The sequence below is a fragment of the Semicossyphus pulcher genome, unplaced genomic scaffold (genome assembly GCF_022749685.1).
Source record: "Semicossyphus pulcher isolate SPU_LCO1_2020_fin unplaced genomic scaffold, fSemPul1.0.p SCAF_19, whole genome shotgun sequence".
NCBI classification, from domain to species: Eukaryota; Metazoa; Chordata; class Actinopteri; order Labriformes; family Labridae; genus Semicossyphus; species Semicossyphus pulcher.
In genome coordinates this window covers 22,498,510-22,618,796 of record NW_027211692.1, presented here as the reverse complement: position 1 = coordinate 22,618,796, position 120,287 = coordinate 22,498,510, and the positions used below count along the sequence as shown (strand labels likewise).

General features: G+C 40.6%; 3 protein-coding genes across 3 annotated transcripts; 2 read left to right on the top strand and 1 right to left on the bottom strand.

The window, feature by feature from the left end:
• The first annotated feature begins 11,826 nt into the window (after positions 1–11,826).
• On the top strand, positions 11,827–25,548 carry slc6a4a (solute carrier family 6 member 4a). Its single transcript, XM_069668289.1, has 14 exons — positions 11,827–11,958; positions 13,773–14,635; positions 15,770–15,904; positions 16,453–16,675; positions 18,628–18,766; positions 19,150–19,284; positions 19,410–19,513; positions 19,642–19,769; positions 20,010–20,122; positions 20,894–21,025; positions 21,436–21,535; positions 21,769–21,869; positions 22,070–22,237; positions 23,713–25,548. Exons 2-14 carry the CDS (start codon positions 14,164–14,166, stop codon positions 23,785–23,787), a joined length of 2,025 nt encoding a protein of 674 aa, XP_069524390.1. The 5' UTR covers positions 11,827–11,958; positions 13,773–14,163; the 3' UTR covers positions 23,788–25,548.
• Positions 25,549–36,642: 11,094 nt separating this feature from the next.
• Positions 36,643–62,574, top strand: ssh2a (slingshot protein phosphatase 2a). The gene is made up of 15 exons (XM_069668107.1): positions 36,643–36,705; positions 38,303–38,346; positions 51,255–51,367; positions 51,964–52,028; positions 52,981–53,102; positions 53,508–53,573; positions 53,684–53,749; positions 54,313–54,507; positions 56,898–56,991; positions 57,277–57,405; positions 57,617–57,663; positions 58,136–58,282; positions 58,393–58,593; positions 58,688–59,630; positions 60,051–62,574. Exons 1-15 carry the CDS (start codon positions 36,643–36,645, stop codon positions 61,701–61,703), a joined length of 3,948 nt encoding a protein of 1,315 aa, XP_069524208.1. The 3' UTR covers positions 61,704–62,574.
• Positions 62,575–64,486: 1,912 nt separating this feature from the next.
• Positions 64,487–119,833, bottom strand: ankrd13b (ankyrin repeat domain 13B). Its single transcript, XM_069668106.1, has 15 exons — positions 119,358–119,833; positions 89,727–89,862; positions 88,803–88,927; positions 88,027–88,072; positions 87,486–87,629; positions 86,927–87,167; positions 80,700–80,766; positions 78,351–78,432; positions 77,732–77,796; positions 75,504–75,640; positions 74,220–74,377; positions 73,781–73,969; positions 71,809–71,972; positions 68,318–68,394; positions 64,487–65,366 (listed from the first exon to the last, which is right to left on the bottom strand). Exons 1-15 carry the CDS (start codon positions 119,463–119,465, stop codon positions 65,165–65,167), a joined length of 1,941 nt encoding a protein of 646 aa, XP_069524207.1. The 5' UTR covers positions 119,466–119,833; the 3' UTR covers positions 64,487–65,164.
• Positions 119,834–120,287: the final 454 nt, after the last annotated feature.

The following is a 120,287-nucleotide window of genomic DNA, read 5'->3' as shown; positions in this document are numbered from 1 at the left end:
TCCTGTTTTAAAACACTCCTGTCAAGGTGAGGACAGCCTCTGACCTCACAGCATTCAAATCTGACAGCTTAGCTACTTCTGCTCAGCTTTTTCAGCGTGGTTGTCAGAACAAGAAAGGGCCATTGGGGCGGCTGTGGCTCAGTGGTAGATTCGGTCGTCCTTCAATTGAAAGGTCCGAGGTTCGATCCCCAGCTCCCTCAGCCTACATGTCAAAGTGTCCTTGGGCAAGAGACTGAACCCCAAATTGCTATGAATGTGATAACTGATTGACAGTTGGACACTTTAGGTAGCAGCCTCTGCCTTCAGTGTATGAATGTGAATAGTGAATAGTGAATAGTATAGTATGAATAGTGTAAAAGCAGCTTTGAGTGGTCGCAAAGACTAGTACAGTCCATTTACCATTCAGCATCTCTGTCTGAGGGCAGATGGGAGACATTGCATATTAATGGTAAAATTCTTACAGGAATGTGATCTGATGATTTTAAATTTGGGAAAAGAAGAGGCCTTGTTTCGATTGAATTTCAATAAACCAGTTATTTTGATAATCTTTCCTCACATTGCACTGACAAATTAATAGTAGCACAGTCCCATGAACATTAAAACAAAAATGTTAAGCAAACTGAACCTAGATAAATGCCGTTGAGAGATTAATTATTGACTGTTGGAGAGGTGATTGATAATGTGCCCCAAAATATATTTATTTAAGTCTTCCCTCTGAGGAATGGTATTTTTATTTATCTGGATAGGATTTAGAGAGTGTACTGTGACCTTAGCTGGCAGGTGACACAGTTTCATGTTCACAACAAAATGGGAGGGGGCATCAGATTTTAGTTTTGTTACCTTGTTTGCAGGTTTACACCGATCAGTCATAACATTATGACCACTGCCTAATATTGTGTAGGTCCCCCTTTTGCCACCAAAACAGCCCTGACCCATCTAGGCATGGACTCAACTAGAGGTCTGAAGGTGTGCAGTGGTGTCTGGCACTAAGACGAGACGTTAGCAGCAGATCCTTGAAGTCCTGTAAGTTGAAAGGTTTGGCCTCCATGGATCAGACTTGTTTATCCAGCACATCCTACAGATGCTCTATTGGATTCAAATCTGGGGAATTTGGAGGCCAAGTCAAGATCATGAACACGATGTGTTTCTCAATCCATTCCTGAAGGATATGTGCCTTGAGTGTCCTGGCACGTTATCCTTCTCTGATCGGACCACACGGGCCAGCCTTTGCTCCCCATGCACATCAGTGAGCCTTGGTTCACTGGTTTTCCTACCTAAGACCACTTTTCACTACACCCCAATAGAGCTGCAGTTTTGGAGAGGCTCTGACCCAGTTGTCTAGCCATCACAATTTGGCCCATGTCAAAGTCGATTACATCCACAACACTTGCCCATTTTTCCTTCTTCCAACACATCATCTTCAAGGACAAAATGTTCACTTGCATAATGATAAATATCACCAACTGACAAGTGATAATCATTGTGTTTCACTTTACTTGTGAAGTGGTCATAATGTTATGGCTGATCGCTGATTAAACAGTAATAATTGTCAAAAAAGAGCAAATCTCTATACACAGTTGTACTAAATAATCTGAGAAAATATAAAGCTCTGGTTGCAATCTGTTATAATCAGTTGACTGTGTTATGCAGTACTGTATGGAGATTAATTTAGATCTTAATCATGCATTCAGATTGATTGTGTAAGCAGAAGGGCATGTCAAACCTTGTGGATGAGTAATGTTTTATTTATGATTTTTACTGTTTTAAGGCGAGTTATATTGTTTGTATATTTTTGTATTATCAGTTCTGTCTCGTATGGTTTAATCGATCAGAGGTGACCAGTGAAAAATTCAGCACCCAGTACCCGAGTATTTAGTTGTACATTTTACTTCACTACAATTATCTGTGATAATATATCTGTAATTAAATAGTTGCAATAAATGGATACATTTACTGATATTACATTTTGCAAAAATACAAAAACAAAACAAAAATTTTATATTTTCTTTTAAAGTTGGCAGTAGTTTTTGCACTTCACTAAGTAAGTTTTATCCCCTGATGTATCCCAGGAAATATATGAAATATGAAAAGACAAAAAAAGTAACAGGTTGGTGTTGTTGCCTGCTAAGCATTTCTGCTTGATGCACCTCTGCCAGGGTCTGGATAGCAGCTGCAGGGTCTTCAGCTGGAAACCATCCTTCACTGATGTTTCGACCATTAATCCCAGAACAAATCAGGTTGGTGGGGCAGCAGTCAGGCACACCTCCCTGCTGCTCCCTGCAGCTGGATTTAGATGGTCTGGTTTTTGCTAAGTGTTTTCTCGTTTCCCCAGTTTGTATCTCTTCTACGAAGCCAGAGCCAAGACTTCCCTTTTCTGCTTCTTCAGAGAGATCTGGTATGAGTCTTTTGACCTTTGAGTATGTGAAGTCAGTGTCTCCCAGGAAGCGCTTGGTTGAGAGGGTCACAAAGCCTTGGCAGCCAACTTCTAATGGGTAGGTTGTTGCTCTCCAGCCTCTCTATTGGTATTCTGCCACTCGGTCAGTGTGCCACAGGTTTTTCTCCTTTTATAATCTTCTTGGGTGCCCTCCTCCCATGGAACTGTCAGCTCGGCTATCACAACACGTGTCTCGGTTGCCATCCACAAGACGATGTCAGGTCTCAGTGTGGCGGTGGTGACGTCAGTAGGGAACCTCTGCTCTCATTGACCATTTTCTGGGGCCAGGACCGCTGTTTTGTTCTGTGTGGGGAACTTTTGCCCCTCTTGTCCTGCTGGTAAAAACTGGACACGCTGCTTCTGGGGACATTGGGGCTTTCTGTTTGCCAATATGTTCTCTGTGTGCTTAGCCAACTTCCTCAGCACCTGGTCATGCCGCCACCTGTAGCGGCCCTGGGGATAAGGTGGAGATTTACTTGGGCCCTTTCACACAGGTCACAGTTCTCCTTTCAGCCAAACCATCAAGCCAGATTGGCTTGGCTGGGGAGAGTGTCACATGTGGCTCTGATTAGAAAGCTTAGTCTTGCTTGTGTGGACCAAAACTTTTGTGGCTTCCCCAGCCCAGACCACTTCTTCCTTGTTTAGTTATTCCTTTGAGTCTTTGGTGCTTTAGCCTAGAGATGGTGTTGTCGACACAGTCTTCTGCCTTTCATGCTGCCCCTTTCCGGATCTTGGCACCAGTGTTCCTGACCAGTTGGTCAGTCGACTTTCTAAGTTCTAGTACCAGCCTGGTCTTCTCCAAACTGTACCAAAGTGAGATGTTTTTCAGTAGTAGCTTTAGCGAATTTCTTCTAAACAGAGAAGTATTGAAGTGGCATCTCTGAAGTTATCTCTGTTGGCCTTTGCAGCATCCAGCTTTGCGGCTGCTGTTGCTTCTATCTCACACATCCTTAGTGGCCACATAACACATTGGTAAAGTGGGAACTGGTAGAACCAGACTCATTTGACAGGAAGGTAGCTTTGGTCCATCCTCTTTAGTCCCTCCTTCAGTTGATCTGCAACTGCGAAGTGAGTTCAGCTGTGTATTCTCTGCCCAGGTTTCTGACTGGGTGTTCTGCGAGCACCGGGATTCTTCCTCCAGTCACTTGGAAAGAGACTGAGTCAACTTGGCTACCTTTGTGGATTGAAAAGCTGCCGGATTTGGCAGGCTTTATCTCCATCGTGGCCCATGAGAGCAGTTCTTCAAGTCTCTTGAGGAGCCGAGCTGTGCATGCAGCTGTCTGCAGAATGCTTGTTATGTCATCCATGAAATAATGCAGAGGAGGCAACCGTGGTCCTGCACTATGTTGCACTTTTCTGGCCGTTGTCTTTGTGCAAATCAAGATGATCTCAAAAGTAGCTGTGAAAGGGATGGGTAAGATGAAACATCCCATTCCTATTCCCCTGCAAAGTTACTGCCAGTCAGTAGTGTAGCCCTGCAGGAAGTAAAAAATGGAAATAGTCCAGGGCAAACTTATTGCTGATGTGGACAAAACCATAGATCTGATCCCAGATGAGTGTTGCATGATCTGTACAACCTGTTAAACCTGGGACTCCAGCTTTCCTTTGGCAGCTTGTGTCAATGTAGTTGATTTTTGGAGAAACTTGGTCATCCTCTTGACAATCACATCACTATATTCAGCACTACGATGCTTCGGAATTGGCTAATGGAAGACAATTCTTGTTCTTTTGGAATTAGAATGGCCACAACTATATGTCACTCTGTGGGAACACTGTTGTTTCCAGATCACTCTCATCATTTTCCAAAGTTCTCTCAGGGCATCTTTTGTAGAGCTTTTATGGAATACTGCAAGGCTGCTCTTCTTACCATGTCATTAATTTCGCTCAGCTTTGGTGGTACCAACTCAAACTCTGTGGATGGAGCAGTTGGATGGGGGACATAACCAGGGGACCCAAGAGGGAGGTGCTTTTCGGGATCTGAAATCTGCCTACTTACGTGGTCCTCAAGTTTTTCCTTCTCTATCACCAAAGTGCCGCTCTTAGCTTGATTCCGTAAGGCTTTCAGACCTTCTCTGTCATATTCTTCTGCCTTTTTCTATGCATCCTCCCATTCAACTCTTGGCTTTGGGCTTGTATTCCTCTTTTCCAGTTTGACCAAACCTACTAAGGCATTTGTCGTAGATGAAATGCCTGAAGATGACTTTGTTTTCCACTCTGCCTTTGAGAGAGTTCTTCAGAATGAGTGCCAAGTCACTATCCAACTTTCTCCAAATCTCTGCTGTTTGGAAGTTCACCAGGGAGTTGGTGTCAGGGGGTTCTGGTTGAGTTTGACCATCTGCAACAGTGGGCTTGATAGCGCTGTGGTGCTCAACCTGGCTCTGTGCCCTTGATGGCTCACCTGCCTGGGCAGCGCAAGGTTGCCTTTGGTCATCCCATGGACACTTTTTCTTCCCTTGGTTTACTCTCAAACCTCTGAGAGTTGTTAACTTTGTGCAACTAAGTGCAAGACTTGAAAAGAGTGATTTGTTATTTTTCTTCCAATCAGAATATTCTACTCATGCAAAATTGAGACTGCTACATAAAAGGTGCCTTATATTTCAAAGGAGTATGTCCCACTGCTCCTGTTTCACAGTAAAAACCATAAATTCTGTTTAGCAATATTGAAAATGTGTTTTATTTGGCACTGTAATCTTAGGGCGGGCACATCGCCATGTTCGCTCAAACTTGTTCTCCATCTGACTTTGGAATGTCGCTATTCTATTAACTGTTTTCATATGTTTGACTCTTTGGGATATGCTTTATATCTGAGCCAGAAATCTTTGTGTATATGATTGCGAGGAGTAGCTTTTTGTTGGTGACCAAGTAACCACTGGTCTAAATATTGAGTCAGATTCATTTAACTCCTCATATTTATAAACTGTACATTGTGTGTTTAAACAGTACAGGATTCAAGTTTCAAAAGCCATCATAGCAGCCTCTTGTATGCATCTTACTTGAAAGCATCCCATGAAGGCTTAAAGTAGATATTTAAAGTTATTGGATGCAGAATAAAGCAGTATTATAAATTAATGAAACCATTCACCCTGGCTTACATGTATTGCAGTCTATTTATAAGTCTTATGATTGTTTCCATGTCCATCTGTTTATGTTTGACTGGAGTAATTAGCCCAAATCAAACCATAAGGAGTGTTCATCACAGAGTTTGACTCATTCCCTTTCCATTTTTTTCCTCTCTTCTCCCCGTTTCTGTAGTGTGTGTGTGAGTGTTTGTGTGTTCATGCTTGTGTGTGGGGATTTGTGTGTTTTGCAATAAGGATTAACCTAGTACTTCAGCTGATACTGATTGGAATGACGCTCAACATACACACAGGCTGGCTTTTAACAAGAAAGAGGGACTGGACACTGTGTGTGTGTTTAGGAGAGACAGAAAGAAAGAGGACACAGTGATCATAATTTAATATCAACATGACAGTGTTGTCTACCTCGACTCCTTACACAGGCTGCCCTCTTTTCTGTCTCTTACATGTCTGTCCTCAAACACGCACGCGCACACACACACACACACACACACACACACACACACAGTGAAGGCTTAGTAGACTGACTGAACTACTGTACCTGGCACTGTGCCTTTCAGCCCAGTAGGTTACAGGTGGCTGTAAATGGGTTAGTAAGACCAGAACAGACAGACTGATACTCAGATAATCTCTCCCTCATGCTTGCACACACACTTTATAATGCATACATTTCACTATGCTTGTTTTCTACATTCAATGACTTGATCTATGTATCTGAGTTGCTCTCTTATTCCTCTCTTGCCCTTATAAATATGCATCAAGGAGTCCTGGATTAGGGGCAAGGATCCTTTGCTAAAGCTCAGAATGTGTGTGTGTGTGTGTGTTTGGGTGAGTGCATGTGTGTGATTGGGTGCCTGCATGCTTGAGTATGTGTGTTTGTGTCTTAAGCCAGGCAAAGCAAGAATACGGCCTGCTGTAAGCCCAGGCATGTGTGATTTGTGTGATTGGGTTTAGACTGTGTTGACAGGCAACATTTTGGACACTAGATGACAAGACGATCCATGGACAATGCAACGTCGCACTATAAATATCAAGGTAAGACTGCACTGCCTCTCTTTTAATCCCATAATTTTATTCTTAGCAATTTCACCTTTTACAATCACAGTTTACTCTAATAAGACCCAGCTATTCATGTATAGCTGTATAGCCATGTCTATAAGATATAAGTACGTTGTGCATGTATGAGTCCAGTGACACAAGGCGTTATTTACTAGGTAGGAGGTGTATTTATTTGTGTAACCTTAGTTTCTTTTTAATTTGTGGCTTTTCATGTAAACAGATTTCATCAGTTGTATTATTTCCATAACCTCCTTGCTAGTTAGAGTAGTTATAATGCATGAATTTTAGGAAACAGTAAATATTTCCAGATTTGGTGATTAGTAATTTCATTAGGGATATTTGACGTTATCATGAATAATTTAGAACGTGTGATATACTAATATATAAGCCCAATCCAAATTCTTTATTTTACACAACTGACTGAAATAAATTAAAAAATTAAAAAACAAAGATGGCACATGTTAAGCTTACTGATGTCTCTCTATTTGGGGGTTATATCTTTCAAACACTTTTTCATATTATATGGAACTGTTTAAAAGTTAAGCACTGTTCACTGTTCACTCAAGTGTTGTAAATGTGGGCAATAATCCATTCAGTATCAAGAAATCCCCAAATAATTAACACAGCAAAAGTCATAACCCTCAACCCAGCCATGGGTCATGCCTCTCCCACTTTCAAATGGAACCTTGGTAAAACCCTCAGAAAAAGGGATGAAAATGGGGAATACTTACAAAACATAGCCTGTGCCTTAATAATAACTTCTGAATCAATGAATGAGGTAGTAATGTTCACAGCTAAAGGTGGACTGGAAAATATCTTGCTATTATAACATCTCAGAGGTGGTAAGTACAATGATACTCACATCCAAGGGTCTGAATGATGTGATGTTTTCATTGTCATTTTCAGTTTAGCTGCCTCAAGCCATTTTGTGTCATATTGGCTGGCTTGCTTTTTAAGAATTGTTATTTCTTTTCTTAAAGGCATGCTTTCACATTTTCTCTAATCAAGTGTTGAATAGAGAAAAAATGTTCTCAAATGAACGCATTACATTTGTGTAAGTAGCTTGTGAATTTCACACTTTTGTTCAACTTCATGTTTTTAGTTTTCTGAACTGGCTGCCTGTGATTGTCCTGCTGACCCTGTTTTTGGTTGTCGTCACATACTCTCAGATCAGCAACTGTCTGTAATCTGTCCTTTAATCCTCTACTGGTTGTTCTTATTTTAAGTGGCTGCACGTCACTGAAGTTCGAAGATGCTGGTCCATCCAAGGCAGAGTTAATGTCACTAATTAAGGCATAAGTGAGACCTCAAGCCTTTAAGGTCTGCTGGTACTGTATACTGATAAACTGCAGTCTTTCAGCAGGGGATGGCAAAGAGTCCTGTGTCAAAAGTTTCCCATAAAACCTTTTTCCCTTTTGACAGGCTGTGTTATGTTGTGACCACAGTATGTTAAGCACCCTGCACTTTTTCACCAGACAGCCATTGACCATCAATTATTTTAATGAAAACTGACACATAAAGCAATCTGCTGCCATCAAAAGAGTAAATTACAACTTGCATGTCCCCTTTTAACTGTATAGTATATTTTTTATGCAATAAGAAACATCTTCCTTCCCTTCCTTGCATCAATATTAGTTTAAAGAATATAGTTCACTTTGTTTAGGTGAAATAATTTGTCAATCGAGTTTTATCTGAAACAAATTTTTGATTTGTCATTCTTCAAACCTCCATGATACATAAAGAAAACAAGTTCAGGTTGCCTTTAGCTTCCTGCTCTACATAGAATATTTATGTATAGAATATTTCGCATTTTATTATGGTCTGCAAATACAGAAATAAGAAGTTACAACACAACCCCAATAAATGTACTAAAATATTCACAATGAGGTCTCTAGGTCAAGGTTTAGAAATACAGCCATTTTTTGGATGCCCTTATCTCAAGTCTTCAAGGAGACATTAATACTGCATCCATTAAGGCACGAGTCAATGAAGTTGACTTCGTTATACAACAGTGAAACATTGAAGATGAATAAAGATATTTCTACTCTAAAGTTACATAACAGTCAGTAAAAACAGAATGAACAGAATGGAAAGCATCACCCATTGGAGTATAAATTCATCCAAGCCAGTAGTGAACCAGAACCGTCGAATAAAAAGGATGTACTCGTGAATGTACTCGTCATTAATCATGATCATTGCTGATATTACTGCTTGTAACTTTTTGATTATTTGGACTTTTGTACACAGGCTCAAACACAAAGAAGATAGGCTAGAAACCAGTATGATTGAGTAATGTTTTTCATCTAAATAATGACATGAGAGACATGAGAATCTGTCATATTATTAATCATGCAGCATCCAGAAGACAAGTAAAAACAAAACAAAAAATGATAAATTGTAGATTGTCCCTTTCTTGGAAGACCACACATTTCTGAGGTAAAGTTGACCACTGTCTGAAAGTGACTATTGTTTGTGCATTTCACAGTTGTCTGGGGTGCATGACCAGGCCAACAGGCATATTCTAGCAATAGTAGAGGCAAAAGTGCCATAATTCAATAATACTCACATTAAAATTTTCCACATTTCCAAATGTCTTGTGCAACCGCTGCACAGCAAAAGGAAGTAAATCTCTCCTCCAGGACAGGTTACTATGCATGTCTTGACAATTTGCCACATAAAATGTGTTTTTCTACATATCAGGCTGCCCCTCAATCTAAGACATGTAACAGCCAAAAGAGTTTTCTCCTGTGAGTAGTTTCCTGTTAAATTATAAGTTCCATGGACTACTTTACTATTGTTTGTGCAGGTGCAGCAGCAGGGCAGAGGATTTCAGTCTACAAAGTAATGCTTTACCAAGTTTTCCGCCTCAAATGTATATCTGCACTATCTATGTTTTATTTGCCAGGGCCCAACTTGGCATGATGTAAGGTTGGCATTAAAACACTATAGCCCACATTGTGGAACATGGCAGATAACAAGGAAGCAAACAGTTGTATATGTATGTGATTAGTTAAGAGGATCTTTTTTTAAACAATGATTTAAATATACTGTAAATATGTTTGGACAAAAAAATTTTTTTACACTAAATATAAAATAAATTGTGTTGTTTAAGGTTAGATCCACATCTACAATGTAATTAAAAACATAACTAAAGGATTAATCCTTAGACAAATAGGTCACACAGTTTGATCAGTATCAGCACCTGTTTTTATTAACTAGATGCTTATTGCTTTTTTAAAGCAGATTGAAATGAGATTAGTATGTATTAAGCTGCTATAGCAAAGAAAAGAAAAGCATGCCTTATGATTTGGCCAGGGAAAATATGTGTATTTTATTCCTTGTTTTTGTTTTTCCAGTCAATTTAAGCAGTTAGTACATTTTGCCATTGTTTATCAAATTTAATTATTTATCTGTTCAAATTATTTTTATAGATACACTGTCCAGACATATACATAAGATAGACAAACAGATGCAGAGACTGTGGAGCTAGAATTAGAATCAGAAAAAGGGTTTATTGCCAATTAGGTTTACGCATACAATGAATTTTGTGTTTTGGTGCAAAGGAATGAACACAGAAGTAGAATAAGAATGAGTAAAAATCTATTGAACAGTACTCCTACTGTCATGGAATTTAACTAGAATAAGATTTTAAAAAATAGGCATTAAGAATAAAAATATTTTTTTTATAAACAATACACATAGTACAAAATAACCAATAAATGTTCTTATATTAGCTGATCGATATCAGCGTTAATTTTGGCCATTACTATTAGATAGATACACACTATCAGGAGTTTCACAAAAGGAATAAAATTGGCCACAAAAAGGAATGTTGGAAAGACCTGGGACAAAAAGTCTGAAACTATTCCGGAAATCCCCTGAGACTTGCCAAAGCAGATCCTGATAAGAATATTATTTTTCCTGTACCATCTTGGCCAACACTATAGGGTGTCGGCCTTAGTTTCAAAACAGCAATGTTGCAAAGCTGGCATTTAGCCCAAGGCTTTTAAAAGTTGTTTTGGAGTAAAAAGGACACTGAGCAGGCACCCTTTTGGATCTCTTGCGGAATTCAGAAAGTTTAGTATACAGTGACTTTTAAATCCATGCATGAAATATGGTTTAGTTATTCATTCACCATGTCATCAATTCAGCACTAAGAGTTTTCGACTGTTTTTTTTTCAACAAACTTTTTCCAAAGAATTGTCACAAATAGTAGCAATTTGAACTTAATCAAGCAAAATGCCGAAATACAAAGACAACTGGGGGAGTACTGCTAACCGTGCAATTGCTAACATGCAGTTTAACCGGGGAGGTGCCCAGCACTACCAGCCTTGCACTGATTTGGTTTCTGAAGAAGCATCTAGAGTATGTTAAGTGGAAATAAGTAGCATTTATTACTCCCACACTGCAATGCATTTTAACATGTAATAAGACACAATAGTAAGCTTGTAAATTGTTCAAATATAGTATTGACAAGAAAGTCAATAAAGTGTTTCCCTTTTAAACACCATTTGACCAAATAACTTTTACTTGAACATCTGAATTGATGGCATGTACATGTGGTGTAGGACAGGACACAAAAATGATGGGCAACATGGGCAAAAGCAGCAAAGCGTAATCTCTCCATAGCAGATAAGCATGATGACATGTTGAAAAGGTAAAAGAGAAACTGGGACAAATAATTAATTATAAGCATTATACCTTTTGAAGAAAAAGGTACGAATAGTGAGTGAGAACTCATAAGCAGCACTTTGCCAGGAAATGTTTCAATGTATATTTGTGAGTGTGTGTATGTGCATACAAGACAGACGGTAGTGAGTAGCACCCTGACATAGAGCCCCAGAGCTGCTCAACTTTCCCTGTCTGCAGTGTGTGTGTGTGTGTGTCTGTGTCTGTGTCTGTGTGTGTCTGTGTGTGCGTGCGCTTTGATGAGAGTTCTTCCATGACCATTCTGTGTCACGGGTGTACAACAGTTCATCATTGCTGTTTCTGCTCTTATTGTAAACCAAGCTTAAGTGTACTTGTTTGTGCTTGCATACTGTTTCTGCATTATTTTCTGTCTGAGTGCATGCATCCATGCGCCCACCTCTGCATATGCCTGCATGGCTGTGCGTCTCCTAACACGGCATGTGTGTAAGTGTGTGTGGTAGCAAGTCAGCGAGAGAGGGACAACAAGGGAGGGAAAGAGAGTGAGGGAGAGAGAAATGAGAGGTTTCAGAGCTCAATGGGCAAACAGTGTCCTGATGTGCTAGTGCAAGCTGTTTCTCTGTCAAGTTTTTGCAACACCACAGGATTCTTTAAGTTTTACGGTAGATGTTGATGTTGCTACTTTTTCTGTATCTTTTATCCACCACAGGTCCTACTTGTCCTCTATGACCATCTCCTCAGGTAATGTATGATACATTAGTTTGGTAATACTATTGGTGTCTTCATTTTGCAGTTATTTTTTATGTATTCCACTTGAAAGTGGCAACAAATTATTTGTCTAAAGTTTAATCAGAAGTCACTCAGATTAGAGATAGCAAAAAAGAGAGTCTACCTTTTTGATTATTATCATTCATTTTTCTTGCATGTCCACTTTCAGTCTATCTTTGCCTAAATCTTAATGTTCTCATCTTATTCCTGTTCCTTAATTAAACTTGTCAGTGGAATGTTTTAAAAAAGTAATTTTTAATATCCATCTGTAGTGTAGATTTTTGGATAACGGAAAATGTAAAGTTTTTAAACTTTATTTGAATTATGTATGTTGCTGATTAAGAATGTGTGCACATGCAGACTATATTTAGTTTTTCATCAAGTCGGGGGTTGTGTTCCTTGACCTTCTATTGTTCAACAGTTTTTTTTATGGATAATAGTTAAGTGTAAATCTGTTAAAGTAAATGATCATTGAACTGTTTTACTAGCTACCTTTGAATTAATAATGGTCAGATTCCCATCAAGTTTAAGTTTCTAAAGTGTCTTAAATAGTTCTTCTGTGATCAGAAGGAACATATTGTACTTTTGCCAGACTTAGGATTCAGATTAAATTAAGTCATTGGAGTCATTAAGAACTTGATTATTTTTATGATTAAGTGTGATTTTTTTTTTAATGAAAAAAACAATTGTGCTGAAAGAAAGGTTAGGCAGTGTCACATTTCCTTGGTTGCGTAAATTTCAGATGTTATTGTTGAGTGATTGTTCTGCGGTGTAAAACTGCAGGACAATTGTTTTTAATTAGGATGGTATTTTGTGTACACTTAATCTTCCACCATTGTGGCATTAATTGCTTCTTCAGCTCACACTATAATCAATCTAATTCACCTTTATATCACTCTCAGTTTGACTCATTTCATGTGATTGCATTTGGATTGAAGGATAAGTATTTTTTAAAGTGTCTGTAGTGAATTGAATGGCAGTAATATCAACGTGAACCTTTTCTTTTTACATAGTATTTTAATCAATCACAGTCAATAAATAGTAGCCTTTCAATTTAAAAAGAATAAGTGTTTATATATTGTAGTTGACAATATACGTATGTAGTGTCGACAAAATGTGTGCAAATGTAAAATGGGGGGGCAAAAGCTACATATTTATAGCTCTTTACATAGAATGCATCATATGATGCACTTATCTAAACATGTATATAGATTTACGTTTAAATGTTAGCAATTATCTATTATCATTCAAAGACTTTTGAATTAATCTAAAATTAGTTATTTAAAATTGGTTTATTTCAACACTTGCTTGTACAGACATACAAGCAAGTGTTGAAATAACCAATTGAATATAGTCAAACATGCATTTTTGGTGTGCTGTGTTTTTTGGAATGTTTTGACTTAACATGTCCAATTTTGGTCTTCTGTCTTTTGAGTTGTTTTGTGTTTACTGCCTTCTAAAATGGTTCTAGTACCTGTATACATCCTCAAAAATCTCCCGTGTATACGGCTTTGAACAGATAAGCAAAACAGGTTACACAACTGAGAGATAGTGTGAAATGAGAAACACAAGGATAAGCTAAGTAAATCAGCATGTCCCACCAGCATTCTCTCAATTTGTGCTTTTCACACTGAAGTTCATAATTCTATTTCTTAGTCATAGTAAAGGCTCATATAGCATGTAGAAAGAGAGAAAGTACTATTGTATATATTATACCGTATATCACGTGTTATTAATTAAAAAATAATAATATAGAACTAATAACTGTTTCCTTCTGTGTGTTGCAGTTTGCGCCATATCTGTGTTTGAGAGGACAAGCAGGTTGTGGAGAAGATCCAACATTCTTGTAACTTTTCTGCTGGCCACATCCTGTTCAAACACATCTCTCTTCTCACATAACCTCCTCAGTCTGTCCTTGCTGCCTGCTCCTATTCCTTCTTGCTCAGTAGACTGTTTCACATTTTAGTCCTTTAATACATACACACACTTGTCTAAGTTACCTGTCCAAGAAGGGCAATCCCATTTAGCCAAATTTGTCTTACATAAACACCACGCCATTTCTTTGCTGTTCCACTAATGGGCACCATATCAGACAGCAGTGCCAAATTCCCTTCATTGTCACTGAGAACCTCTCTCTATCCTTAACTGCCTTGCCAACACCAATATCAACAGGAGCCAATGGAGACAAAAGATATAATGATGTCAAGCATGTTGACAAAGGACAACGGGGAGAATGGGGGAGAGACGGACAAAGGGAGAGAGGAGGTCGAGGGAGAGGAGATGGGGACACAGCAGGAAAATGGTAAACTGATGCAGGCTGATGGTCTCGCAGATAGAGGACCCAAGGGCCTGACCTCCAGCCCTGGACAGCAGGTGTCCAATGGTTTCACCACATCCACCCCTCAAAGTCCTAGGGAGGGACCAGGGACTGCAGCCTGCTCTGGTGGCCCATCCTCTGGGCCTGGAGGAGCCACCGGGCCCTCTGTGCCACTGGGAGGCCTTAGGACTCTGGTGGTCCAACAAACCAGCTTGGAAAGGCCCAGAGAAACCTGGAGCAAGAAGATGGACTTCTTGCTCTCTGTGATCGGCTATGCTGTGGACTTGGGAAATGTCTGGCGCTTTCCGTACATCTGCTATCAAAATGGAGGAGGTGAGGAAGCAATAGATCTTTGAGAGTGGGAGATAAGGAATGGGGTGAGTTGGAGAGCATACTTGAGATCCCATGCTAGAGTGAACAAGATTTAAAGAGGTAGAAAGAAGAAAAAACTTTTTCTACGTATGAATTTTGCTGCAATGTGTACTTTAAATAAACATTATAATTCACATTACATTTACCACAAGTTTACAAGTTTTTCAAGTGAAGATGAATGTGGTTGGCAACAATATCTGGTACATCATTTATGCAAAACAAAGAGATAAATAAAAAAAGCATAGACCTGCAGTAAACATTCTTGTTTTTATTATATAATATGTTGCTGTTGCTGTTCTATCTTGCGCAATCGTAGGGTAGCTAATGTAAGCAAGCTTATGTTTTCACAAAGTCTGTGTGGCCTGCTCTCTGTGACTACAATATCCTCACCTAGCAGCAAACAGGGCCTCCCTTTCCACTTTTATTGGATTTGCAATAATAAAATCTTTGCAATTTCCTGTGTTCTGTGTGTGTCTCACGGAGCGAGGTAGAGATGGGGACTGGGAGACACTTGATAGAGGCAACAGTATTAATTGTGTTTTTTATGAGAACGTCTTTAGTCTCTTTCTCCTTGCTTAATAACCTGTCCCCCAGGCAGCTGCTCAATCAACCCTTATCTCTGCTTTCATGTCACAAAGACATAGGACACACACCTACTCAACCACATGCACAAATACACACATGCACATGAAATAAGTTGATTATCAGATAGAAAGAAAGAAACAGAGATATGTTATTGTACTCTGCATGTTGGGTTGTAGTGTCCAAAGATCTGGATGGCATCCTGCTGCTTCTCCGTGGCCCTGTGTTCTTCTAATTCTCCTTCCATTATTTTTATACTATCCTCTCTTAGTAAACCTGAAGCCATCATGGGTGTAATTGACTATTTACTGTTCCTCCATCATGCTTTCTTTCTTCCAATGATTCCCCTTTCACTTATCCCTTATCACTTATTCAATCCCCCAACACCAACTCAATCCATTCTTTTTTTATCCTTGTTATCCTCACTTGTTTCTAATCTCCATCACTGTTTCCAACCCTTTAACTTGCTCTCTTATCCCCAAATTTACTCTCCATTCTTGTGCTTCCACCCAGGTGCCTTTTTGCTGCCCTACATGTTGATGGCAGTGTTTGGAGGTGTCCCTCTCTTCTACATGGAGCTTGCGCTTGGCCAGTTCCACCGCAGTGGCTGCATCTCCATCTGGAAACACATCTGCCCCATCTTCAAAGGTAATAGAATGGGAAAAAACAACATATGGGGAAACAACTTTTAAGCAATAGCTTAGGATAAAAAATGTAAAAATAGAACATGAATGAACAGCACTTCCTAGGAAAAAAATGGCAGTAAGGGAACAAAAAGAAAAAGACAGACAGCGTCAAGCTGTCTTAGTCAAAGAGACAGCTCATTTGACCTCCTTGACCCCCTCAGTACAGTTCTCTTGAAGAGCATCCCTAGGTTCTTGTACATCTAGAGAGATGTACTGACTCTCTGTTATGGAAATTGTCACATTTCCATGCCAAATGCCAGATAACTAGAAGCATGATAGTATGTAAATTGTTGTTTCGAAATGTCACCCACTTACCAAATAGAAACTTGAATTGACTTGAAACACCACCAAAGATCTATGGAGGGATGACTGGTGTCGCGTACTACATACATTTTTTAAAAAGATACTTAAGCAAATGGAAAGTTTAGATTAAAGATAGTTAAAGCTTAAGTTTTTCTTAATGCTCTTACTTCGTCCCAACATTTTTTTTTTTTTTTTTCAATCATTTAGGTATCGGCTTTGCCATATGCATCATAGCCCTTTACGTAGCCTTCTACTACAACACCATCATGGCCTGGGCCTTGTACTATCTACTATCATCATTTCGTCCCACCCTGCCCTGGACCACTTGCACCAACAGCTGGAACACCGACAACTGTAACCGTTACATGTCCACCGACCACAATGTGTCCTGGTCCAACTCCTCCACCTCCCCTGCAGAGGAGTTCTATACGTAAGTGCATGTAGTTACGTGTAGAGAGAGCCAGACAGGAGGGAGACATGAAGTGAAGGAGGGAGGATGACTTCCAGGAAGCGATTACAGGGTTGGTTTTTGTGCTTTGGACCCCCGATAGGTTTACCACCACCTCGCTCCCCAAAATTAATTTGCACCACAGGTTCTGTAGCTTATATCAAAGTTCAATCAGACCGCACAAGTTGGCAAGAATGGAGAAGCTTTATTACATATACTTTGGCGTTGACTACATCTGTCAGATAGATTTATGTGCATAGAGCCCTATAAATAACAGCCTATCAAGAGCTCCTTCTTGCAAAGGGCCATGACACTAGTGACTGTTAGTTGGTCGGGGGGCAAAGCTGAGAAGCTGCGACTCCTATAATAGCAAGAGATAAAACAAGGGAAGGAGCTTTAAATGTTCTTTAGTTAAGATGAACTTATGAGCTACACTTACAAAGCTGTTTGAATGACATGTTAAATAAATGTAAATAGATGTTATGGTTACTTTTATAGAAAACCTGAAATGTGTAGGATATATCAGCATTAGTGTGCAGATAATCAGGCATCAGTTCAGTTCCTTGGCCTATGGTGTAAATTATATGGCATGGTATAAATTGACTTTGCAGTGAAATAGACATATCATGAAAGGAATTTTATTTTCGCTCCAGTTGACTATCGAAGAATTTGTGCCTGAATAGATTTTACAACAAATTAGATTACTCTCATGTCATTCTGTCTGAGCTTGCAAATATATCAGGAGGAGGAGGACAGATGTGAGAGATAAGGAGAGAGACAGACAGGGATGACGTTTTGTTTTTTTATTATTAGAAGATAAAATTATAGTAGAAAGGAGAATCAAATGTGTTTGATCCACATATAGTCCTAATTCAAATATGCGATTACACTCAAATAAATAATTTGTGACATTACATTTAAACTGAATATTTTAATTACTCGAAGTATCAACCAATGGTTGGCATACTTTATCTATAGTAATTTGCTCCATCACGCAACTCTTTCTTTGTGCAATGTAAAATAATGAACTGTTTCAGAATTGTATTTAATATTCTTGACTGCTCTAAGACTATGCAGTCCACTGTTTCAGTCTTATCAGTTTCCCACTATTCCATGTCTGCGTCTGTCCACTGAGAATATTCTCAGGTTTATCCCAAGTTGACTTTCCTAATACAGGTTTAAGAGAAACAAATTCCGCAACTCAGTCTGGCGCCAGAATTTCCTGTTTTCAACATAAATCACATCTCTGTTTTCTCATGCGAGCTCTGTGTGCTTAACCTGTGACCAGATGTTATCCTCAGTGTTCATTCTGGCCTCATTCTTTTTTTGCCCTGTAGTGCTTTTTTACTTGGCTTGTGTAAACTGTGGTTATTGACATAAATTTGCTATAAAGTCAGTCAAAGCCCTCTTGTATGTTTTTTTTCTAGTCTCTGTTCCCTTTTGATAGAATGCCATTACTGCTCATTTCATCTGCATGCATTATGTATGTATGTGAATTTGTCAGGGGAATAGGCTCTATCATTCTCATTCTCAATTGTTTGCATATTGAACAAAGACTTAAGACTCCATATTTGTGCCTTCTGTCCTAGTAATTTACTTTCTTGCTGCCTATATCAGATGTCTGAAATTCCATGCTTTTTTCTTTTTCATTTGCTTTCCAAATGTCCAAACATCCCCTCTATCCACCCTATCTTCTTTTCACATCCTATTTTCTTCCCATGCCTCTCTTTCCTCTTGACCTCCCTCCACTTCCTTCTCCTATTCCATTTGACTTTTCCTTCATTTCCACAACCCCCCCTGTCTCCTCTCCTCTTATGTCTACACCCTATATGCACTTCCCCCCCTTTTCCTGTGATTACTGTCTATTATTTGTCTCCCACTTCATCTTTAACAATCAATCCCAACATCCAACCTGCCTCGTATTTTCCCTCCAGTCGCCAGGTGTTGCAAGTCCATCGCTCCCCAGGTCTGCACCAGCTGGGCTCTGTCAGCTGGCAGCTGGCCCTGTGCCTGCTCTTCATCTTCACCATCGTCTACTTCAGCATCTGGAAAGGAGTCAAGACGTCTGGAAAGGTAACTGAGAGGGCGCCTCCATGGTTGATGGGGTAGTCAGTTAGAATAAACTGATGGATTAATTGTTTAAACCAGAAAGGCAGAAAGAGGATGAAAATGTTCTCCTCATTCATCATCATGGGTAGATAAGTTGGTTACAAAGGCCTAGCTTTAAAACAATTGTAGTTTAAATCTTAACAACTAAACCCTAGGTCAGGGACGCCTTTAGCTTTAGATGGTGGAAGTTAACAGAAAAATCCCCTAGTTGATAAAAAGTGATGCATGTGTTACCACTAATGTGAAAAAGTGAAAAATGACTGAATATCAGTTGCTTTGAATGATTACACACATAATATAAGAGTGAAAATCAACAGAAAAGCCGGCTGTCCCTTTTTCCTCATAAGGTTGTTTGGGTGACTGCTACCTTTCCCTACCTGGTCCTCCTGGTGCTGCTCATCCGTGGGGCAACTCTGCCAGGGGCTTGGAGGGGCGTCGTCTTTTATCTCAAACCTGATTGGGGGAAACTGCTTAGCACTACAGTAAGTCAGTTGATGCAATCTAGCAAGCCTTCTTAGGTCTCTCTGTTGAAATTCTTATGTTGTTATACTAACTTCTTGTCTTATCATACACCATCTCCCATCATTGACCTTTCACACTTTCGAAGGTGTGGATTGATGCAGCAGCTCAGATCTTCTTCTCACTGGGTCCAGGTTTTGGAGTGCTCCTCGCCTTTGCCAGCTACAACCCGTTTCACAACAACTGCTACAAGTAAGATTTTTTCTTAATCACACAAGTCTTAATACTTTGCATAGGCTATAACACTGACATTTGTTCGGGAAATTCTGCCTGACCCTGTCCTCTTACTGCCACCTACACCTCTGCTTTCTCCATCTCAGAGATGCTTTGGTCACCAGCTCTGTGAACTGTCTTACTAGCTTCCTGTCTGGCTTTGTCATTTTTACTGTGCTGGGCTACATGGCCGAGATGAGGCAGCAGGATGTGGATGCTGTTGCCAAGGATGCTGGTAAGGGAATATACCAACACAATTCCAGTGATATTATTCTTTACTTAGTCTCACATTGTTGGAAAAAATTAATCTTTGAATTACTCAGGATTTACATGAGACACACTTATACATCTTGTGAGCACAGAGAGTTCAAAAGTAGTTCTGTTCTTAAATTTTGATGTATTATGCAAAAATACATGCGCAATTATACATTCAATATCAACATCTCTTTATCCTGCCTCTCTTTTTTCTCTCTAGGTCCGAGTCTGCTGTTCATCATTTATGCAGAAGCCATATCAAATATGCCTGCTGCTACTTTCTTTTCTATCATCTTCTTCCTCATGATCATAATGTTGGGTCTGGATAGCACGGTTAGTTTGCTGATTACTCATTTCAGTGTAAAGATTAAGACACCCAAGTGCATGTTCTGTTGGATAAATGTTACGTATCCTCGCAGGTTCTTCTCTCCTTGTTGTTGCCCAGTGCCCAGCTCTTGTGTGCTCTCTCAGACCTAGAAACAGAGGTCTCATTTTTGCCTCGCTATTTAGACATTGTCACAATAAGGTGTCGGGTATTACTTTTCCTCGCTGTTTTATTTTGGATAACAGTGAATGAAAACCATATGAAAGGGCTTTAATATTACTGTTGTGTGGTGATCTTGTCTCTGTCAGCCTGTTTATCTGCTCTGAGGAAGCCAGCTGGAGAGACTCGAAAGGCTCTTATCAAGTACTGATAATCAGTGTAGAATCAGCACCAGGGCTGCTATCCCCCTCCATTTTAGAGCAGACAATATTACTGACACTGTGTCAGTGTGTTCTGATTCATGTTGAATCGGCTTAACATTTAGTCTCAGGCACAGGTTGGGACACTCACTGATCTTCACTTTTTATGAATCATTGTACTCTGATTGTAAAATGTCCTTCTACTGCTGGACCGATTAGATCAAACAGACCATTAGAAACATCATGATAACATTAAGATTCTATCCCCTGTGTTATAAAATGATTCCTAATAGGTGGCTATGGTTTTTACACAATCCTTTCTTTATCTTCTACCTCTTTTTTTTCCAAACTGCTCTCTCTGCAGAGTTCTTCTTTGCTTATGTATTTCTCAATGTCCCCTTGCTGTTGTCCTCTGTTCAGTTTGCAGGGTTGGAGGGGGTGATCACAGCTATGCTAGATGAGTTTCCTCATATCCTGGTTAAGAGACGAGAGTGGTTTGTCTTCGGCCTGGTGTGTGTCTGCTACCTTGGGGCTCTCTCCACACTCACATATGTAAGTTGGTAAATCAACTGCTACTAATAAGAAACATTAATTGTAGACATCCTTTTTGGTCCATAGTGTCTAGTGTTAGTCCAGAACCATTCAAATATATTATAAACTGACAAGCTCATATTGTTCAAAACTATCTAAAATGATAATACTGTATTTTAGACAATGTGATGGTGAGCGATTAACAATTATCTGAAATCAGATCAGAGCAGTCTCTGCGTAGTAATCTGTTTATCTCCAACCCACATTATAATTATGTAGTGACCAACATGCATCTATGCTCAATTACACATCCACAACAGATTGCCTGAATTATTGTCTTAGATTTTATTGATAAAACCGCATATAAGTAAATAGTATATAGTGTCACACAAATTTCTCTCCTATTTCCCCTGTCTCATCTCCTGTGTAAGGGAGGAGCATTTGTTGTAAAGCTGTTTGAGGAGTATGCTACAGGCCCTGCAGTCATCACTGTAGTCTTGCTAGAAGTCATCGCTGTCTCCTGGTTCTATGGTAAGTTTGAGAAATATTGACTGTGATTGATAATTTGCAACCATATTGTGAATGACAACAAGAGTTGTTTGAAAATTGTTACACAATACTGTGTTAACATTTGTTTCTGAGTTTCTAATCTGAACAGAGGTGATGACCTGTTAATAATAACACACAGGAGAGAAAATGAAATAAACGAACTCTTGATATTTGGAAATTTGTGGTGATTGTGATTTACTATGTGTGTGTTCCAGGTACCAACCGTTTCTGTAACGATGTCCAGGTCATGATTGGTTTCTCCCCGGGTTGTTTCTGGAGGATTTGCTGGGTAGCCATCTGCCCCTGCTTTCTCCTGGTGAGGCTTATGTACAGTATCATGCACACACTCTTAGAAGGGAGCTAACTTATATCAAATGCTGGAGGGGCAAATCAGGAAGCAAACACAAAGAAGATACAGTAGTAAGAGAAGCTGCTGAGAATTTTTTTTAAATTTCTCTTTACATTTGATCCTTGTTGTATCTAACATCAGCATTTGTTCCAAAATCCCATGTCCAGTTTATCATCATCAGTTTCCTGGCCTTCCCTCCAGAGGTCAGGTTGTTCCACTACCACTATCCACCATGGACCACTGTCCTAGGCTACTGCATCGGCGTTTCCTCATTCATCTGTGTGCCTGCTTATATGGTTTATCACTTGCTCAATGCCAAGGGCACATTCAAACAGGTACAGCATTTCCTTTCCTTTTCTCTTCTTCACATCCAAATGTATTTTCTACATGATATAACCCACATGTTCTTTTGCTCGGCCCCTCTCTCTTTTACCCATATCCTCACCTGTCCTTTTTCCTTTACTGACACCTCTCCAAGAACATGGGATGACCTCTTTTCCTTTCCTTTCCATGCGCATAGTGTCTATGCTCTCCAGGGAACCCATGACTGGAGAGCAGATCAGATCAAAGGAGCACGGAAATGGCCAGAGCCAGAGATTAGCAAGCCATGAAAACTTCCAGGCACCATAGATCTTACACACGTGCATACATGTTGGGCGTTACACACACTCAATATTCACTCACAAATATTTGATTAAGGCTTAACTAAAGGACACCAGGCTTTTGCCATGAGAAGTGCTTAAGCATCAGTTCACTCAGCATTACAAAAACAGTGTTGCCAAATCAGCATCATCACAAATACACTTCAAGAGACAGCTTTAAATGTCTCCGTAGAACATTTGGTGTTTTTTTAATTATGCATATTCATATCTTCCTCCTGCGGGGCCCTACCTCACTTATGAAGGTGTATTTGGAGCTCCTCTTAAATTACAGAATAATTACAAATCCGAATTGTCTTCATCATTATTATCATTATTAGCGTTGTGCCATACCCTTGTTAAAGTTGACTGTAGGTAAGAGGACATCAAAGAGGCCAGTAGTGTGATAGTGATAGATGATTGATAGTGTGGCCAGGGCACACAATGCCACTGACGTACAGTGTCAACACACAGGAGTTGGGTTTTTGTGTGCATTTGAGTGTGAGAGATGACCTGGGGACAGATGAGGCCAAGCAAGGTCAAAACATCTGAGTGTCTCTGTATACTAAGCACAGTGCTTTGTGTCATCTGTTACGTTGCTCTCCCGTAAACTTGCTGTAAGCGGTAGCTACAATTCTTGCTCTTGCAAAGTATTTGGCCAACAATGTTTTAATCAAGTCAGATATGTTTAGACCTAAAAGATAAGATCTAAAAGAAAATGTTGATGAACAGAAAGTTAACCAGCAACAATGTTTTGTAGTTTGTCTTTTTTAATGCAAAATTTCGACTGGCCTGAGCTCCTACAATGTTAATGTTTACAGGTATCCTTAGTTGTTTATGATTGCAAAGACAATATAACTGGGTTTAATCTGACAAAAAATTACATTTAAGAACAACTTGAACCTGTCAACTTAAATTCTGGAGATTTGTCAGTATTTCTGATATGTTTCACATATCTTCAAAAAGATTATGCCTGACAAAGACTTCCAAGACTTCTTGACAAAACCAATTCCTAGTGGAACATTCATGTATTCATGGCGCAAGAACATTTTGGCTTCGTGGTTTAATCCTTTTCAGTTCTTAGTTCAAGCGGTAGGATAATATCAGTTAGATTGACTCCCTTTCTTTTTCTGTCCCTAAAGTCCCTCTGTCTATTTTCTTGTGATTCACAGCGTCTGTTAAAGAGTATCACTCCAGAGCCCAGCACTGACCAACACAGAAACTTCATTGTCACCAATGCAGTCTGACCAGCCCTGACCCAAGAAGGTGCCATTCTGCCTACACAGAGCGCCCTCCTCTGGACATACTGCAAAACTACCTGACAAGGGGGCTACCTTTCACCGTCTTTGCCTCTTTTTAATACATCTCTACACTTGTTTTAGCTGTCTCACACCAAGATGTAGAAATAGTTGTGGATTCAGTTGGAGCCAGGCTGCAGTATTTTTGTTAAACTTAGTTTTGTTCCTTTGGCTTGTTCAGTTTTAAATGAGTTCTCTGAGTTTAGATGAATTTAGGTATCTTCAGCATCATCATTCTCTTTTTATTTTTTAAAAATTATCATCAATAATTATCAAGTGCTTCTAAGTCATAGTATAACCAGTATGTTGAGGTTTTACAGTTGTAATACATATTTTATACAGTTATATAAATGTAAGCTCATGTAGACAATAAACTGGAGATACTGCACGGTGAAATCAGTTGGAGAAGGCCATATGATTACACTCCAGTCCTCTCCACCATTTATGGCTGTATTTTCATATTATGCTGGTCAGTTATGCATTCTTATATGTAGCAAAATTCAGGTATCTTTTTACATCTATTACTAAAGCCAAATATATGATATCTGTTCTGTTCATATTTCTTAAGATGTTACAAAATTGCCATTGTTGTTAAGTTGTATTGACTGTCAGCCTGTCTTTTTTTGTTGGCATCGTGGACAAATGCTGGATTTGCAATGATTTCCCTACACTGTGAAGCATTGTCTGGTAGTGGCATGAATGTGTGTGCCTGTATGTGTGCGTGACAGAAAGACTGTTATAATGTCTAGTGGAAAAATCAGTCACAGACAGAATCAACCAAGTGTATTGTATATTCATTCTGTAACTGCAATATACAGTTAAGTGTATTTATTTTCAAATGTATCATTGCCCTACATGTCAGTTTGACAAACCGTTACATTATATTGTGTTAATGTTCCTTGATTAATTACACTGATATTCTGCAATCTGCTGTCATATGGCTTAACAGTCAGTAACAGAAACAAAGTATGGATCGGAGCTAAAAATATTATTAATGGCATTGTTTGAAAATCTGCATAACTGGTTACTTTCTACCAAAAAGTGGTGTGTTTGTGTGTGTGTGTGTGTGTGTGTGTGTGTGTGTGTGTGTGTGTGTGTGCGTGTGCGTGTGTGTGTGTGTGTGTGTGCGTGTGCGTGTGTGTGTGTGTGTGCGTGTGTGTGTGTGTGTGTGCGTGTGTGTGTGTGCGTGTGTGTGTGAAAACGTGACTGTGCGTGTGTTTGTAAGAATGTATGTATCTGTGTATTTGTAGGAGCAGGAGTTAAAAATGGCAAGTACTGTACATCTACATGTGTATTTACTAGTCTGGTATTGGTGTAATATATCCTGTGAATACCTGTCTACTCTCTCCATCAACGTGTGAATGTGTTTGCGTTAATTCTTGTGTGGGCTTGAGTGTGCACCTCGATAAGTGTGTTGGTGCATGCATGGATGGTTGTGCAAAAAAGGATTACAGGTGTCCAGCCCCTTTTATGTGTGCATGCTGTGGTGTGTGTATACTGTACCTCACGTGTGTGTATGTGATCTCCTGTTGTCTTGTTAACTGCCAAAATATCTAATGAAGGATGTAAACTCCCTCTTGCCTCTATCTCTTTCTCGTACCTCTCAGCTAATGTAAAATCTATGTACCTCTATATGAGACTGTATTGAGAAATACATCTGTATAGAATAAAGATATATACATTTATTGGAAATAACAGATAATAAAGATATATGGGGAAAAATCTATCATCTGTTAGTTGATTATTTTAGTTATTTTGTAAGTCAAGTTTTGTACACAAGAAGTTTTTATTTTTTATTTTATCACTTAAAAGGTCAACATACTCATCCAATCTTCTAACAACATAATGAACATAAAATATGCATAATAAAACTTAATATCCTCACTTCTGAGTATAAACATAACATCAGGAAATTTAGAGTTCTTTAAAGAGTTCCAGAGCTGTATCACTTTACATTCTAAGTTCTGAACCCTCTGAAGTCTTTCTTGCTTATTTTTTATTTAACTTTAAAAACTGGTTAAAATAAATAAATGCATTCAAAAAATCAAAGCAATTTGTGATTGTGTAAATTCTTAAACATTTACATTTTCAGTAATTTAGTGACAAGAACTGACCAATTCATAATACGTCAAAGATAAACTGAGGACTAAGTGTTTAGATATTTAGAAAACGTACAAACACATATACATGGCATATGCATTGATGCTGCAGTTACAGGGCACTCAAAGGATCTAAACACAAAAATAAATGCTCAATAATCTTAGGTAGATTATCAAAGGTAGAGTGGATTGTCCCTCACTTGGAAGATTGGAGGTCAACTTAAATTAAATTATTGAATTTATTAAGCTGCTATAGCAGAGAAAAGCATGTTCTATGATTTGGCCAGGCGAAAGATGTATCTTCCTTGTTTCGTTTTTTCCATTCATCAAGTTAAGCAGTTAGTAAAGTATACTGTATGTGTGAAAGCAATTAGATTAAATCCTGATAGCAGGTGGCACTTTATTTAGCAGCCTCTGCCATTAGTTATTTACATTTGCAACATGCCCACTTTTGAACTTCGACTCACTATAACTGCTTTCCCCCCAAAGACATCCATTTGCCAATACAAATACTTTTATTTCTGTGATTATTTCTTCCTCAATGTATCCCAATACATCAGAAAATACAGCTGAAAATATCATAAATAGTTGTTTAGGTAAATGATGAGGGAACTTACTTTTCCATATTTTCGATTTTGGTGAACTAATTCTGTAAATCTCTTGCTTTACACACCCTGCAAACAAAACAGAAACAAGCAGAATCTATTGATCCTCATTTACATGTACTGTAATGCAGGAACAGCTCTAGCCATTTTGGTGCCCGAGGCGAGATTAGGCTTGGTGTCCCCTCCCAAATATCAGTACTGGCCCATGACCATGGTAAAAAGTAACTAGCGTAACTCTTCCTGATAGCTTTATAGTTTCACATGACTCCATGGAAGGTGTTAAACATATCATGTCACAAAATTATACCTTCGTATGGTGTACAAGAAATCTATCTTTCGATAAACAACCTCTATTTTGATGCTGTTTTTACTTTCTCTGCACCTTAATTACATTAAAAGTATTGAAAATTTGAAATATAGCCTCCATCACAATCTTGTTTACTGCAGAATTGTTTGATCATATCTCCTCTCGTTCAGCTGTTATTTGGCAGTGGGCAGTGAGTGGTTGAGTGAGCATGAGGTAGAGAGCGGAGAAGAGGGAAAGGTTATCAGTAAAGTTCTCAATCCTGCTGTATGTTTACATTTAACCTTAAAATCGTGGCTGAAGACCCAAAACATTTGAGGCTCAAGCCAGATGCTCTCAGAACATGGCACCCTGGCACCCTATTGCCTATACGATATCTTGCTTTGATGCTCAAAGGGCTTTCCATAGAGCTCCCTATCTGTGTCACTGTGTCACTGTTTTGTGTTTGTAGTGGCTAACAACCTATTTCTAATAACTGCATAATACGCTGCTGACTCAGATTCGGTACACAACTCAAGGGAGACAGGACCACATCTGACATGAGATGCTACATCTGTGATAAACAAAGAAGAACAATGACATTTAATTAATTTATGAAAAAATATGTTATGTCTGAACTTGACTGATTTTAAAGTAGACTGGCACATCACTATGAAGAGAGTATCTTCCTGGTCAAAGGCTGCATGTGTTGAGCTGAACTTCGTTTACCACAGCTTAGCCCAACCTGCCAGAGGAATCATGTATTTCTGTCAATCTGACTATATCTGCATGTTTGTGTGTGTGTATAGGCTATATGTACATACTGTATGCACACAACACAACAGTTTGTTGTCACCACAGATTAATTCCACAAATTAAATCTGCAATCAGCAACTTCAGCTAAAAGTCTTATCAGGAGGACAAATATACACACACAGGCAGACACACACACTCACACACACACACACACACACACACACACGGTTCAAAATGAAACTCTTGATTTGCACATTATTGTGTGTGCATCCACACACACAATTGTGTGACAGGGGTGTCTCCTATATGTGTAAGCGTGTGTGCTTTGTTGTGGCAATTTCCTCTGAGCTCCCTTACCCTGACTGATGGACACATCCTTAGTTCTCTGGCTTGCCTTATCACGGCAGATCTATATTAAACAACGTAGCACAGCCAGTGTATTCTTCCACCTCTGGCACACCAGTCATCTCAGCATCTGCCCAGCTGCCTTCCAGCCAGCCAGCCAATGTCACTATCAGGTGTTTATCAAGACCCCCTGCTCATTTCATCTCAGTTTTTTTTTCCAGCTCTCGTATCGTCTTATTTTTTCTTTCATATATTAATTTTGGCAACCTGGGTGTTTGTGTGTTTATGTGTGTCTCTTTCTCAGAAGTGTCTATGGGTGCTGTATTTTTGAGAAATCCCTTTTGCACTGTGATCACTTTATTACTTCATTGCAGCAGCTCACTTTGACTTTCACTTCCCAAAACACCAGAGTTTGAAATATCTTTGAACTCTCTTTCTGTCTTTCTCCCATAGCTGTCTATTAAAATAATTTTTGAAAGGAATCCAGATGGTCTCTCCATTTTTTTGACAACAAATCCTGACATTTACCTCTTTAACTTGCTCTGTCTGTCCTCTCCGTCTCTCGTTTTTTTCCCCTCTCCCCAGCCTTTCTGCCGATCCCTTGATACTGCCACTGCCTCTGAAGAACAGGAAATGAAACTCTTTTTTTCCCATCCAATCTGTCGCTTCTGGCCGTTATCACAGAGAAACCTTGATTTCCAGCAGTGGCTGTCTCTCACTCCCCTTATGAACTCATTTTGCAAGAAGGGAGAATACATTCTTATCTCCGCAGAGGAGGCCCTTTTCTCTCTCTGACACACACTCTCTCTCTCTCTCTCTCTCTCTTTTCTCCATTGCTTGCTTCTTTGCCTTCTTTGCCTGCTTTCATATTTCATATAAATGTTGCCAGGATACACTGAGATATCCTTGATCTGTTGGATTTTCATTACAGGTGAGGAGGTGAGAAACATAAGTAGACAAAGAGAATGAAAGGATCATTAATAGGAACTCTAACATGCATTTACTCCATTACTCATATATCATTTTATGTGATGTCAAATAAACACCAGGTACATCTTGTCGGTTTGATTACCAGCTCCCTCAGTCTACATGTCGAAGTGTCCTCAAGACACTGAACCCCAAATTTCTCCCAAAAAGCATAGCCATTAGTGTCTGAATGTGTTAGATTTGTTCTTGATGGGCAAATTGTCCCTTTGCATAGCAGCCTCTGCCTTCAGTGAGTTAATTCCACACAGAGTCTAATTGATAAGAATTAATAGTAACAACTTTATTTATATAGCACATTTCAAAAGCAAGTTACAAAGTGCTTTATAATTAAAAACAATGCAAATAGTGAAAGCAAACAAACAAATAAATAAGATCCCAACAAAACATGGTAAAAAGGTCAAACAAAGCCACTAGTTAAGAGAAAGACGATAGCAGTGAGTATTAAGAAGAGATTTGAAAGAGGACACTGAGTTTGCCTGCCTGAGATCTTCAGGCAGGGAGTTCCACAGACGTGAGTATCGAACTGCAAAGGCTCGGTCACCTTTAGTGACCAGTCGAGATTTAGGAACCACTAATAGGGCCCTGCCAGAAGACCTCAGGCAGCGGTCAGGCTATTAGGGAGTTAGCAGCTCTATGATATAGCTGAAGCCCGGCAATTTAAGGCTTTAAAAACAAGCAATAAAATCTTAAAATCAATAATAAAACTCACAGCCGGAACTGGTGTAATATGGTCTCATGTTAAAAGCATGGCAGCAGAGTTTTGAATTAATTAGTAGTCTTTGGATTTTACGCTTGCTGATGCTAGAATAAAGTGCATTACAATAGTCGAGTCTGGTGGAAATAAATGCATGGATGACCTTTTCTAAGTCGGCAGAGGAAAAGAATGACTTATTGTCTCAGCTGAGCAAAGTAGTGACTTTGGTCACCTGGGTCTCATTAGATAGCTCTGAGTCAAAAGTTACCCCAAGGTTACAGGCCTCTTTGCACACATATTTTTGATGGGGCCAGAGGGGGTAATTATAATGACTTCAGATTTTAAGTCATTCAGCTTTTTTGGACATATTTTGAAATGTAACGCAAATTGTTACATTTTACAAACTTTTTTAGTCAAAAAAATAACCAACTCTGGTATGTTGCCATCACAATGAGAATCTTATTCACGAAAACAAGGCTACTAAATACATAATTTGCCAGCTAATCAATTAGCCTAGGGCATTGGCAGCATAATAATAATTAACAATTTTGCTTTTGTATTGCTCTTGTTTTACTCTCCAACCTCTATTCCAAATGTATCACCTTGGGCTTCAAAAAACCAACATAGCCATCTTATAATGCCAAACTTAAGGCTTCAAAACAGCAGTTCACAAACCAAAGGGAGTTGCTATGTGAGTTGTCTTATCCAGTCTATGGTCTGCATCAGATTCCCATATGCAACCACACATAATGTACCTATCACATGAGTCAAAAAAAAGATCTCTTCTCACCTGATGAAGACCATGGAGAGGATCATCCTGAACAATTCTCTTCACCTTGTATACATCGGACTTCAGTTACAACTCCGGGAGCTGTCACCTCCAGAAGTTATAAAGTTATATACAGCCATCGTTGGTTGTGTATCTGAGGGGAACGAACAGGAATACAGGGAGGTCATCACAGACTGTTGACTGGTGTGAGCTCAACCATCTCCAGTTCAACACTAGCAAGATGAAGGAGATGGTGATAGACTTCCACAGAAAGACAACCCAGACTGCACCGGTGAACATCAACATTGAGAGGGTGAAGACCTACAAATACCTGGGTGTTCACCTCAACAATAAACTGGACTAGACGCACAACACAGACATACTGTACAAGAATGGCCAAAGTCGTCTGCACCTGCTGAGGAGACTGAGGTCCTTTGGGGCGTGCAGGATTCTGTTACGGACATTTTACGACACTGTGGTGGTGTCTGCAGTCTTCTATTCAGTGGTCTGCTGGGAAGGAGGGAGCACAGAGAGGGACAGGAAGAGACTGAACCGACTGATCAGGAGGGCCGGTTCTGTCCTCTGGACTCCATAGAGGAGGTCGGTGAGAGGAGGATGTTGGCCAAGCTGACATCCATCATGGACAACATCATGCACCCCCTGCATGGGACTGTGGGGGCCTTAAGCAGCTCCTTCAGCAGCAGACTCAGCAGACTACTACACCCAACCTGCAAATAGGAGCACTACCGCAGGTCATTTATCCCATCTGCAGTCAGACTCTTTAACACACACACACACACACACACACGCACACATACACACACACACACACACACACACACACACACACACACACACACACATACACACATATATACAGTATATATTCATTTTAATTTTTATATTGTTATATTTGTTATTACTTATTTATTTTTTGTTGTGCTGTTACTATCATTACTATCACTATTATTGTTTGTATATACTATTTATTACTGTTTTCTGAGCTGTTGTAACAAGTTATTTTCCCCAATGGAGGATCAATAAAGATTGTCTTTATTATTTGATTATTTATTTTATTTGATTATTAGCTATAGTGTCAGTTCCTGTGTTGTTGTGCTGTTTAGCATGTTACCATCTCCAGACAAACAGAAAACTTTTTTCCCTATAGCAACCAAGTTGACACCAGTTAATCCCGGAGTAGAAGGCTAAGTCTAATTGTCCAAATAGTGTGAATGCATAGTCCATGTGCCCGGGGCTGCATCTTCTGGATCAAATGTTCGTATGTTGAGCGTGAATGCACTGTGCATGTACATATGTTTGTTTGTTGTTCTTCTTTTGTCCCAACGTCTAGGTCTACAATTATGCATGTTAACTGGAATAGTCTTTGGCCTCTGTTTGTTTCCTGCAAAATCTTTGTGCTAAATCTGTTTCTACATCTTTCTTGACTAAATTGCCGTCTGTGGCCAAAAGTAACTGATGTATTATTATTAGGCAGGTATCCATATTGGAAAAACAATAAAAGTCCTCAAAGTTCAAAAAATTTGACCAAGACCAGGGAGATGGTGAACGACATCAGGAGGATGGCTTCACCACCGCTGTGTATTCTAGGAGAGGATGTGACCATGGTGGAGGGGTACAAGTACCTGGGAGTCAACCTCGACAACAGACTGAATGAGCAGACTCTATTTCCTGGGGAAGCTGAGGTCCTTCAATGTGTACAGAAGGATGTTTGAGATCTTTTATCAGTCTGATGTGGCCAGTGCACTGTACTTTGCTGTGGTCTACTGGGGAAGCAGCATCGGAGCCAGAGATGTAAACAGACTCAACAAGCTGATTGAGAAGGCCGGCTCTGTCATCGGCTGCAAACTGGACTCATTTACTGAGGTGGCAGAGAGGAGGTCACTGAACAAACTGTTCATCTGACCATCATGGACAACCCTGACCGCCCTCTCTACCACCTGCTGGACAGACAGAGGAGCACCTTCTCCAACAGACTGGAGCAGCTTCGCTGTCACAAGGACAGATACAGAAAATTTTTCCTGCCCAAGGCAATAACTCTGTACAACAGCTGACCTCTGACGAACAGGAAACTCTCATCCTGATGTGCCTGTCTCATTCAAACTGCACTCTGTTACTAAGCATACTAAGAGTTCAAAAATGGTCAAAAAGATTTTGAGCTTGCAAAATAAAGTTCACAAATAATTTCACAGTCCGCAGTTGTATTTCACATTTTGTGAGCTTGTGACGAAATTTACATGCAAGTATCTAAGTTTGTGAATGCGTAAAATGACAAAGTTGTGCAAATGTGTAAAAAAGCTTTTGTAGCTGTAGAAATTGTTTGTGTATGTGTACTTAGAATTTGTGCCACAATATTTTCAACTTTCAGATTTCACAAAGTCTTAGTTACAGACACACAAATTTCCTATCTGAATGTGTGACCCTAAAGTTACAAGCAAGTTACAAGCACAAATTTTGACCGTTTCTTTAAGCCTCAGCTAACCAGCTAACCAGCCAATCAGCTTGCTGTGTCACGGCCAGTGAAGGCATGAAAAAACAGGATGGGCCTTGGATTTGTCATTACCCAGAGAGATAAAATTTCCAAAGGCTTGAGCCACAATACTGTTTCCACCGTGCACAGGATGTTTACTTCTGGAGTTTTGGTGCAAAATCTGGTTATGGAAGAATGTTAAATGGCTTTTTTTGTGAGGGCTCCCTACCTGATAATATATATCAGGTCCCTCGTGATTTCTGTGTGCACAGGGGGGCCCTGCAGTCTCATGCCCTTTCATGGGGATTGAAGGGGCAACATGTGGATAATCTCCTTTGCCATCATGCTGCTTTTTTTTTCTTACCGACAATGAAAGTAAGGTTGGTGAGTGGTGAAAGGGATCACACAGTTAATTTGAGGGCAATTAAAACAAAACAATAAATCAATTGGCAAGCCATATGCAACAATACATTTTCCATGTCATACAACTCGAAAATTCAACTAATTCGATACAAGATCCTTCACAGATTACACATCACCACTCACAAAATGCACCTTATGGGCCTCACAGATAGCAACACATGTACAATATGTCCCACTGCTTAGACAGCCCCTTCCATGCATTCTGGCTCTGCTCACCAGTTCACAGGTTTTGGTCGAAGGTCATGGGAGAGCTGTCCAAGATCCTCAGCCTCAGCATCCCCCTCTCCCCCTCAATTTCTCTCTAGGGTGATCTCTCCTCACTCACAATTTTAACATTTACAAACTTTCATCCTGATAGCATAAATGGTGGCTAAGAAAACTATTTTACTCAACTGGAAAACAGAACTAAAGTTTCAATAAACCACTGGCTGAATCTGTTAACAGACCACTGCAACCTAGAAAAGCTGACATGAACGTTGTCACATGTTGGTCAACAGATCAAATTACCCATTTTTACATATGAAAAAATTTAAATAATAATAATAAATATATTAAAAAATTAATTCATGAAATAATAATAATGCATAAATAGATAGATACAAAAAAGAAACAGACATAAATATAAAACAACACATATTCAATTTGTATTTCTACATTGAAATGCTCCATAATCTCAGGGGCTTATTCTTATATCTTCATTAAGAGCTTTCATATGCCATTTAAACAACAAAAAACAAAAATCAAGATCCCCGTCTCCATCTTCAGCTGATTTTTTATGGCGTGATATCCCCCCCTGTTGGAGTTAAGGCGTATCATGTCATTAGATCTGGAGTAGCTTGGTTTGGCACTGCCAGCCACTAGGGGGATCGGACTCATAAAAACAAGGATCAGGGTGGAGTCAGAAGAGATCTTTCACTAATTGGAAGATCTGCAGTATGATACCTGGCTCCTCCAGTGTGCATACTGAAATGTCCTTAAGATAGCCATCGATGTGAGAGTGCATAAGATAATGATGAGTCCTGCTTAGGAAAGTCATTTGTGTATAAATGTGTTTAAGAAAAAATTCTGACATGTAGTGTAAAGCTTGCTGAGTGGTCAGAATACTAGAAAGGCACTATATAAGTGCAGTCAATTTACCATTTACATCTGGTGCCTTTGACAAACCCAGACTATAATGGATGACACATTGATGAAATCGATGGATAAACTGTACATAAAGGGACGTTTTTAGTTGTACATTATTTAATAACTGCTCACATTAAACTGTCATTGCCATGTAGGAAATGATGAGCAGAATTTACAACATTTAACCAAACTATTTCACTTTCTGTCTCACTTGTTTGTGATATTATCTTTTATGGACAGCAGAGCATTAATTACATGTAGAATTGTCTTTATTGCCACTGTCTTTATCTTGACGCTAGAATCATCCTCTACTCTAATCCTAATCTTCTTTTCTCCAACACACTATCTCTCTCTCCGCCTGGTCTTGCAGAGGATCTATTTTTCTCCTTTTCTTTTTTGACCTCTCTATGAGTCTCCTCAGCTGCTCTTTTGTCATCCGCCTTTTTCTGATGAATGTGGTTTGAAAATGTGTTTTCAACCAAGAAGGTAGACACACCAACTCTAACTTCTGCCGGATTGTTATAGCCTATACACACATGCAGACATTTGTCTTCATTTTTGTAATGCAAAGATATTCTCTCACAGCTAATAAAACAATTATGTAGGTAGATTTATATGGACAGGTGCTCCCTCATACACATCAAATGTAAGTAAGGCCAAATTGACTACACCCAAACTGCAGGTATGGAAAGACGGTGTGAAAGTCATCCATCCTTCTGTTACTCTTTTATTTGCAGTCATTTCTATTAAGGTCTATCTCTATTTCCCTCTCTGCTTCCGCTGCCACACTCAATCTTCTTATATTTTTCTCTATCTTTCAAACTCTACAAGTGCAGCATTGCCTCTGCTTTTTCCCTGAACATTACCTAGGTACGCTTTAATCAATGCTGATTTTATTTTAATTTTCTCACTCTTACTCTCTGTTCCCCCTCTCTAGTTTTCAATGGCTATTGAATTATCAGTAAAAACACAATAGAGGGGGAGAAATAGGGGAAAGGAAGTAAAATGAAGGGGATGGGGAGAGGAGGAGGAGTCAATGACCCAGATTATGCAATGACAGGAATTAATATGACCCTCCCATCCTCCTAGACTAGACTCAGCTTAACATCCTTCTACACCTTCTGTCTCCAACACTGACAACGTAGGCTATTTTCTCTTTTCGTAATATGTATTGACCATTAAAAATGTAAAGGTATTTGCTGTTTTCCTGAAAACTACTTAGAGATTTTCAAGGCTCCTTGATATAAGGCTACGGATGCTATGTATGTCCTCTCATCTTTCACCGTCTTACCCCTCCAACAATCTCTTGTCTTCCAAACACACCTTCCCCTGCGTTCACACCCCCTCCCCTATATCTTATCTCCCCAGAAAGGGTAACTGATAACATGGAAACACAGATGTAAGATCAGGTCTAGCTGCCGATCCTGTATAGAAACAAAAGAGGAAGAGCAAAACAGGGACTATCACATCAAAAGTTTCTGTGTCACACACACACACACGCAATCACACACACACACACACACACACACACACACACACACGCACGCACGCACGCACGCGCACACACACACACACACACACACACACACATACACACACACACACACACACACACACACCAGACCTAAAGGTTGGTAGCATCACGTATGCCTTATTGTTGTGCATTATTGTTTAAAGACCGAAAGGTATAGTCACATTTGGATGTACGGGAGTGCAAGTATTCACCAGACTGCCAGCGCATCCGTCTGACAGCTGTGTGCTCTGACGCATGCGCCTGACACCGGCAAGACAGACTCCTATTACGCTGACCCTTAAACAAATATGGAAAGTTATAAGATTAACGTTTCACAATAAAATCGCTGAATTTTCCACTTAAAAAGTATAATGCGCGAATCATTGAATACAAAGTCATGAATGATAATAAAAACAAGCAAACCAGTTAATATAAGTAATATCAACACTAAATGCTTGGTTCTATTTTTCAATTCTCAAAAGGATTGTTTCGTAAGGTATTATTTAATAGCAAACTTTCTAGATACAACATTTATTTTGAAAGATAAGAACCGGATATGACTATTGAATTTGTTTAGCCTGACACCAGAAGGGCTCCTAAGCAACGACCAGAGAAATAACCTCGGGAAGTCGGCGTACTGTAGTTTCTGCTCCTAATAATGTCAGGTTTCCCGGTGCTTCAATCTCGGAGGTGATCGAAACCAGAGCACCAGCCGGGATGGCGCTGATCACCATCCAGCGGTCGCCGACACCTAGCACTACCTCCAGCCCCTGTGTGTCTGTAAGTGTCCGTGAAGTTGTATGGTATTTTGGCACCGTTTCGCTGGTCTGTCACAACGAGTATTACAGTTACCGTTAGCCTAGTTTTCATTGCTTGCTCTATGTTTCATTGGTGGCTAGCTGCTAGCCTCTTTTTGTAGTGTTAAAGTAACCTCTCACAGTAACAGTTTGTCTTGCAAGTTATTTTTATTTGTACAAAGTTATCTGTCTTAGTATCATAATTAAGATAATGTTAGCTGTTATAGCTGGTTTGCTAACTTACTTCCTCCCTGGAAACCCAAAGGAATTTCAGAAAAGCACCCAGTTCAACTACAACGTCTTTGATTGCAGCTGAATTAAATAGTAAATGTCATTCATGGTTTTTTTTACGCTATAATAACAAGCACGGGATATTCTGCTTAATCGTGTCCAAATGTCCAGTCATGTTAACACAACATCTTCAAATTGACTACAATTACCACTGGTAAGTGGAGCGAAAGTGAGGAGAGAGCAGCGTCGTGGAATGAAGGTTAGTGTGACAAGCCAGTCAGACCCTTTTTTTACGCAGTGGGACAGTCCTCTTACCCCCAATATCGCTCTGAGACTTCCCACGTCTGGCTTTAAGCTATTCACACAAACCCAGGCGGGGGGTGGTGTTATGGCCGCCATAGACCTATGCCTTCACCCAGTAATATAATGAATAAACACTGCACCATGTTGTGTTAACCATAATGTTTTGCAGTGACTGACTGTTTTCAAGGTGCCATGGCCAAATAATGTATAATGGATTTGGAAAAATCACTGAGGAAATGGTCAACAAATGTCAAAATCATGTAATGGCTGCAGGTGGTTTTAATTTATGATTTTGAGAGCCAGCAGTGAGGGTTTGTATCTTAAAGTCAGTGAAAGATTCTCAGGCTGAGGATACCAGCTGCTTGTCATGAGACCCATGCCTGATGGGATGCAGCCATGTGAGTGCTCTTGTGAGATATCTGGTGCTAAGAGGGGGGATAGGGGGAGCTTATCCCAGCTGTGATATCAATGGACCAATCAATTAATACAGCAAGCATTTTGCCTTTAGCACAGCAGGGAAGCCATCCCAGAATGGTGGTGTATAGTAATCTGCCTAGCAGCACACCAAATCCCCTTTTCTTATTGGCTATAAGACCACTCCCTACACATCCGTGTGGTGGCCTGGTAACCATGGTGATCAGCCTGTACATTGTATACTAGCCATTGCCATGCCTATATATCATTATTTTATGCTTTGAAATTGTGTAATGGTACACTGGTATCACATTTGCCTTTGAAATCTTGTTGCATTTTGGCAAAATAAAACACTGTTTGAGCCCTACCCTGGTCTCTGCACTAAGCCTCAGTTTAAATAGCAAGCTGGCCCTGCCTTGCCTAAAGTCACAGATGAAAAGTTTGATGTAGCCACGCCACCAGCCAGCCAATTTGGCACTCTTAAAATGCAAGGTTAATTGAGTCTGACTCAGCATCTCTTTGGTCAATGTGATATATACTGAGCTGCTGGTACAGGACAGATGTGAAGCGATATAGGTATTGAATAAATATCCCCTTTTCTTTAATGATGTTTTTTCTGTCCACCTATCCAGGAGTCAGGCAGTGGTGAGGATGACCATCGCTCCCAGCCCAGGAGGTGAGACCACCTCCTATCCTGTCTCCAGTATCTAGGAGTAACTACAGTATTTCTAACACTGTCAATCCATAGCATCATTTGAAACTGTAACATGAGATTCAGGCCACTAGGGGGAGGCATTACATTGGATTTACAGTGTTTCTTCTACTAGGTTGCTGAACCTTTATTAATGCAATGCAATTGTTGCATTGATTTATTGCAGTGTAGAAAAACACATTTTACCTACAAAAGGTCAACTTATGTGTCAACATAAAACCAGCGTATAGATGCCATCAAAATGAAAATACCCTTTAGTCTTGGTTAAATGAAGACTTTGGCCAGTAAAATAAAGTATTTCATTCTAAGTCTTCTGTTTTTTTCCCATTAGAAAAGTAAGATTCTTCTCCAGCTTAGAGTAGTACCCATTTACACTTCTGTCATACAAACACATTTGTCAGTAAAGTCTATATTCACCTCCTTAGAAAGTACTTAAATTCATCAAAGGACTGACAAAGCAAGTGAGAAATGGGGAAAAAAATTAATGGTTTCCTTAATAGGTTTTTATGCTGCTTCAAATGATGTTTTTTGTGAATACTTTTGTCAATTCCGGTCAGTGCACTGATGTTGGATAAGCTGGAGTTGATTTGATGATTCAAACTGGTGGTTGTGGGGGAGTAGATGCTTTGCTTTTGACATATGTACCTGTATCTTCATAACAGACAAGGACATCACCACTGTGAGATGACTCAGGTGGCTCTGTCATTGTGCTGTATCCTGGGTCACGGCACTCTTCCGAATTTGATTGATTTAATATAGCACAAGCTTAACGCACTGGCCTTATTTTCTGAATATTCTAATTTAACCAGCTTCTAATGGGCATGAACACTTTCAGTTCACTTTGCTAAGAAAGATTATCTTATCACTTTAAATATTAACGCTATGATACAGTCTATCAGCAGGGACATTAACATGCAATCATTAAACAGGGAGTGGAACAGCAAGCCTATACAATTAATATGGCAGGAATTGAGACACTGCATTAAGAATTAAATCATACAGTATATTCCTATAATGTTTAGTTGAGTCTGATTGGTAGCTGAACTTAACATGCAGATGTCTGTTTATAGAGATTAATAAGAAGCAAATGGGATCAAGGATGGCATTATGGTGGGTTACATTCCGCCTGCTTTTGCTCTCCTCACAGACTGTTTTTCTTGCATACGCAACAGCTTGCTGATATGTGATTGGTCAATATTACGGACTACAAGCTTAGTTCAAACGGAAACTAGAACACTTGTTGTACCGGAAATCCACGTCCCTGCCTACAGATTCTACAATGAAGATTATGCCGACTATGTAGAATCTGTAAATAGAGATTAGGAGGTGGTAGACATCAAAAATAGGTCCAACTTGAATTGGGCAAAATCTATAGGATGTTTGTCAAAAACCCTTATCAACAACAAGAGTCTGACTTTTAAAAGAGCTTTCTGACAGTTTGTTCTCGTGTTGTCTCAGGGCAGAATTCCACTTGGTCAGAAAGAGATTGATTTTTTTTTTCTTGGGCTTTGGCAGTTGCCCCAGGATCACTCTCAGATTTCATTCATGAATGTTTTTGACCCCTCTCCATACTACATGAGGTCCCAATGGTCTAGAATCGTTAGACAGGTCAGATGAGGTCCAGTCCTGAGCTCATTCACACAGCAGTATAATGTGCTCACTGTCAGGTAGAGGAAATTTAAATTCTGCATACATGCTCATTGGCTTACAAATATAATATTAGTTAGTTGATTTATAGCAGCACCTTGAACCAATTAAAGTTAAAAACATGTTTTAGTGTTCTTTGTAGTTATGTACGTAGCTAAAGTCAGCATTTCTGGACCTTCAAATGAAGCAGATGTATGTAGGGGTGGGTGGTAGCCGTGTGATTTTACTGAATCTAACATGTAAGAACACCGAATGTAGTGATACAAAGATGTTTTTTGTCCTCTAAGGTTAAAGATGAACTTTTGTTTTGCAGACTTGCTGCATTACACCTGTTTACGGATTCACACCAGAAAATAATCAGCTTCTGCCTAATTTCACTGCAATGTGTTCCCAAGTTTTTTAAATATCCTGCTCACAATAATACAGGCAACTGCTCTGACACATGACTTAATTTGCCTAATAATATCATAAACCCAAATAAACCATATGATAATAATATCAGTTTATGTTTGCAACAGGCAACAGATAACCCGAGTGCCTCATGTTGAGTAACTATGATCGGCCTGGATCAAAGTTGAGTGAGTTTAATCCAAAGTGGGAAATATTACAAAATATTTGATGCTATGTAACACAGATCTGAAAACTGAAACTTGGTGACATCAGTCCAGCAAACTTAAAACACCATGATAGTGCCAAGAAAGACATGTGGTCCTAATTAACTCTTAAGTAATACAACAGAGCAGCTGGTGATGTCATACTCACAGATGCGTGCACACACACACACACACACACACACACACACACACATACACATACACATACACAGAGCTTTAGCCCCATACACCCAAAATCATAGTAGGCTTGTTTTACCATTTGGCTCTGTTACCTTGCTCGCCATTTGCTCAGCGTTGGCACAAATCCACACAAACACACATGCTTGCAACTAAGCCGCAGCCAGGAATCTAGCTGAGTGACCCCTAATGTGCATTACATAAGGGCTGAGGTCCAATGAATGGTGTTTGCCCCACCCTGCATATGGATTCAAGCAGCAGTATAAAACCAAAACATTGTATAGGGGCCACTGAGACTGAGGGACACTCTGGCCTTCACAGTACTGTCATATTTGTCATATATGAGAGTTTTCCCTCTTCTCCCGAATCTTTGTCTCTTTTTTCTTTTAACTGACTGAGTCATATCCTGTTACTCTCCCTTTTATTCTCCCTCTCTCTGTCAACATCTCTTTCACACAGACACACAGAAACAGCTGTCTGTATACCCCCTGCACCACACCAATGAAGTATAATGTTACAGTGCAATAATGAATCTCTGCCGCAGACTGCAGCCTCAGGATTGACCGTCAAGGACATTGGTGGAGAAACTTTTTTATTCTATCCAGAGTTAGAAAACCAACATCTGAAGCTTTATTTTAAATAAGTCCTTAAATGGGCAGAATGACTGGTGAACGAAAGAGATGCTTCCGACTGTTCTTGTGACTGTTTGCAGAGATATCTCATGGCTGGGTAGCAGAATTACAAGATATATTCACACTGTATGGTCAATTTATTTAAATTTCCAATAATAAATCTTTCACCCACCTAATAGCTTTATTAAAGCGCACCTACACCTGTAATGACTCGCTTGAAATTACAACAGTCCTTGCTTTCAGTGTGCTTCAGTGTTTGGTTAGAAGCTTAAGCTACCAACGTTTCTGTTTTAGTATAAGCTGTTTGTTTTGGACAATAATAAAAAGGAATATATTTCTTTTGAATTTCAAGTGATCTAAATAACTAAAAGAGAATCTGTTTGGTGCAAGAAAAACTTCTCTGTGAGAATTTACATTATCCATTGCTTAACCACAACACACTAAACCAGTTACATTCTGACATCTGACTGCTCAAAGTAATTTGCGGTGCAAGTCTTTTCCTGCACTGTTAAGTAGTCTTGTAAGAGACTCATGCATCAGCTTTGACCACAGTGCATACAAGCAGGGCAAGTTCACCTGGCAAAGCATTTAATGAGTCTGCTATTCAAAGAACAAGAAATGTGATATTCAGTCACACATAGCAAGCTAAGAGCAAAGTTGGTGGAGACATGCCTCTTTAAGTTCATACGCGATTCCCCGCATTTACACTTAACATTGGATGCCACATGGCATACTCCCTGTTGTAAATTTGTAACTACATGGACAATATATAAGTTTCCCACTATTGAAAAGGAAGAGATTGTATTTGGGCCAAAAATTTATACAGCCAGTAATTTGTGTACGAAATGTAGGTTTTGTGACCAAAATGGCTTGTGCACCAAGGTGACACAAAGTTTGACATGGCCATTTCCTTTCAGAATTCATGAAAATTAATTAACTACCCTACTGTTATTATTTTAACATTGTGACATTAAAATCTTCATAATTATTGTTGTGATAGTACTGATTGGGCTTATAATGACTATTGTTAATTTTGTTGTTAGAAGTTTGATGAATATATTATTGCAGTTGTTGATCCGAAATGGCTGTAAATTTCCTGAGTAACATTAACTTCCGTTGCTTATTTTAAGGCAAATGACAAGTAATTCCTTGCATTTCATAACCATGATGGTTTTAATTAAGAGCATTGGTTGGTGAATGTATTGGTCATTTTTAGGCTACTTACACATTCAATCTGTGGTGTAATGCAGTTGCAGTTACAATATTGTGCAACTACGTGGCACTAAGGCTCGGGGGAGTCTGGGGAATTAACAGAGTGTAGAAAAGTTATGGGACAGCCTCGTACTGTTATGTGAATAAAGCAGCGTAGGACTGCCGTAGTCAATCTGTGTTATACAAAAACAACACAGTCAATCTGCAATAGTCTGCCTTGTGTTTTCTGATTGTGTTATTATAGTAGCGGTGTTTCCTTTTTTACATATTATGTGTTTCACCACTTCATAAACTTCCTAGCTCTTGCTCGATGGGTGTGAAGTATGCTGCATGCGTCTTCTCCATTTCAGCATGAGTAAATCTGAGATCAGCCCCGTGGTCTTTGAAGAAAACTGTGAACGCACATTTATGAGAATTACTTACACCTGGCTTGACCTAGTTGCACCTGTTCAGCCTGGCTTGATCTACGTGAAACAGATTAAACCAGGATGCACTAACTAGGCTAGGTCAATCCTCGCCTTTTCTCTTATCCTGGATTTCTGAATTCTGCTTTTGTGAAATAGCCCCCTGGGCTAAGTGAACTACAGAGTCAATTGGTGCGTATAACTGTATTATTACTCTAGTCCATCTCAAACTTAGTATTCAGTCAGGATACAGGTTGCTTAATGCACTAACCAATAATAATAATATTAATAACTACTTTATTTCTATATCATGTTTTAAAAACTAGAGATTACAAATATTTTTGACAAACCAAGCAAAAACAGTCAGTATGAAGTTAAACCAAGAGGACAAAATATCACAGCAGAGAGGAGACAGAGGTTGATGAAAGATGAGGATGGTAAAAGAGACATATTAAGAGAAATACATTTAAAAATAAAATGAATATATATATATATATATATAGCTACCAAAGAGGTAGCAGGATGGTGAGTTCATTCACACACTTGCACACTTAAATATAATGTACATCACTTCCTAACTAGTGCCTGGACCTGCATGTTTCTTCCTTACTCATCAAGTAACAAGGGAAGACATATAGCAGAAGAAGATTGTGCAACTTGTCCATGGCTCAACTAAACACAACAACAAAATCATGTTCACAGCCCCGAGACAAATCAGTTTCTAATGAGTGCTGGTAAAATTGACAACACTAATCGGAACCAAATGACAAGAGCAGCAGAGACGCTGTGTTGCTGGCAGGAATCATTGAGCAGCTTTCCTTGTGATGCAAAAGGTGTCAAAAGGATGGTGAAACGTACTGTTGTGACAGCAGTACAGTTGTTGGTGTGTTGGTTTTATAAGTGATTAAAAATTCAGCTCTAGGCAGATCACGTGGAGTGTAATGTTAAAACATACACACACAGTCATCTGCTGCCTTAAATTGTCTTTTCTAATAGGTTAAGCCTCATGGGAATGTAAAGCATTGTTAACATGATGACATCCAAAAATTCATTTTAAAAACAAAGCCTTGTGTGCTGCTAATGGTCCTATATCCTGACATGTCAGTAGAATAGAGAATGTTTATTAGGCTATGCAGTTCATTTGATCTTCATAACCTCTGACTACCCTCATGTGAAGGGTCGTATCTACCAAACTTGACAAGAAAAGCTCTATATTAGTTCCCTTTGTTAAAGGCCTGCTGCCACAGCAGCTGAGTCTGGACTACTAAAGCAAAAACCCATGTGCGTTTAATAGACACAATTACATTACCTCAATGAGCATCCCGATTGATCCTGTTGCACTGTGACACTCAAATAATTTGTTGGACAGCATCTGATTCTTACAATATTTCCATATTCCTATGTTAATTAAAATGTATGATCCTATAGTGCTGATTTACTTTATTATACATGTATCATTGGCAGTTCATGTACTACTGACACAATCAGCCAGCGAGGAAGAAGTAGACACAGTCACTTGCCGGGGTAGGGTAAGTACAATGTGCACGGTATCCATTGTTTTGTATACAATCGGTTGTGCTTCACTTGTGAATGCAGAGGGGGTGGTAGTAAGGGCGGTCATACTTCCCCGATGTCTTCATTGGCTCCAAGCTTTTCCCAAAACCACATGCCTCTAACTCCACCCTCCTGTGAGTTCTCCGGTGAGAGTTTGACTTGAGTCATATGTTTCACTACTGTACATTGTAAAGGGTACAGCTTTGGCTGGGATAAAAATGTTTCGGGAACGATACACAAACATATTCAAAAGACTCGCTTAAGCTGTGTGCTAAACTTAGTTGCACTGCTTAGTAAATAACTGGAAACATCAAATTTTTTGCGGTGCCTTTTTCGCGGAATGTTTCTTCATTTTTTTATTGTAATACTACAAAATTACAAGGAAGACAGTGATTTGCAATTTTGAGAGCACATGACCGTGGGAGAGGACTAAAAGATTTTATCTTGAGCAAGAGCACCTTACAATCTTCTCCCTCCGCGCACCCCACGCCGGCATGACTCTCGGCGCGGTGTCCGGATCCGACACCTCGTCGGCAGTCAGCCTCTGCTCCTGCTGCGGGGCCAAGATGGTGCCCTACTTCAGCGACAACGCGGTGTTGACAAAAAATCAGATCAACCAGCTGTAAGTTTCAAAAGTGACAGTGGATTAATACTCTGCGTAGTATGAAAATGTGTACATATTTGAAAAAATTAATAGAAGTATGTGACAGGATGTAAAGGTGCAATGAAGTAGGCCTGACAGTGTTATTTTATCAAAAGACTCTTGCAGCACCAGCAACATGTAAGCACAATTTAACTTCCAAAAGAGCAATTAAAACAGTGAAATTACCGTCTGTATTTGGAATTTAATTGTTGTGCCTATTGTTCTTGTGCTTAGTCAGGCTTTTCAGACTGCATATAAATATGGACCAATGTTAAAGATTAAGTCTATATATTTGGATAGGCTAGTTATAAAGGAATGGGCAAACCTTTAATATTGTGACCTTCTGAGTAATCAGAACTTTTGTTTTGCAACCATGCTAAATTAATTTCCTGGTGATGTAGCAGGATCTTACTCATCTTAGTGCTCCCTTTTGACCTTAATAAGACATAGTGGCACTGCATGAGGTGTGAATCATCCTACATGTTTCACAGGTTCACAGGTCCAGACACATGTAATGGAGGGAAGCCACCTTACACACACACCTCATTGCTTTATAATTTAAAAAACATTTTTTGTCCCTCCCTTCTTGTTGAGACATTGTTTGAACACCTAAGATAGGTAGATGGAGTAGTGATACAATCTAAATTGACTAGTTTCCCTCAAAATCCATATATTTTTTCCACATTCTCTGTTTTGCTGTTTTATAACATTTTCGTGCTGTCAGTAATTGGTTATGCCCTGCATAACAACTGGCCCTCAGTTGTGGTTTTTCAGAGAAGTCAGGGACAACCTGCTTAATGATTGCTTAGTATTTCAGCTTTCTAATTGTGCTGTGCAGTTAGGTTATTGAATAAACTAAACTTTTTGACTTGAATACGTCTTTTAAGGAAATATTGTTAAAATAGAGATTGCATAAGAAAGATTTATGGGACTGTTACTCCAAGACACACTCATAGTGTGTGCAGGGAGACACGTGTGCCTAGTAAATAGCAGCAGATGTAGCAATTTGCTGACTTCCTGGTTTTGTTGGCTGTATTACATGATGCTTGATGATTGTTTTTATCCCTGCTCCTTTGTATTGCTCTTATCTATCAATAGTTAGTGTACTACGTATAATATAATAAACCATGTAGACTCTTGCCAAAGAGCACTACTGTTTCCAACCCTCAGGAAAGCTAGCACTAAAGAAATAAATGAAGGAAACAATTCACCTTTCAACCACAGAAGTTTCCCCCTGTCTCTCTGTCGGCCAGTCTATCTGTAAAAGTACTTCCTTGTGTTCTCTGGTTCCTAAAAGTATCATCTAGTGTCCATCGAGAAGAGCAAACAAAAGTCTACAGTAGATGGAATATTCTGCATTAGTTTTGCATAATCTCCTTCAGAAAAATTATCGGTGTAGACGTGGAGCTGTTTTATTTTTGCACGTGGAGTGTTAGTTGTTTTCATTCATTGAAGCTCCCCACCTCTATTTCTATCTGTGAACAACGGGATGGTTCAATTGAGGTGAGAACATAATTGGACTTAAAGTAGGACCTCATTTAGGAAACCAACCAAAAAACTGCATTATGGGTTGTTAATTGATCTTGACACAAGTACCTCATACAATGCCACTTAAAAAAAGGGTTAAAATCATATAAAATCAAGTAACCTATATAACTTGGTTTAAGTTTGTATTATAAGGTGCAATAAATGTCATGAGATCAGACCAGCAGTGCAGCTACCTGTTTGCCTAGACTAGTTAAAATGTTACCTGAATCGTTTTCAAAATAGCTTGCATGACTGGGTCAGGAATGTTAACTTCATTTTGGTGGCTGGTGCTTGGACCATGGGCTGCACAGGATTACCAAAAAACTAATTTACTCTATTTGCCATGGACATGGATTTTAGGTATGGCAAGTGTTATGGTTTCCGTTTGTACTGCGCTTGTAATGCGAATAATATTGACCAATCACGTATCAACAGGCTGCGGCGTCATCTGACCACAATTTACCTTCTTATTAATCTCTATAAAAGATATCTGCATGCAAGTTCAGCTAACAATCCGTTCTAGATCTAAAATTCAACTTGAGATAAAATCCCTGTAAAAATGTCTGTAAACAATGCTGCACGCGGAAAAGGATGTCTTGACTGGAAGTCGTTAAACGCTAAGCAAATTCTTCAAGCACATACAAAGACAAAATGTGTCCTGAACCTATTTTCAGGAGAAAATTAATGTGATTAAAGTGGAGTGTGACATCAGTGTAAGTGAGTGAGATTACATGCGACAAAGAAGCCTGGCAAAAACTGAACTCTGATATTGTGGTTAGCAGTTTTGTTCTTTCAGTTCTGCGCCACTGACTAGCAGGGACTAATGTGCACCTATTGACATCAAAGACACGCACACATCAGCTAACTCCTTTTCTTTCCCATGGGCTGTATTTGTCTTGGGTGTGAACTAGTAAGGCCTTAGTGGGGAAAGCCCTGCATAGATCTGGGCCCTATATTTATCTTTCTCTCCTCCTGAGAGTGACTAATATGGACATGGGTAGGATGGGGGGTCACAGAGTTATCTGGCCACTATGTAGAGTGGTCCTTACATAGTGATGATTGTATCTGTTGCTGTTGCCCTAACAAGTACTTACTGCTTCCCTTTTGCCCAAAGCCTGGAATGGCTTAATGCCAAAAGATGACCTTCCCCACTCTATACTCTACGCTATACATTCTGACTGGGTTGTCTTTCTCTATCTCTTTATCATCCATTACTGCCCACCTCTTATTCACACAAGTCCAATTTCGTTTACCTCATTGCCCTGTCTGTGAAGGTTCTCAGTCATCCAGGTCATGGTAATGCAAAGTTTAATAGTATCCTATAAGAAAGAAGACGGTCTAAGCCAGTTTTTTACGGTACAGTGTCTTGAGATAACTTTGGTTATGATTTAACACTACATAAATACAAATTGACCGATGATTGATTGATAATCCAAAAGGCAACTGAACTTGGTTAAAGCTCTTGAAATTGCCCTCTTTCCATTCCCCCACTTCCTTGATCCATCTTTGTAGGCATTTAACATCAGTGAGTCTGATGACATTTTCTGGCTTGTGTCTATCAGTCTTATAGAGAACAACATGACACATTTATCAGTTAAAATCAATTCAGTTAAGAGGCAGCTGTATAACATAAGTTGACAGATGTTAACATCATGACAGGGACTTCACTGAGAGGTTCACCGTTGTTGTCTGCGTGTGGAATAGGCTAGCAACTACCATTTATTTTCATTATGAAATATCACAATACTATTTAAAATATGTGGGATGAAATTTCTGATTCCTTGTATTATTTAACCAACATTAAATACCTAACCTTTATAATGTCATATTTATAAAGCTAGCACTATTGTGTGTGTACAATTTTTCTTCAGAATTACTTAATTAATTCATTTCTTCAAAATACTGTTAAATTTCTGTTGATTTCTAATCAACTAATCACCTAACTGTTGCAGCCAGAGAGTGTAATCAGTGGTTGTTAGTGTATATCTCTGCTAGACAGACCTTGTTGTATGTCTGTGCCTGCTTCAGTGTTAAACTTTTGCAAGAGGGCTTTGTCAAAGAGAAGCTTCTCTGTACAGTAAGTCACACATGCTCTTCTAAATGCAGCCTATCAATAGCTGTGACTTTTAAAGGACTACTGTATTTTTAGAAGCTGCGGTTGAGTGCTGTTCACAGCCCCCCCCTCTTTAACCGTCTGGCTAAAATTCCATGTAGTCAGTGTGTCTCTGAGCAGGAGTAAAAGTGCATGTTTGCATGCACGTGTAAGGCCTTCCATGGGTGATTCTAAGGGAGAGTACCAATGCCATATTAAAGACAGAATACTACTGCTATACCTGGTCATTAGTCTGATTAAGAGCTGTAGGATATGAAACAGCAGGAGTTGAAGATAGAGACAGAAAACTAAAAGTAGGACAAACTTGTGATGAATGCAGAATAGAGAAAGGGACAGAAGGTAGAGAGAGATGAAACTGCTGGGTCAAGCTTGGGTGGGTTATGGGAAAAAGGTCTCGGCACAAGGCTGAGTTTTTTATTTTTCTCTCTGTATTTGCTGTCTTTGTCTCCTGATCCTTTACATCAATAATCTTAGCAAAACATTGGAAGGACAGTTGGATGGCTGGCAGGATGAAAGGATAAAGTTACAGAGAAAAAGTGGATCACAGGAAGCCTAAATGGGAGACTGCACTGGCTTTTATTTTGCTTTCACTGTGAGACAGAAGAACTTTTGATCCAGCTGAACTACAAGTTGGGTTCATTGAGTGTATACTTGCAGCCTGCTGCTGAAGATGAGATAGATTATTCAAACCCAGTGATCTATCAAAACAAAATAGCCAATTGTTTGACTGGCTGTCCTTTTCCTAGATGGACTAAGTTTATGGCAGATTTAAGCTCCTGTAGGGAGTTTTTAGCTGCTTTTGAAATTAATACTGATGCCTACGGAAGTAACACTTTGTCCACAGGAGTCGCCAAAATTGACACAAAATAAAATTTCCTCACAGTAGCTTTAAATTGTGCTATCAAAAAAAATCCAATGTATTATTGTGACAATTATGTATTTCTCCTTGGTAACAAGTCCTACTTTAAACCCTGATCAAAAATGTAGTATGCAGGTTTTCTCGAGGAGTAGTGATGTTTTATGCTCTCTGCATCCTCTTAATAAAGGAGCACCATTGCCTGCTGGTGTCAGACCTCTTGCTGAGAAGTTGTTTTAATGCACCGTTGCATGTTAAACCCCTTTCCCACCAAATTTAGTGCATTGACGCTGGTTTTCCCATTACCGGTCGAGTATACTCCTCTCGGTCTCTGTTTTGCTGCATCACTATCTGACCTCACAAACGCGCTGGAAATAGGGTTAGTAAACAATAGTGCCAGAAACCTATCGCATTATTTCTTCTTCCCTGCGTATCAGAAGAAGCTCTTTAATCTTGTTGTCTTACCAATGTTGCTGCATTTTGCACGAAACAAAGAACAAATTCACAGTTGTATGGTGTGCTTCTGTGTGCGACAGTGGCCGGAACTTTGATGTGCGTCATAGCATCGCGCCGGAAAGGGGGCAAAGATTAGCATGTCGACCCAGGTTTTGTGTTCCCATCATTGCCCATCAGAGCCGAGCCGATAATTAACCAGGTCTACTGCAGAGTCATTTGACCCAGGTCTGAATGCCGATTGTAACCTTTCCCACTAAGCAAAAAATTAGTGTTAGTGGGTTTTTTCACCAATGGGAAATGGGCTTCATTTAGCTATAAAGTAGCTGCACAAGTCTTTTTAACGTGTTTCATTGGTCCCTGGTGTGACTCAGGTTAGTGTATATATGAAAGCACCATGAAGCGCTCTCACACACTCAATTGTATTAACTTGAAACACTGACCTCTATTTATGTGTCCTACTGGCCAATGAAGTGACCTCAGACACATTTAATATAATTAAGTGTCCCAGTGAGAAAAATAACCCTGGCTGATACAGCCTGCTTTGGTGTGGGGCGCTATGTGCTGGCCTTATCTCTCCTCAACCCTTGAGGAGGTTCCTTGCTTTGCCTTCCCTCTTAGAACCCCAGTCTCCTCCCAATCCCCACATCCCTCTTAACTGGCAGCTGTTAGTGTTGTGTTGTGTGAGAAACCCAGCTGTGGGGAGGAGCAGAGAACATTGTGTTCTGAGTTCACATTGGGGCTTGGATCTTAGTTTCTTGAGTCAGTCTGTCAGCTTTGATTTGGGGAGCCGGTCCACCAGAGGCCAACTGAATGGAGCTTTGTGACATAAGCCCAGACACTTGTCTGTTTCTTGTCCCCCTTTTATGCTTATAATGACAAGTTGGGGCAGCTTGTATTAGACAATATGAACAAATGAAGTACTATTTTATAGTTGAGTAAGTTAGTAGAAAGACTAGACTATGATCAGTTGACTCGGCAGGTGTCCCTGTGTTTGAGGCTTCTGTTCATGTTTTTTTTTCCATTTTCTTTCCTTTCAGTATCAGTGAGAGTTTCCTCACTGTAAAGGGGGCAGCTCTGTTCCTTCCCAGAGGAAATAGCCCCACTCCTAACTCTGCACCTTGTATCAGCCAACGCAGGAACAAGCACACAGGTAAATAATTAAACACACAAACAATATTTGCAGCAGCCACTCCTCTACTCTTCTTAGGAAGTATGATTCTAAGCCTCAGAAATGAATAGAAGGAGATTAAGTAGTACAGTGAGTTACAAATGGACATTCCTCTTCAGCATCATCAGTAACAGCTGGTGTTAACGTCACTAAAGCTGTTTCACAACAAAGCTAATAAAATAAGTGCAGCCAGTTCACTGCTGCACGCAATGTGGTGGTCCACTTCTCTGATGAATATTATATAAACCCCCATTTACAACATGCTAATACTTCTTGACCATTACAACAAAGTTTGAACATGTGAGAAACATGAAAGCCATTATGTTCTTTTTATTATCTATCTTTGTGAATAAAGACAGTCTTTTACGTTTACGTGTGGTTTAACTTTGTGATGTGAAATACACATATTACTATAAAAAGCGACAGAAAAGTATCTGAAATAAATTTAAATGAACTGCAAACTTTACCCAGGGTCAATAATACATTGTGTTGGGTGCTACGTCTACCTCTAAATGCTATTAATGGAATGTGGAAAAGAAACTAAAACTAATAAGAATGTTGAAATCCTTTCTCTCCAGGTGACCTTCAGAAACATCTTCAGACCATGTTCACTTTGCTGCGGCCGGAGGACACCATCAAACTGGTCAGTAAGACACACAAACACAAAACACACTCACAATAACAAAGATCATGAGCAAGTCTGCATTGTGATCAGGAAGATTATACTATAAATTATACTATATAAAGAAAAAAACTGGTTACTGTAAGTCCCACAAGTCTATTCAACTCACTCCACTGTGAATAAATTGATCAGTTTCCAATAAATAGACTTTTCTAAGGTTAGCTGCCAATGTATATCAACAGCCGCTCATATTTAGCAAACCATTTGGGAATTTTTGCCTCGGTATATATATTTTATTTTTTTTATCGGTTCGAGAAATACAACACCACACTGGATTGAATAAATAGTGAACATTCTCTCTGCGCTCTATATTACAAAGTGACAATCTTATATACAGCTGTTCTGTAAATGCACAGATAGTGGTGGGACTTGTCCCGTTAAATATAGGCCTTGTAATTGCAGCTATTAGTTGCCGATGTCCTTGAGTAACATTACGAAGTTGGTTTCAAAACACTACATTACATGCAGCTTTTTACACATGCTGCTGTAAAAACTGAATTGCAGATAAAAATGTTATAACTTGCTTTGGGCTACTTTTTGAAAAATATTGCTGATGAAGAAAGATCAGACATACAGGAAGAGAGAAGCACAGGTGGTGCAGGCTGCTGTGTGCAGAAAAAGAGCTGACGTATAGGTGTGTGAGAGGGCAAGGAGAACTGGAATGAGATTTTAAAGCAGTTTAAAGTAATTTGTAGGAAAATGCTAAAATAATTTAGACCATTAGAGAAGAAATAGTGTTATGCATTCTTTCAGATATTATCAATATACTAATACAAACCAAAGTACACTCTCAGTTTGTCGGAAACATTGTTGATAATTTTTAAACGTGTTGAGAAACCTTGCTCTGCCTCTCTTGTCTGTGTCTATTTCCCCTTTCACCCCTTCTTACTTTTTTATCTGTCTCTTTTTGCAGGCTGTGCGTCTGGAGAGCGCCTTCCCTCAGGTAACCCGCTATATGGTTGTGGTCTCCACCAATGGTAGACAGGACACAGAAGAAAGCATTGTGCTTGGCATGGACTTTGTCACCTCTGATAGGTCAGTGCCACAAAACAGAACACTACTCTGTATGATATTTACACTAACTTAAATCCCACACACTATAGTGTAGTACGTTTTCTCTTTTTAGTTTAGCCATTATATTGACTTATGTTATTAAGAACAGGATGGGCACTCCTAAATATATATATTTTCTTGAACAGGGATTGCTTTCTTTCTTTCTTAAGAAAAAAATCTATATCTACATATCATTGTCAAAAATAAATCAAATGACTGTGTTACCAGCAGCTATTTTGAACGTATTTCAAAGGATTGACAGGATAAAGTAAGCATGCTCATGTACTTTAACGTTCAAATATTGTCCTTTAGAAATCCCCACATTCTGTCAGACCAGTGTGTGTTGTTTTGTTTGGCCCTTGTTTAACGTTTTGGACTTCCTGCTAGCTTCTGTACAGTGGGTCTGCTTCTACCTCTGTGGAGTGACACAATGATCCACTTGGATGGAGATGGGTAAGACGCCACACCTACCTCATTCTTCCTTTTACTGCTTCCTTGTGCAACTAACTGACTGTTATGATGACTAGTTAACATGTTGCTCTTATATTTCTCTATCTTCACAGTGGATTTAGTGTGTCAACGGTGAACAGGGTTCATGTTTTCAAGCCAGTTTCTGTCCAAGCCATGTGGTGAGCAACCTTTATATTTTCAACAATTGGTTAAGGCCTTTTGTTTGTCACTGTTCCTATCGTCCCATATCTCTTCCTTTTCTTCTCTTTATTTCTGCCTTCCAGTCTCTTCTTTATCTTTCCCTGTCTCACATGCAACTGACTACTTTTTAATTTCTTACTTGTCTTCATTTCCTTATTTTCTTGTCCCTTTGTGACTCTTTTTTCGACCACCCTCACCTTTTAAATATCTTCTCATATATCTACTATTATATGCTGTATGTATTATTTATCTTCTTTGTTGCATTCAATCCGTTCCTTATTTCTAAAATGTGTTTTTACTCATTTATTGCTTAACTTTGAACAATTTTCACTTTCTCTACATGTCGTATTATCCCTCCATAACCATTACCTTGCCTCATCTTTATTCCTTTGCCCATTGTGAGTCTTATCTAACTGTCAGCCAATCATTTGTCAAACACAGTCAGGTTAAGTCCAAATTTCCCTTAATTATTTTTGTAGTTTTTGTCTCGTTGCCATTGAGACAACCTCTCAGTGTGAGTCCTCTTCACTGTCTGCCTTAGGTCAGCCCTCCAGTCACTCCACAAAGCCTGCGAGGTGGCTCGTTGCCATAACTACTACCCTGGTAGCCTGTTCCTAACCTGGGTCAGCTACTACCAGAGCAGGATCTCATCCAACCAAATCTGCATCAACGAGTGGAATGCCATGCAAGACGTGGAGTCACACCGTGCCAATTCACCCGTTCTCTTCACAGACCTGTGAGTAGAGAGAAGATGGATGAACCTTTGAATACACACAGTCCCAAAATCCTTATCCATAGTTCACATTGATGGTGGAATACAGGTATATTGTTGGTACATTCCAGAGAGTAATTCGTGTCACAGGTTTTCTCAACTTTTGCACATCTCATATGTGGTGCAACATTCCTGTGGAAAGTACAGAGTGACTTAACAGTTTTGAAAAGTGGCAAATAACAGTACCTGCAAATTATTCCATTCCACCTTTTTAGTGTATTAGCAAAATAATGTACATTTCATAAACTAGGTTAACTCAATGAGCAGTAAATAGAACATTTGTAAAGTCAGTAGTTGCTGTCAATTTGGACGCGTTTTAAAATAACGCGTCCATTTTGATTAATCAATTACAGAAAAATAAACGCTGATTAATCGCATTCTGTTATATCCGCTGACCTCATACATCCCTGATCATGCTACTGTATACACCAGTTTTGAAAATATGATGATAACACATGACACAACATTACCTGGCTTTACATTTTTTATTACTTTCCTCTGATCAATCAAAAAAAAAAGAACAATCTCTCAGTCTCTCCCACTTCCGTAGCCTACCTCTCGCGAGCAGGGTCTAGAGACACAAGCTCTGAAAAGAAACACACACACAGACAGAGATGTCCTCTGGTACCTACCTACTGTAAATTCATTGATTGGGCAGCGGTCTTTCCTTTTTATCATACACCTAAATCTGTCACTGCTTTTAAAGGTTCTTAAAGGTAACGAGTGGTAATTTTGAGAAGCAACATCATTAATAACCCTCATGTGCACGCGGCTCACATGCTGTGAAAATTAAATCACAAGAGAAAATATTTAACTTTTTCGACAATAAAACGGACTGCTGATAAAGACAGTCAACAACGCGGACACATGCTTCTTGATTTATGTCTTTAATAATACCAGAGAAGTACCCCTCTGTGGTGCTTAGTCTTCTGCCTCACTACCAATTTGCAGCGTCTCTCTTTCTTACATTTAGAGATCCTCGAGTGTCAAATATAGCTGAGAGTCCAGATAGACAACAGATATACCAGCACAGGAATGGACAGAACCAGGTGGCAGGCAGAGAGAGTGGGGGGAGGAGGGTTAGAAAAGATATTCTTCCTCTGCATGCACCTGAAATGAAGACAAAGAGATATATTCAGTTCCAATTAAAACCCAACAGTCAAGACAGCAATATAATTACTGTCTCCCTAGATACAGAAATACACTCTGTCCTTATAGGAGTTGTGTTTGACTCAAGTGCATGTATCCTGAAAAATGCCACCCAAGCCCTATAAGCTCCAATATACACATCCAAACACATGAAGCCCCTGTTTGTTCCCCTGCACAGAATGACTGCCAAAGCCAAATGTCTTTTTTTGTTTCAAGTTTCAAGTTTTTGTTCATATGACAGCTTATTTTCTTGTATAAGCTGTGAATAAAAAGTTCAGATAGCAGGAAGTGGTTTGATCTTGGAATTTTTTTGTTTGATTTATGCAGGTTACTGGGAATTCACGCTGGTTCCTCCTTTATCAGGGATTCAAGGAAGTGAAATAGAATTTTAATTCTTCAATTACTAATTAGCACATTTCCTTGTCTCATCACGTGCGATTTTTTTAATTCGTTTTATTTCTTTCTAACCCTGACCCTCCCGCTGACTGTCTGGGAAAGTCAAGGCTTGTTGTCACTGGGTGTTAGTAAGTAGCCCATATTTGTTGGCAGGCAGGAATAGATTCTCTGTCTCTTGACACTGTGGGCTCGTTCTCTTGGGTCAGTAAGACATTCTGCCCTGAGATAAACAAGCAGCTCGCCAACACGGATAGATGGTTTTTACCCTGCTATTACGCACTACCTACACTTTCCCTCTCTGTCATGCTGATTGTCGCACAGCAGGCTGTTGACCCACACTGCTGTGTACTATTAAGACTTGGATTTGAACACAAGTAGTATACAAGAAAAAAACTGACAATTTAAGGAGAAGAAACTGGGAGCTGAATTAAGCTCTTTTCTCCAGAGAGGTAATCAGACCACTTGTTGGTGGTCCACTGCGACATCCAAAGGCTAAATATGTCCCCCAGCAGGAGGGTTAGAGCCAGGCACAACAACAGGCATGCTCTACAAGGGGGCTTTGTTGTTGGTCACCAATGGGCCACACTCATATTTTCTTTTCCTTCTCCAGTTTTTAAGAATCAGACACAGTGGCATTTCTCTCATTTAACTGTTATCGTAATGAGACTGAAGTGAAAAAGAATCTATAAACAGAATGAAACTTTTGTTACTGTTACAGCGAAGGTGATTTTTTTTGTGTCAAAACGTTTTTTTGGCGAGGGAAAATGTGTAAAAATCATTTTTTCATGAAGGTGTTTTTCGCTGTGTAGGCCCACAGAGAGGGAGCGCACTGAAAGGCTGATCAAGATACGCCTCAGAGAAATCATGATGCAGAAAGACCTGGAGAACGTCACCTGTAAGGAGGTGAGAGACACATGGACGAATAGGTTTGGCACACAGTGCATCTCAGCTTTGCAAAATTCAGACTTTATCACTTTACTTGTTAAGATACAAAAAATAACTTTTTTTAGTTTTAATTAATGTGTGTATTGCCCTACCACTGTTGTATGAAGTCATTACATTCCTGTAAAAGTAAAAAGTAATTATAATCTTAAGTACATTTTTACATGCACTTAGCATAGCATCAGTAAGTGAGGAGGACTATCAACAGTCATGATGCTTCCCTGAACTGTTGTCTGCCTTTCCTAGATCCGTACAGAGCTGGAGATGCAGATGGTTTGCAACCTGAGGGAATTTAAGGAGTTCATAGACAATGAGATGATAATCATCCTGGGACAGATGGACAGCCCTACTGAAATCTTTGAGCATGTCTATCTGGTAAGAACCCAAAAGCCATTAAATGTGGTTTATACAACAGGAAAATAAAAAATACAAAAACTGCTGTTTGCCCACTAAGAGAACAAAATATAATATTAAGATATCTTTATTCATTTCACATAATTTATCTTTAGTTCATTGAATCTGAAATTGCAGAGTGTTGAATACTTTGTGTGCACCTTTATATTAACTGGACCTGTGATGTTTCCAGGGTTCTGAGTGGAATGCCTCTAACCTGGAGGAGCTGCAGAACAGTGGGTAAGATATCAGTCACTTCAGCCCCCCTAAGTTACTTAACTTACCATGCAAACTGTACTTACTCAAGGCACACACATCGTTTTACCTGTTTGAATTATAAAATGGATAGACTAAGCTTCATGTTTTTATATCATTTCTAATTAAAGGTAATGAACAGAAGATAATATGTTACTGTTGCATCAAAATATCAAGGGTTCAGACATTGAATTTAATTTACCTGTAGTCCATGAAATGGTTAATGAAACTTCATTAATTTTTGACTAAATGATTCCTAACACATGATCCACTTACTAGCTTTTAGAGGGAATTCAGTAATACCGTGGTCATTCCGAATTGTGATTCACCTGTTTGCAGCTAAGTCTTTCCTGTCTGTCATTCATCATCTTATTAACTTGCATTGAAATATAAATTGATGTTTCATAGACATTTAGAGGTCAAAAAGTGAATCTGCCTCTTCCTGTCTCTGATGCAGAGTGCGTTACATCCTGAACGTGACCAGGGAAATAGACAACTTCTTCCCGGGGCTATTTGAGTATCACAACATCAGAGTATATGATGAAGAGGCCACCAACCTGCTGGAGTACTGGAATGAGACCTACAAGTTCATCTCCAAAGCCAGGTAGGCTTAAACAACACAAAAGCTTGTAAAGTTGTTGTTTTGAATTATGTTGACCAAAGGGGTTCTATATCTTACACAGTTTCCCTCACATCTCGCTTTTAATCTCTCAGGAAAGCTGGTGCTAAGTGTTTGGTTCACTGTAAGATGGGCGTGAGTCGTTCGGCCTCCACCGTGATTGCCTATGCAATGAAGGAGTATGGCTGGAACCTGGACACTGCCTTTGAGTATGTTAAAAAAAAACGAGCCGTCACCAAACCTAACCCGTCCTTCATGAAACAGCTAGAGGAGTACCAGGGAATACTGCTGGCCAGGTGTGTTCTTTCATATGAATGCAACTGTACACTATGCATGTTTTTAAGCAGCATTTTCATGCTAACAAACTGTTATTTTTCTTTGCTTTCACAGCAAACAAAGGCATAATAAGCTATGGCGCTCACACTCTGACAGTGACCTATCGGATTGCCCAGAGTCAATGTGTAAACTCTCCTCTCACTCTCTGGGTCGCTCTGACTCTCACAACAACAACTCTTCCTCCCCCTCTTTACATAACTTCCTGGGCGTGGCTGTGTTGCAAGCACTCGGTGCTGAACCTGAAGACTTTGCCAAATCAAACACCACTTACAACTCTGACTTACACAAAGATTGCAATGGTGTGAGTGACTCACCAGGTCAGGACGACCTCAGATCCAGTTTTGGAGACCCCCTTCTGCTTCCTCTCCCCAACCCACGAGCAGCCACTGTATTCCCAGAGGAAAATCTGGACAACTCAGCGAGTGTGGCTGTAACTGTGCCTCTTGCTCTACCCCACCCTCCACCACTGCTCCATATCTTACCTCCTACTCCTGAACTCCAGCGTACTCACTGGGGTCGGCCCACAGAACTGTCCATTTCATTGCTCCAACACCAGCCAGTGGAACTATGCCTCAATATATCTGAGGGAAGCAGCTCAGATGAAATCTCTTCTCTCACTCCAGGATCCACTGTCTCAGACATATTAGACCAGTCATTATCAATTTTAATGAGCGACAAACACAGCCCCCTCAGCCCTGCAAACATCACTCCTCTCCCGCTGGTTCTTCCCATTGCTACCAGAGACAACAACAACAACCCAAGTGAGTTACAATCAGGCAGTGAGTTGGACAGCTTGGGCGATGCCCATGGGTCAACCAACCATAGTGCAGACAGCATCGATTTCTTCAGCGCCAGGGAAAAGTTTCTGTGCCTAGCCCAGGATGTCAGATCCAAGACTCTTCCTGAGCAGACGCAACAAAGGATACCTCTGTCACCTGAGGAAAATTTAGTAACTGAAGCAAAGGAGGAAGAGGAGCAGGGTAGCAGAATGAGTCAGGTGAGCTTCTGCTTTCAGCTTCAACAGTCTGTTAACACTGTCTTTATCTGGTAGGGATATTGTTGCTATCACTGTGGTGATTTTCCAAACAGTCAAGTTCAGCTTTATTTTAATTGCACTATATCATACAAACACAGCTCTACCAACACTAGTCTGTGACATTAGTAGCATGCAGATGGTAGCTGGTTGGACCAGAATAAAAAATGAACTGAGCATATTACTGAGGATCTAAGAAAATAATCAATATAATATACGTATATTTGTAAGTTGTTTGTCTCCTTTAATTTTCTTTTTTTCTATCACACTTTGTGGTTTGTATTCATATAAAAGATATATATTTTCTGATAAATGTAGTAGTATACAGACCAAAAACAAGACTATGATTAATATTATCTGCATATTACTGTTTTTGTCTCTCAGGTGACTCCCCAGTCTGAAGATAGCGTTGACAAAGCCAGTCCTGACCCAATTAATCAGCCCTATCATGATAACGGAGTATCAGTCCGCCATATTGTCACAGAGATAGAAGCCATATGCCACCCTACCTCCTGCCTTCCTACTCACTCTTCGTCGTCCCTCCTCCCTTCCTCTCACAGCCCTCAGCTCTTACGACCACAAAATCAGATTGAGACTTCTGAAGTCACATACTCTTCAACCCCACATTTACACCCACAGTCTCCCTCCATGCTGCCATGTGATTTGCCGGCAGGATCGGTGCGGCGAGCAACCAAGCAACTGGAGCAGAAGCTTAAGCACAAAATGGAGATGGCTGCGTCTCAGCGATCTCCTCTGCACTCCCCCAGCACTGAGCACACTCCTTTCAGACTGTCCCTGTGTTCCCTGAGCACTGAGCATCCTTCCCTTCACTTCCCTCAACACTCCACAGAATTAAGGATCACTCAGGGAGAAAAGCCAGCTGAATCTGTTAAGAGGCAAACAGGGTCACAAACAGAACTGCAAAGACATGACTCCTCAGGCACAGACATCCTCCCAGACCCATCCTCATGCTCTCCTATCTCAAATATCAGCGAAGTATTTAGTGCTGTAACTAACTTTGATCACCGTGTCCAAGCATCATCATTGGCCTCTCATAGTCTGTCAGAAGAATCAACCGAAGATACCTCAGCCTGGTCCCAAAGACAAAGCCATCTTCACAGCCAAAACCAGCCTTGTCAGTCCCAGCCGCTGGCCTGTTCATACCAAGTGACTATGGATGTGGTGACAGTGCAGCAGTCACATACAGATGAAAGGCTGGAGTCTAGTTCCCAGGGCAGGCGAGCGGCCTGTGGCCCCAGTTGTGATGGTCAGAGCAGGCTGGTTCGTGGCAGCCAAGAATTGGAGAGGATTCAGCAGACACTAAGGGAGCTGCAGGCATTTCTCCACGAAGGCGTCAATCTGGAGACAGCAGACAACCAGGAAGAGAAAGTGGAACAGCCTCAGGGTCAGAGAGATGTTTTGGACACTGACCCTGGACCTTGTAAAGGGACAAGTCCTGAAGAGACCCCTCCAGGCCTGCATGTGGGGCAGTGTCTTGGGGAAAGACAAGAGGGGAAGAGTTTCCTGGAACCGACAGGGTGGCACAGAGCCGTGGAGCTCGAAGCTCGTATTCGTCAAGCTGGCCTCACACCCCCTTCTCTAATGAAGAGGTCGGCCTCCTTGGCTAAACTGGACTGTCTGGAACTGTCAGCCAATGACCTCAGTGACTTGGACCTGAGGCCGCTCACCAGGACATCATCAAACTCGAAAGACTCTTTCTCCATATCTCCATCTCACCCTGACGACACCTGGAAGAAGCAGAGAGTGTTGGCTCGAAACACTTGTGTTCTAAAGACAGGTTTGTCCCACAGGGACAGGGATCTGGATGAGTCATCCTCATCACCACCATTCTGCTTCTTTTCCACCACTCATTGTCATGCTAAAGATGACACTAGTGAGAGGGAGCAAGACAGCAGTGGGAGCGGGTCAGTCACTACAACACGTCAGCAGGGGAGGGGACACTCATCAAGGCGTTCTCGAAAAGCGTCTGTTGAGAAAAAGCAGCGAGCTGTCACTGTGCTATACAATACCATGTGACCTCAGTGTAATGGACTGGAATGGGCAAGACTTCAGCATGTGCGGATGTGTGAGAGAGGCTGCATGATGTGTGTTTAAATGTAGCAATTCAACTGTCGACCTTGTGAGATCCATAATACATAGATAAAGCTAGTGAGAATTGAATGAACATATGCATGAACACCACTAGTTGTGTGGTTTCAACTGGGTGTAAGGTTTTTATGCACGTTTAATGATGAATGAATCTAAGATTGAACCAATGCGTACTGTATGTACTCAAATATGGCTGTCTCCCTTTATTTAGGATGTGTTTATTTTCAGTGTTTCTAAAATTACAAGAGGGGCTTTTTCTCAAAACATGCACTTTACTGTTGAGATAATTGTCTTTGAAATCTGTTTCTTACCTGAGGGGATTCTTTTGCACTGATCTCAATCCTCTTTTCTGTGTATGCTATTTTTGTTTCCAAAGAGGACAGACATTTCATTATTCAGATTAAATTCAACCAGAGCAAAGCTGATATCTTATTTTTTATTCCGTGCTTTAGCAGTTAATAAATATGATGAGTTTGTTTTGACTGCAGTGATATTTATTTTTTTCAGTTTTGCTTCATTGCTTTCACACACTTCAATTTGACTCTACTTCCATCTGCTGTTCAGGCAGAGAACCACAGCTTTGAACATTGTCATAGACAGGGGAGGAGTTAATGGAATGTGTGTAGTCACAGCAATTATATACCGTAAAGTATTTATAAAAAGTACTGAAACCATAGATAACCAACCAAACTTACAAATTGGAGAAACATTCACTTCATAACCATTATTATTGATAGAAATACATTATACCTGTCTTTTTTACTGCAAGTACCTGTTCTTTTAAACAAGTAAATCCTGTCTCCCAAGGGAAAAGATCTCTGTCAGTGCTCAGTACAGCTTTTTTCAGGCTGACATTGTACCTACTTTTTCATGTGGTTAATTAAACTGAGATGTAGGCCACTAGGGCCCCCACTGAGAAACACACACACACACACACACACAGATCAGATGGCGCCACTGACTCGGAAAGAATGACAATAAAGGGCATGAACCAGAATATGAAAAAATCCAAATGGATGAAAAGACATAATGATAAAGAAAGATAATGACCATATATTCTATTTTTTCTATATTTGTGTGTAAAAATCACAAAGTTTGTGCTGCTCTAAGTGATCAAGAAAAAAACATTCTTGAACAATGTGTGTTCTTAATTCATTGATAGGGAAATGGTGAGAAATAAAATCACAGTAGCATAAGAAAGAGGGTTAGAACAAGTGCTTGACTCCCTTGGTGAGACAGCTGAGATTGGCATTCTTCCTCTTTGCATAATGATGCTAAGCTTCGTTGTGTCTCTCTGACAGACACGCACCTTGTTTTGTGTTTATGGCTCTTTAAAAATTCACTTCACACATGCTTGCAGTACAGTCAGATGTTATTCATAATGTTAGGCTGAGTCAGGGTAGTGGAGAGGTTGCAGCTGCTGATTCACATAGAAAATTATTTCCTTTTCTCTATCCCACCGCCAAAGCACAGAAAAGAGCCTGGGTGCTCTGGATTGTATTTATTTGTGGGTTTAGAGTCTCTAAGCTGTCCCTTTCCTCCCTGTCAAGCCTAAAATAACTGCAGGCCAAAACTCCCTTGGACCAGGCTGAGGCACTGGGAATCTATGTTACAGAAAGGATGATGGCGATACAAGCTGCCAAAAACCGATCAGAGAACAGAGCTCTCACTCCAGCTGACTGACCACACAGCTTTTCCTGTCTAGTGAGAAATGATTTGAGTGTGGCACCATCCCTTATTTGAGATGGTCGACAAGCGAATCTACAGCAGAAAGTATGTTCAAGTTGTAACTCAAAATCAGATATAGAAATAACTTGTGCATTGCTGCTCCAAAAGATGTTTCTTTATTTGAATCTGAACTCACTTATCAAGCATACACAATGAAAGCATCTCTGCTGCAACATTTTTAAAAAGTAAAAAAAGAGAATATTTTTCTTATTACTAGGCAATCTTAAATATGAATTGCAGAGATTTTTACATTTCTTTCACACTAATGATAAAAAAGAAAAAAGCTGTCTCTCTCAGTCCTCATCCCTTGCAACAATACATGTTTCTCATTGTTCAGCAAGATTTGAGCCCAGCAAACTTGAAGTTACTTGCAATTATGAATGACAATAATTGAATAACATTTTCAATCTAAGAACTGAATACTCCACATATTTGTTGTGAATTGCCTATGTTTTGTAAAAGTACCAACTCTGCTGTCATGGTGCAATAAAACCAAAAATTGCTGTCAATAGCTTCTACAGTGTTTCTCCCAGGTAATTTTCTCTAAAAGACATGCATTTATATTGCAGGTCTCAGGGCTAGACTTAAGTGGACGTAAATGAACCAAAAAAGGTGCAAATCATGCTGAAAAATTGTACAATATTGTACTGTGACTACACAGAAATACATCTGCTCATATAAGGTGAGAAGCAAATATACAGAAAATCTCTAACATTTCTACTCCACAATCGATGACAAGCCATTATCATGTCTGTTTATTGTTCATATAAGACAAAGGCTTGCCATAAATAACATTCTGAAAACATTTTTGTACTTCATATCTGTGCTCCTGCAGTTTTAAGTCAGGCTTAAACTAGAACTGGCCTGAGTTTAGTTTGTGCTCAAACTCCTCATCTACATCCATTAACAGTCAAAAATGTGATCCACCCACAAGCTAAGTACAGTACATCTGGATTTTGTGCAAAACAAATTAAATGTACCAGTCCGTTTGTATTTTTCTTTATTAAAAACTAAGAAACTAGATGGTTTGTTGCCCTTCAAGTCAAATTGAAGGTTACAGTATTCTCCACAAAACTGGTCCTGCATTGTAACTGCTTTCAAAAAAGCTGTTTTGAATCACAGTTAAGGTAGAAACCACACAACTCAGTGGCAAAAGGACTCAGTGAGCGTGTGTTAGTGCTGAAGCAGAGAGTTGACCAAACACACTACGTTTTCAGGACAAAAGGTGATCTGTTGACCCCTGTGTGGAGAGCTGGTTTTAAAACACACACACAAACACACACACACATACATACACACCCACAAAGACACACATATTGCAGTCATCCAAGGAGGCATTCCACTAAACTTGTTGTATTGGATGTATTGTTGGTTGTAAACTGGCACTGGTCAAGAAAGTACCATGTGGCACAAGAAAGAGGAAACTGGCGTCCCTCTCAGGCTGTCTGAGGCAGGACAGCCCCATCACAGTATGGCTTCACGGGAAGGGTCTGGCTAATACGATAGGACAAAAGGAAGAGGGTTTGATCCCATTAAATAATTTATTTCCAGACACATACATAATGTCCTTTAACATTTTAACATAGCCTCTATTGCACCTTTTTCCTATTCGTCTTTGGTCCAGACCCCTCCCTTAAGACCCTTGATTGGCAATTCATCTCTCATTTCTCCATGAGGGACAGCTTGATGATGCGCTGTAGCTCCTCCTCCTCCCGCCGCCGCCGAAGATCTGCTTCTTCCTGTTCCCGAGCTGAGATCTCCATGGCGATGCGCAGCTGCTCGTCATAGCGGCAGGTGGTGGGCTTCTTCTTGGTGGGGGTGGAGGAGAGGCTGGAGGGGGGACAAGGCTTGTGCTGGGGGGTCCTGGGGGTGAGGAATAGTGTGGGAGTAGAGAAAAAAAGAACACAGCTGTAAATGCTAGCTATAAGACTGAGAGTATGTTGCGTGGTTTAAGATTTGATTTCCATTAGACATATTTTAAATGAGGGCTGTACGGTGGTGCAGTGGTTGGCGCTGTTGTCTCACAGTTCCTAATCAGATGAAGGGGACCTTTCTGTTTGGAGTCTTTCATTTGTGGGTTCCCCCTGAGTACTCTGGCTCCACTCATGGTCGTTTGGTTCACTGGTGACTCTAAATTGCCCGTAGGCGTGAGTGTGTCTCTATGTATCAGCCCTGTGATGACTCGCAATCAGACCAGGGTGAACCCCACCTTTCGCCCAATGACAGCTAGGATAGATAGACCATCTCTACAATATTTCTCATACTAACAACTAACAAATTACTTAAAGCCCCTGGAAACTCAGCTTGAAATAGCAAAAATGCATATATGATATCAGTTGTGAGTGTGTCATAAAGCATCCAAAAAAATCTGAGTGAAAATAAACGTTCAGAACCACGAGAAAATCTTCTTGAAAAACAGCTTGTTTGGCTGTGCAGACAATTTCTCAGGACTGTGTAGGCGTGGCAGCTCCCGTGTTGATTGACACCTGCCGGGGTCCGCCTGTCCGAGCTCTCATGGCAACTGTCAACACAACAATGGTGCATGGGAAAGCAGTGTTTCCTCTAGGATTTTTTTCAGCAGCAGGGTAGAGGGTGTTGTACCAGCCAGGTATGTGCGCATGTGCACATCATATCAAAACTATTGCTGTCAGGTGATTAAAAAAATGAATCTAATTAATTACAGGCTTTGTAATTAATTGATTTCAATTAATCTCATATATCAATGATTTCTGTGAGAAGCACATAACATGTAGACTTACCCTCTTTCTAGATGGTTATTTCTTACTTCCACACTTTAATTCTACTTTCTTTCTACTTTAATCTGATCACTTCGCTTCAGTCTTCATCAGCAGTCTGTTTAATTAAGTCACAAAAGTTACATATTTTCACTTTCGCAATTCAGTTCTCAAAGCACGTGAGTCGCGTGTGCACCTAGGACGTTATTAATGACGTAGCGTCCTAAACGATCGATCGTTACCAAATGACATCTCCTTTTATAAGCTTTTTAAAGCGCGACAATCAATGTATTTTCAGTAGGGATGTACGGAGTTAGACAGACAATATCTCCTCATTTCAGTATAATATTGTGCAGCTTGCTGGAGGGAGATCGCCAGGGAGCTGAAAGTTTGATACTGAGCGCACAGCTGATATGGGCACGTGGATTGTTTACACTGCGTATTAGAACTACGTATGTATGCGGATGTCAGCGATGCGGAGCGGACCCTCTTTTGCCGTTAGAAGTAAACTGGTTCCGCTGTTGTTTATGTGGTTGCCAAGACTTCACGAGTTCACTGTTTCAGTGGTCTTCCTCAATGAGGAGAGGATGGACGATCGTTGATTTCTCCAAAGAGTCGTTCAATTACAACTTCTGAAGCAGCGGCTGCAACAATTCATTAAATGTATGTGGCGGAAACACTGCTGCTTCTCCAAGTCCGCCGCATTTAGAAAATAAAGAATGACACGTTGTCATCTCAGATGGTGGATGTGCACCCGGGGACAGCACACACAGGCATGATGGAAAAAAGACGAGCGTTAGGTAGGTAACTGCAACAGGTATGTGCAGAGATGTTCAAGGTGTGTGGACGCGAGTTAGCGCAGACTCAGAGAGAGGGATTGAGCGCCAGTCCAGAAGTGTTATTGCACCTGTGAGGGCGGGGCAACTGCTGTTGATTATTTCACCATTGGTTCGAGAAAATTTATGACAACATAAATATCTTCACTGACCACGCCTAATTTAACCCCAGCGTCAGGGAAGTTAACAAAGTAAGAATGGCAAAAACTCCAGTTTGGATTAAAAGTCATTTCTAAAACTTTTAACATGCTTACAAGTATGTACATAAGACTTTAAATTGCATAGTGAGAAGGATTTTGTGGATTTGGGTTTCCAGGGGCTTTAACTGGTTAATATGGACACACTCAGCATTGCAATGTACAGTAGACCCCCTGCCCTTTATCAACAGTTTACTAACTGTTATTTGTTGAGCTTGCCAAGGAGACAAAGCAGGCAGTGATCTGGTCACCTGCTTAATTAGAGTGTTACCAACTTTCATACTGTTTTCTTCTCAAATCCAATTTAGTTCTCCTCTGATTACATAGTTCTTATTAGTGAGTTTTCAAAATAATTATAATTATAATATTAAAGAAAACTGCGTAGATAGATAACAGACTTAAGGGTACAGCAGCAGTGTCGACAGTGAAAACAGGAATCTCTATTATACTCCAGTCCCCTCTCTTTCTCTCTACAAGCACATACACACATAGTATGGCACAGCGGACAGGAGATGAGAGGAGAATAGCAGGATGGATTAGTGAATAGAAAAGGGGGGGGGGCAGGAGTACAGAGTATGAGTCAGGGATGAAGGGAAAGAACTTTGTAATGGGAAAAAAAGAAAGAGTGCAAGATACTAAAGAATAACCACAAACCAACTTAAAGTCAGATCATTAGCTTTATCAAAGAGGGGGAGACATACTTCAGGTTTTACAGGTTTAGTCATTTGTAAACTGTTGCCTCCCATCATCCCTCATATACTCTTAGCCCTCTTATAAATATAACAGTCTTTCACTTTGTCTTTCCTTCAGAGTCTGCATCCTGCATTTGGGTCCACTATACGACACTGTGACATTAAAGTGCCAGCCTTTAGTTAACATTTGATGATTTGGAAGGAGGATATGGAAATATGGGATGAAAATGTATGCAGTAATTTACAGAACAGAGAAGGAGGAAAGGTATATGACTGAGGCAGAGAGAAAGGGTTGAAAATAACAGAAAGATAACTTGCGTAAGATAAAAAAAAGAAAAGAGATGAACGTCTGACCTCTCCAGGCGACTTGGGTCACAGGACAGGGGGTGTGTTCCTGGCTTGCTATTGGTCAGTGCCTCCCAAATAGTCACCTATACAAAGAGGTACACAGGTTGCACAGAGTGAGCATAGAAAATTGAGAGACAGACCCATTGATATTTGTACCTCTTAATGTATGCTAAAGTAGATTTTAGTATTTCTAGTTTTTGTTTTTTGTTACATCTGGCAAACGTCCTGATAAGTATGTGTTTAACCAAATAATCCCACACTGACATACAGCAAACCTGGACCAGGTTAGTACTCAGTGCAGATTTAGTGGTTGGTTTTTGGGATTGTGGAAAGAATAGGCTGTGAGTAAGTGTATGTGGGGTGCTTATTGTGGGAACAACTGCATAGTTGGATAATCTGACTGTGTTCCTACCTTCTACTGGTCCCTAATTTAATTTCAATTCACTATTAGAGATACTTGAAGGTAACAAGAAGGAACTGAGATTGATAAAAACCCTTGTTTTAAAAGATGACAAGCTGATGATGAGCTCATACCTATTTGTACCTTAACTTGTGTTTAGTGAATGCTGTTAAGCATACATTGTCAGCAGTTTTTTGACACCTGTCGTGCTTTGAGGTTGGAGATGTAATTAAATGTGTCAAACTTTTTCACAACAGTTTGAAGCGATTCTACATTAGCTCAGCATAGCGGGCTGCTGAACTTGGCTGTACACACTACAGTTCAGATCCTCCGCCTTTATATCCCCCTCCTATATTAACACTAATAAAACTCTGTGAATGTTCTCTGAATTGTATCACTGGTCCTATTTATACTTCTCTCTGTGCTTCTGGTAGTCGGCCAAGGACCATCAGGACCAGGATCTCTGGGATTTCAAAATAGCATCTAAACCGAGGCAGTGTTAAATAAAATGGCCCTATGGTCCACACATCACAAGCAATTCATTTTTACTTATTGATTTTACTTCAGTATTTATTGTTTTTATTTGGGAAGTAGTTGATTTTTCTTTGATTTCAGTCTCTCTATTCTTCTGGTTTTGCATACATGTGAACGTACTGCTGTTATTTGTAGAAAGAATATTGTGCACTTGGTAGATAAAGTAACATGACTTTGTGAATCTTGAAAACCTCATGTAAACTTTAACTATGCTTAATTAGTATATTAAATTAGATACTGTAAGCATATTTTATTTTCAAGTACAAGAGCCGACCCTAGATTGTGTTGTGTTTTATTCAACACAATCTAGGGTGTTATAATAATGCAATTGCCCTATAATAGCCTAGCATTGATAGCTAGGCACATCAGTCAAGCTTTTAGATTTGTCAAAAACAAAATTACAAGTGTAAGGAATGGATTGAACTGTGTGTTTGTTTGCTCGCTGTAAATGTCAAGATAAATAGATAACTACCCACTAGAGTAAAATAGCATTTCATCAGCCATTTACAGTAGTTTGTGGGATTGCAGCTTAGTAAAACAAAATGCCACATTCATGACAAGCACAGTCACTGTGCAGTATTACCCAACTGTAGCTGTTACCCAAATGGAAAATATTGCTGCTCTATCCTGTTTTCCTTTAGCATTTCACTCACCAAACACATTGGTTACATCTCATCTTTAAGTGCTAAAAACTCTCTTATAAAGTAAAAAAAAAAAAGGAAAAAAAGCTAAATGTGTTCCCTCCTATGTTCCCTGAGCCCTATGTTTTATCACAGAAGTTTACTTTGAAAAAGGCCCTCTTTTTCCTCCAGACCTGTGCTTGATGATCCATTAGCCTTCACTGAGTGATAGAACTCAAGGGTGTGTTGTGGCTGACAAGACTGAGTTGCTGCCATAATATACACCTGATTAATAAAACACTGACACATGCCTGCATCTAGCTTAAAACACATGATATCAGCATGTCAAAGGATTAAGTGCCCTAGAAGAGAGATACTGACAATATTCATATTCAATATTGTCAGAATATTTCATCACCTTGTTTTTCTTGGAAAAATAATTACACTTAATGGCCAAAATCTGATCACATGCCCAGGTAAGAATATCACGTTACCTGACCCAACTTAGACTTTGCAAGGCCATGAATAGCCTAACTGGATAATTTTATAGTTTAAAGTCGAGATGAAACGACATTTCGAGAGTATCTAGCTTCCGTATCGTGACGTATTTCCGAGTGAAACAGGACGAGCAGGCGGGACAGATCATTAGAGGGATTTGATTTGATCGTTGAGAAGTGGGCGTGTCATATCTATCTCATATCTAGCTAGCTAACTGACCGAGCATTCTTGGCGCTCTGCGGCTAAATGTTGCAGATTGATTGACAGGTGGATGTCATGATATTATTGGTTGAAATTGGTAGGTACTAGTTTACGTAAGCACACGTGATATTTTGTTTTACAGGAAGAAAGATATAAGATACAAGAATACGAAGAAATTGATTTTCTGTATATTTTTTGGCCTATATTGTCAAATAGATGCACAACATTACCGGGGATGTGATCTGAAAGGATTAAAATGACATTTTTCATTTCACCTTGACTTACTTTCGTACTTTTACCAAAGTAAACGCAAAGCCATACAATATTTTTATGACTGAAGTGGGAGGGACATAATTGCGATCAGTTTCATATGACTCCACCTATGATCTTTGAGACACCAGAAGAGCTAGGGAACACAGGGTTTAAGAAACATTGGATTTAGCTATGAAAGGGTTGTGTGAACATAGGCTTAGGTGAACAGGGCTGAGGGCACATAGGGTGAGGGAAGATAGACACATTTTCATCCTAATATTTCAATATCAACAGTCTAATTGTCTAAGTTTTCCTTGCTTATAGCACTATGACTATATAGTTCTACATTGCAGGACAAGACCAATGCTGTTTGTACTTACATATATTGTGCATGAATCAGTGATGTGAGTATGCTTAAGACCCCTTTTACAAACTTTCTTATTTCAAAAATGAGTCAGCTAGAAACAATAAAAGAGAAAGTGTTTTTAACTAATTCAGGAAACAAACCTTAACCACATCAACTGAAATAACGAGTAGAAAAGCGTAAATGTAATAAATATGTGTAGATTCTCTTTTGCACACTTGGACAACATTGAATGTCCAAGTGCAGTGGGAAATGAGCATTTCGTATCACAGAAAAAGTATGCGAAGAATCCTGGAGGGACTGACTAGTTCGGCTGATTATATCATACAGAAACAACTGTCATTTCTGCAGCCAAAATGAATGGCCTCTGGGTAGAAGTGAAATGCCTGTTTTTTTTTCTCCCTCTGTCTCAAATAATTGTAGCAAACATTTGCAATATTTTTCAAGTGGTAAATTGGCCACTGTCATCATTTCAAACTGCACATGTGCCTGTAGATAATGGAGGGCTTTATTGGCATAGCAACAGTCACTAAGGGGCGATTCTTAAAGACAAGTCAATTAAATATGTTCTTATTTTTTGTGACTGACTGGTGACTGGTGACTTTCTGGAGTGTCACAATCAGCCCACCTGATCATATTCAGAGCCGGCCTCCAGTAGACTCTGCTGTATTGCAAACTGCAGCAGGTCCTCCTCCTCATCCCTCATGCTGTCTCTCTGTTTGCCACCTAGCATGGTGTATCCAGGTGGGGGCTCAAACACACATGGGGGAATCTCTCCAGCTCGACATGACACTGTAGCACACAGGGAAAAGGCAAAGGGCAAGAGATGAGATGAAGAATCATCCGACAGAAAAGGAGATTATACTAGGCTGAAGAGGAGGAATGGGAAAGGGGAAGCAGAACAATAAAGTTAGTGAAAGAAAGAGAAATCCAGATTAAAACCATTTTTATTAGGCAATTTCCCCTCCATACTATTATTGACAAAATATTTCAGCGACTGAACTTCTATTGCTTGTATATTCTATAGGCCTAGAACTTAAGGTAGATAAAGATAACATCAAGGATTTGAGGTTCCTTCTAAGCCATCGCATTACAAATAATATCTCCCCTCTGCATGGCTACAGAGGGCCCTATTATAAAGCGCATGGCGCTAAGTGATTTAGGGCGTGTCCGACCCACTTTTGCTAGTTAAGCAGCACACAATCTGGGTACAAGGCGCAAAATGGTTGGCTTAAATAAATTGATTATTCATAGGTGTGTGTTTGGCATAACATGAATCAAACCAATCAGAGTGTCAGCTCTCATCCCCTTTAAGAGCCAGAGGGGTGTACTACAAAGTGAGATTAGTCTGTTGAGCCTAACAGAGTTTTTAGTGTCACAAAGCTTGCTCTCTTTTAACATGGCTAGATCACTATGGTAACTTACTCTGAAAAGCTAACCTGGAAGGGACGAGGTTATGTTCAAAGCTTCGGGTTAAAATCGGCTGTAAAGCGCTGGCCTTTCATCAATAATGTCGATGACGATGTTCTCTGCGGGCAATATACAGTAGATCCTCAGCTGAGGTAAATGCCAACTTTTGGAACCGTAACCATACGCATGTAAAGCCACAGAACGAAGCCATGTAGTTACAGCAGCACAAACTGTATGCATCGCATCACGGAACCGATGCATTCAGTTAGAATTGAATATAAATATAATATAAAATTCCCCCCCTCCAGTCTCCCTCTTCTTGTTTTTACCTGTTTGCTTCAGGTTAAATTAACACTTTTAACACAAATTTGTCATGGAGTAAAAAAGTGATCAAACTGCAGTTTCTGACTTTATTACTGGAGTCATGTATCTCATTGTTACAGTTTAAGAGTTGTACTATGTGTAGTTGTTATATTAGATGGAAGATGGAAGAAGAGAGCATTTCGGGTGTTAAAATAAATACATTAATGTATGTATAAACCCAATCATTCTTTGCAGCAGCAGTGTTGGTTTTTACCATAATAACTCTTAATTTATTCATTATCACTTCTCATTTAAACAGTCTGACTGAAACAGACAGCCAATGATTGCTCCTTTTTGTGTGAAAGAAGCATCAAATGATGTGTAAAAAGGGGAGAGTGCACAAAGCCTAAAGCAGAAAGCATGGGTTAATAGAGAAAGTTCATAACCACCTTTGTGATAACCCATTATCTCCAACTTGTGCTTGAGGCTTTGTTGAGCCAGCTTACGTAAAGAAAGCCTGGGTATGTTGAACTTCCTTCGTAGTATACCCCCCAGATTTTTATGTCAATCTTTTTATGCTTTCTGCGTCCTCTAGATAGTAAGGCGCAACCTGTTTTTAGACCTGACCACACCTCATTTTAAGATCAACACGCCCATGGGCGCTAACGTGGGCGCAAGATCATTTTCTATTTACACAATGTGGGTGCTGGGTGTGAAAATGACAACTGATAGGGCCCTTAAAGTTTGCTGATTAAGTGATAGGATGATGAAGTAAGCCAAAATGGCACATACAACACACGAAAAATAACCCTCAAGAAGAAGATGTAATCAAAGATGACATTGTAATACAGAAGAGAACACTGTAGCACTTGCGGTTGTGTTCTCACAGGTCGAGCTGGAGCTGGAGACACTGGAGGAGTCACTTCCTGGAGATGGGGTGTCTATCCTCAGAGTCTCTCTCTGTCCATCAACCTCCACCCCAACTTCATTGTCAGCACGGACACCAGTCCCTTCCTCACAGCCATTCAGGTTACTGAATGTGATCCTAGCATTCAGGATGTGGTAGAGAGGTATCTCTGCATTGAATAAAAAGACACACAGAAGCATCAGTCTTATCACCCAGTTAACCAAGAGTGACTTGTATTTAATTCCTTTAATTTTCACTTAGAAAATGTGCAATACTTCCTGAGTTTTTGCTTATTTTCCCCTTTCTTAATTTTGTTCAATTCATCTTGTTATCTTTTTATTCAGTTTAAAACTTTGCATCATCTCCCTTATTTAGTCAGCCATCTTCCCTCCCTTCCTTCTTTCATCCAGCTCACTCACCAATCTTGACAGGGAAGCCAGGTGGCAAGCGCAGAGTGATGAAGTCACGAAGCTTAGCAAACAGGGCGTTTGAGATCGCCATGAGATCGATGATAGGCACCACTTGTTCTGCCAGGGACAGAGGATGGGACTCACACAACCACAGCTTGGCTTTAAACCTAGAAACAAGACAACACACTCATTACACACACACAAACTGAAAATGCAAGTCCGCTGATCAAAAACAGGCCAAACGTTTTTTGATGAATCTTACCAAATGCAACTCTGAATAGCATTGAGGCAATTTATGTAAAATTCCCCTAATAGTTCTGTGGCCAGAGATATAAATATATCTTATTATTACATATTTATTACATAGGCTAAGAGTGACTGTCGACAAGTGGCTGCATCATCTTCAAAATAAAGCCAATCACTGCTTTTATTCTAACTTTTAAGATAATGAACAGATAATGAAGGAGGCAGCTCAGAAACATGACGTGCCAAAGAACAACTGAGTCGGCCACTGAAAATGACAGGCCCATTGAAAGTCAAATTAACACAGAACAGATGATTGAAAGGCAGGTTGCTGGTGCATAAATGGTAAATGGTAAATGGACTGTACTTATATAGCGCTTTTCTAGTCTTTGCGACCACTCAAAGCTGCTTTTACACTACATATCACATTCACCCATTCACACACTGATGGCAGAGGCTGCTACGTAAAGTGCCCAACTGTCAATCAGATATCACATTCATACCCATTGGCTATGCCACCGGGAGCAATTTGGGGTTCAGTGTCTTGCCCAAGGACACTTCGACATGTAGTCTCAGGGAGCTGGGGATCGAGCCTCCGACCTTCCGATTGAAAAACGACCGCCTCTACCACTGAGCCACAGCCGCCCCGTAAGGGAAGCAGGATATTAAAATGCAGTGTCATTAGCTCCATTGCATAACAATAATATCCAAACCAAATGGCTCAATTAATTCAAGAGACACTGAAGGGTTCCTGCATTGAGTTCTTGTCTCTTTTAGTACAATAGTCAAGTAAAAATATGTTGCATGAGCTGTGTGATAAACTGCAGGGACTTATTGGGCATAGTATTTGTTTGCCTTTCACCTATAAGGATCTTGGTGGTCAGCTGTCATGAATAGCTGTTTTTCACATTGCCTGTATTTGTGTACTCTGTCTATTCTCTGTCTCTGTCTGTCTATCAGTTTGTCGGCTTTGGCACTTGGCAGTGAGTTTGGAGGGCAACTTTGCTGTGTGCATGGCTGCCCGTTTGTTTTCCTGTCCGTCTCTCTCACCTCTGGGTCTTGGTGGTAAGCTGGCATGGGTGGCCGATGTCCCTCTGAGTTGGTGAAACACTGGGGTTGAAGTATTCCTCAGCCGTCAGTGCTGCAGGATTGGTCACTGCAGGACAGGACATCTGGGTCACGAGGGCCTGCAGAAGGAAAATAATATTATTTTAAAAATCTAGCTTTCACAACATGTTGCTCTTTAAATACAGTGATCCATAGTATTAATGACTATGTCTGCGGGGGTTAAAGGACTGTTAATCAACCATCACTCCAGGAGTACTTTACAAAGTTTAATATTTTAAGCTTACTTACAACTTACAACTAGTTGTTCTCAAGCAAAAACAAAGCAGTTTTATTATTCTAGCTTTTTACATTATTATAGAGGATGTGCCTGTTGGTTCATTGCTTCAGTTAGTACCTAAATGTCAATGGTTAAGTATAACTGGTGAAGGTAGACCAAAGTTGGTGGAGGAGGTAGAGGCTGCCACAGACTTTTGAAACAGAAGATAAATTATTTTCATATTTGCACTTCTTTGGCAAAATTTAAACAAAACAAGACAGCGATAGAGTTGCACAAACCTTTTACCCAACAAATACTGATGGTGTGTGTCTCAGTGTATGAGAGAGAATAGAGATGCTTAAAGTTGAAAGAGCACAGGCGATTATTAAGGGGAACAAGTGAAATGACAGAATGCAGGAAGAGGAGACGGTAGTATGAGTCATGATGCTCTCCAACAGAATCAAATCTAAAAAACATAGTCAACATTTGAGAGCAAGTTGAAGCCTCAAATTAGTGTTTTGCTCTGAAGACATGCATTCCTGTCACACACTCACTGTCTATCCAAAAAGGCAGCCAACGCTCATATTGAAGTTGATCATTCATTATCAACAATGTTTTTAAAACTTTTAGGTAGGGTCTTCAAAAATGTATTGAAATTGATGGTGTATATGTGTGTGTCTATATACATTTATATGCTCTATATATACACATATTAGGGCTGTCAATCGATTAAAATATTTAATCCCGATTAATTGCATGGTTGTCCATAGTTAACTCGTGATTAATGGCACATTTTTTACCTGTTGTATATGTACCTTAAAGAGATATTTTTTTAAGTTTCTAATACTCTTATCAACATGGGAATGGACAAATATGCTTCCTTTATGCAAATGTATGTTTATTATTACTGCTACATTCCAAAACAATAAAACAATGACAAATACTGTCCAGAATATTCTACAGAATAACCTCAAAGTTCCTGCATGCTCAAAAAATATGCTGAAATCATAAAATGGCAATCATGGCATATATCAATGATTTCTGTGAGAAGCACATCACATGTAGACCTACTCAGTCTGGATTACCCTCTTTCTAGATGCTTATTTCGCCCTTCCACAGCCTACTTGTACTCTCTTCTTCACCTTAAATCACGTTTTAAATCACAATCTACTTTAATCTGATCACTTTGCTTTGCTTCAGTCCCCCCAACACACCTGCACCTCTGCTCTCTGCATAGCTTCTGGACCCGCCCCCTCTTTCTGTCTGTCTCATCTGCTGTGTTGACTGCCTTCATCAGCAGTCTGTTTAATTAAGTCACAAAAGTTAAATATTTTCTCTCGCAATTCAGTTCTCACAGCACGTGAGCCGCGTGTGCACGAGGGACTTTATTAATGAGGTAGCGATCAAAACGATCGATCGTTACCGAATTACATCTGCACCTTTTATAAGCTTTATACAGCGACAATCAATGCATTTGCAATAGGGACATACGGAGATACACAGTAGAAATTTTTACATTGCGTTACAGAACGGCATGATTATGTGCGGACAGAGAGCGTCCTGATGTACTGTGACTCCTGTCACTGTGTCAGTGCTCTTCCTCAACAAGGACAGCGGGCGAACGACCGGCAAAATGTATGTAGCGGAAACACTGCTGGTGGTAACGCAGTTCACATCGAAGGTAAAAACAAATAACTTTTGTCTTGTCCAGAGAACCATCTAGCAGGCTTTGCAGGCTAGCAGGCTTTGAGGCTGAATTTGTCATCTACTTCTTCCTGATTTCTCAAACTACGAAGCGGGCGGTGGGTAATAATAATAGAACGCGCGTGCGTTAATCGCGCGTTAAAATAATTAGTGGCGTTAAAGGGAATGTGCGTTAACTTTGACAGCCCTAACACACACACACATATATATATATATATATACACAGTATATATATAAACTGTCCACCTACCCCATTGCTAGGCCCCATGTGTTGCTCAGCAATCCCAAGGAAGTTCTGCAGTGGAGTCTTCCCACCTTCTCAGAGACACACAGCAGTGATGAGTTAGGCTGAGAGCATGTTGATAAGACAACCACAATGCACAAACTCTCCTATTTGTCAGTTTTACATACTCTCTTTGACTCTCCACTGCAGCTGTCTAGAGTAGAATTACTCCATACCATCTATATAACATTACCACTTTATGTTGTCACTAAAAGTTGTCTTCATTATATCTTTAGACCCCATACTTAATTTTTCCACTGCCGAAATTATACCACACCCAAATAGCCTGAGTGAACACATTACACACATAAGGCAAAAAATGTACGCAAACACACAATCTTAAAATTACAACTGCAGACTGCGACAGCGAGAAGACTGCAGTAGGTTCTAAGAAGCAACACAAATAGTGGTAAGCGTTCTTCTTTGGATTTTAAAGATTCCTCTGACATGTAGTAAGATGTAAAAATAAATGAATAAATAACCCACACATTTTTTTGAAAATATTCTATCCCTTCTATCTCATTGGACCATCCAAAATCTAACCTTAAAGCTTGTTAGGCAATTTATTGCAAATAGAGTTACTTACCCTTCGTCTTGTTCTTGTTCTGGTCTGAGAGATGGTCAGTTCTGGTCCTGGTGATCAGCTCCACGTTGGATGCTGCGTACACCTGAAAGAGGACACAATTAACTCTTATGTTCTGTTAACGTTGGCTTTACTTCCACATTGTTTACAAACACATTTCTGTAAGTATAATGCAAAATGAACCATTTATTTTCCATTGTTTCTCCTTTTCGTCTGGCCCAATTCATACCCAGTATTTAGAAAGAGTAGGCTATTATGGAGCAGTAACTGGTAAAATGGTAAAAGTTTCAGACCACTGAAAGTGCTTACACTTCTAGTCACAATTGGACAAACAAACACAAATGCATACATGGATGTCAGAGGCTGCCATGCAAGGTGTCAATCTGCTCAAAAGGCTCTTATATAATAAAACAAGAGTAGGTGAAAACCTAGTATGTGGCTGACCGCATTAGGTCAATGTGCGCTTTTGTGGGCAATGTGTTACAAGGACTGTCCTTATGAGGTCGATGACAACGTGTTTGAAAGCAGGTGAACACTGCAGACGCAAGTGAGGACAGCGGACAAGCAGCGGAGGAGCAGCCCCGCCTACTCCCTGAACAAAGTATCCAGAGTCACTTCAGTGGAGATCCAATATGTTCCATGATCCGCCATTGCGATGTCGCAACTCTCTCTCTCTACGGCTGTGAAAGTACCGTCAGTCATGTCACAAATGAAAAACAAAAGGAAGTAAAACTTTGTTGTTGTACCTAACAAGGAAACAATTAATGATTGTTATGTTAATCAATAAACTTTATGTTCCTTTTGTTTGCCAAAGGGTCATTCAAACAAAGATGAAATGCACAGTTTGTGATAATGCATAGTGATGTACCTAAGGTTTGTGTTCAATTAAACCCCAGGGAAGTCTAAATTCCCTGCTAGACTTTTAATAAAGAAACGGTTATAAAACTCCAACAACAGAAATACACAATAGTTTATTTGGGATTTGGGAGGGGTACTGCTGTACAACAAGTAGATATAAGAGAGATGAAAATCTGTTACACTGATCCATGTCTTACAGAAGTCATCAGTTTAAAATCATCTTTTACTTTCGGAGCATATGCTATTATAAAGGGGCATTCCAGTTTGTACAGCAACAATGACCACTTTTTGACCAAAAGAAACTTTTACAGAATTAACAGAACTGTGGACTTTTTTTGTCACGATACACCTCTCGCTCTTAGTCGGCTTCAGTCTATAGTAAATACTGAAATTCCCTTTCTAGTGAGACTCAAAAAAAGTACTGATTAAAAATTGAAAAGGCAGATGGTCCTCAAATTCTGACATTTGTCTCCCACTGATTCCTCAAGGGGGTCAAGGAAACAAATGGGGTCAAGGTAATAGATGGGTTTTCACTATACACAGATTTCTGTTTTTCAACTTAATTTGATAGGCCACATGGTTCTTTACATGTCCTCATCTGGGCTAAATGTATGCTTGAATGTTGAATTTGGGGGCCTGTTTCCTCACAGCTAGAAGGTCACTGGTTCAAACCCTGGTTTGGACTTTCTGTGTGGAGTTTGCATGTTCTACCCATGCATGCATGGGTTCTCTCTGGTGTCTTTGGCTTCCTCCCACAGTCCAAAGACATGCTCATTCATTGGTCATTCTAAATTGCCCATAGGTGGGAGTGTGAAAATTTGTCTGTCTCTATGTCCTCCTGTGATTGACTGGCAACCAGTCCAGCGTGTACCGTGCCTTTCGCTCAGTGACAGCTGGGATAAGCTCCAGCCCCGCGACCCTGAACAGGATAAGCGGTATAGCTAATGGATGGATGTTGAATTTTGATCAATAGAATCCTACATTGGTTGGTGTCAGCACAATACATAAATTTTTCTATTTCTTATTTCTACGATTTTATAATTATTTTTTATTTCACCAAAGTCATTTGGTTGTATTTTGTCCATGCACTTATTTATCTTATATTACCACTGATAAGATACATTATGTAATTGCTATGCATCCTGCAAACAACTGTACTTACAAAAGTGGTATTAAAAAGTAGTTGCGTCTTCCTTTCACTTGCTTCAAAAACAAATGCACATGCTAGCAATCACCTAATCATGCCATTAAGAACTTTTGTCTACTGGGATGGCCAAAATAATCATAAAATAAATGTTCTGTAGACCTGCTTTAAAAATGTAGAAGGTTATGGCTTCAAAGTTTAGAGCACATGTTTTAAAATAGCCTTGGGAGTGATTCATTCTGGAAATTAAACTATTCAAGTGAAGAGGAGATATCACATTGTGTTCTGACAGCAGTGGTTTCTCTGGACAGTGTGAGAGATCAGTGAGCTGTATACAGCTTGTACTTTACCTTGGCTTCATATCCATTCACTGTCTCAGTCTTCTCGCTTCTCCAACCCAGTATTCCTGTCTTATTCCTGCAACAAAGATTAAATTGCATAACATGACTGAGAGAAATTCAACTGTCCTCCCTCTTAGACTACTCTTACACTACATAAAGTCAGAAACATTAAGCTATCCTTTATCAGTAAAGTTCAACATTTCAATGTCCAATTAGTAAGTCTACCCAGAAGTTGATGAGGCATATCCCATCTTAAAGATCTATTCACACAACTCAAGTTATTTTGGACCAAACCACTAAAAATTAGTTTCCCTGGAAAATGAGTTTCCAGGGATATTTTTGAATTAATAGTAGTTTGATACTGTATCTCAGGTTTTAAACATATTAAAACATGTAACACGTTTTAATAAGAGTCTCTCTGAGTACAACAGGTCAGATTTAAAATTTTATATTTGTGACCAATATAATATATGTGTACTTTATGACCAAATGCCATACCACAGCCAAGATGTTTTTTGGTTATATTAAAGCTCCTGTGAGGAGTTTTTCACTGATTATGAAACAGACTGAAATTAATTCAGATTACTCTATATGACCAACAAAAGCAAACCAGACCATCAGTGACAAGATTGATTATTTCTATATAGTAGTGCTGCTGGTGGGGGGTAGGTGTCAGACGAAGTGATTAACTGAAAGCTGCCTTTGTTTACATTTTCCAAGGCAAAACTTTAAAGTGACTGATACATGACTGTTAAAGAAAGCAGGATGAGATTTTCTCTTAAAAAGACACCACTTAAGCATGTACACGACAAAATCAGGAAAGAGGTAAGAGGTACGGCTTTGTCCACAGGGGGCACCAAAATCAACACAAACCTAAAGTTCCTCAAAGGAGCTTTAAAATGCAATGACTTAAATGTAGCCACAGTAAATTTCAAACAACAGAGGCTGATACAGCCAAAAGATGATAAGGACTTATGTTCTGCTTCTCCTATATATCACACACACATGCACACACATAGAATTAGACACACAACCAAGTAGTGCAGTTTAGTGCCTTATACTAGCCATTGTAACAGACACCATGAACGTGTAAGGAAGCAATGTTTGAAAGTTTAACTGTTCATATAATTTCGACAAGTCAGACGCCAGTAATACTAAGAATAATTTGGGATGTTGATGGATACATATTTACTTACTAGGTTACTTGACTTGTTTTCATAACACAATTTTGGCTACGTTGACTATTAGGGATGCTTACCCCCTGCACTGCATTCAGGATAGCCTGGACATACTGTCCAGGTAGAAATGACAACCAGGGCATTTAAAGCTGCTACATTCTGCACACGGAAGAGCCTCATTGAATAGAATGTGATGCCCTGTGTAACTTATCAGTCACATTCCAGAGGCTCATGGACTGTGTGCTGGTTGGACTGCAGTGGAAAACATGCCTGGTCAACCTTGACGACATCGTTGTTCTGGGGCGGGACAGCACTCATTTGCTAGAGCGGCTTGGACAGGTGTTTGCCAGGTTGCGTAAAGACAACTTGAAGCTAAAACCCTCCAAGTGCTGCCTGTTCCAGGAGCAAGTGGCTTATCTGGGACACAATGTTTCTGCTAAAGGTGCCTAAGGTCTTGCCACCGACCCCCACAGAGTGAAAGAGGTGGCTGACTGCAGTGTCTTTTGTGGGCTGTTCGCTTGATGAAGGAGAAATACTCTTCAACACCATCGCCAGTGACTGTTGCATTGGTGTTGTCCTGTCTAAAGTTCCGGGGGATGAGGAGAGATCTTTAGCATATGGGAGTAGGAGGCTGTCAGCTACGTAGCAAAATTACAGCACTACCAGACAAGAACTACTGGCAGAAGTGGAGCTCACCTCCCACTCCAGACAGTATCTTCTAGGCAGGCAATTAACCGTCCACACTAACCACAGCAGCTAGAGGGCCAGCTCACTTCCTGGCTTGAGAAGCTAGCAGAGTTTGACTTCAGGATGGTCCACTAGCCCAGGAAAAAACACAAGAACATGGACGCGCTCTCTAGGAGAACTGGGCTCATGCCCATAAACAGTAACAGACCCCAGCAGCATACAGCGTCAGCATAAGGGTATGCAGAGTGACCTGAAAAACAGCCAAGCAGAGACTGCTGCCGCTTTGATTCCTGCAGGACAACCACCAGTGGGGGTAGTGGAGCCTGAAGATGGTGCAGAGAGCAGGTTGGCAGAGCCAGAGTTACCTAGTGGGAGTGGTGGACTCCAGTGTCAGCAGCTGCAGTGGCGCTGAGGCTCATCCAAGCATCCACCGGGTGAGCGGGGCAGCCCACATTGATCTGTTTTGTGGCTGGACTGAGCAGCTCGAAGTAGAGAGGACTCTAGTACGTCTTAAAACCCGGTATTACTGGTACAATGTGAGAGACGATGTCACTGAAGGATTACTTCCCTTCTGCATGATTGTTGTCTCCACTTCCCCCATTACTGGTGCTTTTGTTAGTGTTAAACTATTTTTTTAACCAACTGCAGTGGCGCTGAGGCTCATCCAAGCATCCACCGGGTGAGCGGGGCAGCCCACACTGATCTGTTTTGTGGCTGGACTGAGCAGCTCGAAGTAGAGAGGACTCTAGTACGTCTTAAAACCCGGTATTACTGGTACAATGTGAGAGACGATGTCACCCTATGTGCTGCCAAAGCCAATCCCAAGAAAACACCCCATGCTGCCATGGGGACAGTCCGAGTTGCGGCTCCTATGGAAAGGATTGCAGTCGACCTGATGTGGCCCTTAAACAAGACTAAAAGACAGAACCGCTTTTTACTAGTTGTTCAAGATCATTTCAGTAAGTGGCTGGAAGTCGATGCAATTCCCCATGGGAAAGTGTCAACAGTAGCAGAAAAGATGGTCTCAAAGTGGGTGTGCAGGTACGGTGCCCAGTACTCCCACCTCAGTGATGTAGCGTGGTATCAGGATAGGCCTGATCCAGGCCTGACCTGGTCACTTGACCCCACCAGGAAGAGAGCTAGCTCTGTTCTGGGGACCAATAAATTAAAGATTGTGTCCACAGGGGAAACTTTATAACTCTTCGTCTGCAGGACCAACATTCCACAGACACAAGATGAAGGACGTCATCTGATAGACCATGGGATTACGGTCGGTTAATGTTTGTCTTAGTTGATTAGCTGTGGGGAAATAAGGAACCACATGCTTTGATCCAGGGACGGTGGATCAACAGAAACAACTCACACTCCAGAGCCCTGGGGAGAAGAAAGAGTTTTGGAGCATCCATTTGTTCCCCCCCCCCTAACACCCCTCTCTCTGCCGGACCTGCAGACAGGCAGGGGAAGAGGGGGTGAGACTGAAACAAAGGGATGTTGATTCAGTCAGGACATCTATTAATGAATGTAGCAAAGTTGTGTGTCTGTGAATACCTATATGCCCTACAGGTATATATGTATATATATATCTATATAGATCCAGGTGTCACATTCACACGGAAATGCATAAAGACTGTGGAAGGTTGCTATGTGTTGATCTGGACATTCATCATTAACTTGTACTTTTATCCTCAGGAATCTGCCATGTAACCTCATTCTGTGTATTTTCATCCTGTGGTGTTTGGAGTCTATGTGCAGCTGAGAATCCAGAGGTATTACATGTGGGGAGGTTAGATGGATAAGGATAACTACTTTGGGGTAAAAATAAGTAGTTTAATAAGTAGAGAAAGTCTCGGATATGAGGATTGGTCAAACTCGCGCCATTGCCCGGACGCCCCCCCGGGGAGGGGAGACCCTTTAAATGAGAGGTGACAACTTCTCTCATTCTTTTGTTTCTTCCCTTCTTGTGCTACACCCTGCGTCCCGGCCGCTGACGAGCGCCTCCGCCTCCCCCTTCCTCCGTAACTTCTTCCCTTTCCCCTTTTTAAGTTTTGCCCGCGAGTAGGCCCAGAACCTGCGTGCACTCTGCCGTGCTGAAGACCTCGCGTGTCCATATTGCTCCAGTATTAGATCTGACTGCTCAAAATACAGACTCTAGTTCTCCCGGTGCTCAAGCCCCAGTGCTCGGACAGAATCTCAGTCCCGAACCCAGAAGACGCATTCAGCCTCCATCCGGCTCAGGCCGCAACGTGGGACTGACCAGCACGTCATCATCCAGAGAGACCGAACCGGCCGTGCGGCGCCGGTCCGAGGGAACCCAGGTACAAGCCCCGGCATCAGAAGCTCTGAACCACTCCAACCTGATGCTCTCCACACGCCTCATCAGCAACGCGGTTGACCCTCCTCACCCTCCGAGTAGGTCTAACTTTGGTTTTACTGTATATTGGGGTTGATGCTTTAGTCACAGATTTGTTAGGAAGGTTAGTATAAGGTTTTGGGCGATATACCTCCTAATGTCTCAGCTGCTACACTTCACTCCTTTGAACAGGTTTCAATCCATCTTTCATCATATTCATCCTGTTATTAATCATTTCACGTTCATCACCATATTTAGTTATCTCATGTATGTTTATTAGTATTAGTCAATAAATTCTCCATTTATAAAGTACTGATTCAAGTGTCTTTGTGTGTGTGAAGTACTAAGCCTCTGTACACCGCGAAACGAACTCAATTCTAAACTGTAGCAACCTTCAGATTATGAGACTGAATTAAACAATTAGGTAACTAATTATATGTTTTCCCTGTTTTGTCAAAATTGGGTGGTGCCCCGTTACATACCTATGATAGGTTAAGTCTTTTAATTAACTTTAAAGTTAACTTCTCGTCAATATAGAGTGCAGGCATTCTATGACGAGTTTAATTAGTTATTAAACAATTAATCGACCGATTTACGCTACAGTGACAACGGTACAAATCCGCAGTCTGATGCTCAAGTGGAACGCTTTCAAGCCACCCTACAGGAAATCTTAGCCACTACTGCTGAAAGCTGCCACTGGGGTTGGGATGTACTGATTCCACGAAGAACAAGGTAAAGAAGTTCTAACCCTCCTACAAGGGCCCCTACATTGATTTTCCTGAGGAGGTACAGGTGGTCTGCTGTCTTCTGTGTGTGTGAATAAAGAGACCCATTTCAGAAAATATACTCTCCAACTATTTTTGCCTGTGGAATTAGCCTGGACTGCCAGTTACCAGCATTAAAGCTAAGCATACTATACGCTTAGTGATCACTGAGCTGAGGAAGGTAACAGGATTCATTATTTTTTGTCTTTGGTGCAGTTGTACACCACTTCCATTAAAGTCAGCTCATGTTTTGGGTCTTTTATGGGAGAGTGTATAGCTCGCTGTATAGCAAATTTTGTTTTTCTTTAATTTTCAATTTTAACATTCAGAAGAGTCATTTTCAAAGTCAATCTTGCTATGGGTCAAAGAACCAACAACACAGCAATATCTGTCTTAACTATTGCTTAATTTAGGAAAATGAGCTACCAAGGCTAATATGGATTGTATACCTGTAGCAGCAAAGCCCCTCAGTATAATGAGCAAAAGTGTGTAATGTTATTTTATACATTTCATTGTTGTTTTGTTATGATGATTTTGTTATTTTTCCTTTTAACTTTTTGTTTTAAACCACAGAGTATCAACGTTATTAAATTATAACATGATTTCAGATTTAAGGCAATTTCGTAACAGGATTACTTCCCTTCTGCATGATTGTTGTCTCCACTTCCCCCATTACTGGTGCTTTTGTTAGAGTTAAACTATTTTTTTCAAATTCAAATTAGTCTGAACTTGTTCCACTCGGCTGTTGCAATGGGTTGTAGTGTAGGTGACAGAAAGAGTGAAAGAGTGACAGTTAACAGTTACAACACAATGAATTCTCCACACAGAATTATTTCCAATATGATTGCTGAACATGGTTGTAAACAAAGAATTTGCACTATTGAAAGCTATTATACAAAATTGTGGTTATGGTTGTTCTTAATGGTTTACATTATCTGATACTGCTGCAGTGGAAATTGACAAAAAACATAATTTAAGGCAAAAAAAATGTGACACACAGTATGTCAAGAAGGGACATCCGTATTTTTAGCTTGGATTTTTTACCCTTAATTTTCAATGTGTTTGAGTGCAGTCACCATTGAAAGATTTCAGCACAGACACCATCGGTACCATGAGTCACACTCAACCCAGGTCGCCTCTCATACCTTGTGAAACCTAAGTAGACTACTTAGATGTGTCTTTCTTATCGTGCTTATTTGCAACTTTTACTTTACGTCCTGTATGTTCATATTCTTTGTATATTGGTATACTTCTGACCTCTCAAAGGCAATGTTGCGGGTGTCCAACTGAGTAGTCACCACGGGGGCAGACAACCTTCCTGCTACCTGCTCGTCACTGGGCTGCACAGCTCCCAGAAGGCCGAGACCAGCTACGGTACTGCTGCATGCACCGCCATTCATTCGGCCAGGTGAGAGTGCTGCTAGAGTTGAGACACACAGGGTCTCGCAATACACCAGCTGCCGGTCGTGGTCGACCTCCATCACCTCTGCACTGGAATCTGAGTACCAAGAGGGTGACAGTCATGAAGGGAAAAATAAGGGCCATGTTAGTGAGCATGAGATAGAAGATAGGAAATTGAGAGTAGGAAAGTACACAACTGTGCGATTTAAAAGGGGGAAAATGTCTCACATATCCGTTTATATAAGTGTAATTCCGTCAGTATCTCTTTAAAATAATGTGGATTTCCCTCACAGTTCATTTAATATTTTTCTTATTGGTATTGTATTAGATATTAGAAAAAGTGCTTGATAAAGAAATGTATCCTAATACACTCACACACAGGTTCACGCTGAGAAAGTAAAGTTTGAAATCTGACCTTGTCCCCTGAAAATGAAGCTTCTGTTTCCTCTCTGCCATGTCATCTGTTCAAAGCCCATCAAGGTGGTGTCAACACGGAGACACTGACCACTCTTCCAAACTCTGTAGGTGTCACTGGGGCAGATACGAGACACCAAGGGCACTAAGGACAACACAGACACGTCCAAAAGTCAAATTGTGCCTTTTCTGATGGATTTGTAGAGAATTTATTAGTAAATTGAAATGTCCAAATGTAAGTACTTGTAACAACAATAATATACATTCAAATAAGAACAATTAGTCACATATCGAGTATGCAAACTAATACCGAAATGCATCTACTTGTGGTTTTGTAAAGCCATTCAAATACAATCCACAAGCTGTTTAACTATAAAACCAAAGCCATGCATACAATCTGCTTGGCAGGAAGTGTGTGAGCTTCAGTGTACAGTAGAAGTGAAAAATGAAGGCCTCTTCATCCCCGAAGGGAGATGATAACATGATTACTTCTGACTGGTTGGACTGCATACTGACTGGAATGACACAGAGCCTGGACTCACCCCAGCTGGTAAACTCCCATTTCATCTCCACATAAAAGTCCTGAGCCTAGAGAAAAAGAGGCAGAGATAGGAGGAGGCAGGGAAGATTAAGACAAATGACAGAGAAATGGGCCGAAAGAGAGAGAGAGACAGAGAGGGAGAGAGAGAGAGAGAGAGTTGGAGAGATAGACAGGGATGAATTTAAAGATGAATAAAAACTGAGAGAGAGTGGAGAACAGTGTAGAAAGAGAAAAACTAGAGTGAACAAATGCAGTGTTGCTGCTTCATTGTCTGTTTCAAATATGGGGAGACCGGCACAAAGAAGTGGTTGTGAATTCGCATGTGTGGGCTAATAAAAGAACAGATGGATGGAGGGATAGAGATTGGAATGATGTAGAGCCAGCAACAGAAAAATAACTTTTTGATGTGTGTGATGTTTTTGTTTGTGAGGGTGTTGTTTTTACCGTGTTGTAAGTATGCACGTATGTGTGTGATTATGTATGTGTGTCTGTATCAAGTAGCTTGTAGGAGCAACATAGAAACATATTCTTTAGATGTGTTTTCTCTTGTTGAATAGTACAGTTATTATGTCAAACAAAACCAATAATGTTTACTTTTAAACAAAGGGGTATTAAAAGATGAATGTGATGATTACATGCATGATAATCTTCATGACTGTGCACGTGTGTGTCTCTGTGTGGTCCAGAGACTTTTCAGAGGTCTGGAGATCTTTTTTTCAACATATGCGTCATAGTTTTTGTGTATATATGTCTTGTATTTTGGGTGTAAAATCCTACTTGGCGCAGTCGCTCCAGCAGGACAGGGATACCCGCCAGCCTCTTGGCTGTCCTCTGGTAGTCACGGTAACGAAGCACAAGGCGCACCAACTCCGGATCTCTGGTACTCACAGCCTCCTGAAGAACTGCAAGTGAGAGAGAGAGAGATAGAGAGAGAGAGGAAAAGAGAGAAAAAAAGAGAGAGAGAGAGAGAGACTAAAACAGATCCAATCACTTAGGCTTCATTTAAAATTTATAAACATGAGCAATTTAAAGCGGGCAGCAAGAATTGCCAAAAATGAAGTAGGCCAAAGGAAAAGCTTGTAAGAACAATTACTGCGGCTTGCCTTCCATTCATCAGACAGCCATTTTGCTTGTAACCTTATAGGCTGGGCTACACTTGAACAATCATACAAAAATTTCCTTCCACTTTCTTATAGACAAATGTGAGTGAGGGCTAAGACATACATATACACATATAGATGAAACAATCAAGATGTATTTGGATTCTAATGCAATGAAGATCTGTTTCACGAGAAATAAAAGAGGATAACTCAACCACAGACTCAAAGAAATATTGATGACAATAACAAAGGCTGAGCTTTATTGCGCTTAAATCATAACTGTCAAAACCAAAAGGTTTAAAGAACATGCAGTTTAAAAATGTTTACATGGGATGACAAACAAAAAACAAACATATATGGAAAAGGGTTGGATATTGAGGCCATTATACTGTGTAAGCCAATATAATTTAATGGTTAAAAAAAGAAATCAATTCCTTGGTCCCACACTTCATTTGCATAGAGCTAGCAGATAACAGTTGTCTTGCTAAAGGAACAGTTTTTTAAGACAGATGTGGTGAATTAAAAGCATTATGAGTGGCTTTCCTTTTTTAAACCAATCCGAACCATCAAGAGGACAAACACACTCATAGAAAACACCTACCGGTCCATCCATTGCGGTTGTCCTTGCTACTGTCAGCTCCATGTTGCAGCAACACCCTTGCACAGTCCAGGTGGCCCAGTGTCACAGCCAGGTGGAGAGGAGTCCGGCCACGAGGGTCCAGAGACTCTAAATCAGTCTGAGAGAAAGAATATAAAAAGCCAGAAATAAAGAGGAACAATGAGGGGAACAAATTTGAAAATCAAGTCACAGAGAGGGATGGAAGTAGAAGAGTAAAAAAAAGACAGAGAGAAACAGGGGAGTGGACAGAGAGAAACAGGGTAGGGGGAGAGGAAATAGGGATTAAATGTGTGTCTTTGTGGTGCTCTTTCAGCTCAGATAGAGGGGAAGGAGAAACAGGAAAACCTATAAGAAACAAAAACATGAAGAAGACAACAGAAAAAGGGAAAGAGAGACAGTGACAGGTGCTAAATGATCTGTCACCACTCCAACATGACTGGGTGCTACACCTCTGACACTTATTTTTTGGCATAATTGATTGGCTTAGGCTAAACACAGACAGGCCAATCTGCTCTTTTAAACAGGCCTCCACACAATGGAATTCTTTGCCAAATATTCCATATATATACACTGAGGGTCATTTCATAATTGATCGACAATGACACTACAATACAAGTGTTTTGTCGCATCAAACAGCACCAGTGGCCATGTTCTGATTATTACAGCATGAACTGTGCGGCTCCTATGTCTGATCAGACATCATGTCCCTAAATAGTTGATTTGATTTGATCATGCACTGGCTGTATTGCTCTGCATAAAACTACATATATCTCTCTTTCTGACAATAATGTTGCATCTCTCTGCAATGTTCATCCACCTGTCCATCATCTATAACACTTATCCACACAGGGTCATGGTGGGGCTAAAGCTGATCTCTCAAAAATCAGTAACTTTTACAACACTGATCTCAGATCAGGGAATCATCAGAGTAGCTGACAGCAGCACCATCCCTGATCCCAAGTCAATTCTGTCGTCCCATTGCAGGCTTAAATCATAATAAAGGACTCTTTAAGATCAGGACATGTCTCAGAATCAGCCCTTTAATTAGGACCTTCAGGAAGCTGTGGACACTTAATTCTAGGATAAAAACAACTTGGGGAACATTTTTAGGGTTTGGGACTTTTTTAAAATATTAATATCTACATTAGATATGAGGCTGAGCAGATAAATTCAGGGAAAATGCCTGTTTCCTTAATGATCGATAAATCCTTAAATCAATGCAGTTGCGAGGCGATGAAATGTATTCAAGCTAAAATTTTAAGCAACTGAAAATAGATAAAACAAAAAATACAACTCCATATGAGGAAGCTGCCAGCAACAATACATACAAGGTTAGCTGTTGCCCAGGGGAAAACACTTACTGTAGCCTTCTGTTTCTAATATTTGAGAGGGAAAAGAGGAAAACAACATGGTATACACACAAACATGGATGAGCCTATGGATGCATGTAGAGACACATGTACAAATGCTCAAATGCATAGGGGCTCTCACAAGCTTTTTTACATTCAGTATTTGTCAATAGAAGCTTTAAAATTAAATTTTGGCATTAACAGCAAATTAACAACACAAATGACTAGCAAAAAATATTTAGTTATTTAATTTATTTAAATTTATTTAACCAGGAAAAGCCTCATTGACATTAAAAATCTCTGTGTAAAATCTGTGTACGAAGAAAATGTGTTGCCTGTCAGCAACCACTGTAACATACAAGACAAGCTAAGATTGAGAAATAGAAAATAAATACAGGGACAGATTGCTGATATGGGGCGGGGGGGAGTAAAAAGGGAGGGGAAAAGGGAGGGGACCGCATGTCCCTCAGGAGTTGCGGGGACCCCAGAGAGAGGAAGCATTGTAGCAGCACAGGAGAAGAAATAGACCAGTGAGCTTACTTTGTGTGTGCTGAGTTATAAGTCCAGGTATAACGTACAAATTCAATGCAGCATATCTGCATAACTTGATGAGAATCAATGCTCAGACCGATTCTATTCACCTTATCCTTCCTTAGACCATATGAAAGAGTGAACTCTGTAAATATTCATTTATATTCAGATATCCAATTACATATAAATGAACACAAATACAGACGAAACCAATCAGTTAGCTATGTTTGGTCCCAAAGATGTACAATGTACAGATACTTACTTCTCATGGCCAGATTTATATCCTTTGATTCCAACATAAAAAACAATAGGTCTCTCTTTTTTCACCTATAACACTGTAAAAACTTGACATCTTAAAACATGCGGAAAAAGCTAGTCCATTCATTTTGTAGTGTCTAGGCTGGACAATTACAATTTAACTATTATAAGGCTGCCCTAAAAAGTCTGTGAAGGCTTTGCAGCCGATTCAGAATGATGTGGCACATGTACTGAAAACAACAAGGAAAAAAGATCATATATTTCCCATGCATTCCTCTCTGCAGTGATGCCATGTAAAATTGAGAATAAAAAATGTAAATCTTTCTCCTCAAAGTGGTAAGCATGGGCTCAAGTACAACAAGAGATATGATGATAACTAATAAAACCACCATGAATATCTCATTTGAAAAATCATCAGAGGAGGCCAAATTGTCGTGAGGTCGTTCTTCCTCTTCCTCCCCTCTCTCGATCCACTCAGTGTACTCAGAAACAAGAGAACTTTGGTCAGTAGGTGGTGCATTCGGTGTGTATTCGGTTTTTGTTATGTTGGTGAGTTAGGCGCAACTCTGGACTCTTAGCTTTATATTACACACACGCTCTCCTCCATTCTCTTCTTCTCTTTTCTCATTCACCTGTCACTTCTGCTCTACACAGTCTCACTGCAACCCCTAGAGATGTTAATACATCCACAGTGTACAGCATTAACATAATATCAAGTGCATCTTGTATTTGTAAACACAACGGGTTTGATTCTGTCTCGAACATAACTGTCACCAGAGCAGATGCCTGTACGGTAATAATAATGATGTACAATTTGCAGTTGGCAAGGTAACTTTTTAACCCTTGCTTTTCATTACTGGGACAGTGGTTCACTTCCAGGGTACAAGGCCATGATAACTTATGCAGCACACCTGACATGCTCCAGAACATGTTATGTTAGAGATAACAAATCAACTTGTTTATTAGCAGAGCATACTCGATCAATTGTCCGCAGGTCATGATATGAGAGCAGCACAAGAGCGTTCAGAGTAGGGCTGTGTATTGGCAAGGACCTCACGATACGATTGTTAAAAGGAAGTAATTCCTTGCCAATGTGCCGAATGTTGCTAAGTGCTACTCATGGTGATTCATGTTGGGCCTCTCTTCAAACAATATAACAAAGAGTACTGTCTAGACCTGCTCTTTCTGTAAAGTGTCTCAAGATAACTTTGGTTATGATTTGGCGCTATACAAATAAAATTTGATTGATTGATTTGATTGATACGATACGTATCACGATACATGGGTCATGACTGGATAAGAACTGCGATACATTGCAATACTCTACATAATATACTGAAAATGTAATAGTAGAACTGAGAATACAGGTTGCTGTGTATCATCTTGAATTAAAAGTATTTAATTCAAAATTTCCATTATAATTTATTAGAACAATATTTGAATTGCAGTTTCACTGTAGGCCTACACACTGAATATAATGATGCCATTACACGTCATATAAAAACATAATCGTATTTTAGCCGGTTAAAAAAAGGTTGAAATTAGCTCTTAGATATTCAGAACTAATTTCACCCTGTTTTCAACCAAATTTCAATGTTGAAATCCCTGTTGGTGCTCACTGGGACACCAAGGCATCTGCTAATGCTATTTCACTCATGAACTAATAGCAGGCTACATGTAGTCTGTTTATTTCAGAGCTAAATCATGGCTATACACAAACCATGTCAAAGAAATGAAACTAAAACCCTTCATAATCACTGTTGACTTTGCTTACATGATGGGATATCAAAGATCTTGCAAGCTGTGTGAGCAAACACACACACACACACACACACACACACACACACACACACACACACACACAGATACGTCTGCTGGTTCATCCCTCCTGTCTCCTGTTAAATATGGACGTGTGCCATGGCGTAGTGCCGATGTCATCCAGAACCACATCGGATTTGGATCATTTTGATACATAGCGTCTTTAAAGGCGAGCCTCCTTCACAAAACAAGGTTACGGTGAAAAATGCAAAACACCAGTTGTTTTTTGGGCTACTTTGTAAAACGTAATGCAATCCACCTACGATGTTGCGATCGTAGGTGGATCTAAATCATTCGTCTCTGTTTTGGCTGCATAACTGAGGTGCGGTCCGTTTTCTGCTTTTATTTTTCAACCGTGCTCTTCTGAAGTAATGCCGGCAGGGACCAATGACTACGGCCTATGGCAGTGACAGATGAAGGGAAAAAACAAGCCTACTAGCGTTACAGTGACATTTTCAGGAGCGGAGATCATTATATGTTTTTGCACAGGCCTAGTTCAGAGGACAGCAAAACTCTGGCATTCCAAGATGATTCGTCATTGGAAGCATATTAATCATGATTTTTATTGATATCATTCAACGGAGACTGACTGAACACCTAATGCCTTGCAGTTTACTTACGTGATACAAAAGTAAGCCAACTTCCTGCTTTGAATAGTGTTTTTGTAGTGCTCAAACTACCATACTCCATAAGAATACATGTGAGCAACACATTCATTTAATGTAATATACATATGTAATTAAAGCAAGATCTATTCATGCTCAAATGATGGAGCAGTCATACTGAGCCTTAAATTTGGGCAAAGTACGAATATTAATTCATTATTTCTCTTTTTTAAAATAGGAAAAACAATTAATGACAGAATGGAAGAGAAAAAAAGAGAAACATGGCTTTTTAAATGGCACTTGTGCTGTCTTACAGCTGTCCTTTCATTTGTTGTTTCCTGTTTAAGTGGCTGTTTGTAATGTTGGTGATTATCCCTTTAGGCTCATTTTACAGCTGTCCTTGATAAAAATAACTCTGAAAACGAGAATCAAGCGTGAACAGGTAAAATAAAGCATACAGACAAAAGTGAATTCGGACAGGAGAAAGGAGAGGTATGAAAATGGGGATGCCTTTAAGAGCGAGAATAAACATCAACATATGAAAAGGTGGACTGCAACAGAAATATAGGCAGGCAAAGCCAAAACAATATAGCAGTGGGGTGATCACAGAAGAAAGGGGGTTTGTAGAAAGGGACAGGTCAGAGATAGAACAGGATGCTGCCAGTAAAAAGTCTGCACAATATATAACACAGGATGACAGAAATTAAAGGATGACTGAAACTACAGAACGACCCACCGAAGTATAGTTTCTGAAGATGCTTCCCCCTGTCCTCATTAATACATGGCGCCTGTTTTGGTTTAGGAATGATCAAAAAGGTAATGCATGCATGCACACAGCATTTTCTGCTATACTGGTAATTACATCCTAAAACAAGCAAGTCATGGTAAAGATTACATCTCAGCTTTTTGAGGTCTTTCAAAAGGGCTTATTCCTATTTTTTTGACTGTACTCAAAAACAAAAGTGATTGAGAACATCATAAACCTGCTGCTGATCCATACTCTGATGAGATGTTTGTCAACATCTTTATGGACTTCAAAAGGGTCAGACAGTACTTAATCATGACCGTCTAGAGGATTCTCCATCTTCAGCTCTCTTTTACTACCACTGGGAAACAAACAACATAATACATCTCCTACAGCTTATCAAATGTTGAAATCTATTGTGATGACACCTATAAGTACAAGCAGAAAACAGTTTCAAACTGTAGCCTCACAGATTTGCTGTGGTTAATTTAGTCCAATTTGCATCAAAAACAGCCAGGACAGAAATAAATACAGAGGCAGAGTTAACACATCAGAGAGCCATAATTTATTATGTGAATTATTTGATGTTCAAGACAATACAAACTTTATTGATACAAAAAAGGAAAGGGAGATGACAGTGAGCAGCAGTGACACACATTGACATGCTTAGCTATTTATCAAGCCTTTTAGTTTCCAACAGTAACACAGGAACATCAGTAAAACACATGCGCACACACACACACGTCCCCAACACTACACACTGACCTGCAATTGAATTACATTCTTATTTACTCATTTAAATATCAACATCTGAAACACACAGGCTAACAAACACACACAAACACACAAACCTAGAACAAACTATCATAAACACTAACAGTTTTTCACAAGTAATGGACGTTATCTCTCTGGCAAACACACACACAAACACAGTAGGTTCACTGACTATTCGACAATAAAATCAATATATAGAGGCTGTCACTTTTCTTGTGGTGTGATTGCCTGTGGGACTGGAGCTACTGAGGTGTGGGAATCGAGCAAAAAGGTGAGCTAGCTAGCGTTGGTATGCCGGACTTAGCTAACCCCGGGGACTCCCCTTCAGAAACACTAACAGAGGAACCCTCAGCACCCATGCTAGAGGCTAAGCCGCAAATTCCTCCCATATTACCTGCCTGCAGGAGGCGCATCACCAAGACCGAAAAGGTTACAACGAACTCTACACCCAGAACAAATTTTTAATACGCAAAACATTAAAATCACAGGTCGGCCTGAGAAAATTGAGAGGGGATTCCCAACTGCATTTGTGTCAGACTTTCTGCCTAAATTTCTTGGAGCTGATAATTTTCCACACTAAAACAAGTTCAACAGAGCTCACAGAATCGACCCATGGAGCAACAGGCTACATATGATCAAAAGGATACACAATGATTTGGTGAAAAAATTGACTTAAAATTGGCTTGCAATAAAAGCCCACTGATCTACGAGGGACAGCACATCAACATCTTCTCAGCAAATTATTTGATGGTGTCAGGCAGAAATTAAGAGAAGCTGGACTTCGACATGGATTTCTGTTCCCTGTACGTGAGGTCTTCACACGGGGATTTAAAATTTGAGGAGGTGAACACATATGGCACATACAAGCCCTGCAGCCTAAGCCACAGAGTAACTACACCTGGGACACAGCCTGCCTCCCAGCAAAAGACTGCTTATTATACTGTTATTGTTTAACTGGTTTGGGTTCTGTTCTAACAACGCTGTGAGTTATATTATGTTTGAGTGAAGTTACTTCACGACATCTGGGACACTGTCAATACGAATTTACTTTTTTTTGTAACTGTTTTTTCGGGCCTGTAATCTGAGCTGTGTGGGATGGAAGAAGGGTCATTACAATTGGCAGTTTAATCCAAACTTGATTAATGATGAAAGATTCTCTGAAAAAACGGTCAGTCTTTTAAGGAGAATTTGGCTTTTAGGAGATGTTTCAGATACAACATTCTGGGAAGCCTTTAAAGTGGTACTAAGAGGATTTATAATATACAAAGCCACACAAAGCAAGCAAAGGAGAAATAGGTCATCAGAAATAGAACAGCAGTTTCCTTAGCTAGAAAAACAGTACAGGGAGGCACCCTCACCACCTGCACTTAAATATATCGTTAAACAAAACATGAATATAACAGCATCCTCTCTACACGAGTTAGCACTTTGCTTCTGAGGCATAAACAGTTTGAACTGGGAGAGAAACCTGGCCCCTGCTCTCATGACAACAGAGAGGCGCACAAGCCACAGGGGTTAATCATAAGATTAAACGTCTTTTAAGCCCCATCCTTTCAGACCCTGTTAAAAGAAATGACTGCTTCAAGAAATATTATGAAGAATGATATACCTCCCAAAGTCTTGCAACTGAAGCAGAAATCCTTCAAAATTTCGAACAATTCCACTTCCCAAGCTGGACTTCAATGCACAAAGTGAGCTCAATGCTGAAATACCACTACTAGGGGTGGACAGTAATGAAGTAAATTTACTTTAGTACTGTACTTAAGTAAAATTTATGAGTATCTGTACTCTACTTAAGTATTATTTTTTGGGGAAACTTTTTATTTTGACTCCACTACATTTCTATGAATGTTCTTGTAACTCGCTATTTTTGCTCTGAAGTCTGCTGATGAATTTTCTATTCTTTTCTAAAATCCAAAAGACAATAAACTGTGTTGTGTAGTTATACGTGTGGTTGGTCTAAGTGGTGTTGCCATACTTGTACCTCGCACCTGGTTTGGACGTAGAGCAAACATTACTGAGATCAGGCAGTTCATTTAGTGGTGTAATTATGGCTATGGCAGAGAAGGATGACAAGTCTCCACCTGAACCGAGACGAAGTTGCGTGTGCTTGTAGTAGCTTAGTTGCCATTTTTATTCAATGGATGGTTGCTCAAATTACTTTTTATGGATTTGCCCGCCGAGAGATTGAGTTACCTTTCTGTTCGCCTTTGCTGCCTTTTGTTCTTCATACTAACCGTGTTCTGTGTGAATGCAGGGAATTAGGGCTATTTTGTTTTGATATGTGCAGAAGTTTCTGTTAAATGCTAGGCTGTAGTATGTTATTTTAGAACATTTGTAACCCTTATTAGTCTGGCAGTTAGAGTGCCAGTGCTCATGGTTTCATTTTGTCTGAGCTTTGTGTTTGTGTAGTCACATGCTTTTTGCAGCTACTACATTTTGTGTAACCTACTTTCTTCTGAGTGGGATAAGTTACTAGTGTTTGAGTTGCACTGTTTTGGTGTTGCAGTTATTTTGAATGCTAATTCTATACTGTGTGGCTTGAAATAGTTGTGGAGTGTTATTGTTTTCAGCCAGAATTTTTTGTAAGTTTGTTACTTACTTTGGCTTTGTTTTGGACCTTTGGTAATGTTAACTGTAATGTTCTGTGTAACCTGTTTGTTTTTTTTAATTTGATCTGTGTTCACTTACTGTTTTATTTTGTATCCTGGTGCTTGTGTATCGTTTCTAGTGTTACTTCCTGCCTTTGTTCAGTTTCCCGCCAGTTTTTTCCCTACACCTGTATCCCATTGGTAATTAGTCCAGCCTGTATATATACCCCTGTGTTTCCACTCACCCTCTGCCAGATTGTCATTGTCACCCTCGTGTGTACATGTTTTCCAGCCTTGATACCTTTGTGTTTGCTTGCCCGGTTTTTGAACCCTGTTTGGATAGTTGGATTTTGTTTTTTGTGGATTGCCCGTTTTGGATTGTTCTGCCCTCTCTGACTGATTTTCTGTGTATAACCTAAGAACGTTTTCAGTAAAGAGGTTTTCCTGCTACTGGATTTTTGTGTTCTGGATTTTTCCTCTGCATTTGAGTATCCTTGGTTTAGGATTGTTACAGTACAATCTGGCCATGACAGACTCAGCAGAGGAAGACACTGTTCGCTTGGCTCTCCATGCTCAAGGGAAAAGACTTCATGATCATGAGCAGCAGCTGTCCTCTCTCGTGGGTGGCGTGCATGAACTACATGTGCGACAAGACACTTTTCAAGTTGCCATGACCAACCAGTTTCAGGAGCTTTCCGTTCAGATGCAACAGATGCTCACCCTCCTGAGACCCTCTACGCCTACTCCCCCTGCTCAGCCTTCTCCTTTGCCCCAGGCAGCTCAGCCATCTTTTCGACCTGAGCCCCGTCTTCCCAACATTGAGAGGTATGATGGTAATCCCTCTACCTGTCGCTCCTTCCTGTCTCTGTGCTCAATGACTTTTGAACTGCAACCTAACTCTTATCCCTCGGAGAGTTCACGTGTAGCCTTCATTATAACTCACCTCACAGGAAGAGCTAGAGAGTGGGCTACAGCGGAGTGGGAGAAGCAATCCCTGTCATGCAGTACTGTTAGGAATTTTTCTGATGCCCTTTGCAAAGTTTTTGACCACCGCACTCCTGGCAGAGAGGCAGCTCGGGGGCTGCTGGCCCTGCGTCAAGGAAACAGTCGAGTTGCTGATCATTCTATTCGCTTCCGCACCTTGGCAGCAGAGAGCGAGTGGGATGAGAATTCTCTATCAGATACATAGTTTCTACATAGTTTATCTGAGGAAATTAAGGATCACCTGGCTCCACTAGATCTGCCCCCTGACTTTGACTCTTTGGTGGCCCTAGCAATAAAGATTGACAACCGACTTCATGAGAGGAGACTGGAGAAGGCTCAGGCTGTCCGGAGACCACCAGACCGCTGGGAGCGGTCTACACTCTCATCCGTTCCTGCTCCTCTCTGTTCCTGCTATGCCACGGGACAATGCTACAGTGCCTCCCGGTGGACGGGAGGAGCCCATGCAGCTGGGACGCACTCGTCTCTCCCCAGAGGAACGTCAGCGCCGTCTTAAGGAGGGAAGGTGCATCTACTGTGGCCACTTGGGTCACTTCTTGGCTGTGTGTCCAGTAAAAGACAGGGCTCATCAATAGAGCGGGGGTTATTGGTGAGTCAAACCTCAACTTTTTTAAATCCCTCCAGACCTTCATCTCATGCTTGTTTGACCATTTCTGGGAGTTCTCTGGAGCTAGCGGTTTTTGTTGATTCAGGAGCTGACGAAAGCTTTATGGACAGGGGACTAGCTAAACAGCTTCAGTTGACCCTGGAACCTCTGCCTTGTCCTCGGGAGGCCAACGCCCTGAATGGCCAACGACTCTGCTGTATTACCCACCGCACTCCTGCTTTGAGTCTAACCATGTCAGGTAATCACTCAGAGATGCTCTCATTTTTAATAATTGACTCACCTGAATGTCCACTGGTCTGGGTCATCCTTGGTTAAAAAGACACAATCCGCACATTGACTGGACAACTGGGCTAATTTTGGGGTGGAGCAAGTTTTGCCACTCATCCTACCTTGTTTCTGCTTCACCCAGTATCTCTAGTAAGAACTCTGACCCCTCAGACTTTCCAGATCTCTCCTGTGTCCCTCCCATCTATCTGGATTTAAAGGAGGTCTTTAACAAGTCCCGGGCTACCTCCTTACCTCCGCATCGGCCTTACGACTGTGCCATTGACCTCCTCCCTGGGGCCTCTCCTCCGAAGGGTCGTCTCTACTCCCTGTCTGCCCCGGAGAGGGAGGCAATGAACAAGTACATCCAGAGTTCCCTGGCTGCAGGTATAATTCGTCCCTCCTCCTCTCCTGCTGGAGCAGGTTTCTTTTTTGTGGATAAGAAGGACAAGTCGTTACGCCCCTGCATAGACTACAGAGGCCTGAATGATGTCACGGTCAAGAACAGGTACCCTCTTCCACTCATATCCTCTGCATTTGAACTCTTACAAGGAGCTACCATTTTCTCTAAATTGGATTTAAGGAATGCTTATCATCTAGTTCGCATACGAGAGGGGGATTAATGGAAAACTGCATTTAACACTCCAAGTGGCCACTATGAATATCTTGTCATGCCATTCGGTCTCACTAATGCTCCAGCAGTTTTTCAGGCCCTGGTTAATGACATTCTAAGAGACATGTTAAACACATTTGTTTTTGTTTATCTTGATGACATTTTGATTTTTTCAAAGTCTGAGGAGGAGCACGTGCAACACGTCCAGCGGGTTCTTCAGCGGTTGCTGGAGAATCAATTATTTGTCAAGGCAGAAAAATGTGAGTTCCCCCAACGCTCTGTTTCCTTCCTGGGGTTCATTGTGGCACCTGACAGTTTCAAGATGGACCCTGATAAGGTTAGTGCTGTCACTGATTGGCCTGTGCCCACTGATAGAAAGCAGCTGCAGAGATTTTTGGGCTTTGCTAACTTCTATAGTCGCTTTATTAGGAACTATAGTTCTGTTGCAGCCCCTCTCCATGCTCTCTCGTCCCCAAAGATCAGGTTCGCATGGAACCCTCAAGCTGAGGAGGCTTTTCAATCCCTCAAGCGGCGGTTCTGCTCTGCTCCCATACTCACCCTGCCTGATCCCAAGCTCCAGTTCATCATCGAGGTTGATGCCTCTGATGTGGGGGTGGGGGCGGTCCTCTCCCAACGCTTCCCCAAGGACAACAAGGTTCACCCCTGTGCTTTCTTTTCTAGAAAACTTTCCCCTGCTGAACAGAACTACGATGTGGGCAACCGGGAGCTACTGGCCGTCAAGCTGGCTCTGGAAGAGTGGAGGCACTGGCTGGAGGGGGCTGAGCAGCCATTTCTGGTGTGGACTGACCACAAAAACCTGGAATACATTAGGACTGCTAAAAAATTGAACTCTCGTCAAGCAAGGTGGGCACTGTTTTTCAATCGATTTGATTTCACCCTGTCTTACCGTCCTGGTTCTAGAAACGTCAAGCCAGATGCCCTGTCCCGGCAGTTTCAGCGTGAGGAAACCCCTGAAACTCCTGCCACCATTCTTCCACCCTCCTGTGTCATCGGAGCAGTGACGTGGGGCATAGTTGACGAGGTCACCCAGGCGCTGGAGGGGGAGGAGATTCCTGAAACCTGGCCTGAAAATCGGCTTTATGTCCTGCCCGCCCTCTGTCCACGGGTCCTGCAGTGGGGGCACTCCTCTAACCTTAGCTGTCACCCAGGGGTCGCTCGCTCCATCAGTTTCCTTCAACAGCGTTTCTGGTGGCCAACGCTGAAGGAGGATGTCCAGGAGTTTATAGCTGTCTGCCCTGTCTGTGCTCAGAATAAGACCTCCCACCTGCGGCCTCCTGGTTTGCTCCACCCGTTGCCCATTCCCCGGCAACCCTGGTCTCTCATGTCCATAGACTTTGTTACTGGACTGCCTCCATCAGCAGGTAACACAGTTATTCTTACCATAGTGGACAGATTTTCCAAAATGGCTCATTTTGTCCCTTTGCCTAAGCTACCCTCTGCCAAGGAAATGGCAGAGGTCATGTTAGCTCAAGTTTTTCGACTGCATGGGCTCCCACAGGATGTTGTTTCGGACCGGGGCCCTCAGTTTGCCTCTCGGTTTTGGAAGGAGTTCTGCAGACTAATCGGGGCTACGGCTAGTCTGTCCTCTGGATTCCTCCCCCAGTCCAATGGTCAGACTGAATGTTACAACTAGGAGCTAGAGACAGGACTCCGCTGTGCTGTATCCCAAGAACCTTCCCTCTGGAGCAGACATTTGGTTTGGGTAGAATATGCTCACAACTCTCTCCCTGTCTCTGCCACAGGTCTTTCTCCTTTCCAGTGTTCGTATGGATATCAGCCACCTTTGTTTCCTGAAGTAGAGGGGGAGGTCATTGTTCCATCAGCTCGGGCCTTGGTGCGTCGCTGCCACCTAACCTGGAAAAGAGCCTGAGCAGCTCTCCTTCGCACCTCCAGGCGGTACAAGCAGTCAGCTGACAAGCACCGTTCTCAAGCTCCTCGCTACAGGTTGGGTCAAAGAGTCTGGCTTTCCAGCCGAGATCTCCCTCTGCGCCTGGAGTCACGCAAGTTGGCACCGAGGTTTGTTGGCCCATTCTCCATCTCTAAAATAGTGAACCCAGTTGCAGTCCAGCTCAAGCTCCCGAGGACAATGAGGCTTCATCCTACTTTCCATGTTTCCAAGGTCAAGCCCGTCAGAACCAGTCTTCTGGTTCCCTCCTCCAGACCCCCTCCACCCCCCCGGGTTATTGATGGGGGGCCTGTTTACACTGTAAAGCGCCTGCTGGCGGTCCGCCGCAGGGGCTGTGGACTTCAGTACCTTGTTGACTGGGAGGGATATGGACCTGAGGAGAGGTCTTTGGTCCCTTCAAGAGACATTATTGATAAGACACTAATCAGAGACTTTCAACGGCATCACCCTGATCAACCTGGGACGTCTGGAGCCGTCCCTTGAGGGGGGGGTACTGTAATGTTCTGTGTAACCTGTTTGTTTTTAATTAGATCTGTGTTCACTTCCTGTTTTATTTTGTATCCTGGTGCTTGTGTATCATGTCTAGTGTTTCTTCCTGCCTTTGTTCAGTTTCCCGCCAGTTTTTTCCCTACACCTGTATCCCATTGGTAATTAGTCCAGCCTGTATATATACCCCTGTGTTTCCACTCACCCTCTGCCAGATTGTCATTGTCACCCTCGTGTGTACATGTTTTGCAGCCTTGATACCTTTGTGTTTGCTTGCCCGGTTTTTGAACCCTGTTTGGATAGTTGGATTTTGGTTTTTGTGGATTGCCCGTTTTGGATTGTTCTGCCCTCTCTGACTGATTTTCTGTGTATAACCTAAGAACGTTTTCAGTAAAGAGGTTTTCCTGCTACTGGATTTTTGTGTTCTGGATTTTCCTCTGCATTTGAGTATCCTTGGTTTAGGATTGTTACAGTAAACTGCGCTTTTGTTTGATAACGCTTTAGTTCTGTGCGGTAGTGTTATGTTTTATTGCGCTGGTTTGTAGCTACCAGGGTAAAAAAGCTTCTGTAGGAAAGGTTTGCTTTGTGTACTTGCCGGTAATTCTGTCTATAAAATCTTTGTTCTTCAGGTCATTTTGGTAATTCACTATGGAGTTTGATCTGCTGGGGTTTAGTGAAGCTCCTACAACAGAGCAGCTTTATCAGTGTACCGTAGCATAGCTCAGGTCTATTGCACAGCATTACAATATTGAAATTGCTCCCACTTGTAGTAAGAAGGATGAAATTGAAATGTTATAGCCACTGTACTTTTTGAACAGGGGGTACTGCCTAGGGCAGGGGTACTCAATTTAATTTGAAAGAGGTCCAGTTAGAGATTTTTTTCTCAAGCAAAGGTTCGGAACATCATTTCTGACCTGCGTTATGATTCAGTACCATACTGTGACAACCCTGAGGTTGTCTTGATCAGTGGGTGTGGTTGTTTCTGATTCTGTGTTTCCAGGTTGACTGCAGGTGGGGGAAGATTGGAGTCATCAAGGCGGATTCAACACACCTGATCTCAGCTGATCGAACTGTATTTAGGAAGGCTGCCGACCATGCGCTCGCTCTCTTATTCCTCACCATGTGACAGCCAGGAACACTACAGCTCACCGAATGAACTTTCAGTTTTACTCTTATTTTACACACACATCGTGATACACTCAACCATACACTCTTGACATTACTGATAGTACGGACATTACATGTTTGTTCTGGTTTTGTTAGTTACTTTACTGTGTTGGCCAAATAAATCTTTTGAAAGGTGAATAGTTTGTTGACTTCCTCTTTTGGTCGAGTCGGAGCCATCTTGTAACAATACATTTATACATTTTGAACGTCTGTCCAATCAAATAAAGAAAATACAATTAGGCAAAATAGTTTTTACAACAATGCTTATTATAACTGTGTGTGTGTATATGTGTATATATATATATATATATATATATATATATATATATATATATATATATATAAAATAATTCAAATAATAAATGTCTGGTACTTCACATGGTAGTCTAATGTTGTCCATGCAGAAATCAAATGAAAGAGAGAGACAGCTTTACTTCTTCACTTAAGCTGCTCTCTGTCTGACTCCTGACAGATCAACATTTCACCATAATAGGAGAATTCACTTTATATTTTATTGTATGTTTGCCAAATTTTATTTTATGTTTTGCTGAAAAGCAGTTGCAGTTAGACTTTTTCTCATCGTGAGTTTTAAAACAATAATAAATAATATTTAAACGCACTGTACACTGACGGACTGCTGGAGAGGGCGAAACTGAGGGGGAGAGAGAGAGGGCACATACCGGTACATATAAGAACAGAAGTGTGCACATAAGAGGAAAACTGGTCATGATGATGAGGCCTGATGTAGCTCTGTGTAACTCTTAGGTTTATCAGTGAAGTGTTTGAACTAAACTACAGCCTGGATTCTCTGTTAACGGAGACAAACGGAGTGACAGTGTCAGACAATGTCCGCGTTTAATAATCGTCACGGTCGCAGAACATAAACAAGTCCGTCCAGTCTTAAAAGCTCGGTTTTCCCTATGCTTTTCTCGCTTTTTAAAACTGTAAATAGGTCTGGGTCTGGAGACGATGGCAGGTGGGTCCGGATACGGACCGTGGTCCGCCGTTTGGGGACCGCTGGCCTAGGGGGTTTAGTCAGTTGGTTTAAGAGCCAGATGTAAGTGAATATGTTAAGTTGCTTGACAGCAAGACAGAACAGGTGGATGTTGCAGAGTCAAGATGCTCAGTCTGTACGATTACGGGAGTTGGAACTGCAGTTCAAGATTAAACAGCTGGAGCGCGAGGCAAAGGATAGAGAAGAGGTGAGGAAGCTAGAAATGGAGTGGTTGCGGGTATTGCATGAGGAGAAAAATGAAAGAGTTGGATTGTAAGTTAAGATCTGAGACTGCTAACTCTCATACTGCTAGTTCTCATTCATCTTCTGTCTCCCCTCCTCGGTTTGATTTTGGTAGAAATTTTCATTTAGTTCCTCCCTTCTCTGAGAAGGATATGGAAAAATACTTTTCCCATGTTGAGCGTGTAGCCACCACTCTGGATTGGCCTAAAGAGTTCTGGACATTGCTGTTGCAGTGTGTACTGTCAGGTAAAGCCCAGGAGGTCTATTTTTCATTTACACTCACCCAAAGCTCTGACTATGAGGTTTTAAAGGTAGCCATTTTGAGTGCCTATGAGTTAGTCCTAGAGGCCTACAGGCAGCGTTTTAGAGGTTTTTGTAAGGGTGAGAAGACATTTGTGCCATTGTCCAGAGAGAAGGAAATAGGTGGTGCACATTTCAAAACGTTGAGAGTAAGGAACAACTTCAACAGGTGATTCTTCTGGAGGAGTTCAGAAATTGTGTCCCTGAGGTGGTTGCCACCTATCTGAGTGAGCAGAGAGTGTCTAAGGAAAAGGAGGCTGCTATACTTGCTGATGAGTACATTTTGGCTCATAAAGAAGGTTTTAGTGACAAGAGTTATGCTCCTCCTCGCCCTTCTCATTTTAAAACTGGCAGCAACGGGCCTGGTTCTTCAGTTGTGCTACAAATGCTCCTAATTCTAGCAATGGAAACTCTGAGAGAATTTGTTACTATTGTAAAAAAAAAAAATAAAAATAAAAAAGCCTGTAGGGCTGATAACTTCACTAACATGTCAGTTGCCTCATGTAGAGGATGGTCCCACTCAATCCATTAAAGCCAGCCCTGAGCATGATCCCTTTGCACCATTCCAAATAGATGGTTCAGCAGCTATCTCAGAGAAGCCTGTCCCCATTTGTATTCTAAGGGATACAGGAGCCCCTCAGTCTATGTTGTTGAAGGGTGTTTTGCCACTCTCTAAGAAATCCTTTACTGGCAGCAGTGCTGTAGTTCGAGGGTGTGGAATGACTTGGCCCAATTGCATGTTATGCATTTTCAGCCTGGCTTGGTTACAGGCCCTGTGGCAGTGATTACTCATCCTCAGCTTCCTGTAGAAGAAGTAGACATTATTTTGGGTAATGATCTGGCTGGTGGGTAAGTGTTTCCTGAGTCCATTGTTGTAGATGATCCAACTAGCTCTGCATTTGTTGATAACCAGGATGATCTATCATCCCAGTTGCCTACAGTGTTTTCTGCTTGTGTCGTAACTCATGCTCAGTCATGCAAGTTTGAGGATGTGGTGAACCTTTCAGAGATGGCTGATGGATGTCCCCACCTGGTCACACTGTAGAGTCTGTGTCTTTTGATTCTTCTGAAACCTCTGAGACTGTAAATAAGCAGTCCACTCATTCTCCTGTAACTGAATCTACGTTTTCCAGTCCTGTCACCTTGCCTGTTGAGTCTGATAGTCAGCTAGTGGTTGCAAAGGAACAGCTCATAGCAGCTCAGTCCGCTGATCCTGCTTTGGCTAAGTGTAGTGCAGCAGTGTTGCCTAAGGACAAGATTGGTACTTCTCTGGTTGCTTACTACTGGGAGGATGGGATCCTCATGCTCAAGTGGGCTCCTTCAGTAGATGATGACAGTGGGTGGAACACTACCTACCAGATTGTTGTCCCTTCCCATTACCATGGGAAGCTACTGTGCCTAACTCATGATAATGTTCTGTCGGGTCACCTCGTATATTATCGTATATTAAAGCAATTCTTACCTTTCTGGCATGTCCCTCAGCACTTAGTTAAAATTTGAACAAGAACAACTCCGCCTCCCTTCAAAGTCCCACCCTCTTCCCCCTGCCTGACCTCTGACGCTCCCCTCCCTCCCTCCCTCCCTCCTCCTCCTCCATGCATCCCTGACGCGTGCGGTGAGAGAAGCAGCGCGAGTGAAACGGGTCAATGGAGTCGGAGTCAGAGTCAGAGTCAGAGGCACAGGTAAGTGAAAACTAACCAACAGTAATTAAATAATATTCAATTCTGCATGTGGTATAAAATAAAATTCCCTCCCTCGTAACGTTTAGTTACCTTTTGTAGTCTGACGAACTACCAACGTTACTATCGTAATTATAGCATTTCATCGCCTGTTTGTTTACAGTCAAATGCGTCGTTTTACGGCAGAATTAATATTTTCTTGCTGTCATAACGTCTTACCTTGCCTGAATTGTCCCGGTAACGTTTGTCATTAAATTAGGAGCAGTACAAGCAGTTTTGTTTACAGGTTAACTTTGTTGAGAACCTGTTTTGTCAGCTAACGGTAGCTAACGGTAGCTAACTTTAGCCCTCGTTCAGATGTTTAGCTTCAACATTTTTTTCTTTTAACTTTATGTTATATAGTCACAAAGTAAAGGGCTCTTTCTTTTTTTTAAATTATGGTGCTTCTTGGAGGAGAGTGTGGTTGGAGATCCCGACTACGTTCCGGATCTTCAGAGGCAGGGGCCGACAGCAGCAGTCTACAGCTGGAACCAGCACAGGAGGTGTAAGAGCCCCGAGAAGGGCAGGTCCTTCCAGGGGCTGCCAGGGTAGAAGCAGCAGGGCCGTGGGGTGATGCGGAGTGGGGAATCTGCTGAGGAGAGGCCCGGAACCAGCAGACAAGCTGCCCCAAGATCCACAACAAGAGCCAGTCGGAGGGCACGTGGACCTGCTGTACTCAGTCCTGACGATCTCATCGGATTCCAGCAGTTCATACAGTTTTGTATTTTTTCTTATTCACGTTGCTCAATAAAACCTTGCATTGTATAATTACCTTTGTCTTTTTACTCACATAAAGTAATGTTTATTATGCTTTACTTCCATTATGACCCTTTTTTCATATTCCCACTTCATCTGAATGAACTGCAGTGAATTATTAAAATCAATTTTTTAGAAAAACATTTATTATTGAAGACAGTTTATCATTTTTTTTTACAGCTGTCTTCTATAAGAAATTAGTTATTTGGTCCCAATAAAAAAGCAAATAAATAACATAAGGCACTTGCAAGATTACGGTTTAGTAATGCAAACAAATCTTTTAGATGTAACATTCAGCTCTTCATGAGTTCCAGGGGTACCAAGTCTTGGCTGGTGCTGGATGTCCTCCATTACGGTGAGAGTGGTGTACCTTGACAAAGAGTGAAAAAAAAATAGAAACGTGACACAGGATATAAATTGCATAAACTCAAACAGGCTAGATTTTATATAGATCTTAGGCTGCTTTGGCACAGAGTGATGTTATCACAATGTACACTAAGTGGAGCAAGTGTATGTATCAACTTATTACAATTTAAAATTCCCTACTGGTAAATAGTACTTCTTCCCAAGGATGGAAAAAGTCACAAACAGACAGATCGGTCTTATTTACACAGATGTCAGCTAGCCAGCATTATCTATTAGCCGGAGAAGTCTTCTAGCAATGTGCTGAACTAGCTCTGGTTACTGTACAACCAACCAAGTCAAACGCAACCCCGGAGTTATAATACTAAAACTGGGTTAATGACAACTTCACAATAAACACTGAGGCTAACGCTGAAGCTAACGTCACCGGTAGTGTAACGTTAAACAAACCAAGCTGCGGAGTCAGTTTGTTTACACTATAGGCGCTAACGCTAGGCTAAATTTCCCTGCACAAATAACATAATATTACAGAACGACAGTAACTGGTAACTGATGTTATCACATGTAATGTTGTGTTTTAGGATTAGGCAAACTTAACGTACCTGTCCAGCAGAAACTCTGCGACCATCTCATCTCTTTTTAGCTCCGGATGTAGCTGCATTAGCCTCCTCCATTGCTGGAAAGCAGAGCCGATGTTGACTCCAGTCTTGCCTCTTGCCGCATCAAGCTCTTTCTTTAAGGCAGCTTTTTGTGAAATAGTCTTCTTTGTCCTGATAATTTTCTCTGTGGGGGCAGCTGATGATGGAAGTGGCGGCTCGCCTTGGTCAGTCATTGTCAGTTCTCCGTTCCTTGCTCTCTCTCACCGCTCTACTGCTCTACCAGAGAGGCGCGCGACTTGCGAGCCGTGACAGCGGTGCAACTGGGAGGGACGCGGCGACGGATGACAGACAGGAAGCTCGGCAAATCAATTTATTCGGACCGAATAAAATGATTGGTCAGACTTTTATCAGAAATATATGAGAATTAAATATTGATGAGTTTCAATGCCTAGTTGATTTCTTTTACATTTTATTGTGCTATACGCTTATTAGGAGCATTTTATGATTACAAAAAAAAAGCGTGAAAATGCCAGAAAGGTAAGAATTGCTTTAAAGCAGTTTTTCTGGCCTGGGTTGAAAAGTGATGTATCCAGGTATTGCCTCTCTTGTCATGCATGCCAACTGGTTGGGAAACCAAATCAAGTGATTCCCAAGGTCCCACATCCTATACCAGTGATGGGGGAAACCATTTGAAAAACTGTGTGGGCCCATTGCCTAAGTCCAAATCTGGTCATCAGTATCTCTTGACTCCCTGCATTTGTTACACCAGACGCTTTCCTACAGTATACAGTCATGGCATTTGGTATGTGTAACGCTCTGGCCACTTTTCAACGACTATGCGTAGGGCGTTGTCTGGAGTAGCGAACCGTGAGGCATATCTTGATGATGTGATAGTTTATTCAGCTGACTCATGCAATCTCATGTTGAGACACTGTCCACCATGTTTCGGTGTTTGCAAGAGGCTTCTCCCACCTTGAACCTTGCAAAATGCGAGTTTGCCAAGGCCACCATCACCTATCTAGGCAAGCAGGTCGGTCAGGGTTAGGTCCATCCAGTTGATGCTAAGGTAACTTATCGTTCAGTCTACCCCTGTGGTACTACGTAAAGGCCAGCCAGTATTTTCAGTGCTGTATATTGTTCCTCGTGAAAGCCTTAGGTAGTCTTTTTCTCCTTTGCTTCAGGATCACCTCTAAAACCAGACAGCCCTCCTCAGCTCTCAAGACACCGGTTCATCTTTCCAGCCACTCACCGCCTGCTCGCCTGCTCACCTCCTATTCCCCAACTCAGACACCATCTCAAGTGAACTGTTTACTGTTATTCCTTATTATAACCTTTTCTAATTACAAACTGCATCCTGGTTCCGCACATTGGATCAAAATACACTGCAACTCATTATAACATATTGATTTTCCCGACCCTCATATCGATACTTTTAATGGATTTTAAACACCCTCATATTTCCCTCAAATTCCTGTCATCATAACAACCTCCACTCCTGTAGATGTCGCTGTAACGCTGGTTTCTTACCTGCATCAGTAACTGTGTCTGTGAACCTAACCTGGTCGGGTTACGCCGGGAACACACCGGATGCCGAAGCGCTGCGAAGCGCCGCGCAACGAAAATCGCGTGCGAGCCGGAGCACTTCGGTTCACACCAGACGCGCATTTCTCCGCGCCGGTCGACAAGCGCCTCTGCTCCTCAGCTGTCGTTTACTCACATTTGGAGCTGTTTTCACTCATCTGGTGTGAACGACACAATCAGTTAACATGGGCGCCGAAAGGAAACGGGCTCCGCTCCGCGGCTATTCGCGGCGCTTCGGCGTCTGGTGTGTTCCCGGCGTTAGAGTTTCGCTCTGTCTCCTCCCTCTAAGCTATAAAACCCTCATTCACTTCCTCATTCATTCAGCCTGTATCACGCGTGTGTTTGAGCGGTTACCAAATAAAAAAAAAAAATGTTGCGTCTCTGTGGTGCTCTGACCCATTTGCAGATGTCTTTTATAATTATAATTACAAGATCAAAAGACAAATCTGTGTCAAAGTCATCATTTGTTTGGTCAGCTTAATTTCCTACGAGTACAAAAGCAGCCGTTAATAATTGGAAATTAAGCACAATTGAACACAATTCAGTTTAATGACCTAAACAGGATTTAGGTGAGAGGACATAATGTATGTGAAATCAGCATTCTGTTAGGGATAAAGCTAATGCACATTAAAACAGCCACTGAATGATATTTAATTTGTTTAATATTTAAAATATGATTGAAGTGAGGTTCAGCGATGAGCCTGTTCTGCCTGAGCCTTACATTTGAATGATGTTCTGGTATTTTATTTTTAACTGCTTCCATGTGTGTTTTTTCTCCCGCTGGATTGCTCCTAAATTAATGTAAATTTTATCTTCCAGTCATGATTAAATATTAAATAAATAGACAAGTTCAAATTTACGCGTTTACTTGAGCAGCGATTTCTTCCCACGCTGCCTCTCTCTGTTTTGCAGCTGCAGCTCTGTTATTTTATTTTTCTAAAAACACGCTCGTATTCGCTGAATGTCTGCATGAGGATTTCGAGCTCCACTGGTGTGACGTAGGAGGACCACTTTTTGTGTACCGCTGCCATAGTGAATCGTGGTATTGGGGCTCCATTAAAGCTGGCTTTTTATAGTCAGCATGCACGCACTTAACTCTGGCTATACCTATTTAGAGTTGATTGAACTAACTCTGATCAGCTGTTCTGAAACGGACCCCTGGTGTCGTCTATGTGTGGGAAACACTGTAGCAGCCATATTAATTTCAGTTCAGTGGCACATAAGTATACTTTTAATCTGCACTTTATTTTGGGATGATACGTTATTTTCATTTTAGTTCCCTGTCTTTATTAACACTACACATTTTATTTTTTATGTTGTGGCATAAACATTTGAGTATAGTGACACATTAAGAATATTTGCACTTTATTTTCATTCGATGTGTAATTTGCATCATTCTATTCAGTGTGTTCAGTGAAACTGCAATTCAAATTTTGTTCTAATAAATTATAATGGAAATTTTGAATTAACTAGTTTTAATTCAATTTGAGCGCTACCCAGGAGGTACACAGCAAGTTGTATTCTCGGTTCTACTTTTACATTTTCTGTAAATTATGTAGAATATTGCAAAGTATCACAATACGGATCTTATCGTTACCCAAGTATCGTGATGCGTATCGTATCATGAGGTCCTTGCCAATACCCAGCCCTAATTACAGGGCTGTGTTTAATACTCGATTGTTCACATCGCAGGACATGGATATTGAAGCAAATTAAGTTAAATACGTCATATGCTACTTTTTTGTTGCTCGGTGCTAAACAAAAACTTGCCAGTTTCTCGTTTTCAATGTCTAATCCACAGCCTTGATCATCCCACCGACATTATCTGTGACGCCAGCAGCTCCGTTACGCGAGATGGCTTATAAGTGAGATTATTCCCGTTAAAAGTGTCACCTCGGTTAATGCTGGAGCTACATAAACGGACAGTTTATGGAGCAGACGTGCTGTTTACTTTAAGCGGCTACACCTGCAGCACACACATCGCCTGAAGTTGTGTGTGACGACAGGAAGCAGGAGATGTGTGTTTTCACAAGTAACTGTCACAGGGCTCATCACGCTGATTAAACATACATTTGATCATCATTAGTAATGGTTGATGACATAACTGCAGCCCACAAGTATTAGTATATGTTTTATAAAGAACGTGTCGCTCCAACTGTACTATCTACTTTTTCATGCGGGTGTCAGAATGCCTTTTTACGCTGTGGTTCAACCTCAGTGCTGTAACAAGGCTCCGCCATCATGCAGCCTTTGCCATTTTACACTACAAACGTGTGCGAGGCGTAAATAAATAGATACACACACAGCACTGTTCCGCCCTGCTGGCTCCACTGTTGACAAAGACGCCGTTTCGCCTCTGTTACGGGAAATTAATATGTCAAAAGTGACGAGACAGAAAACCTCAATTAGGTGCTGCGGTCCTGTTCACCTTGTCACCTTACTTCACAATCAGTGGAAATGTTTCCATTTAGTGTGAGTAAAAACAGCTAGGTTCGCTCATTTTAATGTAAGTAAAAACAGCTAGGTTAGCTCATTTTAATGTGAGTAAAACAGCTAGCTTAGCTCATTTTAATGTGAGTAATAACAACTCAGCTCATTTTAACCGTAGCTATGGACGCAGCGAAAACGGAAATATAATAATTTTTAAATTTGTGAAATAATTTCCTAATCAATATTTTTTTACTTTTAAGTAAGTAAATAGCCATGCAATATGGTATAATATAAACGGGATAATAGCCTTCCATAATCAGGGATTTATGGACTTCCCTAAAGCATCTTGACTGTCGTGGACTCCGCATTGCTGATGAATTCCTGATAGTGGACACCTACAGCATTATTCCTTTCTTGGCATAGAGGCTGGCAACAACTAGCCTGGTAAACAAAATGTGCCCAACAGCATCTTTAAAGCTCATTTATTCATTAAATTGTCAATATTATGCAGAATAATATGCAGAATATAATATTCATATTCTTGCCTCTATTTATCTTCTTTCTATCCTTATTTTAAAAAGAAAAATTACAGATCTGTACCTCTGTATCATCATCACCCTCACAATTGATTTCTTGTCACTGATCTATCTCTATGTCCCCTTTCTGATTGTCTTTTCTGTCTGTCCTGATTCTGCAATCATTTATCTTACAATCAACATTTTTTTAATCAACATTTTCTAGTAACCGCTCCTTCCCTTCCTCTGCTTTACTCCTCCCTTCCTTAGTTTCATGTGTTCCTTCTCATACTGCCCTCCTTCCGTTGTGAGCTCAGCTGCATTATTGATAGGTGTGTGTGGTATCTGCTCCATCTCTTGACCATCCTCCCTCTTTCTTACTCTCTCCCTCACTCAGTGTATGCCTAGCCTGATGCCGCTTGGCAGGTACTTAAGCCAACATCAATCTTTCATAGAAACATAACACACACAAAATTGTGCATATAGACATTCACTATATTTCCTAAAATGCTTGTGCATGGGGCACATAGAGAAGAGGATGCCAATAAAAGGGAGGGGTATAAAAATAACTTCTCTTACCCCCTGCCTCCCTTCTTGCCTCTGTGATTCTACATGCAGAGAACAGTTTGACAAACGTTATACTGCCATGAGACCCTGCTGCAGAAATGACTAGACAGCACAATGACAAATAAAACAGTGAGCAGCACAAATGGTGAAGATAACACCATCAAAGAATATTGAAACCTCACACAATGTCTCACCCTCATCTGAACACAGGTTCATTTCCACTTATGCAGATGCTTCAAGCTTCAAGGGACTTCAAGCCATAGAAGAAGATAAAATGTACGAGACCAACATGCTAAAATATTGACCTACATTATAGTGTATGTAATGTTTCTGTTTCACTGAGCTTTTGTTTGTTTATTGTCATACCAAATATGAACAAAGAGATGTGCAGAAAGACTAAAGGGCACACAAAGAGAGAAATTGGTTCAGATGCACGTGAACTTGTTAGAATGGCAATAGAAGCAAAATTAGCCTGAGCCAATCACACCGTATAGGTGAGTGTGGGAGTGGTTCACATTAGCAACTGGGCCCAAGTCAGACCGGCCAACATGTCCAAAAAGCAATGCAGAGTTGGCCTTCTTTCTGTTGGACAGGTAGGTGCCTCAAACAGGCGATTAACATGCAAAGGTAACTGGTGGTTAGCATGCTAGCGCAGTGGTAACCGGTGGTTAGCATGCTAGCGCAAAGGTCGGTGTTAGCTCGGCGGGATGGGCGTGTGCTCGCACGAGAGAGTGAGAGTGAGCTTCTGGTGACGAAGAGCCCAGGAGGAGGGGCCCAGTTTGAATGTGTTGTTGACAAAATGGAAGGAAAAATCCTACTTTTTATTATCCAAGTGTACATGCAAATTTAATTCAATATGCTTGACACTATGCAATTTATTCTCGGCAGGATTTGGTAAAAGGGTTAGGGAAAATAGTAAGATGTAAAGCAACTTTACAAATATTCAATGTGGACAGCCTGACAACCAGCAGAGGAAAAAAACAGAATAATAATCCTGGTCATCTGGAAATTTACAATCAACAATAATCCAGTAATGAAGGAATCCGGTCAACTGGAGCAGACACTGTGGCTGCCAGTCTGCATCATCACCATCACCACATTCATCTAGCTCCAAATGTCCCCAAAGGCAGTCAGTAATAACATCCAACACAAAGCCCACCCTCATGTCAAGCACCTTCAAAAAGATGCTTCAATGCTATCATAATATATTAAATATATATATATATACAAAAATACATTTAATATATTGAGGTAATGTTTTTAATAAGTAAGCACAACAAAATCTAATCCAAAAACTCACTCAAGTCAGTAAAGTAGACTTAAGGACACAGCAGCTATAATGCAAAATTAACCATTTCAATCACTTCTTCAGTGACCAAACATGTCTAAACCTTTCCAATCAGACACACATCCGTCCATTTGTTTATTTCCTAGTTAGAGGTGTTGTTATGGTTGTCATGGTATTTTGGAAAGTAGTTACATTTTACTAGTTGCATTTTTTTTTAAAAGGGAACTGATGTTGAGAGCTGAATATGCTCTCCTGAGTGTTTTGCCAAACCCAAACTACTTAGCTATGTCTTCCCATATCTCTAACAACAGCTCTGTAGCTCTGTAGCTGTTGTTAGAAAAATAGCAGAATCTGTGAATATCAAAGACCTTCTGAGCTGAACATCCTTAAGCACCTAGGGGCCCCCGCCCATCATATAAATAATGCAAACTAAAAACTGGAAAAATTAGATTTTTTCTTTGGGATGAGGAGGTACCTCCCCATTCTCTGCAACTATATTCTGCAATGAGAAGCATAATCTGTTAAAAGAAAAAACAGTTTAAATAATTTAATAAAATTAAGTGAACAACAAAAGCAATACCTTGCCTTGCTTGGGAATAAATATATACAAAACTGCTGGTGGCCTGGAGAAAAAAAGGGAGAGGAGAAAGAGAAAGAGGGGTGGCAGCCATTAAGGAGAGAACTTGCGGTTGCTGAAAGTCTGTCACCACCTCCACAAATTGAGTGAAATCTATATTTAAATAGATAATTAATTATATTAAGATTATTACTACATGTGTTTAAATACTTATCACTGAGACTACGCAGAGCCTCAACTCTGACGCATGACTGTGCCTCCGCAGGTACATAGCGTGAGTAGTTGGGGCCATCGCTTTGGGCTTTGCTCCCATGAGAAGCCACGGATCTTCTGGCAGGGCTAAAATAGCCTCAGGATCTGGAACACCAGTGATCATGGAGCCGGACCACCCCTTCAAGTACACATAAGGGTACCCTGCCGTCCACGTGATGTAAAAGACAACATGATTCATCAGACCAGGCCACCTTCTTCCATTGTTTTGTTGTCCAGTTCTGATGCTCATGTGCCCATTGTAGACACTTTCGGCTGTGGACAGGGGTCAGCATGGGCACCCTGACCAATCCGCAGCTACTCAGCCCAATATGCAGCAAACTGTGCAAACACTGTGTGTTCTGATACATTTCTATCAGAACCTGCATTCACTTTTTCAGTAATTTGAGCTACATTAGGTCTTCTGTCGGATTGGACAACACGGACCAGCCTTCGCTTCCCACATGCATCAATGATCCATGGCTGCCAGTTCACCGGTTTTCTTTACTTGGATCACTTTTGGTAAGACTGCTGCAGTGGCTTCCTTTCTAGCAGAGGGGTACCCTGCTGCCTCTGGATGGATGGCGGAGGAGGATAACTTGACCACTTGAGATGAAAGCTGAGGGGAGCGTTCACCCCGAAGAGGAAAGTCCTGCATGCTTAAGATCTCAAACCTGTTGGCCAGCAGGAGGTCCGGAGGTAGAAAAGAGGAAGTCGGGTGCTTTTCTGCATGCTGATGTTGACGTGGAGGCGAACTCACCGGAGCCTCTACTCTGACACATGACTGTGCCTCTGCAAATACATAGCAGTGAGTAGTTGGGGCCATCGCTTTAGGCTTTGCTCCCATGAGAAGCCACGGATCTTCTGGCCTCAGCATCTGGAACACCAGTGATCGTGGAGCCGATTATATAAAAATCTTCAAGATTATCACTTTAAGCATGATCATATTATGACTAATTAAAACAATAAAATATTTTTTTTTAATGTAAAACCTTTTAGATGCTTTAAGGTATAATCAAACTTTTTCATTTAAATAAAAGTCTTTTAAGTCACTATCTATCACCGAATGAGGTAACGCAGTGGTGATTGAGCCTTTGGCCATCTGATGAAAGCCTTTGCATTAGCAGTACATCGTATTTTTATGGACTGGGTGTCTGTGGCGACATTCACAGAAAAAATCACTAGCGGCGCCCAGTTAGTTGGTCTGTCAGACAGTGTAGGCGGAGCTAAGTGGCTGCACTTACGGTTTCTGTAAGCAACGGTAATCTATTATGGCTGGACAAACAAAGAAAAGATCGATGACTACAGATACAACTTCAAAAATAAATGAAAATCCAAGGAAAAAGAAACAAAGTTAGAACCACGACAAAGGGAGCCAGCAGTAGATGTCTGCTTCAATTTGGAAGTGCGCTCCTCTAATTACTGATTATTCTCAGCAGGTGGCGGTCAAGAGTACCAATCTGAAATATTAGGGGTTGTATCATTAAAAATGGTTCAAACACCAATATGTGTATATGTAAAATGTTAGGTATTTTTAAGAATACATTTCACTTAAAAAGCAGATCACTCTTATTCATCCACAATTTTTAGAAGCATAACACAAAGGTATCGTTATTTAAAGCTTTTAATGGGTCGTTTGGGTTTTAGAAGTGTTTTAGGATTTATGTGTAAGCTTGGGCAGTGGTGGTAGGTCCATTGTGATACCTTTTCATTGGACCCAGAATTCCTGGTGACGGCCCTGGGTGTGCTTATGAAGGCAAGTTTGTGTAAACGTGTGTGAAAGTTTGTTGACCTAAGACAGCATGGGGCAAGCACTCAAAAATCTGTTCAGTTGCTAACCTGCAGGGCATCTCTTATGTAATGGCTAAGCACTGAGTAACATTTGCAAAAAAAAGAAAAGAAAAAGGAAACACTCATATGCTCCTACGCGCACACACACACCCTCTCTCTCCCTCTCTCTCTCTCTCTCTCTCTCTCTCTCTCACTCACACACACACAATAGTGATATTCTTATCATATTCATATCATATGAAGTACTTAAATTTAACCAGTGGGCGAAAAATCATTTTTTGGAATCATGGAAACATTTATCATTCCATTGGGGTATTTATTGTGATGGTTTGCAACTAATCGCCCACATACTCAGTATCTGCATTGTCTCACCCACTCACAAATGGCTTTGCTGGTTGGAAGGTAGAAAGCCTACAGTTTTGAGTAGATCATGCAATAATGCTGCTTACACATAGACATAATGCACATCAACACTGTGCTAGACCACACAATCACACACATACTTTGGAGTACAACACCATCAGGGTCAGCTATTACAGTCATCTGCACTTGGGAATAAACTCCAATTACAACTTCTCATGCATATTATTATCACAGGATTAATATTTACGGCTTAATGCAATAAACATAAAGCCTGATACGTTACTCTGTGATTTCAAATGGAAGATTATAGTGTAAAATCAAATCTGAGGATATGGTCTAAATGCCCCCACCCCTGACCAACCGCACAGAGAGCAATAAATTGGGCTTTTATCAGTTATTAAATAGGTTTAAGAATGAGGTGCACCATGGGTGACATCGATACCGCCACGTTTTATTCTATGGTCCTACGATGTAAACGCTTATGAAGACATAGGCCTACGTCTGTAAGAAGAGGTGGATTTGATCGCTCACCACTGTCTCACCTGCTCGTTCGTTGCCAGCTCTTTCTCCAGCTGTCGATGTTTGTTGTGCCACACCAAATAGTGGATAGGATAACGACTCTTCTCCGGAGTTTTCTTAGCAGAAATCATCCTCGTTTCATAGTTCGCCTCCTCTTCTCTCTACACTATGAAATATAATGATACTTAGTTATGAATTTACGCTATATAGTCAAGCCTACCATCTTTTACCGGCGTGATGCCCAAAGCCATATAGAGGCAGCCCGCGTCAGAAACAGTGCTGCTCGCTTTGCTTAGAATAAACAGCACACATCCGTGAAAATCCTTTATAATAAAAAAACACCTCGTTTGATTGTCTCAGAAGGTTTGGCTACACCTTTCTTAACCATCTGCTCCTCCACCCCTCGCCTCCCTCTTTCATTCTCTCCTACCTACTCTTATACTTCTTTCCTCTTCCTATCCTTCCATCCGGTGGGGAGACAGATGCGTTGACAAGCTGCAATGAAATATGCGCACACTCAGCCAATCCGCAGTCAGGGATTTTGAGATAGGAAACATATACCTAATGCAAAACAGTAGCAGAAATGTAATGTTTATAAGCTAAAATATAGCATAGCCCCCTACAGGAATATTTTATTTGTGATATAGGCTACTTCCTGCAAAAGATATACAAAAACAATTTCGAATTAAAATGCATTAATTTAAAGTTTGAATAGCCTACTTGTCTTCTCTTTCTGTTCAGGTCCGTTGTTAAATTAAAATAATCCTTTATTTATCTCCTGGGGGGAAATTCGGGAGGAATCTGTGTTGACATATTCATCATATGCGATTATTTTTGCGAGCAGTAGAATTTAAAAAAATGTTATTTAGATGACAGAATTATATAAATAAATATAAATACAGTGAAGAACACAACTTAATCTTATGTTTAAGTTGAATCATTTAACTCATAGT

Bases quoted from the DNA above. Each gene is read 5' to 3' on its own strand.
- ssh2a (XM_069668107.1), top strand. From the start codon at position 36,643: ATGGCGCTGATCACCATCCAGCGGTCGCCGACACCTAGCACTACCTCC. The intron at 51,368-51,963 runs GTAAATAATTAA...CTTTCTCTCCAG, and splicing joins ACGCAGGAACAAGCACACAG to GTGACCTTCAGAAACATCTT. The intron at 53,750-54,312 runs GTGAGCAACCTT...TGTCTGCCTTAG, and splicing joins GTTTCTGTCCAAGCCATGTG to GTCAGCCCTCCAGTCACTCC.
- slc6a4a (XM_069668289.1), top strand. From the start codon at position 14,164: ATGGAGACAAAAGATATAATGATGTCAAGCATGTTGACAAAGGACAAC. The intron at 21,536-21,768 runs GTAAGTTTGAGA...TGTGTGTTCCAG, and splicing joins CGCTGTCTCCTGGTTCTATG to GTACCAACCGTTTCTGTAAC. The intron at 21,870-22,069 runs GTGAGGCTTATG...TCCCATGTCCAG, and splicing joins TCTGCCCCTGCTTTCTCCTG to TTTATCATCATCAGTTTCCT.
- ankrd13b (XM_069668106.1), bottom strand. From the start codon at position 119,465: ATGATTTCTGCTAAGAAAACTCCGGAGAAGAGTCGTTATCCTATCCAC. The intron at 87,168-87,485 runs GTCAGATTTCAA...CTTGGTACTCAG, and splicing joins CTTCATTTTCAGGGGACAAG to ATTCCAGTGCAGAGGTGATG. The intron at 75,641-77,731 runs GTAGGTGGACAG...TTCCTTCTGCAG, and splicing joins ACATGGGGCCTAGCAATGGG to GCCCTCGTGACCCAGATGTC.